General features: G+C 46.5%; 9 protein-coding genes and 1 long non-coding RNA gene across 10 annotated transcripts in view; 3 read left to right on the top strand and 7 right to left on the bottom strand.

Moving 5' to 3' along the window:
- Positions 1 to 856, top strand: part of snx10b (sorting nexin 10b) — a 2640-nt gene extending 1784 nt beyond the window's left edge. Inside the window, exons 5-6 of the mRNA XM_056285849.1 lie at positions 30 to 245; positions 480 to 856. Coding sequence (XP_056141824.1) covers positions 30 to 245; positions 480 to 609 — 346 coding nt within the window. The 3' untranslated portion in view covers positions 610 to 856. The remainder of the gene's footprint in view (positions 1 to 29; positions 246 to 479) is intronic.
- A 5807-nt stretch (positions 857 to 6663) lies between these two features.
- On the top strand, positions 6664 to 16240 carry LOC130118679 (uncharacterized). Its single transcript, XR_008810765.1, has 4 exons — positions 6664 to 6707; positions 6843 to 6913; positions 7723 to 7898; positions 16064 to 16240. It is a non-coding gene; the product is annotated as an uncharacterized LOC130118679 (long non-coding RNA).
- Positions 16241 to 30753: 14513 nt separating this feature from the next.
- skap2 (src kinase associated phosphoprotein 2) lies at positions 30754 to 49059 on the bottom strand. Its single transcript, XM_056286674.1, has 13 exons — positions 48947 to 49059; positions 47096 to 47201; positions 46945 to 46970; positions 46744 to 46842; positions 45677 to 45757; positions 44930 to 45013; positions 44621 to 44745; positions 44182 to 44245; positions 43887 to 44000; positions 43567 to 43641; positions 42766 to 42878; positions 31123 to 31229; positions 30754 to 30932 (listed from the first exon to the last, which is right to left on the bottom strand). The coding sequence occupies exons 1-12, from the start codon at positions 48984 to 48986 to the stop codon at positions 31137 to 31139; spliced, it is 1020 nt and encodes a 339-aa protein (XP_056142649.1). The 5' UTR covers positions 48987 to 49059; the 3' UTR covers positions 30754 to 30932; positions 31123 to 31136.
- Positions 49060 to 54558: 5499 nt separating this feature from the next.
- Positions 54559 to 56233, bottom strand: hoxa2b (homeobox A2b). Its single transcript, XM_056286294.1, has 2 exons — positions 55806 to 56233; positions 54559 to 55233 (listed from the first exon to the last, which is right to left on the bottom strand). Exons 1-2 carry the CDS (start codon positions 56155 to 56157, stop codon positions 54587 to 54589), a joined length of 999 nt encoding a protein of 332 aa, XP_056142269.1. The 5' UTR covers positions 56158 to 56233; the 3' UTR covers positions 54559 to 54586.
- A 9976-nt stretch (positions 56234 to 66209) lies between these two features.
- Positions 66210 to 68644, bottom strand: hoxa9b (homeobox A9b). Its single transcript, XM_056285576.1, has 2 exons — positions 68098 to 68644; positions 66210 to 66947 (listed from the first exon to the last, which is right to left on the bottom strand). Exons 1-2 carry the CDS (start codon positions 68642 to 68644, stop codon positions 66709 to 66711), a joined length of 786 nt encoding a protein of 261 aa, XP_056141551.1. The 3' UTR covers positions 66210 to 66708.
- A 2895-nt stretch (positions 68645 to 71539) lies between these two features.
- Positions 71540 to 73974, bottom strand: hoxa10b (homeobox A10b). Its single transcript, XM_056285573.1, has 2 exons — positions 73188 to 73974; positions 71540 to 72307 (listed from the first exon to the last, which is right to left on the bottom strand). Exons 1-2 carry the CDS (start codon positions 73972 to 73974, stop codon positions 72033 to 72035), a joined length of 1062 nt encoding a protein of 353 aa, XP_056141548.1. The 3' UTR covers positions 71540 to 72032.
- Positions 73975 to 79640: 5666 nt separating this feature from the next.
- hoxa11b (homeobox A11b) lies at positions 79641 to 81723 on the bottom strand. Its single transcript, XM_056285574.1, has 2 exons — positions 81075 to 81723; positions 79641 to 79876 (listed from the first exon to the last, which is right to left on the bottom strand). The coding sequence occupies exons 1-2, from the start codon at positions 81721 to 81723 to the stop codon at positions 79641 to 79643; spliced, it is 885 nt and encodes a 294-aa protein (XP_056141549.1).
- An 8208-nt stretch (positions 81724 to 89931) lies between these two features.
- hoxa13b (homeobox A13b) lies at positions 89932 to 91159 on the bottom strand. The gene is made up of 2 exons (XM_056286339.1): positions 90526 to 91159; positions 89932 to 90173 (listed from the first exon to the last, which is right to left on the bottom strand). Exons 1-2 carry the CDS (start codon positions 91157 to 91159, stop codon positions 89932 to 89934), a joined length of 876 nt encoding a protein of 291 aa, XP_056142314.1.
- A 5094-nt stretch (positions 91160 to 96253) lies between these two features.
- On the bottom strand, positions 96254 to 105540 carry hibadhb (3-hydroxyisobutyrate dehydrogenase b). Its single transcript, XM_056286583.1, has 8 exons — positions 105465 to 105540; positions 103689 to 103849; positions 103466 to 103575; positions 103228 to 103349; positions 97946 to 98079; positions 97370 to 97446; positions 97079 to 97235; positions 96254 to 96448 (listed from the first exon to the last, which is right to left on the bottom strand). The coding sequence occupies exons 1-8, from the start codon at positions 105532 to 105534 to the stop codon at positions 96287 to 96289; spliced, it is 993 nt and encodes a 330-aa protein (XP_056142558.1). The 5' UTR covers positions 105535 to 105540; the 3' UTR covers positions 96254 to 96286.
- A 635-nt stretch (positions 105541 to 106175) lies between these two features.
- Positions 106176 to 142243, top strand: tax1bp1b (Tax1 (human T-cell leukemia virus type I) binding protein 1b). The gene is made up of 18 exons (XM_056285601.1): positions 106176 to 106266; positions 114889 to 115082; positions 120559 to 120661; positions 121205 to 121395; positions 121602 to 121760; positions 124944 to 125092; positions 128568 to 128658; positions 133205 to 133390; positions 133989 to 134240; positions 135184 to 135354; positions 135467 to 135539; positions 136278 to 136396; positions 136956 to 137081; positions 137769 to 137855; positions 138599 to 138797; positions 139741 to 139898; positions 140600 to 140685; positions 141096 to 142243. The coding sequence occupies exons 2-18, from the start codon at positions 114906 to 114908 to the stop codon at positions 141292 to 141294; spliced, it is 2526 nt and encodes an 841-aa protein (XP_056141576.1). The 5' UTR covers positions 106176 to 106266; positions 114889 to 114905; the 3' UTR covers positions 141295 to 142243.
- The last annotated feature ends 280 nt before the right edge of the window (positions 142244 to 142523 follow it).

Genomic DNA, 142523 nt, shown 5'->3' with positions numbered 1-142523 from the left:
GACGTCAATATGTGTTGCCAATTGTCCAGGATCCTCCAGAACCCCCTGCTGTTGTCCGACAGCTGTCTACACCTTTTCCTGCAGTCGCAGCTCAGCGTGTGCAAGATGGAGGCCTGCGCTGCCGGGAGAACCCGTTACTCGGTGGCCCAGGCCGTTCAGCGCGGCGGCTGTTCCCTAAGGCGCTTCTATTCTGAGGAAGAGCTGCAGAAGAACCTCAGCACGTCCTGTGACTTTAACTCGGACAGGTACCAAGTATGATTAAATACACCGGGTTCTACCGTACCTCCCTCCCCCGGTGCTGTAGAGCTAACTACGCATCCAAGAGTGTAATTTATTAGTACTTTCTGTATAGTGGCCTATTTCATGATTAGCTTCTTTTAAAAGAAAAAATGCATGAGATATGTTGCAGTGTAATTTAAAATAAATGTAATGTTCTCCCTCTGTCCCCCCCCCCCCCCGTCCCGTTTCTGTTATTCCAGCTCGGCGTTCACGGACGCGGAGACCGGCAGCGGTGACAGGACGTTAAACACAGCAGACAGCACGTCCCCGCTCGACGTAATAAAAAGCAACCAGGGGGAAAGACTCGGCTGCTCGTCCGCCTCTCTATGAAAATACCACAACATTTGCACTGACAGTAATACGGGACCCTGCGGCTCGTACGCCTCTCCCCAAGGCCGCAGAGGAGAAAACGGCTTCGTTGCCCTGGCTCCTGCTGAACTTTTGAGGCGCTGTGGCGGTCTCACAGCGGAACTAAGTTACTGCGCCGTCGTCTTCTGTTTTTAACTGTATATATCGTCCTCGTCTTTCGACCGACGCACTCGGCAGTACTCGAACTCCGCGCGTTGCTATTAATAAATTGTTTCTAAAAGCATTGTGGTTAATTAGTCATGCATTATTTTTGTTCTTTGCGCAGCTGAAAGAGACAACAGTCACCCAGAAGATGGCAGTATTGTTACATGTAACTATCAGTTTGGCTCATGCGTATTACCTAATTAACGCTACTTAGTGGCCCAATTAAGAGTAATTACACTATAAACAAACAAATTGCAATGAATTGGTATTGCAATTCTTGGTCGGACGCTTGACGGGTTCTCTTTTCCAGGGGAGTGCCAGGGAACACGTGACGCCACCTCTGATTGCAGAGACAGTTATATATCCGTGTGTCTAACCTCATCTCCCTAATAAAAAGACGGTGTCTGGGAAAGTTGTCATCCGGTGGCCACGTGCGTGGATGGCATGCAGACGTGTGTAATAGGGCCTCCGAAGACTCGTCAGGCAGCCCTCCTGTCAGGACTGTGGCAGGCAGGAGGCTGCGAGGTCCCCCGGCGGACCTACTCCTGTCTGAGAGGTCCAGCAGGTAGAGAGGCTGTTCAGCTCTTTGCTGGAAGAAGAAGAAAAAAAGAGCCAGCTGCACAGACACAAACCTCTCTCTCCGTTGCTCTATTTCTTCTCGTCTCTTTTTTCTCACTTGCCCCAACCCCCCGGACCCCATCTCTCTCTTCTTTTCCCCATGTCTCATTCTTTGTGTGTGGTGGTGGTGGTGGTGGGGGGGGGGGCATCATGCAGAGGTCATGGCCACCACACAGAGTGCCGGCAGGTCCATATAGTTAATTGGATCAGCATGTCTCTGATCACCATGATGCTCATTAAGAATTCTCTACAGCAGCGGACGAGAGGAATGGTGATGAGGTCACGGCCTGATCTGCTCCGTGAGGTGCAGTTTCCCACACAGGGCACAGCAGAGAGAAGCGGAGTGTGAATTATACCGTGACAACATGGGGGTCGGCTTTTTCTCCGGGGCGTAAAGGGAGCCAGTGCAACACAGGCGCGTGCTTCAGTGAACCGAAATCTCACAATCCTTACAGTATCTTGCCCCTTTTCTTTTCTTCTTTTTTTAACAAAAACATGACATGGGTGGCACGGTGGCGCAGGGGTTAATGCAGTCGCCTCACAGCAAGAAGGTCCTGGGTTTAAGCCCTGGGGTAGTCCAACCTTGGGGGTCGTCCTCTGTGTGGAGTTTGCATGTTCTCCCCGTCTGCGGTGGGTTTTCTCGGGATCATTTATGTCAACGTTTCCTTCCAACATAGTGATGTTTAATAAACATTCTGAATTGGTTGAAATTCGAGAAACCCACTCCAGCAGCTTTAAAAAGAAATCTTTTCACCAGCAAAGTAATCAGATTTTTTTTTGTCCCTGTAACATCACAGAGACAAAAATCTGGTTGAAAACACTTCACATCTTCTGCACATCCCTCCGCAGACACAACACGACAAACCAGAATCGATGCGCCACTGACTCAGCAGCATCCCAGATCTTTAACATTGTCCTAGTAGACAAAAAATTATAAATTATTTTTAACTGGAAGGAACTTATCGATATGTCTACTGTTGTTTTGTATATTAACTTGAACACTAGTTTCCACGGTATAGGACAACCTGTTTTTTTATTGGTGCCATATGGAATAACTCGAATAGACCTACTACAGGTTAAATAAAAATTAGAAATAATTTTGTTTATCTTATTTCCTTTTAACCATCATATTTCTTGTAACGGGCTGGCCTGATAACAACTTAGTCATCCCATTATTAATCTTTTGTTTCCAGATCGTTCCATAGATTTCAGAGAACCTTAGTGTATCTTGCTTGTTTAATGTAATGTCTGCGGTCTGTAGAGGATGATGAATCAAATCCAGTTCACCAGTCAGGGGTCAACAACAAAGTTATACCCAGGGGAAGCTACACCTAGTCTGTATGGGTTACCTAAGATACATAAACAGGATGTGTCATTACAGCCTATTGTTTGTATGATTAACTCAGTGACCTATGACATCTCTTATGTTTCTTGCATCTATTCTCAACACGTTGGTAGGCAGTAATGAACATCACATTCAGAACACTATGGATGTTGTGGATAAGGTGAGGGACATCATTATGGAGGGGGATGAAACAATTGTCGCCTATGATGTTAAGTCTCTCTTCCCGTGCGTTCCTGTTGATGAAGCAGTGGAGGTAGTCCATATGAAATTACAAAATGACCCCACCCTTAGTAATAGGACCACCCTTAACACTGACCAAATGTGTCTGCTCCTGAGGCTGTGTCTTCAGTCCCTGTACTTCACACAAGGGGGGCAGTACTATAGGCAGAGGCATGGGTGTGCTATGGGTTACCCAGTCTCACCTGTAGTGGCCAACTTGTATATGGAAGAAGGGGAAAAGAGGGCTCTGACATCCTATCCAAGGACACCACCTACCCATTGGTTCAGATTTGTGGACGACACCTGGGTTAAAATCAAATCTCAGGACGTACCACACGTACCACAGGGTTAACCACCAAATCCTCCTCTCCACACTCACTGAGCTTGGTATCTCTGGATCTGCCCTCCGCTGGTTCGTGTCCTACCTCTTAGGGAGATCTTTTAGAGTATCTTGGAAGGGAGAAGTGTCCAAACTGCATGGCTTATCCACAGGGGTGTCTCAAGGGTCAGTGCTCAGCCCCCTTCTCTTCTCAATACACACCACCTCACTTGGTGCGATCATCCGCTCCCATTGTTTCTCATACCACTGCTATGCTGACAATACACAGCTCTTTCTATCATTCCCACTAGATGAGCTCACAGTCTCAGCATGGATATCATCATACCTTGTTGATATTTCTGTATGGATGAAAGAATGCCACCTTCAGCTTAACCTCACTGAGCTCCTTGTCATCCCAGCCAGTCCATCCTTACAACAACAGATCAATAGCCAGCTCGGATCAACCCAACTCATGCCCACAAAGTCTGCCCGAAACCTGGGTGTCATGCATGATGACTAGGGCCCTACCAAATTCACGGTACATTTCGCTCAATTTCACGGACCTAGTTTCTCGAAAATCACAGATTTCACGGAATCTATAAGAAAAATGCGACATTTCACGGCAATTATTAACTTACACTTTTTATTCACACAGGGCCTGAATAGCCCAGCCTACTGTACACAGCATAACCGTACTGGTGGTTTAATGTAAGCATTGAGCATCCTGCGATGGTGCTTGGCTTCATGCTCTGTCTCTGCGATGAAAATACTTGTCCATGTTTTGACACGGCCCTCTCCGCGTCCAAAGAGTTCGTCGGGATTGACAGACAGCGCCACGCTACTTTAGCAAGGTGTGGTAGCCTAGATTCGGAGGATTTCCAAAAAGCTAGCGCTAGTAAAGTTGTGTCCACCTCTTGTGCGATGTGTTTGTAGTTCGGCAATTCCAGCCTACAGTTTTTGTCAAATCCAGGAATGTCCGTGCTGAGTGAGTTTAAATCCACCGTCAAAATAAGTATTTGTGCAGGGTCAAAAATGCGCACTGCTTTCAGGAATTCGGCCGCTGGTTGTTTAAATCTACTTTGCGTAATGTTCTCGTTTGACTCGTCTCCGAACCACCTTGTGGTTCTTTTTCGGCAGCCCTCTTTTTGTTTCACTTTCCAAGTGACGCTGAATCGTTGCTCGTCGACTGTGATCTAACGAGATATTACAACTCGTACAAAATAATTTCCCGCCATCAGCGTGTAAAATATGTTTTCCAAACTCAATTACTCTGTCGTCTGCAGTCGTGTTTTTTGAGGCTTTAGATTTCGACATCTTCAGTACGTTAGGGCCTAAGCTAACATGCTGGCGACAGCTAACTCAAACTATGCTAGTAACAACAATGATCATTGCGACCACCCCGGATGCTCATTTAACCAATCAATGTCTTAGACACGTGAATGCTTTTATTCGCGCATCCAAAATGTCAATCATGTCAGCACAGTATTTTCTCAAACTGGTTGCGCACTTAAATTCTGCATTTCACTGCATTTCACGGCAAATGGTCAATTACACGGGAAGAGGCTGATTTCACGGTCCGTGACGCGATTTTCACGGCCGTGAATTTGGTAGGGCCCTAATGATGACCAACTAACCTTTAAGGTTCATGTGGCCTCGATTGCTCAGTCGTGCCGATGTGCCCTGTACAACATCAGGAAAATTAGACCCTACCTGTCTGAGCATGCAGCGCAACTCCTGGTACAGGCTCTTGTAATATCACACATTGACTACTGCAACTCCTTACTGGCAGGTCTCCCTGCATGCACTTTCAAACCTCTGTAAATGATCCAGAACACAGCGGTGTGTCTGGTCTTCAACCAACCCAGAACAGCACAAGTCACTACGCTGTTCATATCCCTCCACTGGCTGTCAGTTGCTGCCTGCATCAAATTCAAAACCTTAATGCTTGCTTACAAAAGAACAACTAAAACAGCTCTCACCTACCTGAACTCCCTCATTCAGGTCTACACTCAGTCCCACCCACTACACTCTGCCAATGAAAGGCGTCTGGCACTTCCGCCACAACAGGGCCCTAAGTCACTAGCCAGACTCTTCTCTTCTGTAGTTTCTGGTGGTGGAACGAGTTACCAAACTCCATTCGGTCTGCTGAGTCCCTCTCCATCTTTACGAAGACGCTAAAGACCCAGCTCTTTCTCAAACACCTCCACACCTGATGGCATTATATATATATATATATATATATATATATATATATATATATATATATATATATATATATATATATATATATATATAAATAAAATCGCTTGCATGCACCCTATGCATTGCCTTTGTGCACTGCCTGTTGACACCTATGTCCTATCGGACTTGAACCGAGTGTTTTGGCACTTAATTGCATTGTTGTCTCCTGACTAGATCCTTGTATCGGCACAAGCGAGTGCAACAACTGCATCATTGCATGTTTCATGGAACCTTGCTAAAGCTAAGAAGCCATTCACTGATGCTGAGTTGATTAAAACGTGTGCCATTGATATGGCTGGCGAAGTTTTAAATCATGATGAGAAAAACAAGAAAACGGTTTTGGAGCTATTAAAGCAGGTCCCATTGTCAGTTAACACATCAATAAGAAGAGTAGAACTTTTAGCGGGGGAGTGTTTTTCCAATCTACTCGCCAATTTGAAGACAGCAGAAGCCATATCACTAGCCATAGACTCGTCCTGTGACCGAACCAATATGGAACAGCTACATGTGTTGGCAAGATTTTTCGATGGGAAGACCTTTTGAGAAGAGCTACTTTTTTTTTTCTTCCTCTGCCTGGGCCAACAACTGGGGAAATCATCTCTAATGAATTAACATGGTTCTTTGAAAAGAATGGCTTGGATGTGAGCAAAATTGTGTCCGTTGTCACCGATGGGGCTCCATCAATGGTGCAACAACACAAGGACTTGGTACGGAGGCTTGCCGCTGTTAACTCAGCACTCTTAGCATTTCATTGCATTATTCACAAATCAGTGTTTTGCGCTAAACTGTGTGGGGAAATGAAAGCGGCAATAAACACTGTGATGAGACTGGCTAATTTCCTTCACAAGAGTTCAAGTCTGCAACATCGCCTTTTTGGAGCACTGCTAGAGGAAATGTCAGCAGAACACAAGGATCTTTTGCTGCATAAAGATGTTCGCTGGCTGAGCAAAGCAACAACTAAAACAACTTTTACTGGCACAATGGAAAAAAACCCCAGACATTTTGGCCCTTGGCTTGGCATGCATGACATAATTTGGCTCTTGTGGAAAACTAATTGGGGAATCCTGCACTAGGGAGACCGTAGCTACAAGCTCAGCTCATGCGTAGCTCAGATATAAATAGCTCTGGCCTGAGCAACACGCTAACTTTGGTCGTCTCTCTATCGATCCACAGGTACTGCAAAACTCACTTTTCTACCTTTACCTTGGTTCAGGATCTAATGTGAATGCAGTATTAATTGTTTTGAAATGTTTTAACATGATTTTTAAATGTGTGTTAGCATCGTTTTTTTTTGTTTTGTTTTTTTAGCCAATTGTCCCGACGAGCGTCGTCATGCTGAGGATTTCTTTCCATGAACTTCAGCTTTACACAGCAGTTTTGTAAGTGTAAGTAACTGACATTTTTATTGTCTACCCTGCTTTGTTTTGACTTTATGCGGTCTGATACAGTGCTGCTTGTTTTTTAACTGTTCTGTAAGGTGTCCTTGAGTGCGCTGAAAGGCGCCCACAAATAAAATTTATTATTATTATTATTATTATTAGTGTTCGGTAACATAAGAAAATGTGTTCTAAATATTGTTAAGAGCCAGCAGTGAGTAAATGGTGATGAGAAATATACCATCTTTGGTAAATAGTAATAAATGTAATAAAATGTATTATTATTATCTTCAAATTAGTTTCACATTTCCGGTCATTCGCTAACATGTTGTGGTCACGCCATGTTGTTAAGCGCTGCTGTTAAGTGCAAGTGTGTGAGAGACTGTGAGGTGTAAGAATGTTGTAGAAAGGTTTTGTGTATATTATACTAGTGTTGAATGAGTGTTAGCAGGACTGCATGTGTTAATATGTGAGTGACCGTAGGAATTAGAGTAAAGTAAATATGTGTTTTGAGTTATATTATCCTGGCACATATTAGTATTTTGAATTAAAGCAATTTTTGTTTTTGTGGAATATATGTTAAATTATTTTGAATTCATGTGCACTTATTTTCCTTTAGGCAGTATGCTTTATATCATCAGTTTAGTTACACCATTTGTCATTTAATTCGTGAAAGGTTTTGGTATTAATTTAACGTACACTTTAATAGAGAGCCTAGAGATGTTACTGGGAATTGTATGTAACTGTATGCAAGAAATAAGCTCTGGCCTGAGCCAGATGATGACTTTGGTCGTCTCTCTATCGATCCACAGAAACTCTTTATGTATTGGCTACCCAGTGCTTCCTAGCCTGTGTAATCCTTGCTGCTGGACCAGAATTTCCCTAGGTCTGGTGCCGGTAACAATTGGGGGCTCTTCCGGGATTATCTAGCGTCACTGCCTGGTGGAGTGGGTGCGAAGATGACATTAACCTGTGTCCAAAGCTTCAGGTAAGGCTGCAATCCAGTGCATCGTCCAGAGAGCAGAGGCTACCTGTGTAACGTCATAATGGTCACTGTCACCCCATGGTGGATGCTGGTCTTCAAGATAAGAAAAGACTTACCGATTTTAGTGCAAGTCAGCTACTGACAACTGTGAGTTCAATTGATGATGGCAGTGCAACTCGCAACATTGATGACCTTAGTAAACAAGAACTTTATGGCCCGATTGTTGGCTAAATAAGAAGTGAGAAATCGGGTATCCTGGAGAATGAAGGCATGGTCCAACTCCTCTTCCTCGACGACACACTGAGTGATCTGCTGGCCACAGACACTGGAGTGGTTGGGGCTAGCCAGGCCACACCCTTTCAGATGGGAGATTTAACAATCCATCAACAGAGATGCTCCACTCCACCTCATCCTGACCATAACCATCCAGACAGACATCCAGCTACACCAACCACACACATTCAGAATCAGAATCATGTTTATTGGCCATGTAGATTGGCACAGACATGGAATTTGACTCCGGTTTAACACACGTCAATCACCTACGGGAAGACACAGTGGTATGCCAACTAAGAATCTCGCCACTCCAGCATTGGCCAAGTCACTCACAGCAGGTGTTGGTGGTGCTCCCCTTGGTAGGGTGAGTCTGTCTTCCATTATGAGAGATCAGGTACTGAAGTTAAATGATGTTACAGCTCTGTTCCCCCATAGAGAGTTTAAGCTACATGGTGGACAAATCTCTGATGTTGGTTCTGGCATATCATACAGTAGCCTTTGTAAACAAATAGATGAAGGTTTACAAGAAGGTTTTACTAAGTCAGAGGTAATTCGCACTGTGATTGAGATCATAAAACGTGGTACATTCAGACAGCTGTTAACTAACAAGGGTGACGTAACTGTTGACGAGCTAAAGCGGTTTCTCCATGCTCACATCAGGGACTAAAACAGTAATGAGCTTTTCCAAGAGTTAAATAATGCTAAACAGCAAGACAAAGAGAGCCATGGGTTTAAAGCAGCATTGTCTATTTGAGTCGAAACAGCCTGGTGCAGAGTTTAGCTATGATAAAAAGCTTGTTCAGGGTACCTTTCACCACACACTTTACAAATAGTTAAATGAGAAAAACAACCATTTTCGAAATGATCTCAACCCCCTCCTCACAGACTTGAAGATACGTGATGACTTTCTCTTAGATCAAATCACCCAAGTCTACTTGTGAGGAGGGAGAAAGACTAAAACACCTTGGCACAGTAGCTAAAACCTGACCAGTGACTGTAAGCACAGCTCAGCTTGACAGCAGTGAATCAACTAAGCAAGCTAAAACTGACACTGAGTTACAGGCTAATTGTGCTGCTATTAGAGAACGGACTGCACAAGTGTCCTTACTGACCAAACATTTGGCCCAGATGGTGAAACCTACTGACAGTACGAAACCTGGGACCTGGGGACCCCTGCTCACCAGCAGTCCATCCTCAGGCACTAACATGTGAGACCAGGGGCAGATGCAGTGACTGTGTACAGCAGAGCAAGATGAGCTGTCCTCACTGCTTTGTTTATGGCCAAGCTGAACATCATGCCATCGGCTGCCTGCAAAGGAAGATATTGTGAAACGGGGTGAGATCACCGGAGAGGTGAAGCAAGTGACAGTGACAGCTGAGGAGCACCCAGCATAAGCCAGTCACTCGAAAACAGCCCATGTCAAAGCAAACACACAGTGTCAACCACCACCAAGAAAGCGCCTCTCATGCGCTATCAACGGCGTCCCTGTCAACATGTTGCTCAACTCAGGGGCTCAAGTGACTATGGTGAGGACAGCATGGATATAAAAAGCACTTCCCAACATCCAAATCCCTCCTTTCCAACCAGCCTTTGGAGATCGCTGCAGATGTTGAACCCCAGGTCTGTAGTGAGAGTTATGGGCATGTCACCATACAAGCGTGTTTGCTAAGGACGATTCTGACATTGGTTGCATCCTAAACTTGCAGCTAAAAATCCAACTAAAGGATGAAACACCACTGAGGCAAATTTGTAATTTGTGATAATCAGCTATACAAATAAAATTGACTTGACTTGACTACAAGTTCCAATATTAATCAGCCAGGACTGTCTTAACTTTCCTCTTTTAGGCAGTAATGCCATAGCCAATATAATCAAAACAAACAAAGAACAGAGAGGTGGGGCTGGTATTTCTGCTTTACCCAAAGAAGTGTTAAGTGTCAGAGACAATCCAGTGGAAGCCCTGTTCTCCAGATGTTGACCCCCGATGAGACAGCCTTTGAGTGCAGTGTGAGAACAGGGAAGTGAAGTGTAACAATTTCTGCAGAGCAGATTTGTGAGGTTAGGTGTAGAGTCAGGGAATGGCCAAGGGGCAGGACAATGCTCATTCAACCCAATCTAGTGAGTAACTGTCCTGAAGGTTCACAGAAAGTTGAATCAGTTCATCTGGACAAAGTGTTTACTAAGAGAAACATTTAAACACTCATATATGTGACTTCTTCAGTCTCATCTGAAGGGGTCAACTGTCCTGAAGGGTTAGAGTTGTTTCCAGCTTTAGTAGATGTTCCAAGTGGGTCCACAAAAATTGTTAAAATCCCTATTCAGAACCCCACTAAACATACTATCTACCTCACAAAGAGAACAGATCTAGGAACATTGGAGGAAGTTACTGAAGTGAAACCAGTTAACTGTTTTCCAGGTGGTTCAGAGCTAACATCCCATCTCAATGTAAACAAATACTCAGCTCAGCTAAACACAGACAAGCAGAAAGAAACGAGTGATAAACATGAGACAAAAGACAGATGGCTCCCACCTGTGCATGTGTCAAACATGGAAGAGGACGAACAAAAGATAGTTAGAGACATGTTGTATGAAGAGTCAGATGTGTTTGCTAAGGACAATTTTGATATTGGTTGCATCCCAAACTTGCAGCGGAAAATCCAACTAAAGGATGAAACACCAGTCCAAATGTCCTACAATTCAGTTCCCAATAGGATTGGCTGATATAAAAATCACAAGAATCCAAGGCACTCTTTTAAAAATTAATATAAAAAAACATAGTGAATACGTATATGAACAACATATTCACTATGTTGCTCTTTATTCGGCTTTGACAAATATTGTGGGCCAAAATGACGCTGGAGTTGTTATATGTTTATACAGGGCCGCCACTAGAGATTCTGGGCCCCATGAAAAAATATAATATTGGGCCCCCCACCTAAACCACCCATCAACCTCGAAAACCCAGTTGAATTTGATGTTTGACGGAGAACTATTTCATCGATAGAAGATTACTTGATGAAGAAGAAATCCACTGAAGGCTATCTTTTGTAAATTTAATAGAATACAGTAAATAAAGTAATCAACAATCCAGTAAAAAAAAACCCTCAACATTCATCAACTTATTAAATTACATAAAGATTTAAACACAAGGACAAAAAATACAATCGTACAAAAAGTAAAAATATAAATTCAATGGGGTGGTATTTTTATCTAAATAACAGAAGCGCTACTATAAAACTATGTTGAGTCCATGGCTGTTGGTTTACCATACAGCTCTTGGCTGCATGGTCTTGGAAATACTAATCCACAGTGTCAAATGTGAGCAAATACGTTTGACTTATAAAGCTTTAGCCTACTTTACGTTCTCCGGAATCATCTATTCCTGGCCTAGTTTATCTCTAGTTTACAATGTAATCAGCAACGGGCAGACGTAGGCTATTACAATGTAACAACGCCGGGGCAGTTGTTACAGTAGGCCTATAGCTGTGAAACTAAACTTTATTCTCCCAGCCCATGACTTAAATGCCAAAAGCCAAAAGCCGGGCGTTCTTGCTAGCAAAATAGTGAATCAAATCCCTGAAGTTAAGTGATAAAGCCAACTTCCTTTCGATTGACAGTATTGCAAGGTTGTTTAACCTCTCCTGAGACATTGTTGATCTCAGATAGCTCTTGATCAGTTTCAGTTTGCTAAATACCCTTTCTCCGCCGGCAACGGTAACCAGGAGAGTGCAAATAATCCTAAGAGCAATGCAAACCTCTCCAAAAATGTTCTGGAGCTGCATTTTATAGATTGCATTCAGGAGAGCAAGAGCGGTACAGTCAGAGGGGAAAGTGGCAGAAAATATTGTATTAAGATGCTGGATTTTACTCTCAAACCGAGGTGTGAGGTCCTTCGTGTACTTCATTATCAGTGGCTGAGCACTGAGTGGCAATATTACTGTCACTCAACTGCCCAACTTTAAGTATGGCCGCAAATTCTTCGACAACGTTTGCTGTGGTTTGGAACCGAGTGTCCAAGTCACTTATTATCTGGTCCATGGCAGTGAAAAACACAGTGTTACGAAATGTTGTTTCTGGCCTGTCCTCCTGACCTGTTTTTTCAGGAGGTCTCATCATGGAACCTCTTCTTCCTCCTCATCTGTGCTGTTGTCACTGTCCTTTGCCTCTTCTTCTGCCTCTGCCTCTTTACCTCTGCTCTCTTCTCTGGCTGCCTGGCTTGAAGAGGGCCCTGGCTCTAGAGTATCCATAAGGTACATCATTCATAATCTGTCCTATAATAGTATTAACATAGTAATACATAAATATATTACACCAGATGAGCTATTTTAAATGTTATCTAGCTAGCTAACAACCTTATTATTGCAATTACTGGAAGAACTAAATGTGACTATTAGTTAAAGTTGTATTCAATGCTTGCTTGCAAGCTAGCTACCTGCTCACATGGTAATACATCATACATTAAAATATTCAAAATCAGTTTGTATGAGCCTTAACCCCAAACCCCTACTGCTCACCTCCTTCTCCTTCAACTGGGAGGTGGGTTGAGGGAAGGGTTTCTGATCCTGAAGCTGCATCTGTGCATGACGAGGGCAGACGTGATTAAGGAGTGAACAAGCTTGCAAGCATGTAATGTTATGCTAGTTAGCTAGCCTAGCATACTAGCTGCTGGATATAGGCTACAAATTCACTGAGCTCTAGTTATATTTGGAGAAAATTTGCACTCATCTCATTTTCGGTTGCAACAAATATTTAACTGAAATTACCCTGACACTGCATTGTAAGTTAACTTTACTTGAAGTTAGCTAGATCATCCGCGCAGTGATTAAGCCACACAGAATAGCTACGTTGCCTAAGTTAGCTAGCTACATGTTATGGGCAACAAAGGAAGGGGCCGTGAATAAATACCTTTCTTTTGAAAAAAAAAAAACATTGTGACTAGCTGTCGCCCCTTAATGTCACTTGCGGCCTCTTTTTTTGTCTTTCTTTTCTTTTCTGACAACCTGATTTAGGTTTGGACGACATCTCTTCATCTCTTCACCTAACGTTATTCTACTGGAATCAACTGTTCTAGGCTAGCGCTCTGTAAGACTGAACCATGCAATGCATAGAGAGAGGGGTGAAATAAGGCCAATCCATCCTGATCATTTTGCCAAAAATGGAGAAACAAAACAAAAAGTTTGTTTCATTTGTAACTTTTTAATACATACAATTAAATTCTAAGAACATTCACTTACTTATGATAATAATAATAATAATACTGTTCTCTGAAGGGCCCCTGTCAGTGCTGGGCCCTTGGAGTCGTCCTAACCCCCCCCCCCCCCCCACCCGACCCCCCTTACGGCACCCAAGTGTCTATACCCTCTCTAGGCCACAACACCATGTCCAAGTGGAAGATTCAAATTGGTGGAATACCATTAGAAAAGGGCAATTTGTTCCATGAGATGTTTGATACCCTGACAAAGACTTGATGCTGAAACACATCGGAGTCTGTTTTTATAGGTCTTATTGCCATTCAATGACATTAAAGGCATTTTATTTTTAAAAGCAAGTCCCTTGGATTCTTCTTGGGATTTTTATGTCTTAAGTAAAATAACTGACAAAGCTGTCACTACTGCTCTTGTGATCTTGAATTCGTCAGTTTGAAATCCCTTCAATTGTATTAGCTGGTGGTTACATTGCGCTGCAAGCTAATGCCAATACAGCCATTAGCTATTAGCGAACTCTCACAGCACAATTCCTCTGTTGAAAACTCCAACCCTGACACGTCTGTCGTCGTGTTAGGTGATTTCAACCATACGAACCTGTCCCTCGAACTCCCAAACTATAAGCATCAAGTCACTTGCAATAGCAGAGAAAACAAAACATTGGATCACTGCTACATCTCAATTTCGAATGCTTACCATGCATCCCCAAGGGCTCCACTAGGGAAGTCCAACCACGCCGTGTTACTCGTCATCCCAAAATACAGACAAAAGTTTAAATCCATCAAGAAAACATCAAAATCTGTCAGGTTCTGGTCATGGATGCCATGAAATGCTTCAAGGGTGCTTTGAATGCACTAATTGGAATATATTTAGTACAGCTTGTGACTCCCTCGATGAACTCACTGAGACAGTGATGTCATACATCAACTTCTGCGAGGAAATGCGCATCTCTACCAAAACTGACATTATATGGCAATAAAAAAAACCCTGGTTCTTCAAAGAATTACACCTACACAAAGAAAAGAACTGGGCATACAAAAACAGAAACAGGGATCAATACAGGGCGGCCAAGTATAAGTTGCGTGATGCATTAAGAAAAGCAAAGTCCAGCTACACAACAAAATTGGAACAACAACTCTCTTCCAATAACTCGAGATCAATATCGATAAATCTTAAAGAAATAACAGATTACAAAAAACGCCCCTGCTCCCCTCCAGATAGTGACTGTAACCTCCCAGATAAACTAAATGAGTTTATGCGAGGTTTGAAAAACCTATTCCACCAGCCACTCGCCCCCCTACTCCCTACGCCCCCCTGCCACCCTTCTGTATCCAGGAGGATGACGTGAGAGCTACATTCAAGAAGCTGAACTTTAAGAAAGCAGCGGGGGCAGACGGCATCAGTCCTGCTTTGTTATGCAGCACAATTGGCCCCAATATTTCCCACCATATTTAACACCTTTCTAAGTCAATGTACAGTCCTACAGTGCTTCAAACTCTCTACCGTCATTCCTGTGCCAAAACCCTCAAGATCACCTGCTTCAATGACTTCACACCAGTTGCCCTAATATCTGTGGGCATGAACGCATTTGAGCATATCATTCTGTCATACTTGAAATCTTGCACCTCCCCAATGATGGGCCCATATCAATTTGCCTACCGAGCCAACTGGTCTGTTGAGGATGCAGTTAGCATAGCCCTCCACCATGCCCTGCAACACCTGGAATTATCTAACACCTACACAGGCATTCTGTTCATAGACTTTAGTTCCGCCTTCAACTCCATCAACCCACTCAAACTCTTTACCATACTCTTGGATATGAACATTGACCCAGCCATATGCCACTGGATTCGGAGCCTCCTGTGGAACAGGCCACAGAGGTTGAATGTCAATAACCTTACCTCACACCCTCTTATCCTCAGTACAGGTGTTCCTCAGGGCTGTGTTCTCTCCCCCTGGCTCTTCTCACTTTACACCCCACATTTTACATCCACGGACAGTTCTGTGAAAATAATAAAATATGCAGACGACATAACCATTGTAGGCCTGATCTCCAACAATGATGAAACCCAGTACCGCACTGAAGTAGACCAAGCTGTCACTTGGTGCACAAACAATGTCCTTCTGCTTAATACAGCCAAAACAAAAGAATTCATTATTGACTTCCGATGCATGTCGAATCCCAAAACACCCATACAAATGAACGGAGACCCCATCACCACCATTGGTCACTGGTCACTGTCCAGTAAGACTAAACACTTCACAAACAGTTTTTCCCCTAGCCATCAGGACTCTGAATTCCTCCCTATAGTCCCCTCCTCACACACCATTGGCATGCATGCTATCATTTAGCTAATTGTTGTGTGTAATATGTTTGTAGTTTCTTATTGTGTAACTGTATCATTCGTGATATGTGGAATGTCTGCTGTTGTCCATGTACTATGTATTGTGCTGCTGTGTTTAATCCATCCATTATCTTAACTGCTTATCCTGCTCTCAGGATTGTGGAGATGCTGGAGCCTATTCCAGCAGTCATTGGGCGGCAGACAGGGAGACACCCTGGACAGGCCGCCAGGCCATCACAGGGCCGACACACACACACCCACCCACACACACACACACACATTCATTCCTAGGGACAATTTAGTACGGCCAATTCATCTGACTTACTTGTCTTTGGACTGTAGGAGGAAACCTGAGCCCCCGGAGGAAACCCACGCAGACACGGGGAGAACATGCAAACGCCACACAGAGGACGACCTGGGATGACCCATCAAGCTTGGACTACCCGGGGGCTCGAACCCAGGACCTTCTTGCTGTGAGGCGACCGTGCTAAGCTGAGTTTAATGTGTACCAAAAATAAATTCCACTGGCCTTGGCCGTGTGGCTAATAAAATAATCTAAACGAATTATCTAATTTAATCTAAAATACACATTTGCGCAAATGGAATTCAATAGGGACCTTCACGAGAGCAAGCAGTGTCTTTCTCCTTGCCAGTTCTTATCAAGATTCAAGATTCCAAGATTTCAAGATTCTTTATTTGTTACGTCTCACTATAAAAGTACAAGAGAGTAAAATTCTTGTGTTCCGGCTTGTCAACACTGCAGCAACAATAGTAATAATTAACAACAAAACAGAACAAAAAAGCAGTAATATAGTGTGCGATGTATGTAAGGTGTTGTGTGTGTGTGTGTGTGAGTGTGTGTGTGTAGGCCCGGCTTTAATAAATGCGCATATGTGTGTGTAGTTGTTTGCATATTTGTGTGTGTTTGTGTATGCCAAGCTATGTCTGTGTGTGTGTGTGTGTGTGTGTGTGTGTGTTTGTGTGTAAACCGATTATCCGCTGTAGACCATAGGTCAGTACCAGTCAGTCCGGCACCAGGCTTAGTGTCTTTTAATGTTCTTTGTTCAAATGCCTGGTTGCTTGGTGGAAAAAGCTGTTCTGGAGCCTACTGGTCCGGGCTTTGAGGCTGCGGTACCGCTTGCCTGACGGTAGCAGCTGGAACAGTCCATAGTTGGAACAGTCCATAGTTGGAACAGTCCATAGTTGGAGTGGCTGGGGTCTTTCATAATCCTACGGGCTTTGCTGACACACCGTCCATTGTATACGTCCTGGATGGAGGGAAACTCGCATCCACTGATGTCCTGGGCCGTCCACACAACCCTCTGCAGTGTTTTGCGGTTGTGGGCAGTACAGTTCCCATGCCAGGCGGTGATGCATCCAGTCAGGATGCGCTCAGTTGTGTCTTATCATCTTTACACTTTTGACAGCACAAGTAAAAAAGGGGGTGGTAGTTTTGATATCCATCCATCCATTATCAGAACCGCTTATCCTGCTGTCAGGGTCGCGGGGATGCCGGTGCCTAGTTCCAGCAGTCATTGTAGTTTTGATATTAAAATGTTAATTCCCAATTCATGACAGAACACTAACAGGCCTACATACAGACAACACAACAGAGCCTTGAACAAAGGGCAAAAAGGGAAACCCATATACCTGCATGGCCACAGTAAGCATTTCTTGCTTCTTTGGCCAGGTCATCTAAATGGTCCTGTTGTAGTTGGGGGTTTTTTTTTTCCATCATAAATTTTATCATAAATTCTCATAATGTGCAAATTTGTATATATATTTGTTAAGCTTATCTATGCTGTTTTATAAAACATAGTGAAAAGATCATACCAAGACTTAAAGAGTGTCCCATTAAAGAAAAAATAATTTCTAACTGGTTCAGTCGAGAGTTACAGCTACATTACCTATTCCTGGTAACACTGTAGGGTCTACAAATAACACCAAACGATGGTCCTTATGTTTTTCCTGACGTCAACAGTGCAACAAATGCCTAATATGCAGCGTCCAATTGCACCCCATGTTTTTAGGAAGCAAATTTAAAGTTGAATAACACAGAAACAGGAACTGACTTACTATGTTCTGGGACACATCTGGGACCTCACAGAGTGAATGTCAGGGTTCCTATGCAAAGCTGCAGCATCTGGAGATGTATAGAAAAAGAATTTGGAAAACTGAATCCTAAAGCTTAGAAACTGCAGAAAAGTTAGGAAAATGATGGAAATTGAAATTGTTGGGCAGTATCGATACACTATACGTTCACATCACGTTTTTGCATGGTTTCGGACCTTAAGTCATCTCAAATATTGCAGTGTTTCTTGTTATAGATAATAATTATCTCTAGAGTAACACAACATATTTACTGTGGGCTGACTATCAACATAAATAATACTGAACACCAACCAAAACCTTCACATCTAGTGAGGAGATTTAAGATCTGGGAGAGGTATTGAATACTGAAATACAGAATATATCTGAGCTGCTGAAATAGGGCCCTGTGATGGACTGACGGCCCATCCAGGGTGTCTCCCCGCCTGCCGCCCAATGACTGCTGGGATAGGCTCCAGCATCCCCGCGACCCCGACTGGGATAAACGGCTTGGATAATGGAAATTTAAAGTTAGAATAAAATGCTGGTGTTTCACTAAACTAAATAAATAAACCAAAAGTTGAAAAGATAACATCCGCTGTAAGCGATGTTAAAATAAATCCCTCACGTAGCTACATGAATTCTCCCTCCCTTGTTAAGTGTACTGGTCTCTCCTTTGTAATAAAATTGCTTCTCTCCACTCTGTGCGGTGGACTGTTGGTTTCATTCCTTTTCCAAGAGAATTTCCTCTCTCTTTTATGGCCTGTGTCTGTGGTCTATCAGCTGTTAACCTTCAGTCACTGCAGCCTTGCCTGTCAGTGTAACGCTAACCCGTGACAACACTGACACACTTAAACCCATCAGACCTCTGACCATCGACTGGTTAATAGCTCCCCGCTCTGCTAAATGCTGCTTGGCCGTGAGGAAGTGAACCGCGGTGAAAACACTGACAGCAAATACGATCCCTCTGACTGAATGGGGCTTTTCAACTTGGTCATTATTGGGCAGCGTTTTGGAAAGTAGAAAAAGAAAAATGGGATTTTTACAGATGTGGTGCTGATAGAAAAGCGGAGGTCTGCAAAGTAAAATTCGGATTTCACAACCACGCCACTTAAAAAAGCCGCCACGTGGAATGAAGGCCGCGGGGCTGACAGAATCAAATCCTGATTCATGGCTACAATCTCTGGTTATGATTAGGCTGCTCTGCTTATTGTTTTCCATGGAGAAATAGGAGAAGCTTAGCAAGGGCGGAATGGCTCCGTTGGGGAAGGTCCATCTGCCTCCCGAGTCAGCACTTTCCTTTGTGTTAGTGCAGCGCAAATGACCACCGGCTCATGAGCTCATGCTTCAGTCACCATTTCCGTCAATGTGTAATTAACAGAGAATTACCAAAAGCAAAAAATCCATTTATCTTGATCGAAACAACCCACAGCAATGAACATCCACCCTGAGAGCAACAATATGAGCTCCCAGTCGGAGCTCACAGAATAGACCGCACACAGCCAAACACAAGTGCAAGTACCGAGATCAGATATGCTCCGGTGGAGGCAAATTACAGATAAATCAGAGGCTGCTCATGCATTTTAAGTGCCACATTATACAAGATCCATTAGTAGCAACAGGAGTTTAGCACCGCTTCAGATATTAAATCTCTTGTCTGCAGCTGTGTGGGACCAGGATAAGCTGATGTCACACAAGTCAAGCTACATAGACTGCAGCTGGAAGCGCCACACACTGCCACAACGTCATATTATTAAGCAATGTAAAGAACAATGTAAGCTTGCAATCATGGCTAATGTTACCTTGCTACTGATGCTTTGCTAACCTTGGCAAGTAGCTGGCTACCTTTCTGCACCGCAAAAAACGTAGACTGAGTGCTAATGTTAATAGTGCACCAGGGAGTTTTGAAGGTGACCAGCTTGTTTACAAATAATTTAATACGGAATTCAGAACCAGGATCTGAATCAGAACACTTTATTCATCCCTGAGGGGAAATTGGGTTCTATTACAGACACTCACACTCTAATAACTAAAAACTAACAAGATACAAGATAAGAAGATAGAAACATAGAAACAAGAAAAACAGAAAAAAATAGAAATAAAAGATGAAATAAGAAATAGAAATAAGAACAAAATATATCAACAAGCATGGTGCACATAACACCCTGTCTATACTGCACTACCGCAGCGCAAAACAAGCAGCACAAACAAAACCTGACAAGGTAAAACAAGTCGAAGGGCCAGTCCAGTGACCATTAACACATTCAAGAATTGATGTCAGTAATGGCAGTTAATTTAATTTCAACTTGGGTGACATGGTGGCGCAGTGGTTAATGCTGTCGCCTCACAGCAAGAAGGTCCTGGGTTCGAACCCCGGGGTTGTCCAACCTTGGGGTCATCCCAGGTCGTCCTCTGTGTGGAGCTTGCATGTTCTCCCCGTGTCTGGGGGGGGTTGGTGCTCCAGTTTCCCCCACCATCAAAAAGGCATGCATGTTAGGGTTAATACCCTTGACCGAGGCATGGTAAGATGAACTGGAGTTGGTCCCTGGGTGCTGCCCACTGCTCTTAGCTACACAGCTAGGATGGGTTAAATGCAGAGCATAATTTCCCTACAGGAATCATTAAAGTATATCAAAAAAATTAAATTAAATTAAAAATCCAAATGAATTTGGCTAATGGCTAGCTTGAAAGTGGTGCCCGGCCTTCCACGGGGTTGTCGCTGTTTGGTAACTAGTTAAGCAAGTTACTTGGCGAAACTTGTCACATACCTTAGTGGCTCACTTTGGTTAGTTAACTGTTAGTGTAAAGCCAAGAGCATCTCTTGCTTGCAGAAAACATGACACAATGGGGCTACAGCATCACAGCAGAGATTGTATAGGCTACAATGATGGCAATCATAGGACAATGCCAAAGGGCTGTTGAGACTGGCTCACGCAGTAGTTAGTTGTACAAGGGAGGGTAATTGGTAAATCTGATGATAATAATAATATTATTAGATAATAATAATCTGATAAATGCTGTAGCATCCTGCAGGCTACAGACAGTACTTTGGCAGAAGGATGGGTTTGGTTTGCTCCCCATATACCACATACAACAGAGAGGTCCTGAGCTTCAGCCCTTCAGCTGTGCGGCTGTATATTCTCCCTCTTTGTGCACGTTTTCACCGGGTGCACCTGTCCCCTACCACAGGCCAAAGACACGCTCCAGATGAGCTGGAGTCTCTGGATTGCCCATAGCTGCAAATGATGTGTGATGGTTATTGTCCTCTGCCGGCTGGGCCCGAGCAACAAATAACACAAGATATCGAGAAAAAGAAAAGGAAAACAAAACAGCAACGCACTAAAAACTAAAAAGGGGTCAGCAGTAAAAGCTGTTTTGGGACTAGGCCTACCTTATGGCATTCATTCATGAGGCAATCAAAGAAATTAGGGGTAGAAAAAGGGTCAAGGCGGGTGACGCCCTCCAAAGGGAATTCAAGAGTTTAAAAATTAATCACACTGTGAATTGCTTAACATGCAACGTGGCTCTAGTTTTGCCAAAAGGTCTTTCACACTGCATGACAACAGCAACCACTGATTTACAGATGAACACCAACATCCAGCAAACTGACAGAGACAAAAGAGTCTCCTGATGCCGACACATCTGTCCTTCCATCTTGTCTGTGTGTGTGTATGTGTGTGTGTGTGTGAGAGAGCGAGACAGAGAGGGAGGGAGAGAGAGAGAGAGAGAGAGAGAGAGAGAGAGAGAGAGAGAGAGAGAGAGAGAGAGAGAGAGAGAGAGAAAGAGAGAGAGAGAGAGAGAGAGAGAGAGAGAGAGAGAGAGAGAGAGAGAGAGAGAGAGAGAGAGAAAGCATGGATGTTCATCTGTTTTCTGTGTGTGCTTACACTTTAAGTCCCCCACAACCCCACCTACCCACCCTAACACCCATTTCAATCTCTGAAAGTCTTCTTCGGTCTTTTCTAAAGGCTGTAACGTTTTTTCCCCCTCCGTCAGGCAATTTCCAGAGATGGAAATGAGGTGACTAAGGAGTTATCCATCATCCATCACATCTGACAGGGCAAGCTACCTTTCCTCGGTTCTGCCTGGCTTGTACCTGCTACTCCTGCTAAGTGATTTTCGGCATGAATGTAGCAATTACTGAGAACCGGTGTGATCACGGTACCACAGTAAAAACCCAGCTCCCCCATGAATGCTAATTGTGTGAATTTAGGCTACCCTATAGAATCGGGGCCTTACAGTGCAAAGATGGAAAGATGAAAAAAGGGAAGATAACTGCGCGAATTCATGCTTGTAGTGACCTCACCCGGTACCGGTGTAGGAAGATGGTGGCGTGAACTTACGTTTCCGGCGGCGGCCTCACCCAGTACCGTCCATGCAGTGTCTTTGTCCACGTCTACGTCTAGGTTTGTGTTTTCGTTTGATGGCTGGGGGAGCTGGCACTGGATCGGCTGGGAGAGCTTGGTCTGCTGCGTCCTGTGGGCCCAGGGACCACGGCCCTGCCTGGAGCTACATCCGAAGAGGAAACACCGAGGGCGGTCTGACAGGACACGGAAGCGGGGCAGGCTAAGCTAACTGCTAGCCCATGCAGACCGGCAGTTCCGGTAACACCGAGGGCGGTCTGGCGGCGACCTCGCCTAGTGTCGACTGTGTTTTTGGTGTCGTCGTGTGGAGTGCGGGGAGGTGTGTTGAAGGTGACTGGCTGGGAGAGCTGGCATTGGATTGGCTGGGGGAGCCTGGTCTGCTGCGTCCGGTGGGCCCAGGGACCACGGTCCTGCTTGGAGCTGCGCCCGAGGAGGAAACACCGAGGGCCGTCTTGACAGGACGTGGAAGCGGGGCAGGCTAAGCTAACTGCTAGCCCATGCAGACCGGCAGTCTGACAGTCTGACAGTCATCCTGGCGTTGGCTCTCTTGGACAGTGAATTTGTTTTTTGGATATGTTGGATATATGTGTTCTTGTAGCTTGGATGTGCTTTTGTCTTCGCGCTGCACTGCTGCGGGAAACAATATTTCGTCTCATTTCATGGGCGCAGGTGCATGAAATGAAACGACAGATAAATGTTCCCGATTCCTGAAAGTTAGCTGCCTTGCATCCAACATGTGGCCTGAGGGGGGAAAAGGAAGTTGAGATCTCTGTATCATAATTTCCACCCTGAAATGTAGTGTAAAATTGGAGACATAAGCCCTTTGCAGCCTGGAGATAAAAGCAGGCAAATGTGAGTAACACACACAGATATATATATATATATCTGTGTGTGTGTGTGGCTTTATTCTGCATTGGGTCTAAATGAACATGATGAACGATGCCCCCCCCACCACCCCCTCCCACCCGTCTGTAAGTGGATTTGTCTTTTGATGGGAAGCGACTGTCCCTCACCGATGTGTCACTCCATCACACATGGACACTGCCCCTGCGGTCTAATGTCTTGTTAGACTGTAAGAGATGAAGAATGGGGACAGGGCGGGCCCACGGGGGAGGGGAAGGAGGACCTAGTTCGGGTTTTAGAGGGAGGCGGGAAGACGGCTGGCAGCGGTGGCAATGAGAAGCGAGGACGACCGAGGGAGGAGAGACGGAGGGGGAAAACGGCGGGGTAGAGGGCACTGTCTCTGGAGGCCTCCGTGCTTCACCGCCAGTGTGTGTAAATCAGCAGGCGGCTCACGGCTGCAATGAGGTAGAAAATAAAAAAAACATAAAAATGTCCGAGTGAAATAAGAGGCAAGGAGAAATCTTTTATGATGAGCCTAAATTCTCCTTACTCTGCAGTAGATCCACCGGCCAGCTTAGCCTGTCCTCCCCAGACACCGTCCATCATCCCTTCAGTGCCCGCATACAGCCACAAATTACTCAAATTACCCCACCTGCTTTTCATGTAATACATATGTAATGGGTATCCTAAATTCATATAATTATCATTCATGGTATGTTAATAGGCCCGTGCTAAATTCATTAGCATCCACTGATGTGGTTCTACTATGCCACACTAGTTGGAAGTTACACAAATTTCGTGTGACGCACATAAAGTCTCAGAGAGGAATTCGCCAAGACTAGCCTCCACACGACTCACCATCACTCATCGAACCGGATATAGGATATCTACACTTTTAACTTTCACATCCGTCACCTTTAATCACCTGACAAAGGAACATTTCCTTTTTTTATTCTAACATGCATTTAATCCCTTATCATAACTACATTAGGCTCACTTATTAATTGCCCCCCTTGCAAATGGGGATAAAACAAGAATTTTAGTGAGCGGCCCTGCTGAGATGTTGTTTGAAGTGGAGATTATACCCCCCACCCCCACCCCTTGGCACAAAACCTGATGGTTTTAGTTTTAAAGGGCATGTGTTTGGATGTGTGCCACAGCTAACAGTGACATTAAATGGGAGCGATGGCGGCGGCGATCTGTGCCCGGCGACTCGGTGAGCTCGGCGAGCCTCTCCGCAACCCGAACCGCATTCCTCTACTGCAGCTCGCCTCGGCCGCTGCCTCACACGAACGCTGCTGCGAGGACTCCAACCAACTGACCACCAGCCTGCTTTGAAGTGCAACGATGGCCATTAAGCCAGGGGTATCTAACTCCTGGGGTAAAACGAGGACGGGGGCGGGGGAGAGAGAGAGGGGGGGGGTGTCGGGGGCAGAGAGACAAAGACAGAGGAGCTATCGTCTTGCCAAGGATCTGCAGGCTTGACAGCTGCCGCGATGTGTAAAGAGGAGGCGGCTGTAATCACTGTTAGAGCGTCTCTCACATCTCCCACCCTTCCTTATTACAGCCTCCCATCCCAGACCATCGGGGGACATTACTCACCTCTCTAACTAGCGGAGTGAATCAGCGGCGGAGCACTGACCTGATGTTAGAGCCACAGTCCCCGGGCAGCTAGAGAGTAAACAGGGCCAGAGAAAAGAGGCTGGAGCTCAGTAAATAACGCCGCCGCAGCAGACGGCACCGGGGCAAGACTCGGGAGATGTTTATGGCGGGTGGACAAACACGCGTCACTTTGATGGGCTTGATTTATCCCGGGAGACGGGTCAAGCACATAGTTCTCCCTCCACCTGACAGTCCGGACAGCCGGGCCCACACCGGCCCACCCTGAGACATGAGACCGGTTTGCAATAGTGCAATGGAGCAGCCAACAGCAAGCGCAGGCGAATGACGAGGAGCAATGACGGGTGACATCATCTTTAAAATATCTGTTGAAATGGGGCCGGGAGAACAGGCCGCGGAGGACCTGTCAGCGGATGACAAATAAACAACACGGTGCGAGGAGCAGGGTGTGGAGCGATTCGGACCGGTTTTTGGCGAACCGGGGCCCCTCCGCATGGTCTCTGGGCCCTTACATAGAGGTGGCACTCGAGCCTTCGCCTCCCGCTCCGGAGATATACGGGTCCTCCCCAGACACCGCCGCCTGCCACTTCCAGGAACCAATTAACAAAGCAGCCAGAAACAGACAGCGATAACGTGTGAGAGAGGAGGGTGTGGTGCTCTTAACAACTGACCCGTCTACTCTCCGTGATGCGGTATCCAGGAAAAGAGGAGCTAATTTACTGGCCTGTCTGCGCAACGGGTCTGCAGCTCATTAAATCACACATGTCGGTATTCAAAACCCACAGAACCAATATTTTAACCCATTTTTTTTTAAAGTTACTTCAAACAGTTTTATTTATTTATTTATTTTTACCTATCAGCTTTGCACATTTAGATCTATAGGCCAAAGCACCGGAAATAGGATGTGGGCTGAGAAATGTGATGTCACCGCGGCAGCGTTCCATCACGCGCCGACACTATTTGGCCCACAACCAAACATGCCGAAATCCATTACGGCCCTCAAAACTTACTGTCATCATAATTACGTTGCACTGTAAATACACGGCGGCGTCTGCGATGTCAGAAGCCACGTAAGGATTTCTCAATTTGTCTGCGGCGTGAGTTGTATCTGCGGGAGAACTGACCTCAATTAAGAGCGGTTTCCATTTGAAAAAGTGCCCTATCCCAGATTTAAAGGTTCAGACCCGGAGAGAGGCTTTAATGGAACGCTGACAGAGGGCCAGTTGGGGGGGGGGGTATTACGTTTTCCCCAGAAACGCCCGGGGATGGCGCATAAATAAGGCCATGTTTCACCGACAGAAACTCTCCATGATGGGAAGATGGCGTGCGGTGATGGGCGGCTGAATAACCCGGTAATAAAGAACCGGAGCGGCTCGATCAGGATTGACTCTCTACAGAGGTGCAGATCAGGGCCCAGGCCATCCACCCCCCGCTGTGGTGACAGAAGATAGGAGAGAGGTGGATCTCACTGCAGAGGCTCGGGTGTTTATGGAAGCTGGCTCGGTGTGCTTACTGAGAGTATACATATAATAAACGACAGAATGCAGGATTTGTACAAGAGGGGAAAATGGGACGTCAGGAGAGGGTACCTCAAAGAAATTCTCCAATACATATTACAGTCGGTTAACACAGCGTGAACTCCAGGCAGTCAATATCTAACGTCCAAGAAAATATCTTATCTGAGGAGGAATTGATTTTATATTTCAATCATCTTTTTTTTCCAGCAAAGCTTTCTCCATTTTACTATTACTCAGCAGCTCAATCTATATATTTGGCTGGCAAAAGTGTTTCTTTATGGTTGCGAGTATTAATTAGTGATATTCTGGTATCATTAGTGAAATTTAGTGCCCAAGAGATTAATGGCACTCTGGCATTTATCTATGAAACATTATATCTTGATGTTAAATTGTAATAAAAAGACCTGTATATTCCGAGGATATGGCTGTCCAAAGCCGAGGGGGGATGGGGGGGGTGCAGTTGACATCCATTAAGGAAATCTTTTATTGGCAACATAAAAGTGAGAGGAAATATTTAGCCTAACTTGGCTTTGGCAACCTAACCCGTAGCCTGACATTAACGGGACTCTTCAGGGAATCTACCCAAACTTTGCCACAGGTCAAGAAATATTTGGCTGTTTGTGTATGAAATCCTCAACCTCGGCATCCGCAGCAAAGCACGTGGAACAGTTTCATGGTCTAGCTGAAATTATTGACCTATACAGTCTAATGGAGCGCACGGTGGGCAATGGACTGTGGAAACATCATTTTACAGTCTCCCCCCGAATTCAGGCCTCAACGTTCCGCCACTTCCCTCTCTTCCTCTGAAACAAAGCCTTGCTTTCTCTCTCCCTCTCCGTCTCTCCCTCTCTACCCAATGTAATATATTCAATAACTAATTATGGTAATTCATTACATTTCCAATTAGCAGAGAAGCTTTATCACTGCACTCTACCATAAAGAGCAGGATTTATGTCGGCTTTGAATGTCACCCAGAGGACAGGGGACCAGCGAGCATCATTCAAGAGAACAAAACAAAGAGACAGGCTGAGGGAGAGACGGATAAGGCGAGTTACTGCTCCACTGACACATTTCCTTCCCCATTTTTTTTTCACAGCCTTGAGAAAATCTTTAGAGGAAGGTTTTCCCACACGCAGGGGGAATGTATGGCCCATTTCGACTGAACTCTATATGTTTTAAGAGACGGAATTTCAGCGAGGACGCTGCAGATAAATGTGTACAGTAGTATAAACTGTATTGGCAAGACATCCTCGGTGAGCGGCCTTGCCTGCTGTCAAACAGCCCCTCGGAGGGTGATAAGCGCCCCCTGCTATCTGTGGGGTGGCTGCCTTATTAGTGTGCCTCACCATTTCACTCAGACTCATAGCAGAGCCGGCCATCTGCCATATAATGCTCCCCTGGCCAGGCAGATCTCTCAGGCGCCATAAGAAATTTCCTATCCTTTGACACTTGGACACAGAAGAAGTGCTGACCACATAACTAAACTCCCAATTCACCCAGCAGAAAATGTTGTTTACTGGTATATACAATGAATTCAGTGTGCAATATGGATAATAATCTTAAAACACCATACCGGCATAATATTGACTTTTGAATAGTTCCTGTCTTTAACCAACCACGTGAGCATAGCTGTACTCACATTTAGGCTTTTAGAGAAAATTAGCCTGCATCCATATCCAGTTCACTGCCGTTCATATTGGAAAGATGTGGAAAAACACTCAGTGAGACTTGAAAAACGGTGAGGCTAAACATAGGTAATTTAGCTTCGTTAAACTTGGTCAGATTATGTCTTTCGCTAAAATCACTTTATTACTGTAAGCAATTAAAAATCAAGTATCGATATTGCACAGATGAGCGCTACTCATAACCGCACAGGCTTTGCGCCTGGCCTGCAATCCTGCAGGGGGGTTTTTCTTTCAATATACATATAATGTTTTTATGACTGTTCTTGACCCAACATGCTTGAAATGACTGTGTCAATTCCATCATGCATAGCCAAGGTCACATGATAAAAAATATGACAAATTATTCAGGTTTTTTCTCACTGTGAGGAAGAATAAGAAGAAATAACGTAGGCTGTACCGATTTCATAAACACGAGTGTGGTGCCGAGAAAAGGGACATTTTTAGAAAAAATAAGGAAGAATTTCATATCGCTGGGTAAATTTGTCAGCACTTCCAGAGGCGTGGTGGCTGAGCAGGGGTCCAAAGCTAGCGGGGGCACGTGACTGTGACCGTAGGCTACGTGTAATGACCGGTCTGAAAAATGATGTAAAATATGAATGAAATGTAGGCTATAGACCCGAAATATTGAATTGTGACAAACTTCAACGTGCCAAAATACAGTGACAGCTGAGCTGACTTGATGTAAAGCCAATACTTTTACAGCTGTTTTTTTCCCCTTTGAAAGACGATAATAGCCAAAAAGTCATAGATGAGACTATGCGCATGATGATGCTGTATTACCCTACTTGTTAAAAGTGTACTGCACCGAGATTACTAGTGCAGTAGCACTACAATAGCTGTATGTGACCGTGGTTCATGCGCATGCGCGTCAATGAGCCGGGCCTCCGCACGTCAAGTTCTCACGGGGCTTCCGCACCCCCTCTGCGACGGCCCTGGCGCTCGGTACACGATAAAAATGGTACATGGCGTTATCGCTTACAGCAGGGGAACATGCGTTTGGTATATTTTATGATCCTATGCTAAACTGACATAATTTTGTCTTTAATGTGTGTCAAGAGCCATGATTCAGGAGTCGTCCTTACCTGGGGTGGGTGGTGCGGCCGCCGACGATGAGCCCGGGCATCGGAGCCGGATTCTTCGGTTAACCGTGGAGAGATTGTCAGAACAGAACCGGGTTTGGATTTCTATTTTTCTAAGCCGCTGAGAGAAACGTATGACTTGTTTTTGGCTTCTCAATTTCGATTTGTGTATGCTTTTTTTGTTATAAACTATATCGACTTCCGGTATTGCGCAAAGATCGTTAGTCAGCTCAAATGACACAACTTCCGCGCGTTAACTTTTTTAAACCAATCGCTGACCGCCAATACACGTTTGCTCCGCCCCCGACCTATCAATCAAAACAAACCCGTTTGGCGCCTTTAAGCAGAGTCGTGTTACGTCTGGGAAACACAGTTCAGAAGATAGTTTTCATTTTCTGCATTTCAAACTCGTATTTTGTGACTACGACGATCTGTTTACCAGCCGAAAGGAATGTGGAGAAAATCTGAATATATGTGGGCTCTAACAAAGCAACTTAGGGGAAACGGTCTATATTTGTGTGGGACATTGAAGATTCAGAGGGTTTTCAAAGACTAGCACAATGAGCAGTGGGATTATAGTGTAACGTGCACGGATAAGTAGACACGTGCACGTTGGCCGCTGACTGGCGGGTCGGACCCTTTAGTCGACTGGTTAACGTTGTCGCCTGCGGAGTGGGAGGCGGAGTGGGAGACATGGGTTCGCGTCCCGGCTGTGGCGACGGTCTCCCAGACTGCCCCCCGAATCCGCTACAATATTTTAGTAAACTCCGAAAACTGTGCAAGAAGAGAAGTGGAGCATCAATAAAATAAGAATAAAACAAAATACAGTGAAATTTGAGGGGGGGGGGGAAGAGAAGGTATATCCCAATAAATACCAATGAACAATATGCAGTTATATACAAATACAAGTGTGCAAATAGTCTGTATAAGTAATGAGGAACATGTGGCAGATGTAAATTGGCAGACTTGTAAGGACGCCAGTGTGGTCCTGTAAGGTTGGAGGTGAAAAACATTCCACCATAGAGGCTTTTGTGGGGTCGGGGGGGGGGGGTCTTTATTACATCTTCTGCGATCTGTTCATGTGAAATGTCCCCTTCTCCAATCAAAGACTCTGGTACACCTACATCAATTGTAGTAACTTCCTTTAGTGAGACCTAATTTTCTGTGTCACTAATGTTTACCTTAATTATTTAACGTTGTTGTTTGGGTGAAAGGGTGCTTTGATAAATTACTCAAGGCTTTCTGGCTCAAAAAGGTGAAACAAAGCAATCCTTCTGTGGTATTTGTCCCTTTAAGCATCCTGGCAGAAGCCGTCTATGACCTCTGGAGAGCCTCTATTGCCACCTTGTGGCTCACCATGGGTCCAAAAACCTCTGCCAAGGAGGTGAGGATATTGCCTTTATCTGTCAACAAGACATCCCAAAAAATGGATGGATGGATTCTCGATATTTTGCAAACAGATGCACCTTAGGCAGAGGAACAACTCACTAGATTTCAGGGGTGGAAAATATTGAGTCTATACTTTTTGGGGATATTTATCTGTTGTTGTTTTTTTCTGAAAAAAATATCCTCGTGGAAATGAATTGCCAAATGTTTGGAATCTCCCAAAGTGGGAAGAACTGATGATGGCACATTTCAACTCATGACACTAATTTAAACCACAGTAAATCACCTTGCAAGCACACTCTCTCCAGGGAATGTACTTTCCTCCTCCACCAAGGAGGTAATAATTACACAACACGGGTGTGTGATCTCACTGGGAGGGAAAATGTTCAGCTTTGGCGCTAGTGCTTCTGAGCACACAAGTATTAAAAATGCTTCCATACAACAACCGATGGTTTAAAGCTTTATTCAACTGCCACTTGCAAATACTAAAAATGCTGATTATGATGAATAGAAAATGAACAGAAAATAAATAAAACAGTGCAAAGCAAAATTAGAAAGACGTCTCTTGATTCAACAGCCTTCTCGGGAATCTTATGGAAACGACACAATCATCAGTCTGGCACAGTGGAAAACTGTGGAGGAAATATTCCGGATTACACAACAGAAAAAAACGACTGTAGCAGGGTGTTACATATTAGTCATGTGTTCTCAGCCTGTATTTTTGGACTCTGCATGACCAAGAACTGGCACAGCAGTCGAGCGGTAAAGTGCATTATATCCTTATTCCATTCAAGGTTGTGTTTGGTGGTCTAATCTACTTACACAGGGCATTTCATTTATATGGCGTACAGCTCCATGAGGTAGTCTTTGGGGACGATTCCAATGGTGCCTTCCAGCTCCCCGACCCACCAGCCAAAGCTGTTATACTCCTGGCAGCAAGAGAACAATTCCCATTACCATAACACACCATTAAGCATTAATATTCTCTCTCTCTCTCTCTCTCTCTCTCTCTCTCTCTCTCTCTCTCTCTCTCTCTCTCTCTCTCTCTCTCAACACTTGTCCCTTACCTGAACCAGGGTTCATGATCAGTTTGTATTCACCCTCTAAACACCCTTTTATTGTATGTGCCGTTAAAGTGTGTTAATGTAAAAGCATATTGCATTGCATTTTGATGTGCTGTATGCAGCATGATTGACAGTGACTGAAGTGTGACACAAAGAAGCAGGAAAAGAAGGCAGAAGGCAACGAACTTGGGATGTTTAGAGGTACATAGACAAGCTTAAGTGAAGACTACACGGTGTAGCCTTCACAAGATTTAGCTGGTGTAGTCTACACCAGCTAAATCTCGTACTTGTGACAGTGGAACATGTCGGGTGCATCCCACAGCAACCTACACAAATGAAACAGAAATTTGTCTGGACGAGTATCTCCTTTAGTTATTAAAGAACAACGACATCTTCTGATGGGTTGAGAGACCCGGGGGCCTGTTTCGGAAAGCAGGTTTATCGAACTCTAGAGTTTAATCCTGAACTCTGGGGTTGACCAACTCTGAGCGGTCAAACTCGAGAGTTCTGGGTTTCAGAACAGCCGATCCGGGTTTGTTCAACCAACTCCTGAGTATGTTCTCTCCGAGTTAAGCCCGTGTGCGACGACTATAAAAAGCCGTCATCGATGGAGCGCCGACACTATGATTCACCATGGCAACCGGCGAGAATAAAAAGCCGCCCCGCTTCGCCCCACTGGAGTTAGAAATATTATAATGAATGCATATGCAAATTATGAGTATATATTTAAGAAAAAGAGCAATGCAGCAGCAGCAAAAGAACATGAGCTGGTGTGGCAGAAAATTGCTGACTGAGTCAATGCATGAGTATTAAATAAAGAAAAGTTTTATCGAGTGTTCCACTTATTCAACATTATATATATATATATATATATATATATACCCACACACACACACACACACACACACACACAGCTGCCCAACAGGCACCAACTGAAGATGAAATATAAAAATACAGTTCAAACGGGTAAGGTATTTTTACATTTATTTCTGATTTTTCTCCCAATTTAGTGGCCAATCGCTCCCTATTCTAGTTCAAACACCCACCCTCGTACTGCATGCGTTCGCCAACTGCATCTCTCCGGCCGGCAGTTTCGAAGGAGACACCTCGCCACTTCCGTGACAAGGCGAATCCAGGCCGAACCACTGCTTTTTCCCCCACACACACAGAGACGCATTCATGTGACGAACACAAGCCGACCCCCCTCCCCCCCCGAAGACAACACTGCCAGTATTTAATACTGTTTACTTGAAAGCAACACCTACATGCCTTTACACATAAAAAGTCTCCGAATTTGTGCTTCCTGGATATGTTCAAATTTGACCTCCATTACAGCAAATAGAAAAAAGGATGAGGCCCGAAAAACAGGCGGGGGTCCTCCACCCCACCACTCACAGAGGCTGGCGAGATGGCCTTCAGTCAGAACAGTGGTTGACCTACTGCTGAAGGCATCTCTGGAGGAAGCTCATCTGACCCAACTATCCCCCAGGACACAAGGGCCTACATAAGAGGTAGTTATTCAAATGAATGCTTTAAGTACATTCATGACTTTGCCAGTGTTAGCTCAGTGATGCCCACCCATCCACCTTAGACACAACTTGGAACACTGTTTTCTTTTAGCGGTACAATTCTTTATAATTGCTGTTAATCCTTCAGATTCTTAGTTGCACTTCAGACATCTTCATCTATTTTAAGGTAGGTCAGAGTTATATATTTGGAAAACATTGTGACGTGGCTTGGAACACTGCTGTGAAAACAAATTTCAAATTAGGCAGGGCACTTTTCCCGGTAAAGTTATAATTTAATTAAATTTTCATTTTCATTACAGGAGGATGACGAAGTCATCTTGTCAGCTGACACAAAGAGGGAAGATACAGGGAAGCCTATTGAGGTTTACTCCTTAAAAATAACATCTCTTAACAGTTGAAGATAGTGTTGCAGCATAATAAAACTTGCACCTCTTTCTCTAACAGAGCAATAATGGAAATTACTGGAACATTCCGAGGGCTGAGAAAACTCTTCAGATAAATGATCGATTGTGCCGAAAACCGGTAATGCTCAAACAGATAACCATCGGCGAGGTCTGATCACCTTCTCCTGACGGAGATTTCTGCAGCGTATTTGTGCTTCAATACCAACTGGCTCTTCAAGAAAAGGACACATCATGTATGACACTTCCCTCAGTCTGCAGGCTTCAGCTAATGAGGAGTTGACACTCGGGGTTAGCTGAAGAAACCCCGCCAGCGAGCAAGTTAACTTCACGGGGTATGTTGCCATAGTAACTGACTCACCGTTAAGCTGAACTGGCTTTGTGAAGCCAAAAACTCAGTTTCCTTCAACTCGGAGTCAACTGAGTTTTCACTAAACTCACTTTCTGTGACAGGGCCCTGGAGTACATCTCAAGTCTCTTATTTGATATTTCCTCGGTCCTCGAACCTCGCTTGAACCGAAGTAGTTCTGGTCTGCCATTTTGAAGGCTGTCCCAAGGCTCTTGTTCCTGCTCTGAGGAGCGAGGAGTGAGGTGGGATCTCTGAGGAGCCATGAGCGAGGATACACAAGACCAGCCTTCCTGCAAGACTTTCAGCTGAACGCCATGACGTATCATTACTCTGCCCCGCACACCTGGCACATTGAGCAAGATGGCGGATAACAGCACAAGTTTTAAGGGCTCATTATTTTCTGCTTTGATATAGGTAAGGCAAGAAGATGGGGAACCTAAAGATGTGTTTGTGTGTCATTAACAGCGACGGCAGACGCTGGCGGCTTATGCAGCAGATCCAGCTGTGGCACCGTCATCAGAAACGGACACGATGCTTCAGAGGAAAGGATGTCTCGTTTCTCTAAAAACACTTTCCCTCGTTTCTTCTCTCCTTGCATCGCATCTCTCAATGCATCACCAACCAGGACTGCTCAGAAGAGTCGGGCCGGATACAATTGGGGGGAGGAAATCCAGAAAATTGATAAATAAATAATAAGTCATTACTTTTGAAGCATTGACAAACCAAAGCAAGTTCATACTGACAAAAGGTGTAGGCTGAAGCCTTAGCTTATTACACCTCCACTTTTACACTATTTTGTAGAAGTCCCTTTAGCGTTATACACTGGAAATGAAAGAAAAAAGGAAAGAAGGACAATCAGAACTATTTTTGATGTTTGCATCTATCTTTTTGACATGTATTCACCTCGATCATTTGGTGTAAGGTGACCGTAAAACTCAGTCCGAGCTGTCTTAAGTCAGTCTTTTTCTCGTCTTGAAGCTCTGATAAACTCAAACATGATTAATATTAATCTACGTCTTTAGTCTTGGCTCACGCAGATGGTGAAGTTCAATGATGGGAACGCTGTCAAAAACCAACAGGTGCACTCTCTCCAGCACAGGAAGCAGCAAACCGGGTAGCCAGTAAACAACATGGTCGGGACTCCGGGGAGGCGCCACAAGTCTCGATTCTCTTGGGCGGTAGAAAAGGAGGAGACACTGGTGGAGTTGTGGAGTGAACTAGAGTGCCTCTTTGACGTGTCCTCCCATTTGGGTCATGAGAGAGTGGAGAAGGGAAAAAAAAACCTTCTGTTTATGCTCCATTGTTCAACAGTTTTTCTTCCTGTAAATTTCCATCAGGAGCAGGATGGGAAATAATCTCAAAAGGAATCTCGTTGTAGTCTTGTAAACAGTGACCTTTCAAGATCCTCAGTCTTTGCAAAATCTTAGTCTGGAATTAAAAGCTCAGTGACTTATGATATATTGTCTTTAGATGTAAGAGGGTGTCAGATTTAAGTCTTTTCAAAGTCTTCTAGGGTATGGTAGGTATAAGAGACTTGAGATATACCCCAGGTCAACAACCACCGGGGGCTGGAAATTGACGCCGATGCTGATTTGCCTTAGACTGCAGTTCCAACCAGGCCACTAGGTGGCTGGCTCCAAAAAAGAATTTCCGGTCCAGCGTAAATCAACGAGAGAATTCCTACCTTTTAAAAAAAATAAATCTTTGAAGCTGAGGTCTCAATCCCTAATTCCAAGTCTGGCACACGGTGTGAGGGTGGTTATTCGAAAATCGATGCTCCATTAAGAAGACGTTAAAGGCAAAAGTGGCATCTTGAGGTGTGTCTGCCTTGATTGACAGTTCTATATTCCTGTCTGCCACTGAAGGTCACACCCCAGCTCCGACCCGTTGCCCAAATTTGGATTTTACGGCTCCAACAACTGACAAGATGGTGTCGAACATAAAGCCAAACTTCAGCCTTCAGAAACCAATGGGTGACATCACAGGCAAGACGTCCAGCTTTTTTTTTTTACAGTCTGGACTGGACAAGCTCCATAACAGAGGGGGGGGGGGGCAGTGTTCTGCATGGAGGCCAAAGTCCCTGTTGCTGTGACCTTGAGGAGGAGCAAGATGACTAACAAATGATGAGGACGGAAAATAATGGAGAGCGGAAACTGTTCCATAACATCACCTGCTTCTTCTCTCTTCACTCCACCCTCTCCCGTTCTCCTTCCTTATCGTTCAACTTCTCAACAAAAAAACAAAAAAGGGGGGGGGGACCCCATCCCCAGCCCCATTTTACAACTCAACTTTCCGACCATCCCTGCTCCAATTTTGAGAACGTGCGCTTCCCTCCATTCCGCTAGAAGGCCTCGGCGTTGATGGAGGACGCCGGGTGTAAATCTGCCACGGCGTGACAGGTAATGGCTTCAAATGGCTGTCAGCACGCCGAGATGTAAGGAAGGCACTGTGGGGAGAGATCCGGGACCGCCAGAGAATACCCGTCTCCCCTCAGCCGAACGCCTGACCTCACATCAAAGTCTTCCCAGGACATGAATCATGCTCGCAGTCACGTGCTTTAATGTCGGGGGGGGGGGGCTGCAGAGTGTTTCAGATCCATGGCAAAATCGCAGGACCGAGAAAGCGACAGCATGTCTCTCTCTTCCATCGGGGGTGGGGGGTGGGGGGGCAGTCTTTGTAGTGGAAAAGGCGAGATGAGGCAAAAGAAGCGGCCGGCATTGACTGCTGTCTTGTAACAGGGCGGTCCGTCATCCCGCACGGCTTTATTTGGGCTTTGCGTCATTACAACACAGCGAGACAGCGGCGCGGGCGTGGCAGGGGGTAATTAGCAGCCCTGAATAATTAACGGCAAATTAAAGCTGAAAACATCAATAAGTCCAAGATGCAAACAGTAAACGTCACATCCATTTCACCTAAGGGCCACGGGGATGAAAATGGTACTTTGTCCAACCCCCCCCCGAAGGATAGTGTAGCAAATCAGCTGCAGAGCTGTGTGTGTGTGTGTGTGTGTGTGTGTGTGTGTGTGTGTGTGTGTGTGTTAGTGTGTGTGTGTGTGTGTGTGTGTGTGTGTGTGTGTGTGTGTATATATTGACAGAGAGAGAGAATACACAGAAAGGGAGAGCGAGAAATAAAAAAGGGGCATGCCTGTGTGTGCGTTTGTATGCATGTGTGCACATATATGCGTGTGCATGTGTGCACACGGGAGTGGCTGGGTTGGCTGGAGTGTGTGTTGTTTGCGCGTCTGTGTGTGTACATTGTGACTTCCTGCAGCTTTTTTTCCGTGCATATGCATGTCTGTTTGCGTGTGGGTAAATGTGTGTGTTTGTGTCGGTTTATGTATACAGTATGTTTAGTGCCTTTGTTGTGTGTGTGTGTGTGTGTGTGTGTGTGTGTGTGTGTGTGTGTGTGTGTGTGTGTGTGTGTGTGTGTGTGTGTGTACACACTGTGACTTCCTGCAGCTTGTGCTTTGAAAGTGGTAACACCTCATTGTGTAGCTCTGCCCTGCAGTCAGTGGCTGACAGGTCGGTCATGCTTGGCCTGGTGTGCAGTGCAACACATATGCAGAGGTGTGGAAGACTAATGAGGGGTCTGAGGAAGTGAACACGGACCCCACACTGTGAAAAGGCGCACACCGACACGAGCTCAACAAAGTTGGCGGACACCGCTGGTCCCACAACTTAAACAATTTGTTCCTAATGACTGAGTTACCCCAGACCTGTACTGTACATACCGACGGTACATATTTCCACCTGAATATAATCTCATTAACATTATTACTCAGTGCATTTTTCTCAATGAAAACGACTATATATATGATGGAGAGACATAACTTTGGATTTCCACACCATTGTAAAGTTGTGATTATTATACATAAAGTATTCTTTGTATTTGTATTTTCACTGTCTGGTCTGGATCGGCCACCAAACAGGACAGGGACGGACTACAACGGACAGTTAGGTCTGCAAAGAAAAAACCATTAGGGTCAACCTGCCCTCCATTCAGGACTTGTACCCCTCCAGACTCAGGAAATGGGCAGCCAACATCACTGCAGACCCATCACACCCTGGTCATAACCTGTTCCAACTCCTCCCCTCTGGTAGGCGCTACAGAGCACTGTACCCCGAAACAACCAGATATTAAAACACCTTCTCAAATAACTCCAATAAATCCAGCCATGTTATATATACACTATACTGTATATTGTATGTATGCTGGTACACTCCATCATGTCCATCTACCTCAGACATGCATGTGAGTAACCTGCTAACATTTATTTCAGCATCTCTGATATATTCTCTGCATCATTGCACTTTATCACCTCTTATTTCACCTGTATAAGTCAATCTTTGTGTATATATCTGAAGATTGTTGTGCTGTGTTGTTATTTTATGTTAAGTACACAGAGAGCCACGAAACCGGAGTCAAATTCCATGTATGTGCAAATCTACATGGCCAATAAACATGATTCTGATTCTGGTATTTTTGTAAACTTGGCATGCCAGCTCGTTCATGGATATAGCATTTTTCACTGTTTCACCACCTCTTGTATGCATAGACTTTAATGATACTGTCTTTTGCATTTGATACTATTGATCATGGTTTACTAATGAAGAAACTAGAGAGATATGGTATTAGAGGGATAGCATACTCATGGCTAAGAAGTTACCTTGATGGTCAGAATCAGAATCAGAATACTTTATCCATCCCCGAGGGGAAATTGGGTAGATATCAATATGTACAAATTCATAACATCAAAACTGATTTGTTGAAGGTTACTTGTGGGGTTCCACAAGGTTCAGTGCTAGACCCTATACTGTTTGTATCATGTATAAATTATATTTGTAGAGTGTCTAAATTGTTAAGATTTATTCTATTTGCTGACAACACTAATTTATATTGCACCAGGAAAAGTTTGGAATAGCTTGTGAATATAATAGACAGGGAATTGAAAGTCTTAAAGAAATAATAATCCCTTTACAGAGCGCTTTTCAAGGTACACCAAGACGCTTTACATAAGTTAAAGTAAACATAAAACCAACACACTAAAAGGATATAACACACAACATTAATCACAAATAAAAAGCAATTCTGAAAAGCTGAGTTTTGATTAATGATTTTAACGTGGACAGATCGGTGAAGTCTCTGATGTATTTGGGGAGGGAGTTCCAGAGGGAGGGGGCAGCTATGGAGAAGGCTCTATTGCCCCAGGTCCAGTGCTTGGTCCTGTGTGGTGGAGACAGGAGGTTGGTATTGGATGAATGACGACTACAGAAAGAAGTATGGTAGTGGAGCAGGTCAGTGAGGTAGGAGGGGCCTGGTTATGGAGGGCTTTGTGAGTGAGGAGAAAGACTCTGAATTGGATCTGTTGTGGGTCAGGTAGGCAGTGGAGGTTCTGCAGGACAAGAGTGATGTGGTCATGAGAGCAGGAGTGGGTGAGCAGGTAAGCAGCAGAGTTCTGGATGTACTGGAGTTTGTTTAGGACTTTGGATGATGAGCCATAGAAAATGCTGTTGCAGTAGTCAATTCCGGATATGATGAAGGCATGGGTTAAAGTTTCAGCAGCAGAGAAGGAGAGTGATGGGCAGAGAGGAGCTTTGTTTTTTAAGTGGAAAAATGCAGTTCTGGTGATTTGACTGGCTTGTTCAAAGGAGAGGTTGCTGTCGAAAATTATTCCGAGGTTGTGGATGTGTGAGGAGGGAGACAGAGTGGAGTTATTGATGGTGCAGCAAAAGTTGTGAGTGATTTTGGTAAGGCTCAGATTTATCACAATTCAGTTTGAGGAAGTTGGCTTGCATTTCATTTCAGTGAGGCAGTTGGTCAGACTGGAGTAAGTTGTAGTGGTGATGGATTTAGTGGCGATGTAGAGCTGGACGTCATCGGCGTAGCAGTGGAAGTGGAGACCATGACGATGTATGATTTTTACCAAGGGGGAGCATGTAAAGAATGAACAGGAGAGGACCAAGCACTGAAAATTGGACGACGACTTGGGACAGAGGAGCAGTGAAGGAGGTGCAGTTGTTAATGCTGATGAACTGTTTTCTGTTTGTGAGATATGACTTTAGCCAGGAGAGGGCAGTGCCGGTGATGTTGAGGGAGGATTCAAGGTGGGAGAGAAGAATGGTGTGGTTGATGGTGTCGATGCTGCAGTGAGGTCTAGGAGGATGAGAACGCTGAGGTGGCCAGAGTCTGAGGAGAGGAGGAGGTCGCTGGTGACTTTAAGGAGGGCTGTTTCTGTGCCGAGCTGCGAGTGGACACCGGATTGAAATGGTTCGAACAGGTCGTTGGAGATGAGGTGAGCTTTGAGTTGGGAGGCGACAACACATTGCAGTATTTTTGACTAAAAGGGGAGATGGGCCAGAAATTGCTCATGACATCAGGGTTGAGTCCACGTTTTTTGAGGATGGGGTGACAGCAGCCAGTTTACATGTATGGGGGACTCAACCAGAGCTGAAGGTGGAGTTAACAGATTTCTGTGATGAGTGAGGAGATAGCTGGGAGACGGTCCTTAACAAGACTGGATGGAATCGGATCCAGAAGACAAGTGGCGTTTCTCATTCCTACCATAAGGTTTGACAGCTCCATTGAATAAAACAAAGTTGGTAGTTGGTAATTTGCAAATCAATAATCAACTAAAAATTATGATCAATTATGTTGAAATAGAAAGACTATGAAAATAAGTTCTGGGCGTGATAACTGATAATAATTTATGTTGGAAACCACACATAAATAATGTTAAAACAAAAATGCCTAAAACCATCGCAGTATTGTATAAACCTAACGATATCTTGAATCCAAACTCACGATATAGACGGTAATTTGATGTCTTACTGTTATGTATTTATTTCTATGTGTATTTCTTTTGGAAAACTGTTGCTGAGAATTTTTGTTAATAAGAACCAAAACAAATTACTACTACTACCACTAATTATACTCTCTGCATTATACACGCAGACCATTACTTTTTAAACTTCTTTCCATAAATTTTACATCATGTCCAAATGTCACGGTGAACAACGCATCGAGACAAATTGCTGGTAATGGGAAAAGTTATTCGGCAAGTCGAACAGGTTCTGGCGCAGATAAAAGGACGAGCGCACGTTGTCGGACAGCGAGGAGCCGGAAGATCGACGACCATGGAAACTGGAATACCACTCCATAATGTTTGCATAATGGACAGAGTTAGCGCCCTACTGAACCCTGCGGCCACTTTGGCCAAAAGCTGCAGCTTGTGAATGGCTTCATGTGCTGTGAGGCGTGCCGCTTATCCTGACAACACTCTCAGTCAGCCAGGCCTACTGGCTTAAGGCCTGGCTGGGAGGGATGGGGGGGGGGGGGGTTATGGGTATGGGGGGGGGGTCTTGTGGCTCTAATAGTAGTAAAGAAACACTACAGCTATTCCTAGACTGTGGAATGGAGGTGGGACGCAGGAAAGAGAGAGAAAGGAGAATAAAAGGGGGAGGGGGAGGGGTGGTCGGCTGTCCCCCCTTCAGCTGCAGCTGGCTGCTGCAGTCCAGACAGGTTTTATGGTCATTGCCCTTCCAGCAGGCCACAACCCCCAACACCAAGGTTTCAGCTAATGGCACTCCCAGTCTAAGTGAAAGGGCAGTTCAATTCCTGTTTTGTTTTTTTTTTGTTTTTTTTTGCAAGGTAAGAAAAAGAAAGAAAGAAGGAAGGAAAGTAAGACGGTTGGTCAGTGAGCCTTCATAGATCTGTCCACTATGAGCGCTGATCTTTCCCCAGACAAATAACTGAAAAGGCGGTCAGATAATTCCCCTGATAACAGCAGTTCATCCAAATGACATATTATAATATTATATTAAGTAGTGGACTTTAATGAAGGCTTTAGAGTTCACTTCTTTTTTTTTAATTGTCATGGCTCGTAGTAGCCACTAGATGGCAGAATTGAATTTGAAAAAGCAGCCAACCGTGCGCCGCCCTGCATTCACGGGAGACGGTAAAGAGGCTAATGTGAAACAGAAAACAAAGCCCGTCTCTTCTGAGCACGCGCCACACACCTTCATAGACCGGTGCTCCGTAAAGCATCGCCACAAACACAACACAATCCCTCACCCACCTATTCGCCCTGGGATGTTCGACAACACGCTGGTCGAACGTATCACAACCAGATTCAATACCATGTCAAGGAAGTCAGTACCCTAATATGGACTCACGTTCACCCTGTGTGCACTCACACACACACACACACACAACATGGGATAAGAGAGCATGTGCGTAACGTAAATACGTCTTTTTGTCGCCACCTTTAACCCCTCCCGATGTAAGCGCACCCTTTCTTTCAGCGCCTTTTTGTTCATCGATACGCAATATAAAGTGCGACTGATTGATCGCAACACAAGGGCCCTTCTATTTAGTTACATAATAAAAAGGGGGGAAAAGAGCGGCCTTTCAGTGAACCACACCTGGCGCTGGCTCCCGGCCGACAGGCCGCGGAAATTGCGTGTCCACTACACGTCCTCACCTGCTCCGGGGCAGAGCGGCCGACAGCGCCTACGTTTCCTGAGAACACACATTCCTATTAAAGCCCTGCCTGGTGGCGAGGTGAGACAGACGTCTGGGAAGCCTGCGTGTGTGGGTGGGTGTGTGTGTGTGTGTGTGTGTCTGTGTGTGTGTGTGTGTGTGGGCTGACGGCAGGCTCGAACGCCCTGGCATGGCATTAGGGGCAGCGTGCTGAAATTTGTGCAGATGGATGTGATGGAATGGCAGAGCCCGCCAGCCACGCCTGGCCTCCGCCAGCGATGCTAAAAACAGTTTCCGTAGTGACAAAACTAATCCCCCCCCTCATGGCGCTGCGGAGCCAGCTTCTACTGCAGCCCGCCTCTCGCCACGCCGGCAGTCGGCCTCCGGGCGGGGGGCCAGGCACTGCCAGTAAAGATACGGACAGCCAGTTCCCTCAGAGGGTTTGGAAATAGCCCCTGGCTTTAGGGTGGTCCGGTTACCGGCAGGACCTCTCTAAACACCAGAGTCTTGAAACACTTGGGCATAAGTGGGCTTGTGTTAATACTTGGGATCAAGACGCGGCTTGTTTGGGTACAAATCTCTGGATGGGTGGGTGGGTGGGGGGGGTTGGGGGTGGGGGTGGGGGGGGGTTCCTCCCATCGTACCTTGCTCAGGATGTAGATGGCATCCCCGCGTTTGAAGGACAGCTCGTCCAGATGTTCTCCTCTGCAGTCCCATATGCCCTGGTAGTAGTTCTGGTAGTCTGCGCTCTTATTAACTAGTCAGAAAAGACAGCAGAACATTATGATGGATGACATGTACTTCGTTTCTAGCACCGTTCGTCTCCCTCGAGTCTCGACAGGCTACCAGAAGAGGTCATCGCTCCGTTGCAAAGCCAACAGGAGGCAGTGGAGAGCAATAAAAGAGCAGAGAAAAGCCTACGCGGCCAAAAGTCCAGCAAGCAGACTAGCAGGAGACTCTTGGAAAAAACCCCTCGTCTCTGCCTCTTCGCCAGGTCTCTTCCCGCTCCACAGACTGATGTGGGGTATCACAATACATATATGCCCACGATACTGCTAAATTTACCCTATCAATCTGATCCTCGCCGGAGCAGCCCGCCGAGATAATCAGGTTACGTAAACACGGGGACCACTCCCGCTTCACCGGGGTTTGAAAAGCACCACAACGGTGCCGGCGCAATGCAAAGGCACACCTTATTTTAACACCAAAGAGGAAGTAAAAATGGACGTTTCTTTCAACACTGTGCTAACTTTTGACTTTCTGTCCGGGTTTCCCGTGGAACTTCCTCTTTGTAAACACAACTTCTCATTCCTCAAGTGGATTGTAAAGTTATGCCTTCACACACACACACACACACATATACACACACACACACACACACACACACACACACACAAAAGCCTTGTGTGTGTGCAGGCTGGCTTTGACATCGCATTGATGGATACCTGCCACAGGAGCAGCAGGCTTGCTCACTGGCTCCGCTTTTGGAGAAGGCTTTGGCGGGGTGGACATGTCTTCCTCTGCAGGGAGAGACAACAGTGTTGTATTAGCTAATGTTCACCTAAAAGCACACAGTCAGCTCTTCCTCTGAGGGAATTCGGACACAGATCACTTCACAACTACCCACTAGAATTGTGTTAATGTGCTACGGTCCAAAAAATGCCGCTAGAATTGTGTTAACGCGCAAGGGTCCAGCAGGAAAACCTCTCATGTTTGTCCGATTACGATTCACCCGATCATCGGCGAGTCGGTGAGAACGGCTGACCTGGGAGCTCTTCGTAGATGTCGTCATCGATGGGCTCGGGCGCAGCGGCGGGGCCGACGTCGTCGTACATTTCCTGCTCCTCGTCCTCTTCCTCGGGGATGACGCCCGTCATATCTAGGCGAAAGAAGTTGGGTGAGTACACGTATTGCGCGTGGAACCGTGCAGCATGCGCAGCGTTAACGAGGGGGTAAAACACAACGGGGTTCGCCCGTGGCTGGGTTTGACCTTCGTGAGTAAAGGGATGCGCGATGGCCGCCGACGCCGCGGCCCACTTAAAAAAGGCAGCGGTTCGAACCTCTTAAAACGAAGTCGATCTGCTTCACCCAGTCTTCGGCCTCCCTCGCAGACGACGCGCAAAACTGCGTGGAAGAGCAGAGAAACGAAGCCGGAGGGTCAGTCCAACACACAGTTTAAGACACGTATCAATCAACATCAACACAGAAGAGCTCGGGGCATGCTGGGAAATACTCACTGGTACCTTTTTTAAAATATGAGTGTCAGGGTTGAGCCATGGCAGAAGGTTGTGGTGTGAAAGGCATGAATGGACTTAATGAACACCCGGTTTAACGAAGTGAAAGCGGACACACACGGCTCACCGGGGTGTCGTTGTCGTTTCTTTTTAAACATGGTCCCTTTCGAGGCCCCCGTTTGGTGTGCATGAAGGGGCGCATTTAGCACAGCGCAACAACAACAACAACAACAACAAGAGACGCCCAGGTGGGAGTCCGCCTCACCTGGTACGTCCGCTTGTCGGGGGCCGATATCTCGAAGCAGTAGTCTTTCTTCGAGTCTTTCCGTAAGGCGTTGTTCAGTTTGACGGTGTACCCGTCGATGCCGAACTCGCCCTTCTGCTGCTTGTCTGTGAAACGGGAAAAAACATACTGAAAGAAAAGCACACTGAACCCGGCGGAAGACAACGGTCGTGGTGTCATGAAAGCGGGAAACACACGGCATCAAACTAGCGGGCTTCCCTCCGGCAGCACACAGGTCACTGCGGAGCATCTTATGTCACGCTCACGAAAGACCCGGCGTGCTCATCGTACCTTTGTCGCTCCCGTAATAGTAGAACGTATGGCTGCTGAGGGCGCACCACCTCTTCTGCCACTCGGTGCCGAAGAAGCTGTGATCTGCACGGTAAAAACCAAAAGGGGAAGCAAATGAAATGACGGTTTAGCTTGCATTGCCTATAGGGAAAAGCAAAAGACGGGTCGCTTTCTTTCTTTTTTTTGGGGGGGGGGGGGGTTGTACCCATCCAATTACCCCACTCTTCCGAGCCGTCCCGGGTCGCTGCTCCACCCTCGCTGCCGATCCAGGGAGGGCTGCAGACTACCACACGCCTCCTCCGATACATGTGGAGTCGCCGGCCGCTTCTTTTCACCTGATGGTGAGGAGTTTCGCCAGGGGGACGTAGGGGGGAGGGCCCACGCAATCCCCCCCCCTCCAGTTCCCCCTCACCCCAACCGACCAGAGGAGGCGCTAGTGCAGCGACCGGGACGCGTACCCACATCCGGCTTCCCGCCCGCAGACACGGCCAATCGTGTCCGTAGGGGCGCCCGACCAAGCCGGAGGTAACACGGGGATTTGAACCGGCGATCCCCGTGTTGGTAGGCGACGGAACAGACCGCCACGCCACCCGGGATGCCCCTGGGTATGCTTTCTCAATACCGCCTAAAGGGCGTGACATGTCCCTTGTCGTGCTAAAGAGACACTTGGACAGGTACGACCTCCGTTCCACCCACAAAGCCTGTATTGTGTGTGTGTGCTTCTTGTGTGCCGGATGGAGCACGCACCTTTCCTGTGCTTCTCCAGGTATCCCGCTTTAAACACGGAGGGAAGGTCCTGAGCGGCCACCGGCGTCAACTGCTGGGCACCTGGACAGGAGTTCGACATTTTTATCCAAAAAAAAAATCAAACACTTCTGATGACCTATCGAGAGCAGTCATAGGACGGAAAATGAAAGATTTCAACCTCGCCTACTTTTGTCTTTGTCCGCGTGGCAACAACGAATACTGAAAATGTCTTGGCGGAGTGTCTCGTAACCCTAACCCTAACCCTAACCCTAACCCTAACCCTAACCCATTTCATAAAAACCAACGTCAGATAGGGTAACCCTGGTTATGTTACACTGGCTCGGTGAATGAATAGCTACGTCCCAGCTAGGTTCACTAAGACATGGGCGCGCCGCCGGGTTTCGGGAGCTTTCCTGAGCAGAGTGCAACTTCAATGCAAATGTTCAACTGCTGTGTCAAAGTTGCTTTGTGTGAAGGGGAGGCCATAAAACTGGCAGCTGCTTACAGCCCATAAAACCCTGAAGCCCCCTAACCACCATTTCACAAGGCTTTCCCTGATACTCTTACTTTAAAAAAAAAAAGGTTGGGGGGGGGGGGGGGCAAAAAAGTCAATAGAAAAATCTTGCATTGGTTACCATGGCGGTGTGCGCATGGTTGGGACTACTGTACATTGAGGAATGTGTGTTTTGTCAAACTACAGCGATGGTGGTAATTCTGGACCCCCAGACGGTGACTGGGGGTAATAAAGCATGCCCTCGCTGTCAGGGGGGAGGGGGTGAGCGAGGGGAAGGGGGAACAGCAGTTGTGACTCAAATTGCTCCCCAAGTATGTTGCCAAGTTACAGCGGGAATGTCTGCTTCGACCCGCCGGTCCACCAAGAAAGACAAAAGGAAAAAAAATCACTCTCCCTTTTAGGTACACGGACCTGAGGTTTGTATATCCACTCATGCCGGGACGCCCAGTAAAAACTGGTTATCCGTAGCAGCAGTTTGAGATAGTTTCATTCCCAGTATGTACACACTGGGGGTAGGTGGGGTGGGGGGGTAAGAGTTTGTGTCATCCGGTACCTTCGCTGGTCTCCTCGTCTTTGTCCGTTTGCTCTGAATGCAGAGACCCTCCATCGATGTTGCTGTCGACCTCTTCCTCCTCGTCTGAATCCTCTCCACCTGCCGGGCGAGAGCGAGACACTTTATGATACTGAGCATGTATAGCAAATGTAGATGGGGGGGGGGGGGAGATATCAAACAAATAAAAGACTTAAAACTTACCTTTGTCCTTGAAGTCCTGTGGGAATCTGTTTGGGATGTAATAAATCGTATTAGAGCCCCCGTATTTTGCACGAGACCACAAAACAACACGACAGCGGGGACGCTGACGTGCATTTGGCATGAAACGTGCAGGACAATTGTGCATGCATACCCAGATTTAACCGCTTTAATTCGCTTGACGAGGGCGTCGCTCTTCTCCTTTGCCCTCTTGCTCAAATTCTCCCCTTTTAGGCCACTGCAGAGGAAGGTCTCTAGATCTAAAACGGTGGGAGAGATGCAAAAATGCCCATCACTTTTCACCACAATAACCTGGTTCTTACCAGAAGGTTTGAGCTGATTACCAGTCAGAAGTATACTTCTGGCTGAGGGTTTGGGAGGGCAGCTACAGACACGCAACACAAACACCACGGCGGTGCCCTTCAGACAGTTGATGAGGTCGCACCGAAAGGGAAACACCAGCAAAGATCTGGACGTCCTGAGTTGAACTCTGGGTTTAGCAGAGCCGAGGACGCGTGGGCAGATCTGCTCCAGCGAAAAGACAAAATCCACTTCTATCAAGCCGGGGTATTGGTACAGGACGTTTAAGGGGTATATAGTTTAAGGCAGTGTTTCTCAACCCAGTCCTCGAGGAACCCCTATCCTGCAGATTTTCACTGTAACCCTGCATAGGTAGCCCTGCTTGTACTTACTCAACCAGTCATCTCATAGCACTTAATTATGCAAGGTGTGCAAACTCAGACATTCACTGCTGATTGGTTGAATAACTACAAACAGGTACCTGTTCAGGATTGCAAAGAAAATCTGCAGGATAGGGGGTCCTTGAGGACAGGGTTGAGAAACACTGGTTTAAGGTGTTTACCCTTCTGACACATTAGAAACCACAAGTCTGGGTCTGTGATCACTTCAGATGTAGGCCAAGATGAGTTGGCGCGGTAAACCCAGAGCGGTTGGAAACGTGTATTATGACCTAAGTCAGTGTTTCTCAACCGGGGGTCCGCGGACCCCTAGTGGTCCGTGGTGTAATTGCAAGGGGTCCGTGAAAATAAAATATCTTTTAAAAAAAAAGATCCTATGACATTTATAGAAATAGGATTATTTTACTCAAATGTGACCGAGACCTTTATCTACCTAAACTATAAAGGGTAACAGGACTTTTTTTCTCTAATTACATCTGTTTCACAAGTGTAATTTATTGTATTTCAATAAGAGATCTCGCTCCCGTTTGCCTTGTTAAAAGTTACTGCATAAGAATTCTGTTGTTACATCTATCTGAAAGTTACTGAATACATATTCTGTTTTGTTACATATAGTATCTGAAAGTTACTGAATACATATCCTGTTTTGTTACATCTATCTGAAAGTTACTGAATACATATCCTGTTTTGTTACATCTATCTGAAAGTTACTGAATACATATTCTGTTTTGTTACATATATCTAAGTTACAACTGAAAGCTCTTATTTTTGCCCCAAAGACTGAATAAATGCTATAATGCAGTTTCTACTGTTTCTATCAAATTGCAACCCCCCTCCCCCAAGATCAGGTGGAGGGGTCCTCAGGGTAGATCAAAAATACGCAGGGGGGTCCAGGACCCCCAAAAAGGTTGAGAACCACTGACCTAAAGTGACATGGCCTGCTGCCATTACGAGGGCGTGTAAGCCGTTGCACCGGCCGGCCAACTGCCCCTGCGCATGACTGACATGCGGCCTGGTGGGGTTTGCAGCATCTAACCGCAACACCTAACCGTCTGTCGGCGCAGCAGCAGCCAAGCACCATTTCCAAACAACGGTCGGCGTTGTGTAACTTGGCTCTCCATCCCCACGCAGTTAAACGACGGTAACAGTGTGAACTCGGGGGGGGGGTAGGGGAGGGGGGGTCTGTGTCATGGTGGCGCTTCCTCTTTTCCAAACCCCGCCGCGTTTAACAGCGGCTCGACGACGACGGAACAGAGAGAACAGACAAAGGCGGGCGGACGAGACGAGACGCGGCGTCCTCCCGTTACCTGAGACGAGGGTCGTCAGCTCCTCCGGGATCGCCCTCATGCCTGCGGGGGGTGCTCGAGCGGGACTCGGCGGCTCTTACGCAGCGTCCGGCGGCGGCCGAAGAAGGGCTCGAGTGATCCGGAAAGCGTCGGCGGGTTCCGTCAACACGGAAGTCGGAAGCGGCGCGGGCGGTCACAGAGGGAAGAGGAGCCCCGCCGGTCACGCTCGGGGAAACGCGTCGTCCCGCGCCCGCGCGGCGCTCACCTGTTTGCCCGTGCGCGTTCACGTGTGTGTCCGTTCGCCCGTGACGCTGACGGGTCGCGCGACTTTTATCGTTTTCCATCTCGGGTGGATTTCACTCGCACGTGGACGCCGTTCAGACTCGGCGGCTTGTGCTCGGTAGAGTGAGCCGACTGAGGAGCGTCCCGCACTTTAGAAACCCCTTAACAGGAGATTATATGAACCCGATAACGAATATTCCAGCTCCGTCTGCCGAGGAATGAGCAGTGATCTGATGTTGTAGGGTCTGTCTTGTGGATTTGGGGAAATATAGCAGCGCTGAAAGTACGAAAATAAGGCATACCCTTTTAGTCTGAGTGAGCAGTACTCACAAACCTGAGGTGAGCTAATGCAAACAGGAATCGTGTCAAAGGGGCCAAAAAAAGCCTTAATATCAGTGTCCAGTTAGCTTTAAGGTTTTAAAACTCATTTTAATTCCACGTCATTATTTGTTTGGGGTTCTCAGCCCTGTTCTCTGCGGCTACTATGTAACCATGTTGCCTGTGTGCCGAGACCTCGTGTGGCCTGAAAACCCCGAAGAAGAAGAAGAAGACGAAGAAGAAAGAGACATCTATACCTGCCATCTGACGTGTGTTCAGAGAGGATTACAGTGTGGAAGTGCCTGCTGTCTTTTTGTTTACAGAGCTGTCCATCATTCATCAGTCATGTTCTGTCAAACAGTATCATCCAATACACGTTGAAAGAGCGGGCCTTGGAACTGATACAGCCATTGTTTGGGAATACCACTCTCTCTCCTCTCTCTCTCTCTCTCTCTCTCTCTCTCTCTCCACTCTCTCTCTCGCTCTCTGTCTTTCTCTGTCTCTGTGCGCGTGTGCGTGCGTGCGAGAGACCGAGTCACAACTGCAGGTGTGGTAATTCACGTTGTTTGTTTCACTCCAGATTACCTCCAGTAAATTCAGTGAAGAGATTAAATCTGTCACCAGTCTGTAGTAAAATTCACCAAATTTCATATCTATCTATCTATCTATCTATCTATCTATCTATCTATCTATCTATCTATCTATCTATCTATCTACCTATCTGTCTATCTATCTATCTACCGCTACCTGTGTGTGTGTGTGTGTGTGTGTGTGTGTGTGTGATGCTTGCAGCGAGCCGACGCATACAGCCTATTTCACTACTCGTGCTTTACAGCGTTCATAAAACATGTCAATCTTATGGGCTCGTGTTCATAAAGTTTATAACAGTATGAAGCTGTTGAGGTAGACATGACAGGTCACGTGACCCGACATAGGCGCCTGCAGAACAGACAGAAAACAGTTGAAAATTAGTCCCCCCCCCCCCTGTCTCTTTGTTCCTAACGTGCACCCAGAAATACCCGAAAGAGCCCAAATATAATCTGCCCCGGCAACACGGAGCGCTCTGCAAACTGCCAGGCGTGATGAAGATGAAGGGCAGGGGGCCGGCTGCACAGTAACAGTTACATTGTATTTAGTCTGCACATTCTCTTGTCAAACTGTGCCTCCTTGGGTCTTGTTTTGCTACTTATTGACCTGTATTTTTTTTTTAGTGTTTTAATGTTGTTGTGTTCACTGAATGTGCTAATGTCTAGTTTTATTGTGTGATTTTATTGTGTTTTGTTTTAAGTGCTGCTGCCCGGCTGGAGGCACGTGCGAATGAGATGCAAGCTCTCGCTGTGCGTCTCCCTGCTGCGAATAAGGCGAATAAAACAAGACGACGTCATAGAGAGCGGCGCCGTCATTCATCCCATCATATACAGACACACTTTATGATGTCACATCCTGTTTGCCATCTTAGTGGCCAATAAATTCTTCACGGGGCAGAATCAGCTGAACTCTGACCCCTTCCTGACCCGGCAGTGGTTCTACCCTGTTTAGGGAAGGAGATGAGAGACGGCTTGACCTGTGGCCTCTGCGTGTGTGTGTGTGTGTGCAGAGGGAGGGGGGGGTTTGGTATCTAATTTCCCACAAAACACTGAAACTATGTGCTGTCCAGTTTCCTGTCAGTTTTCACAGCACTGATTGAACAGTTCTACTGCTTTGCTCGCACAATTTCTTCATTTGGTCCATATGGTTAAAATCAACAATCTGCACGAAATACATGACGACAGTGTGCTGAAGACACTAATCTAGAATATTACAGGGCAAGTTGAACAGTGTGTACTGCCCAAACTGTTTTGTCCTGTTGTATCATTAGATCTGTTTTACCCTTTTATTCTGTGTACAAGTCTGTGCTGCGACATAGGAGCCCTGACCTGCACATTAAATACAAGGTGAATGACAACATGAATCAGCAGGGATTCGTGTTGCGTTGACGCTGCTCTGAGACGAAGTAAGAGTCGTCCAGTTTACATTTGCAGTCAATTCGACGGTGCGACGTCAGACCGATGTTGAGTGTCCGCAGCTGTTTCGAGTTTACAGGCTTTTCCTTTTTGGCGTCACGTATGAACACACCTCAGGTGGTGTAGCGGGGTTCACCACCTCGGGGTGTTGTGATTATCAGACATTATTCCAGTTCTCATCGCAGAGACAACGTGCAAGCTTTCCAAACTGAAGATTTACCACATGTCTCCTATAGTGTAAACCACAGGCTACACAGACGGGACGTCTTCCTCAGCAGCCGTCTGCCGGATGAAGGAGCTCCTGCTGACTCGAGTAACGGACACGCATATGCTCGGTATGTAACGGACACATATATTCAGTATGTAATGGAGACGGATGTGTTCAGTACGTAACGGACACACGTATGTTCAGTATGTAACGGAGAAAGATGCTTTCAGTATGTAACTGAGACACGTGTTCAGTATGTAATGGACACATATGTGTTCAGTATGTAACAGAGACAGATATATTCAGTATGTAACGGCGACACGTGTGTTCAGTATGTAACGGAGACAAGTATGTTCAGCATGTAACGGAGACAGGTGTGTTCAGTATGTAACACAGACAGATATGTTCAGTTTGTGATGGAGACACGTATGTTCAGTATGTAACGGAGAAAGATGCGTTCAGTATGTAACTGAGACACGTGTTCAGTATGTAATGGACACATATGTGTTCAGTATGTAACAGAGACGGATATATTCAGTATGTAACGGAGACATATGTGTTCAGTACATAACGGAGACGCGTATGTTCAATATGTAACGGAGACAGATATGTGCAGTATGTAACGGATACACATGGCATGTAACAGAGACAGATATGTTCAGTATGTAACAGACACGTGTTCAGTATGTAACGGACACAGATGTGTTCAGTATGTAACAGACAAGTGTTCAGTATATAATGGACACACGTATGTTCAGTATGTAACAGAGACAGACACTTGTTCAGTATGTAACGGAGACAGATGTGTTCAGTATGTAACAGAGACACGTTCAGTATGTCATGTACACAGATGTGTTCAGTATGTAACAGAGACACATGTGTTCGGTATGTAATGGACACATATGTGTTCAGTATGTAACAGAGACAGATATGTTCAGTTTGTAACGGAGACACGTGTTTTCCGTATGTAACGGAGATACGTGTTCACTATGTAACAGAGACAGATATGTTCACCTTGTAACGAAGACACGTGTGTTCAGTATGTAACGGAGACAAGTATGTTCAGCATGGAACGGAGACAGGTGTGTTCAGTATGTAACACAGACAGATATGTTCAGTTTGTGATGGAGACACGTATGTTCAGTATGTAACTGAGACACGTGTTCAGTATGTAACGGAGACACGTGTTCAGTAACAGTTTGTAATGGAGACACATATGTTCAGTTTGTAACGGAGACACGTGTTTAGTATGTAACAGAGAGAGATGTTCAGTATGTGACGGAGACACATGTGTTCAGTATGTAACGGAGACACGTGTGTTCCGTATGTAACGGAGATACGTGTTCACTATGTAACAGAGACAGATATGTTCAGCTTGTAACGGAGACACATATGTTCAGTATGTAACGGAGACACGTGTGTTCAGTATGTAACGGAGACAAGTATGTTCAGCATGGAACGGAGACAGGTGTGTTCAGTATGTAACACAGACAGATATGTTCAGTTTGTGATGGAGACACGTATGTTCAGTACGTAACTGAGACACGTGTTCAGTATGTAACGGAGACACGTGTTCAGTAACAGTTTGTAATGGAGACACATATGTTCAGTTTGTAACGGAGACACGTGTTCATTATGTAACGGAGACACGTGTTCAGTGTGGTCACGTCACAGTCCAGAAGCCAAAACTGAACAACCTGCCTGTCTGCTGCTGTTTGACCCAAACTTTAGCGTGTTGAGCTCAACCGCTGAGGTTAAAACCGCCAGTAACGATATCATTTATATTAGGCCGGTAAGAAAAACACGCAGGCTATCATCCACCGCCTCATCTGGATAAATCAAACCGGTTTTTAATAATCATATAAAAAAGTTGTCGGAATGACAAGGTCGCGCTTTTTAAGCCAGGCGGACATGACGGGGCGCCTCGAAACGAGACCTGCTGTGACGTTTTATGGGTAACGGCCTTTAATTGTAGAGCGCCGACCTGTGACGTCACAGCTGTCGGTTCGCAAACAGCAAAACATCCCGATGCAGGAGAGAGGCTCTCCTCCCGGGTTTGTACATGCGCCGAGGCCATTAATCTCCCCCATGACTTCATATTGAGGGGGTCTATAAAAGACTACTGGCCTATTGCTCCACATTTCTCTCCATTCATAAAATCTCTGACATGCGATTAAGACGCCAACTAAACACCTGAACTACTACATGTCGACATCTACGTGTTATATGGATTGATTGTTATCAATATTAGGCTATATTAATATTAATAATGCGCTATATTAAAATTAATAATAGGCTATTTTAATATGAATATTAGTCTAAATTAATATTAATAATACGCTATATTAATATTAACATTAGTCTACATTAATGTTAATATTAGGCTATATTAGTCTACATTAATATTGATATTAGGCTATACGAGTCAAGCACACTGAAGACCAACTGTAATGTTATAGCTTTCAGGTGTTTTTTTTAATAATCAGCGTTTAATTAAGACGTCATTAGGGGCTTCTGTGGCTGAGCTGACTGCTGACTGTGCTTTGGGAGAAATGGTTTACTTGGCCAGCAGTGCAGCTTCTTAACATGTTAAAACAAGCGACCATGATGGGAGTCAACGTGAAGTCTGATTTCAGGAAAATGTTCCACTGTAAAAATAAATTGTGTGGTGGAATCAAAAAGCCCTTTCACCGAACTTTGTTTATTTATTTATTTATTTATTTATTTATTTTATTTGCAAAATGTGTTTTCGGGTCTCCCTGAGCTAACCTGACTGTAGCCTATTGGAAACGTTTGAACTGGGTGGGGGTGGGGGGGGGCTCTATTCGAGGGGGGGGTCTCTATAATTGTTCAATAGCTCAAGTTTTGCAGCTCGATCGTCGCGAGCGTTTCTGAGAACAGGTCAAAGGGCGCGGGTCTTCCCGCCGGACCCGCCGGGCCGGGGGACGCACGGGACGAGCAGGCGGCCTGCTGGACCTCCGCCGCTGGGCCGTCCGGGGCCGCGTGCTGCGCACCGGGCCCGGCGGCACAGCGGCTCTCCGGGCCGGGCGTCGGCCCGCGGACGGGAGCCGCGGGTGACGGCTTGGGGAAGTGTTTCAGGTTGCCGTTGAGAGGCGAACTCGGCTTCTCCCCGCCGTGCCCCCTCGCAGGGGGCTGGCGGGTCAGCGAGTTCTGCTGGACGTGCCGGTCCCTGTGCAGGAGGAGCGCCCCGGACGCGTCCTCCGCCCCCCCGTCCTCCCAGCACGGGCGGTTCCCCTCGCTGTCCCGGTTCTCCTTGCTGTGGGTCTGCCTCTTGTGCTTCATCCTCCTGTTCTGAAACCACACCTTCACCTGCCTCTCCGTCAGGTCCAGCAGAGCCGCGATCTCCGCGCGCCTCGGCCGGCACAGATACCTGCTGAAGTGGAACTCCTTCTCCAGCTCCAGCAGCTGGCTGCTGCTGTACGCCGTCCGCAGCCTCCGGGATGCGCCCGCACCGCTGTCTGCCGTCTCTGGGGAGCCTGGGGGAGGGGGGGGAGGGGGAGGAGGGGGAGGATAACCCATTACACAGATTTCCTCATACAATAGAAAGATTGAGATAAAAATGCGCAATAAAAGCTGTAACTGGGTTAAGGGGGGGAGGAGGGGGAGGAGGGGGGGGGAACAGGCGCCCCGGGGAGGAGAAACTTGTTTACAGCGGCCGAGAGACGGAAGTGAGGAGATTTACGGTCCCCCGGCAGAATATGATGGCTCCGGACAGGCCCGGCAGAAGATTAATGAACATGCCAGCTGCTGGCCCGCGCAAGGCTCATCTATCAGCCTCCATTACTGTCAAGCATTAACATTCTTACACCGCATCACAACTCAGCACGTTACTTGATGAGATTAAGGACGCTTAAATCAAAATCCTTGCTGGACCTTCAGGGACGCCCACGTTGCACACAAGGCTCCATACAGAGGGGGGGGGGTGAACAGGGGATCCCCTCTCTCTCTCTCCTCTCTCTCTACCTCCTCTCTCGCGCACACACACACACACACACGCGCGCGCGCGGTGAGGAAGGGTAGATTGAGGTTATTAATCACGTCTCCTTGCCTTGGGGGGAGAAGCGGAGGGGCGGCGAGTCCTCCTCCTCCTCCTCCTCCGCCGCGGTCTGTTTTCCCCTGGCGGCTTTCTTCTCCTTCATCCAGGGGTACTCCGGGGCCGGCGGCCGGCCGCCGCCGCCGCCTTGCAGGGGCTGCTCCGGCCGGCGGAGGCGGCGGCCGTGGTCCGGGTCCAGGCTCGGGATGGTGTGCTCAAAGGGAGGAGGGATCGGCGGCGCGGGCGCCGAGCCGCTGATTGATGGACCCCGAAACGCATCACCGACGGGGGCGAGGCACGTGAGGCACTCCGCGAGCGACGGCCGGCTGTTGATGAAACCCGTCTCGCGCTCCAGCTCGTAACTCATCCTCCCGCCCGCACATCCGCTTAATTGCCGCGCAATTAAGGACAGAAAATTAAGCCGGAAAAGTTTTAAAAAAATGCATAAACTAGTAAAGGGGGGTAACGGTGGTATATGGAGGAGACCCGGGTGCCATAAACGGTCGCCTTCACCGGGACCCGGCCGGGATCGGACCGTGTTGCGCGTCACACGGCTGCATCCGCCCAATGACAATTTGGGGGCTTTTATCAAAAGAAGCCGCTCGTCCTCTGTGATTGACCGAGGAGGTCGGTAACGCCTCGTTCTGGGGGTAGGGTCTGCTTCACTTAGACACCTTTTTTTTGTTGTTGCTCGGTTTGTTCACTTACCACCCCCACCCCCCCACCCTCACCCCCCCACGTGGAGGGGGAAGCACTGGCGTGTCATCTGCACGCAAAACTGGATCTTTTGGCGCAGGCGTAGCAGGCGGAGTGCGATAACCCGGTTATTTGTACGCGGACTGGTGAGTCCGGGTTGTGTAGAGAGAATCGTGTGTTGTGTGGGTTGTCTGCAGGGCTTGTGTGAGTGTGTGTGTTGTGTGTGTGTGTGTGTGCGTTGGCAATGCAACTCAACACGGTGCGTTTATACGATCCGCGACACCCCACAAATCATTTCAGCGCCCACATTTATGTCTCATAATGCAGCGACGCCAGCGGTCGTTATCAACGCAACTCGTTAATCTTGAGAGTTCTCTGGACGCCTCGGAGCAAGACTGTGCAAGACATCCAAGACATTCTTTATCCTCGCGTCGCCCCTCCCCCCTCCCCCCCCCCAAAAAAATGGGAGGAGGGGGGAGAGAGCGAGAGAGAGAGAGAGAGAGAGAGAGAGAGAGAGAGAGAGAGAGAGAGAGAGAGAGAGAGAGAGAGAGAGAGACATCAGATTTCAATTCCAGTGGGTTTTGCTCGTCGTTGGATTCCGCCACAGCTCGTGCAGTGTACACTACACACGCGCGCTTTGCAGTCTCCATTTAATAGCGTGATAGGCTACCTGAATCACACGCCATTAAAAAAAAAAGGGGGGGGGTCTAGTCTGTGTTTAGTAGAGGTTAAGCCTATGGACGTTGGCTGGTCTTGTCTCGTCCAAATGAACCTGACATAAACCCCATTCCAGCAGATCCTCCGGTCCGCTCTCCGCGCGCCTTCGCTGCCCTCGAGAGCGCGATGGCGGCTCGCTCTCCCGGTCTTCTCTTCCTCGGGTCTTCGGGTTTAGCGGGAATATGATCCGCCACTGTATAGGGTCTTAAGCAGGGTGGGTGGGGGTGGGGGTAGGGGGTGGGGGGGAAGCTCGAAGGCCGTTTATTGCCCCCCGACTCTAAACAAAGCGGTGCGGAGGCCTGCGCGTGATCAATCTTTCCGCGTGACAGCTCCGCGGCCTAAGAGCGCGTTTAAACCATCTAACACCCACTTACATCATATACGGCGGGGAAGAGCCGAACCACATGGCTCTCGCTCGAGATTCCCCTCCCCGAGAATTTATTTGCCCAACTCGCGATGAGCACGGATACGGGACATGGCGCTGAGGTGTTTTGTGCAGCGGCAGTGAGGCGGAGAGCCTCGGTACCGCTCGGCGCGGACTGGGTCCGCTGTTGCGCACGGAGGACACGACCAGACTGGGGTTAGTCGGCGCAGAGACGAACGGATCAGCCCTCGCGTAGGACCGGTTGTCTGCTGGGGTAAGTGGGTGTCGGCGTTCTGCAGAAATCCCGCTCGCCTTCTGCAGGGAGCGCTACGTGGCCGAGTCGTTTCTTCTCCTTTTTTTTAACTTAATTACTCATCTTCGTCATTTACGTTTCTATACATTGCGCACGCTTAGTTTGGCCGCGTGCAGTATATAGGCTGCTGTATTATGTTCGAGAAACGCTCGTGTGCTTTAAATGCGCCAGAGACAGATCTCGTACTGCAGGTAACACAATACACGTCACGTTTTAATGGTAGACGAGTGAAAATAAAAACAAAATGGCCTTTGTTAAATCACAGCAGCAGTTAGAGTCACATTTCCCCGGTGTGAATTGGGCTAAAGTCAATCTGGTACCGTTTTAGCTCAACATCTATGGGGTTTATTTTTCTTTGTTCGTTAAGTGGAAAATGGGGCTGTAGTATCTACACAGTATATATGCAGAAAGTATTTCTCTAGACAATATAGCTCTAGACAGTATTTATCTAGAAAGTATATATTTAGACAGTATTTATTTAGACGGTATAGACAGTATGCAGAAAGAATTTCTCGAGACAGTATAGCTCTAGACAGTGTTTATCTATAAAGTATATATTTAGACAGTCTTTATCTAGACAGTGTTTATTTAGACAGTAGAGACAGTATTTATGCAGAAAGTATTTATCGAGACAGTATAGCTCTAGACAGTGTTTATCTAAACAGTATTCATTTAGATGGTATTTATCTAGAAAGTATATATTTAGACAGTATTTATCTATCCAGGATTTGTCTAGAGTCTAGATATATATTGTCTAGCTGTATACTGTATAGATAAACACTGTCTAGACAATATATATTTAGACAGTATATACCTAGACAGTATATATTTAGACAGTATTTATCTAGACAGTGTTTATTTAGGCAGTATAGGCAGTATTTGTGCAGAAAGTATTTACCAAGACAGTATAGCTCTAGACAGTGTTTATCTAAACATTATTTATTTAGATGCTATTTATCTAGGAAGTATATATTTAGACAGTATTTATCTATACAGGATTTGTCTAGAGTCTAGATATATATTGTCTAGCTGTATACTGTATAGATAAACACTGTCTAGACAGTATTTATCTAGACAATATATATTTAGACAGTACATACCTAGACAGTATTTATCTAGAAAGTATATATCTAGACAGTATTTATCCAGACAGTATATATCTAGATAGCATTTATCCAGCCAGTATATATCTAGATGGTATTTATCCAGACAGTATATATCTAGACAGTATTTATCCAGACAGTATATATCTAGATAATATTTATCTAGACAGCATATATCTAGACGGTAGTTATATAGAGTTTAGACAGTATTTATCTAGACAGTATATATCTAGACAGTATTTATCTGGAGTTTAGACAGTATTTATCTAGACAGTATATATTTAGACAGTGTATATTAATTAGACAGTATATATCTAGACAGTATTTATCTAGAGTTTGGACAGTATTTATCTAGACAGTATATATTTAGACAGTGTATATTAATTAGACAGTATATATCTAGACAGTATTAAGCCTGTTCAGATGTAGAAGCAGACCAGTAATTGAACAAAGAACCGTCTCAAATATCAACATTAAACCAGGACGTTTTGACCTGCTTAATTTTATTATTCTCATATCAACTTGGACCTTTCTTTTCTTTTCTCTTCTCTTTTCTTTCCTTTTTCTTCCTTTTCCTTTTCTTTTCTCTGCTTGTCTTCCGGTGGTTTTGGAAGAAACAGGAGAACAGAGCAGACTCTGGGCTGGTCGTGATGAGGGGCTGCAGACTGAAACGGCACCGAGCGGAGCCGGACGGCGCGTGGACCGTCTGTTCCGTCACACGTCTGGAATGCAGGGGGGAAACAATGTGTTGTTACAGCGTTGTTACAGTGTTGTTACAGCGTTGTTACAGCGTTCTAAATAAACACTGTGACGCAGCTGTGTCAAATAAACTGTGTAATCTCCGAGGTACATCTTCGAATGTGAGAGTTATGGTTGAATGTATATTTACTGTCATGAAAATTACAAATGTTATGCTTGACTTTCTTTTTTTTTCAAGTTTTGGAAACCTTCTCGGTAACCATGTGATACTTTGTAACGATATTTATCAAGTGGCTGAAAAACACGTCCCGAAGCTTCATGTCAGCAGATGTGTTGGTGGTTTTCTGTTGTGCTGCGGTGTGTGTACACACACACACACACACACACACACACACACACACACACACACACACACACACACACACCAAGCAGCGTTAGCAGCAGAGATTTCTGACTGATTTAACTTCTGATTTATGAAACAAAAATCCCCAGATTCATAAATTCAGAACTCACAGTCACGCCACGTGTTTTCTGACGCTGACGTGTTTTGCCGGAGCGTGGTGAGAACTCCCGCATGGAGAGCGTCGCCTAGCTACGGGCGGGGACGGCGGGCTGCTGAACAAAACGGGTGGTGTGTGTGGAGCAGCGCGTCTGCCTGCTGACGAACACAAGCGAGACTCACAGAGAGCCGCAACATCTGGCTCGTCACGCGCTGGACACGCACCGAAACAGGAAGTCGCGTCGAGACTCGCGCGAGCACAACAACACGCAGCAACCTACAAGTACGTTAAGAACAGCAGCGACAAGAAACACAACAAACAAATGAACTAACTAACTAACTAACACATAAATGAATAAAGCCCGTGACACGACATGATGACCGGAACTTGCCGCTGACAGCCACAGAGGAAGCTAAAGCTAAAGCTGAATTAAAATGAAATCAAATAAAACTAAAATGAAATCACCTTTGAATGGTACAGTACGTTAATTATCTGTTGGTGTGCGTGCGCGCGCGTGTGCGCGCGTGTCAGTGTATGCAGCGTGTGCTTGTGTGTGTGTTTTTGTGTGCATGCATGCCTGCCTGCTTGCGTGCGTGTGTGTTTTTGTGAGCATGTATGTATGTGTGTGCGTGTGTGCGTGTGCATTTGTGTGCGTGTGTTTGCGGCGTGTGTGTGTGTGTGTGTGTGTGTGTATGTTTGTGTACGTGTGTGTGTGCATGTGTGTGTACGCGTGTGTGTGTGCGCGCGTATGTGTGTGTGTGTGTGTGTGTGTAAATGTGTTTGTATGTTTGTGTACGTGTGTGTGTGCATGTGTGTGTACGCGTGTGTGTATGTGTGTGTACGCGTGTGTGTATGTGTGTGGGGGGGCATGTGTGTGTGTGTGTGTTTGCGGCGTGTGTGTATGTGTTTGTGTGAGCGTGTGTGTACGTGTGTTTGTGTGTGTGTGTGTGTAAATGTGTTTGTATGTGTGTGTACGTGTGCGTGTGTGTGTGCATGTCTGTGTGTACACGTGTGTATGTGTGTGGGGGGGGCATGTGTGTGTGTGTGTGTGTGTGTGTGTGTGTGTGATTGCACGGTGGTGTGTGTAAACAACCCTCTCCTGCCACGCTGTGTGTTACTGATCTAAGGCATCCCTGACATGGCACGAGAGGAAGGTAAATCATAGCAAACAGAGACGTGTACAAATACACATGTCAATATAATAACACACCAGAGGACGCCCCCCCCCTCCCCTCTCCCCCCTCCCCCTCCCCCCCTCCGTCCACCTGAGCAGAACAAATTGCTCACTGAAGGAAAGCGAGGCTGGGGTGGAAGACGATGACCACGCAGCCCTCACGACGACAAGCCTGGCTGGTACTTCAGTCATGATACCTGTCATGGGGGCTTCTCGTAGTAGAGCACGTGATGTGTGTGTGTGGGGGGGGGTCACGAAGGGGCACGGCAAACACCATCCAGGGAACTCTGGCTGTTTCCACCTCCGGGGGCTGTCCACCCGGAAATGGAGGACATGCGGAAATGCAATTCTGCACGCGCGCTGCGCGTTTCAATCTTCACGAGTGAAATAGGACGCCGCTTCCGATGAGCGCGCGCTTATTCGTTTCTTTTTGGCAGTTTGTTTTTACTCAAAAAGTGAAGTCTGCATGCAGTCCCCCTCCTGTCCCCGGAAAGGACGGAGTGCTGCGTCAGACCGGACTCACTCACCAGCTCAGATGTAAGAACCAGGACGTAGTTTGGTCTGTCCAACACGGTATGCGCTGGAACGACCACGGGCGGTCAAATTGACGGCCGGTTTTTAAGCTCTATATTCTGCCACGATAAATACCCAGTTGAGATATTAATGCGTTGCACATGTTAGTGTGTCTGTTACGAAACTAACTGACACCAAAATTAACGTTTTAACAACTTTAATACTATTTTTCAAACAATTCAAAATGGCCGCTGTCCAACGCCTGTAAATACTGCAGCGCCTCGGTGGGAGTCATGACGCGTCTGTAACGGCGTCTGTGACCAGACATGTTGGAAATAATCAGAAATCAAGTTTAGGCTGTTCCTCTGCACTGGAGGACGCTAGTGTGTTTCTAGGACAGAGCCAAGAAGTTAGCGAAGGAAATGACGCGACCAACACACGTCATAAATAGTGACATGACGCGCAAATTACGCGCGGTCGTTTTGACCGCTCATGGTCGTTTTCGGTCTATTTTATGATAACTTTTTGTGTAATTGATCTAAAACTAATTTTAATGCAAATATGTGCAATTTTAGGGGCACTCGGGGAGCGGCAGGTCTGTATCTTTTTCCCCCCACAAAGTTATTAAACTTTGAAACTCCAAAACCGTCAAAATGACGGCCTCGGAACCGTTGATCTGGTCTGTGAGTTTTCTGTTTTGATTTAATCAGTTTGTTTTACCACATCTTAACCGTAAGTTGTGTTTCTTTGCTCATGTTGTTCTTTCCTCTTTTATAATTTTGCCCTAATGAAGGATTTTTGTGTGTTTTCTATACGCGCACAGGGCCCCCTCGAAAACGAAACGCCTCATTCTAGGGCGTCCTGTCCCACCAGTAAATTTCAATAAAATGATAAAACGAGCTCTGTGTGATTTCTGTGCTTGACTTTCATCTCGTGCTGTCTCGAGGCCTTGGTCAGCCATCACTCTCACTGTCCCCACTGTCATTCCCCAGAAAGGATGTCTGCAGGCTTAACGGAACCACATGTGCACGACCCTCCGAGCTGGCGGGGGGCACCTCTAACTCCTCCAGACCTCAAGTTCACAGCCCAACTGGGGCACAGCGGGGTTCAGCGCTCTTCCTGGAAAAAAAGGAGGCGCTTTCATGCCTCCCTGTCATGTTGTGTGCATGTCTTTGTGTGTCTGTTGTGTGTATAGAGTGCAAATCTCACTTTGTTACTGTGATTTGCACAGCCCAGCCATGGTCAATGGGGCCTCTGGGCCCAAAGTGCATGGCAGCATGTGATATGTGTCTGTGTGGCTCTGCGGGTTTCGTGCGTTAGAATGTGTTTGCTTAGTGTGTGTTTATTGTGAAAGTGTGTGGAGCGTAGACGAAAACATGTGCTCACATCTGCATGCGTATGTGACTGGAATGATGATGATGTTTGTGTGTGGGTTGTTTGTGTCTGTGTGTGTGTGTATGTATTTCTGTGTGTGTTTCTTACGTGTGTGTGTGTGTGTGTGTGTGTGTGTGTGTGTGTTTGCAACTGTATTTACGACAGTTGCAGTTTACTCTTTGATTACAATGATCTACTGTACAATGATTGTTATATTCACATCTCTTATATACCATCTTGTATACCATCCATCTAACATCAATATACCAACTTATATACCATCTTACATATTTCATCTTTTAAGCCAACTTATATACCATCCATATACCTCCATATACCATCTTATATACCATCTTATATACCATTTTGAATACCGTCCATCTAACATCAATATACCAACTTATATACCATCTTACATATTTCATCTTTTAAACCAACTTATATACCATCCATATACCTCCATATACCATCTTATATACCATCTTATATACCATTTTGAATACCGTCCATCTAACATCAATATACCAACTTATATACCATCTTATATATTTCATCTTATATACCATATTGTATACCATCCATATAACATCTTTTAAACCAACTTATATACCATCCATATACCTCCATATACCATCTTATATATCATCTTTTAAACTATCTTATATACCATCTTATATACCATTTTGTATACCGTCCATCTAACATCAATATACCATCTTGTATACCATCCATATAATGTCCATATACCAGGTTATATATATATATCCATATATCTTCTTTTAAACCAACTTATATACCATCCATATATCTCCATATACCATCTTGTATACCATCTTGTATATCATCTTATATATCATCTTTTAAACTATCTTATATACCATCCTTCTAACATCCATATACCATATTATATACCATCTTATATACCATCTTGTATATAATCTTATACATCATCTTTTAACCAACTTATATACCATCCATATATATCCATATACCATCTTGTATACCATCTTGTATAGCATCTTATACATCATCTTTTAAACCATCTTGTATATCATCTTTTAACCAACTTATATACCATCCATATATCTCCATATACCATCTTATATATCATCTTTTAAACTATCTTATATACCATCCTTCTAACACCCATATACCATCTTATATACCATCTTGTATATCATCTTGTATACCATCTTGTATACCATCTTATACATCATCTTTTAAACCATCTTATATACCATCTTGTATACCATCTTATATACCATCCATGCTTCTCTGGGATGGGGCTATAACACAGCGTAAGAACCCCTGGCCAAACAGAATACCCTTCTAATTAAGTGAGGCTCTTTAAAGGGTAATTCACTCAATAAACGATCATAAAATGCAACATAACATACAGCGGTAATGGCCATTTTATGACGAAAAGGATACAACTGAAGCAGGCCTGTATAAACAGGGAGTGGCCCTGCCCCCCCCCCCCCCACCACCACCACCACCACCACCGTATACTGCACCGGCTTTGGAGGACAGGGCGCCAGCGGCCATGTTGTTCAGACGAGCCGCTGGCGCCACCTGGTGGCCGCAGCACAAGCAGCAGCAAGACGCCCAATCGCACACATTTGGCAAACACGTTTGTGGCTTTTATAGACAAGATTAAAAGCAGACGCCATAAACAGCAGAGATGTTATAGTGTTGTTAACAGAGAGCCTGCAACCCATCATCATGGCTGCTCTTAGTCTTGGTAGAGAGACATATACATAGATAGATAGACAGATAGATAGATAGATAGATAGATAGATAGATAGATAGATAGATAGATAGATAGATAGATAGATAGACAGACAGACAGACAGACAGACAGACAGACAGACAGACAGACAGACAGACAGATAGATAGATAGACAGACAGACAGACAGACAGACAGACAGACAGACAGACAGACAGACAGACAGACAGACAGACAGACAGATAGACAGACAGACAGACAGACAGACAGACAGAGACAGACAGACAGACAGACAGACAGACAGATAGATAGATAGATAGATAGATAGATAGATAGATAGATAGATAGATAGACAGACAGACAGACAGACAGACAGACAGACAGACAGACAGACAGACAGACAGACAGCTAGATAGATAGATAGACAGACAGACAGACAGACAGACAGACAGACAGACAGACAGATAGATAGATAGATAGATAGATAGATAGATAGATAGATAGATAGATAGATAGACAGACAGACAGACAGACAGACAGACAGACAGACAGACAGACAGACAGACAGATAGATAGACAGACAGATGGGTGCCTTGCAGCAGCAGAGACAGTCTAATTGTCAATGGACAGTTGTAAAGTAATTTAAAGAAAAGAAAACAGGTCGCCCGACAGGCCTCCAGTTTTATGGAGCTTCCTGGTTTCAGACCTTTCAGGACAGACCCCCCCTCCCCCTTCCCTTCCCCCCTCCTCCTCTCCCCCCCCCTTCCCCCTCCCCCTCCTTTGGCTGTGGCTTTTTTTTGTGTGCGTGTTGTTGTTGTTTCGGCTACGTGTTAAATGGGACTATATGGCCGGGCCCTTATTAGCGACGGTAGACAACCGTCCACTTCCTGCCGTGACGTCACTCAGCCTCTTCGCACGTTATAAACAGTTCGTTCATACGGCGGCTGCTGGTTCGGCTGCTGGTTCTGCCCCCCCCCCCCACCCCCCGAAACCGTCTCGTCCACCAGCACACATTGAAGGTGAAATGAAAACACAGCGTCAGATGGGGGGGGGGGGGGGTGGAGCTCGTCCGCGGTTTCCATCGCAACGTGGCAAAACCTCCACCTTCGTTTTGGGGCAAACTGCGAAGTCCAGTAAACGGGCCGGTAGCGGACGGCCTCGCGCACGGGGGGCAGCCCGTCGGGTTTTTATTCTGTTCCGCCTTTTCACCACAAATAACACGTGTGAGAGGTGTCGTGTTGCTATACAAACTACTTTTTATTCTTGTAAGACTTGACCAGGAGGTATTTTAAGTGTGCACAGTGTTCCGTTTTCACAAATGCAACATGACCTTGCGATTCAAAACAATTGGCAAAAAAAAAAAAACAACAAAACAAAACCCAACAACAATAACTTAACATTATGCAAAATAGGTAGTTAAAGGACATTCAGGTAGTCAAGGCATTGGACAATCACCGACAAATCAACTCAACTGCATGCAACGGACAAAAGGAGCGGGCTACCGCGGGCACGTCTACATCCTGGCGAGACCCCCCTCCCCCCCCAGGCGACCTCCCCTCCGCAGGGCCGAGGGGGCAGCGACGAGAGAAAACGACCAGCCAATGTCAGCACAGCACAGCTTCACTACATACACGTGGACGAGGTGAGGCGGAGGAAGGAGCCGCCGGCCGGTTCGGGGTTCGTCCTCCTCCTCCTCCTCCTCCTCCTCCTCCTCAGAAAATCCAGACGGGCGGCGTGGCTAGCTGTCCCTCCGCCGCTCTTTGTTGCCCTTCTTCATCTTCATCCTGCGGTTCTGGAACCAGATCTTCACCTGCCTCTCCGTCAGGCTCAGCAGCCGGGCCACCTCGTACCTGCGGTCGCGGGGCAGGTACATGTTGAAGAGGAACTCCTTCTCCAGCTCCAGGATCTGGTGCTTGGTGTAGGGGCAGCGCTTCTTCCTGGTCGACTTGGCGTGAAGCCAGCTGGAGGACGGGTTGTCTGGAAGCAGAGGGCGACGCCATTTGCAGGAGACAAACACACACACACACACACACACACACACATTTTTAAAAAATAAAGAAACCGACTAAACACCGCTGAGTCTTGCTTGAAGGATTCTCAAACTAATCTGTTTCACTTCTGTGCCAGTGTTAAATAATAATAATAATAATAATAATAACTACAATAATAATAACAATGATAATAAAAAAAATAATAATAATGATAATAATAATAATAATAACTACAATAATAATAATAATAACTACAATAATAACAATGATAATAACAATAATAATAATAATAATGATAATATAATTATGATAATAATAATGATCATGATAATAGTAATAATAATTAAATAATAATAATAATAGCAATAACGATGATAATACGAATAGTAGTAGTAGTAGTAGTAGTAATAACGATAATAATAATAATAGTAGTAGTAGTAATAACGATAATAATAGTAATAACATAATACAATGACGTCTGAGCCAGTTTGTTCTATATTTGTTCACGGACTAATAAGCCACTTATTTAAATGAGCTAGAAGTGATTATAAAACCTTATAAACTGTTGTATAAACCTTATAAATAACCTTTAAACTGTTTTAAATAACTCAACGATAAGCAGTAGCAACGGTGAAGTCTCTCTCTCGCTCTCTCTCTTTATATATATATATATGTGTGTGTGTGCGTGTGTGTGTGTGTGTGTGTGTGTGTGTGTGTGTGTGTGTGCAGCCACAACACCCACTAGTCTGGGGATTAAAGCACATAAATTCCTCTCCATTGTTTTCTAAGTGCCGGTCCAGAATAGCGGAATTCGTTGTCCGTCCTGACCAACGTGCATATTTTATGTTTTGGACCCACGTCACTGACAATATGCATGAATATGCTACATGTATACGTATAAATATATATATATATATGTATGTGTATATATATATATATGTGTGTGTATATATCTATATGTCTTTATAGCCACAGAGACATGACCACATAATGACTTGTGCCAAAATGGCCGAGCCCCAGCCTTCACCAAACTTAGTTCGGCGGAGCTGGTCCTCGGTCTCCCTCATCTCGCGCCTCCTTTGCGTCAGTAGCGGGCTTGGCTCCGTGCTCGGGCACGTGCCGCGGGGCTGACTTACTTGCGTCCGCTCGCCTCCTCTCCTCGGCCGGTTTGCTCTCCTCGTCGGCCTCGCCGGGGGAGGCGGCGGCGGCGGAGGCGGCGGCGTCGCCCGCCGCGTCCGACAGGCACGTCCTGCTCTCCGGGTCACACAGCAGACCCGCGTGCGTCTCCAAAGTCGTACAGTCCCCGCTCCCGACCAGAGGCTCGGATTTGATGTCATAGTGCATGGCCGCGGACGGCAGTCCCGTCAGACACAAGGACGCGGACACCGGGTCCAGCGCCCAAGTGCGCGTAAACATCCCGTCCGCGTCCGCGGTGGTGTAATGGTGCTGCATGTAGGTGGGGATCGCCGTGCTGGGCGGGTGCGCCGGGATGGGGGTCCAGGATCCAGCGAAAATCGAGGATTTCGCCTGCAGGGGACAGGATTCCTGTCCGCCATATTCGGCGAGCATCGCGTGCCCCGCCTGCTCCATCTCTGCGGCTGCGGCCGAGTAGCTCGGTGCCATGGCGTCCTGCTCGGCCGGGACGCGCCTCTCCACGCAGTAACCCGTCCCCAGCGTCGACATGGCAACAACAACCAAAAAAAAAAAAAAAAAAAAAGGAAAAGAAGAAGAAGAAGAAGTCTCTCCTCTCTCCTCCCCCCCCCCTAAAAAAAAAAAAAAGAAAGAAGCGACGACGCTCCTCCAAGCGCTCAGCAAAGCGGGCTCATGGTGGCCCGCCGCTTTCCGCACCAGCAGCTCAATAACGCGCAGTCCGGCGAGTTGAACCTTGCCCAGGAGCGGATAGGGTGCCCCAAACACGTGACCGTGGGACAGAACCCAAAAAAAAAAAAAAAAAAAAAGGAAAAAAAAAAAATAATAAATCAGCCCGCTGCCGGACCGAGCGGCCGCCACCCCCCCCACCACCCCCACCCCCATCATATTTAATAGCACAAGCACGCGCCTTTATTGGGGAGATATTTCGTTTTATAAGCCATTAATTTTATGATTGTTTAAGTGATCTTGTGTTGCTGTAATCGATTGCAGTTGGATGTGGTTGGGGTTGGGGTGGGGGGGGGGGTCGGGGGGGGTTTCCTACTTTACAACTGTGAAAACAATAAACGACCCAATGAGTCTTGTGTGCGTCTTCTAAACACGGGTCCAGCACGTCTCATAAATGCAATAATAAAATCCAAATATGGCGAAACGGGTCCGGAACCGACCGCAAACAAGGGACCTTTGGCGGTCGGACTCTGCGGGTCGGCGTGTTGGATCCGCACGTATATATAAATATGGATGTATAAAAGGAGCGTGTAAAAGGGGGGACGCGCGGGCGCGGGGAGGGCGGATGCTGCGGTGCGTGCGTGCGCGCGCGCGCGCGGGACCGGCGGGAGGACGGTCCGCGGGTCTGCAGCACTTTGAGGAGGCCATGTGAAACGGGAAGCGGACGGGGGTTATTTGGCTTTTATCACGGGGCAATTTGGGCTGTTTTTCTTTGGGGGTTACAGCCCCCCCGTCCCGGGCTAATATCGCCCATAAACCCGCCCGCTTTGTCTCCTTTCTGCCCTGCCTGCCTGGGAACCGCTGCGGTGGTCATAACCGAGGCCTTGTCTGTCCTCATCTGGACCCGCCTGGTCCTGCTGGAAGGGTTTGGGCATCACGTGTGTGTGTGTGTGTGTGTGTGTGTGTGTGTGTGTGTGTGTGTGTGTGTGTGTGTGTGTGTGTGTGTGTGTGTGTTTTCTCCCTCTCTCTCTCTCTCCCGGAGACACAAGCGGGGATGTGTTCACGCTAAACGGATGGTTTGATGCAGCATGCACGTATTTGTGTGCAGATGTCAGTGTGTGTGTGTGTGTGTGTGTGTGTGTGTGTGTGTGTGTGTGTGTGTGTGTGTGTGTGTGTGTGTGTGTGTGTGTGTGTGTGTGACGAGAGAAACTCCTGCAGCTTGTTGACAGGAGGAGCGGCTCTGCTGGACCGGTTGGAGGAGGGAAACGGCTCAGCGTCCAGCCTGGGACCAGTTCGCTGAGCTGATGGAGACCCTTCCTGGTGTTGAGGGAGAAATAAAAACGCGAGAGGCAGTTTTCTTTCTGTCCTGAACCACACACACACACACACACACACACACTCTCACACACACACACACACACTCACACACACACACTCTCACACACACACACACACACACAGTACACCCAGATGGGCACACTATGAACGATAGACAATATAGAAACGAGAGATAATTTATAAACTATATAAAAAATATATAGATATATAAACTATAACAAATATCCAAGATATTTAAACTATAAAATATATAAAACATATAAACGATAAAAATATATATAATAAAATTAAAAAAATATAAACTATAAAATATCTAAGCTATAAACTATATAAAATATATAAACTACGTATACAAACTATGTATATAAACTATATCTGAACTATAAACTATATAAACGATATCTATGTGATGTATATAATCTGTTTATTATACACTATATATAAAGTATATCAAATACAAACATATAAAGTATATAAAATATATACACTGTATATTTAAACTATATATAAACCATATATGAACCCATATAAAGTATATACTCTGTATATTTAAACTATATATAAACTATATATGAACCTATATAAAGTATATAAAATATATGCTCTATATATTTAAACTATACGTAAACTATATATGAACCCATATAAAGTATATACTCTGTATATTTAAACTATATATAAACTATATATGAACCATATAAAGTATATACTCTGTATATTTAAGCTATATATAAACTATATATGAACCTATATAAAGTATATAAAATATATACTCTATATATTTAAACTATATGTAAACTATATACGAACCTATATAACGTGTGTATAAAGTACACAAAATATATACTCTGTATATTTAAACTATATAAAGTATGAATAAACGGTATAAAATTTATAAAATATATAAACTACATATATAAACTGTATATAAACGCTACAAACTATATATAAGATGTACGCACTATAAAGTATATATAAACTATGTGTATAAACTCAAAATAATTTATATAAGGGGCGCGTGCCCACTACACGTCCACGGGATCTGAGGAAACGGGAGAAAGCAACGTTTATTTAACTGATCCCGCACGTGGCGACCCAGTCCGGGATTTGGTTGAATTCTTTGTCCAACCAGCTAAAACTCTGTTTCCCTTTCCGTGCGCGCGCAGTTTCCCCGAACAACCCTCCTGCTGGAGGCCTCGGAGGAGCGGGGAGATCCCGGTCCATGGTGCGTACGCAATCACACAGAACAAGTCCCCAGTTTGGACCGAACCTCCGTTCTGTTAATTTCGTGAAAGAGAAGAACAACATGTGTCCGGCCATGACGCGCGGGCCGCTGTCACCCCCGCCCCCCCCCGCCCCACCCCCCCCCAGCCTTGCGTTAAAGCCAATACACCGAAACGCCCAGAAATGCATCGAATGGTTTTTATTAATTTGACCAGCAAAAAAGTGTGCAAATGTTCGTCGAACCCTTCGGGTTCTGTAGCAGTGTCATACAGACTCGCGATACCAGACAGGGAAAAAGAGAGAGAGAGAGAGAGACCAGCGGCGAGTCCAGCATGCGGAGCCCTCCGCAAACCTGCACCGGCCGCCAGCTTCCAAAAACCACGTTGTCACATCAGCAACATTTTATACACAATGAACATCGTAAATGTAGCCATTTATAAATACACGTATCCGAGACAGACAGACCGGAAATAACATTTTTTTAAAAAACAAAACAAAAAACAAAAACAAACTCAAGTGTGAAACAATAAGTTAACAGCAAAAAAAGGGTCTATTATTATTATTCCATGGCTGGACATTCTCACAGTTGAGGGTTCTGCACATTGAGGGAGGAGGGAGCCACACACACACGCACGCACACGCACACACGCGCACACACACACACACACACGCACGCACACGCCTCCCAGTCTCACGAGAAGCTGAAGTTGTTGGACAGCTCTCGGATTCGGTTCTCCCGGCTCAACTTTTTCAGTTTCATCCTGCGGTTCTGGAACCAGATCTTGACTTGCCTGTCGGTCAGGTGGACGCTGCGGCTGATCTCCAGCCGCCGCTCGCGAGTCAAGTACATGTTGAAGAGGAACTCCTTCTCCAGCTCCAGGGTCTGGTGCTTGGTGTAGGGGCAGCGCTTCTTGCGGCCGCTCTTGGCTGTGAGCCAGGTGGCCGTGCTGTCCAGCTTCCCGTCCCCTGCGCGGTGACAGGAAAAGACGCGTTAGCGGACAGGGGTTTTAGTCAGAGCACACACACACGCGCGCACGCACGCACGCACACGCACGCATCACAACGCCTCCTCCCCCTCCCTGGGCTAGCACGGAACCGAGCCAGAGCGGGACCGACAGGAGAGCTATAGAGTCGTCGCTTTAAACAACCCCGGCCCGTCTGTGGAGGGTCTGCAGGTTAACGCAGGGGGCACAAAGGGGGTTCTCCTTAAAGCACGCGCCTGGTACCCCAAAAAAAAAAATCTAAAAAAATGCTATTCCGCTTATTTGCCAGGTAATAGACTGGCTCCGGTGCATGTTGCAACAAAACCATAATAACACAACACCTCCACCCCCCCTCCCCCCCGTTGCTACACAACTCCTCACTGCCCGCTTAACTGGCCTATAGCACCGCGGTCTACAGGCCGTTACACCTTTACCGAGACGTAAAGCGGGTAGGGTACACATGTCTGCTGAATTACTGCCACGCATTTTATAGGGGGACGGCTGAGGACCCCAGCGGCGCTGGACAGCAGGACTGGACCGGACCGGACTGGCCTTGCTGCTGCTGCTGCTCGTCATGCAATGATTAAAAACCACGACAGGAAACCCAACATTGTGTCTCTCTGTGCAACAACAACAAAACAAAAAACCCACGAGGCTGCGCAGCTACCCGCGGACTACCCCGGAGCAAACCCACGAGGCGCGTCTAGCACGACGACCCACAGAGAGAAAGTCCCCAAAGCCTGTAAACCCGGATCATCTCCGAGCGCTGCCCTCGCGGGTCAGCTGGCGGACGGCGCGAGTGGTGCGTTTTGGAAACTGTCCGTCCGCGCGCCCCCCCCTCCCCCCACCGGCTGCTCCTTCACCTTTGACAGCCTGTTCCGGCCTTTCTCCGCACGGGTCCGCGGGTTCGGGGGAGGACGAGCCCTCCGAGGACGCGCGCCGGTCCTCCTCTCTGGCGGGGGCGCACGGCGCCGGAACGCTCGCCTCCTCGCTGCCCCTCCTGTCCGCCTCCACCGAGGCGGCGGGCGGGTGCGTCTGCGGGGTCTCGAAGCGGCCCGGGCGCTGCACGTTGAAGTGGGGGGTCACGTTCGGCTGCGCGTCGTGGTAAACCTTGGCGGACGCGTAAGTCTGCGACAGGCGGAAGTAGCCGGGCACGGGGACGGTGCCGGCGGTGACGGGGCAGGACGCGGGCGTCACGCGCGAGTAGGACAAGTCATCCGCCGCCGCCGCTCCTTTAGGGTACTTGTCCGGCTCGTAGAGGCAGTAGGCGTTCTCCTCCTTGATGCTCGGGGAGAACGAGCAGTGGGCCATGTGCTGGCCGCCGGACTGGTCGGCGCGGCAGGACCGCGACGTCTCCAGCCACGTCTCCATGCCCTGGACGTACGGACCGGAGGACGGTATCATGGTTTGGGAACTTGGCTCGCCGCGCTTCCCGACGGCCGAGAAGCAGGGGGAGCCGGCGGGGAGTCCATAAGAGTAGTCCGGCGACAGATAGACGCCGTTACCCTGGTAGTACGCGGCGCCGCCGCTCTCCGTCCTGGCGTTGATCAGCGAGTCCACGAAGAAGGAGTTCGCAGCCTGGCTGTTGGGGCATGTCATGGCGCCGATGTAATTGGACGGAGGATGGAGATAGCCCTCGCCGGCTGACATTTCTTGTGCAAAAACATGCTGAATATAATTACCGATACTCACGCTTCTCGCCGCAGCCTGCAGCCAATTAAAACACCGGGACGACGGCCGACTCCGCCCACCGCCGGCACGCAGCCCCGCCGCGTCGCGCGCGCACGCGCGCACACGTATCTCACGCACACGCACGCACACGCGCGCATATATATATATATACGTGTGTTTATAATATTTTGTTTTGGGCTATAAGGAGAAGTATGGAGGGAAAGTGGTGCGTCAAAGTGTTCACCCTGACCAAAATTAAAAAAAACAACACTGTGTTTAAATGCTGTGTGTGTGTGTGTGGGGGGGGGGTGCTGAGCCCTACCACGTAGCCGTTATAACCTGCTATGTCAGTCGTTGTAAATTAAACACGGGCCCTCAGTTGCAGAAAGATGTCCCCAATACTTCATATACACAATGAATAACTTTATGGCCACTTTTACAACACTGTAAAAAACGGAAGGAGGCTCTGTGAACCTTAAAGGACACCCGGCCTCCCTCCAGGCCTCCCTCCAGGCCTCCCTCCAGGCTCCCTCCAGGCTCCCTCCAGGCTCCCTCCAGGCCGGAGCTCATGGCGCTGCCGCGGCCTCATAACGCGGCATAATGTCCATAATACGCCTTATGAGCAGCTCTGTTAACGATCCAAGCGCGTTGCTCGGCCTGCAGACGGGGCGTCCTCAGGGGTTTGGTGTGTCCGGGGGTCCCGGTCCCTCCCCATGTGGACACGCTGCCTGTCTCTCTCTCTCTGCCTGTCTGTCTGTCTCTGCCTGTCTGTCTGTCTCTCTGTCTGTCTGTCTGTCTGCCTGCGCCCTGATCCAAAACAACAGAGACACGTCACACCATTACTGGACCGGAGTTTACACTGACGTGTGTCCGTGCTGGTGTGGGGCCGGGCTCGTGCGGGTGGATCTCGCGCTGACGAGACTAGTCGGAACCCGGACGGGTTGTTTCAGATGGACTTCACCCCGCGTTCACTCATCCCTCTTGCCAGGAGCGGCGGAAGAAAATTATTCCAGATCGTTTCTAATTTTCCGTAAAGGAATAATCCCAATTTTACAGGATTTTTTTTCCCCGCTGTCACAAATAATTAAATCTCGGGAGAGAAAATAAAATAAAGGTTTGTGTTTTGAACTTTTATTTTTCCACATTATCTATCTATCTATCTATCTATCTATCTATCTATCTATCTATCTATCTATCTATCTATCTATCTATCTATTAATTCTGTACAGTCGTCTCTCTATTTTCTCATTAATTAATTGTGTTAAATTGACCGCAGGAATATTTTTGTGAAGAAAAACAAAAAACAAAAAACCAAACTTGGGAAGTTTTTTTGGGCCGCCCGGAAAGAGAGGAAAAAAATGATCGAGATATTCCGAAAAACACAACAGCAAAACAAAACCGTACTCAGATGTTCTAAAAACGACAGTTTTCAGGTCAGATTTACGGAGTAATTAATGCGGCCTCGGCTGATTTACCTGGGCAATTAATTTCGTAAGTATAATTAGACGGAGACCGGAAAACGCTCCGGCAAGTCAACTTGTTGTTGGTTCGCCCGTCCGGCCGTTTCCGCCGGGCTCGTGACGGGATCATGTGACTAATCAGAAATAATCACACTGTATCTGCGCCGAGTGACGAGTCCCGGACAGACAAGACATACACGCACACGCACACACACACATACAGACGGACACACACGCACACACACACACACACACACACACATACAGACGGACCAGCAATCTGCGTACAAACAACACGATATTACGCTTTCACATCGCGTGCAAGAAATACCCCAAAATCCAATTTTGTGTGCAGATGATACACCAGGCCTTTCCATTAACTTCTGTGGAGAGCTGACAGACACACACACACACACACACACACACAGACAGCCACACACACACACATACACACACACACACACACACACATACACACACACACACACACACACACACACACACAGACGGACACAGACACAGACACACACACACACAGGCAGACACACACACACACACACACACACACACACACACACACACACACACAGACGGACCAGCAATCTGCGTACAAACAACACGATATTACGCTTTCACATCGCGTGCAAGAAATACTCCAAAATCCAATTTTGTGTGCAGATGATACACCAGGCCTTTCCATTAACTTCTGTGGAGAGCTGACAGACACACACACACACAGACACACACAGACACACACACAGACACACACACACACACACACAGACACATACACACACACACATACACACACACATACATACACACAGACACACACACACACATACACAGACGGACACACAGACACACAGGCAGACACACACACACACACACACAGACGGACACACAGACGGACAGACACACAGACACACAGACACAGACACACACACACACACACAGGCAGACACACAGACACACAGACGGACACACACACACACACACAGGCAGACACACACACACACAGACGGACACATACACACACACACACACACACACACACACACAGACGGACAGATAGACAGACGGACAGATAGACAGACGGACAGACAGACGGGCCGGTTGAAAGAGATTCCAGGGCAGACCCCTGCAGAGACACACAGACCCTTCACATTATGTGCAGCACAACTTCTGTCCTGAACACTTCATAATGATCATATCCTCCCTCCCTTATTCACCTATTGCCCCTTAAATAGCACTAAACACACACACACACACACACACACACACACACACACACACACACACACACACACACACACACACACACACACACACACACGCACGGCGTAGTAACACCGGCATATCTGACAGAAATAACCTGGCCTATAACGTGGTCAAGCCTTCGGCAGAGTCCCCTCCAAAAGTCGTTTTCAGGCCACTGACGCTGATCCCGGGTCAGCTCTCAGGCCTCCACGACAGACCGCTGAGCCCTTTTACTGTTTGTACCACACGCACAAAAAAAAAATCACAGAAGAAGAAGAAGAAGACGAAGAAGAAGAGGAAGAAGAAGAAGAAGAGCGAGTCATTCTAGTCAGAAATGGGGTGTTCGTCCCGCTCTGCGCCGCCGGCGGCCTGCCGGCCGCCACGTTGTCCCCGGCGGCCATCTCTGCGTAAATGCGCGTATTGTTCCAGCTGTTTTATGATGGAATAACCACCGACGGGAGGACACAAGGGCCTCGCAGAAGGGCCCCCCGCAGCAGCCCGGACCGGCTACACCGGAGAAACCGGACTCGGGACGTGGGCTAAGCCCGGCGGTGACCCAGCCCGACCCCGGTACAGGTTTATCTTACCTTAAAACAGCGCAGAGTCCCAAACACGCGGAGACGGGCGTTGACGGGCGCGAGAGGAGCCTCCTCGCTAAATCTCAGCTGACGACAGTGACATTGATCTGAGGAGCGCCACCCGGTGGAACAAATAACGCGGACGGAGAGGAGGAGGAGGAGGAGGGGGGAGAGAGAGAGGAGCGAGAGAGAGACGCGGAATATTCCGACCGCGGCGAGCCGCCGGAGACAAATGACGCCGCAGAGGTCCGGGCGGCGGGACCCAGACTTCCAAGCGCTTCCCCAGCCCCGCCGCCTCGGCCCCGGAGTGAGTCCCAGTTAATAACCTTGGTCTCAGACGCTTTATTGCTCCGCTCTCCAAACGCTCCAGACGAGGACGCGTTTCTTTTTCTTTTTTTCTTTTTTTTTTTTTTTCCTGTTTTATGGCCAAGTTGCTGCAGCAACCGGGGGAAGGATGTGGCCGCCGCGCGGTCAGAGCGGAACCGCGAGCAGCCTTGCAGCCCTGCAGCCGCTGCAGGGCTGCAAGGCTGCTCGCCGCTTTAATGGCTGTCCTCCCCGGCGCGGAGAGCGCGTTATCAGCCCCGCGCGCACAGCCTGCTCGCGCGGCTCGTCGGACCCCCCTCCTCCGGCGAGGTGGCCTCGGTGGAAATTCGTCTCAATAAGCATTAAAGTGTGCGGACGGTTCCGCCAGGCCCGGCGTGTGAGGTGAACCCGGGTCTCCCCAGTCCGCGTCCACACAACACGGCGTTGCTCCAAACAAACCCCCTCCTCCCCCCTCCCCTCCCCCCCAAAGTTCGCGTGCAAGATGAGAAGGCCGAACGAGCCCGGTCCGCATGACACTTGCCTGGCACCGCGTGCCCCCCTCCTACGACGGATATAGAATATTAACTGCAGCGGGATCCCCTTTCATTGTGGGCACAAAGCAACAGGCCCATAGATCACATGTGGTCCGGCCCATAAAACCAAATCCCGGATTAAGTTTCATCTCGGGTTTCGCCCTCTTTTATCGGGGGGCTTTGTGCCGGGGCTTGAAGTTTGGAAAAGAATTTTTAAAAAAAAATAATCTCTTTTTTTTCCTTTTTTTTTTTGTTGGGGTTGCGTTTAACGTGATGTACAGATGTTGGAGGGTGTAGTTTTTTTTTTTTTTTTTTTGGTTGCCGTACCCGACACATGACGGTGGCTTTAGCGTCACCTTATACACCCAAACGATTTTTTTTTGTGGTTTTTTTAAAACGGCGCAGATGGGTCCACCCTGCACGCGGCGTGCAGGGCGGAGGAGGTCCGGCTTATCAATGACTGCGAAACACTGTCAGACACCCTTCTGAAACATCAAGGCTTGTATTTACACACACAAACCCCCCCCTCCTCCTCCAAACACCCCCCCCCCCCAAAAAAAACAACAAAACCAAAAAACATGGACAGGTCGGTGAAAAGAGAGTACAGTAGGTTTTCTCCTCGTGAGGTCCACGTGCGGAGGAGCTCTTGTGCGTGCATACATTTGCGGCAACAAACGTTGTGCAGAGGACAAATAAACGTGAATGACGGGGAGGAACTGGCGGAAAGTACAGCTGCGGGCTCCCAGTCCTCCTCCTGCGGACCGCAGGCTGCAGCAAGCAACACGAAGCCCCGGGCCCGCGCCGCTGCACGAGACACGCATCGCAGCAGCACGCCTCTACTGCAGTACTACCACAGAGAAGTACTGCTGAGATACTACTGCAGTACGGCTGGGATACTACTGGAGTAGTGCCGTAGTGCTACTGAAGTACGACTAAAATACTACCAAAGTATTACTGAAGTAATACTGAAATACTACTGAAGTATTACTGACGTACTACTGAAATACTAAGGAAGTACTACTGAATCCGTGTCTTTATTTCCAGGGACGGACTTCTGTCGCTGCTTCGTCAGACGAATGCATTAATAATAATAATAATAATAATAAACAGTAATAATAATAACAGTAATAATAAAAAATAATATTAATAATGATAGTAATATTGATAATGATAATAATAATAATAATAATAATAATAGCAATAACAATAACGACAATAATAATAATAATATAGACAAAGGCGGGTAATGCGAAAGCAGTCTATAAATAGTATGGAATATTTCACCGTGATACAACTGAAACGTGGACCAGGAGACAGGCTGCGCGAGCCTCAGGTAGGTAGGTAGGTAGGTAGGTAGGCCGTCATGTGGAGCCTGTGCAACGAGCAGCAGCAGGCAGCAGGTCTCTGCAGGCCGCGGGACGGTCTGTCTGTCTGTGTGTGTGTGTGTGTGTGTGTCTGTGTGTCTGTGTGTGTGTGTGTGTGTCTGTGTGCGTGTGTCTTCTCCCGCTGTCTCACAGCAGAGGGTTTGTGGTGTAGTACTGTAAACGGTCCCTGTTGAGCTTCTTCTCCTTCATCCTCCGGTTCTGAAACCAGATCTTGACCTGGCGGTCCGTCAGGCTGAGCATCCTGGAGAGCTGCAGCCGCTTCTCCTTGTTGATGTACACGCTGAAGAAGAACTCCCTCTCCAGCTCCCGGATCTGGTATTTGGAATAGGGGCACCTCTTCTTGCGCGTCCTCTGGCCCGCACCTGAAACACACACACGCGCACACACACAGCGCGGGACAGGAGTCAGCGGCACGCGGAGGCGACGTCCGAGACACACAGATATCACATCAGCACGAGGCCAATTAGCGATCAAATACAGACGGGGGGCTTTACTGAAAGCCACGAAATGTTTTCTAGAAGCAGCCAAAGGCAGCTTTGTTGTTGTTGTTGTTGTTGTTGTTGTTGTTGTGGAGTTCAAGTGTTACCTTCCTCTGCCACTGGAGGCCTGCAGCGGCGCCGAGCGGCTGTAAACAAAGACCTGACTGCAACACGCTGGACAGCACCGGAAACATGCATGCTCGCTACGACCCACTTCCTATTTATCTCGTGTGTGTGTGTGTGTGTGTGTGTGTGTGTGTGTGTGTGTGTGTGTGTGTGGCAGGGGGGGCAGCTGGGGCCTTAACCCATATATAGCCAGTATCATGTGATTTTAGCTATCACAAGCGTATTATCCATTAGTGTGTGTGTGTGTGTGTGTTTGGGCCTTGGCACTTGTTTCATCCCAGAATATTTCGTTGGAAATAAACTGTAGACTCGAACCGGCGACCTTGCAAACCCACCTAAACAAATCCCCGTTTGGGACGGAGTTGCTGATTATAAATAAGCGCCACCTCTCAGCGGCTCGGTGGGTCCGATGCTGCCCATACGAAATGTAGATACCACCTCGATATGGACCCAGAGGTTTTGGGGTTTGTTTGGGTTTTGTTTTTTTTTTTAGAAAATTTTGAAAAAAAACAACACAGGGATCAGACGTCCCTACTCGCGTGCGAGGGGCGCCCGTGATGAGTCTAGATCCGGTGTTTTCGCAGGATCCGCCTCATAAAGCGAGTTAATTCAAGAGAAATATGCAAAACAACAGAAAAGAGAGGGAAGAGGAAGAGAGAGAGAGAGAGAGAGAGAGAGAGAGAGAGAGAGAGAGAGAGAGAGAGAGAGAGAGAGAGAGAGAGAGAGGAGGAAGAAAAGCCGACACGCCAGTGAAACGTTGGCCGGGAGGTGAAGCGGTCCGTCTCCACGGCCAATTTCAACCCCAAGCACGTGATCTTGTCGCGTCTAACAAAGTTTTGCTGGGGTAAATATGCGGGGCCTCCATAAACCCTACGTCCTTATAAAACAGCATATAAAAGCTTTTAAGAGCCGCGTTCTCTCGTGCACCACGGGGCGGCGGGGCAGGCGGACTTACTGTGGGTCTTGGGGTGCTTTTCCTCGCCGTGAGCCGCGGACGGCTTCGGGCTGCAGCTCTCCGCGTCTCGCCGCCCGTCCTCCGCCGCTCCGCCGCACGTCTCCGCCGCCGGGGCCGGGGCCGGAGCCGGAGCCGGAGCCGGAGCCGACGTGCCCAGCTTGGCGGCAGCCCTGTGCTCGGCGTGCTCCGTGGGCGTCGCGCTCTCTGCGCTCCCGTAGGCAGTGTCGAAAAACTGGTCAAACGCTTGCGGTAACACTCCGTTCCTCCCGACGCCTCCTCCGTAGAAGCCCGGCGTCGCGTTCGGGCTGGAGTGGCAAGCGCCGGAGTTATTTTTCGCGAATATGTCCCCCAGTGCAGCCGGGCTGGATAGACCGTCCCGGTGCACGATGTCCTCGGCGTAGCAGTGTGACAGGCTTCCCCTGTGGTGGTGCCACTTACTGGACGCGTCAATGCCATAGTCTCTGAAAGCCACATCTCTGACGGAGGGGACCTGTGGCAGAGTTGAGGACTGGTAGGAGTATGTCATGGGACAAGACGACTGGCTCTGGCTGAGATAATGAGGGAGGCTGGAGAAGTCCGCTCCGGAGACGTAGTAAGTGCAGCTAGGTAAATACATGTTGGAGCCAGATATTCGCTCATCAAAATCCATATTCTGCGGCGCCGTGCGATAACGATCCCCGCATAGTTCCTCTGCGGCGCTGCGCTGCCGTCACTTTGAGGCAGATCAGTGGAGCAGAAATCCTTAGACGTAAGCTGACGTGTGGATCCATCTCTATCCATTCCTGAGGGCGAAACCCATGTGACCACTGGCAGAAAATGACAGATACGCCTCAACTGATGCATAGGCTCAACCGGTTCACAAAGTACACCTATTGGAAAAGGGGGGGAAATACCTGCATGCAAATATATATGCATATATTACTTTTTTTTTCCTCTTCAATTTTTTGGATTTGCAAAGCTCGGGTGAAGCGCAGCTCGGCGTCTTCCCCAGCACGGATTCGCGGGTATTCCCCCCCCCCATTTCTAACTTGTGTTTTCACATTGAACATGAGAGTGATTAACGGCAACAATAGACTCGCAGGTAGGCCTTATTCACCAACGGTTTTGCTGAATCCTGATGTGACGTCATCTTTATTTGATGATTTTATTTTATTTTTTTAATTTAACACCAACCTCCAGCTGATCTCAGTCTAAATCTGCAGAGAGACGGAAAAAAATATATTCTTTTTGGTCATGAAAGCAAAAAAAAAACGGACTTTCTAAAATAGAACAATAGGTCTGCCCTACATCCTATAGATCCTATAGATCCTATATCCTATGGATCCTATATTGTCTACCCAGTTCCTTTATTGCCACAACTGATTATCTTTAATCTGGAATAAATCAGTTCAGGTCGATGTGGCACGTGCTGTAATTTAGTTTTGATATTGTGATTTCAGATCTCGACTAATCCCCCCCCCTTGCTCCTCAGCTGTAATGTGATGTTATTGGGCATCAGTCTACATCCGGGCTGATGTGGGGGGGTCCCGCTGCACCTCTCATCCGCTCTGACACGGACCAACAAAGAAGACAATAAGCCGAAGTCTACGTCGGCTCTGGCTCGCGCCTTTACACTTGCCTGCGTGGTAATTGTTTTGAGGAACATCAAGGGGCAGGGCCTGCGCGCGCTCCGCGAACCGCAACCTTCAACCTGCGCAATCCGCCATCTGCGCCATCCGCGAAGGTCAGGGAGGGAAGCTGGAGGAGCTCTGGCCCGCAAACGCTGCGTGCGGGATTTAGATGAAGAAGTTCAGACGTCGGGGCCGCCGTGCCCCCCCCAGCAGGTCTGCTGGTCTTCATACAAGGCCTACACCAGGACTGAGGACCCGGCAGAGTTCAAGCGCAGCCGGAAAGAGGAAGACAGGAAACGCGCCTCCGTGCGCGGACGTCGTGACGCAACAGGCTTGATGTGACCTTGTTTACTTCTGATCTGGGTGTCTGTGGACGGGAGTCCTCCTCCCCAGTCGGTCTCGGAGCCCCGCGGCCGAGCTTCCGGTCCTCAACATCCCGCTAGCTTTCCGACTCCTCCGTCGTTTGCGCGTCATTTTCTGCGCCGTTTGTGTTTGTTCGCGCGCAGGTCTGCTCCTCCACACGTGCGCGCGCACACACACACGCGCGCGCGCGTTTCGGCTGTGTGTGTGGCGCCATCGTCCGGGATTATTTCCCGCAGGTCAAAGATCGTTCCTCACCTGGAGACGAATTCGTTTGGCGTGATGGGACTTGGTGGTTTTTCCGGTGCCGGTCTTGTTAAAACCCGACTGACGGGATGAAAGGAGATTCCTAATCTGAGCCCTGAGTCACGTTGGAGGTGAATAAACCTGTTGAATGTCTGTCTGATTTACATGTGGTGCGACGCGGAGGAGCCGGGACGCCGCAGCAGCTGATCCGTCTGGTCTGGCGGCAGGGGGTCGGAGGATATAACGTACAATTATAATTATTAAGGTGGTCTCTGGGCTCGTGCGTTTTGGGGATGGTGGCTTTGTGAAGGGTAGAAAGGCCTTGTTTTAAAGGTGGGGAGGACGGAGGGGTGTGATGAGACTGATGATCCGCTGTTCAGGTCAAAGATTTCTGGTGGTTTTTTTATTTTTTACAAACATCTGGATGTGTCGTCACACCTCCCTTAAACTACACCTTATCTTAAATTATCGTAAATTATCTTAATTTCTCTGGAATGATCTTGTGCTTTAATAAAGCTGAGGTTTCGTTGTTCGTGTGTTGTTCTGCGAGACTGACAAGATATTATATTATGTGTAATATTTAATATATATTATGGTATTATCTGTGTATAGCACTTCGTCAGACCCGCTGAAAATAAAAATGAGAATATTATTTTTTTGAATTGACGAGATGGAAGAAAACACCGATGTAACAGCAGACAAATTGTGATTTTTATTTAACAATAAATCAAAATGACTTTATATTTCCCGTGTGTGTGTGTGTGTGTGTGTGTGTGTGTGTGTGTGTGTGTGTGTGTGTGTGTGTGCGTGTGTGTGTGTGTGTTTTTAAGACGCACCTACGAAATAAATTTATCAAAACAATTTTGTTTTCCAAATAAAATCTGCCGTTTTAATGAAAAAAATACACAATAAAACATCACGCGCGGCAGAAGGCTGTGTGAATAAACCGGAAGTCAGTCATCTTAAAATTAAATATATATATTAGAAGGAAAAAAAAATATTTATTTATTTTTATCTATGGGATATAAAATGACTAAGCGGGTTTGCCCTTCTTCCGTTGATTTTAACATTTATCTGCACGTGCGCCACCGTAATCATGATAATAAATGGTAACAAGCTTTATTTCTAGCGGCCCTTTGCAGGCAGACAGCCTGCCTGTAAACACACAGGGACGTCCGGCTTGCTTGAAATGGCGGAAACAGAATCACAGACGACCTTTAACACGCGCCGGCCAGCTTTCCACATCAGCTCGTGGGAAAATAATAATAATAATAATAATAATAATAATAAATTATTTGTGTTTTTAGTTGGTGGTATCTGATGTGGACGCAGTTCTTGCCCAAAATAACGCACGGACGCTGGGTAAGGATAGAGGCCTCCTCCCTATGTAAAGCCCCGGATCGACCAGCTTATTGACGAACCATCAGCCCCCGCCGTGTAATTGGCTTCATTATGAAGGCTTCTCTGCGGACCGTGTCGAGTTTTCCTTTCGCGGTTCGAGGCCGCAGCCTACAAGCCCCGGCTGGCTTATAACGTCTCGGCGTGTCAGTAAAACCAATATCGGCCCTGATTATGTGTTTGAACACCTGATGGGGCTGTCAAACTCGGCGATCACCTTTGATCGCGGGACGCGGTGACGTCACGTCCTGGCCCGAGACGCCGTCGGTTAGGGAAACGGCACGCTTTTTCATATTTCCCATATAAACGCTGGAATAAATCACCGGTTTCGGGGTCATAAATTAAGAGTGCGACTTTACAGTTTTTGTTTTTTTTTCTTTTCTGGGGTTTCTCTTGCAGAGGTCCCGGGGCTCTCTGCGGAATGTGTCATTAACATGGCGTCAGTTGCGTAACGCCGCTCGCCCGTCTGACAGACAGGTGGTTTTATCTCGTCTAGATGTCCAGGGGGACGGCTCTCCTCACCCTGTACTTACTCCCGCATTAGATGACATGTCAGAACACACGATGGAGATGACAAACATTACATGGATGGATGTGTGGATGGATGGATGGATGGATGTGTGTGTGTGTATGGATGGATGTGTGTGTGTGTGTGTGTGGGGGTATTTTTTGTGGGTCAGAATCGATAACAGGTTCATTCATCTCTGCTGGAACATTTGGTTGGTCCAAAAACAGAATCCATCTGTGCGGAATGAATACTTGAGAATAGTGTGACCTAAATACGCTGATCCAAACTACATGCCTGTCTCTGTCTGACTGTCTCTGTCTATCTAGCCGTCTGTTTGTCTGTCTGTCTGTCTGTGTGCCTGTCTGTCTGTCTGTGTGCCTGTCTGTGGTCTGCCTGTCTGTGTCTTTGTCTGTCGGTCTGTGTCTGTCTGTCTGCCTGTCTGTGTGTCTACCTGTCTGTCTGCCTGTCTGTTCATCTGTCTGTCTATCTGTCTCTGTACCTGTCTCTCTGTCTGTCTGTCTGTCTGTCTGTCTGTCTGTCTGTCTGTCTTCCTGTCTGTCTGCCTGCCTGCCTGTCTGTCTGTCTTTTTTCATGCCTGTGTCTCTCTGTCTCTCTGTCTATTTGCCTGTCTGTGTGTCTGTCTATCTGTCTGTCTGATTGCCTGCCTGCCTGCCAGCCGGGCTGTATGCCTGTCTGTCTGCCTGCCTGTCTGTCTGTCTCTCAAAGTCAGATGCGGGCTCTGAGTGGCCCCAGTAGAAGCGGTAGTAGAAGCATCGGAGTGACGTCATGTGGAGGTGGCTGATATAAACTCCGGCCTTCTCAGAAGGGCACAGGATGAAAATGTTTACCTTCGTGTAAACGTTGCTTTTAAGTGTAAAACGCGAGCTCGCCCTCCTGGGTGAGACTGGCAGCCCCGTCCACATCCTCCTGGGTGAGACTGGCAGCCCCGTCCACATCCTCCTGGGTGAGACTGGCAGCCCCGTCCGCTCCTGCCCGCCTTGCTTCATGGCCACACAGAAGCGCCAGTCCCCCGGAAGACCAAGATAACATTTCAAATAAGCGTCGAGATGGCGCACAGAGCACATCCGCTTATTTGAGAGTATCTGTGTGTGTGTGTGTGTGTGTGTGTGTGTGTGTGTGTGTGTGTGTGTGTGTGTGTGTGTGTGTGTGCTACGATCACATCTACTGAGTGTGTTTTGAACATCAACTCACATCCTCACCGCCTCTGAGACGCCGTAAATCATCTATACTGGATTATGGATGATCTATAATTGATTATCTATAATGGATTATGGATTATCTATAGTAGATTATCTATAATTGGTCATCTGTACTGTATTATCTATAATTGATTATCTATAATGAATTATCTATAATAGATTATCTATAATTGGTTATCTGTACTGTATTATCTATAATTGATTATCTATATTGGATTATCTATAATAGATTATCTATAATTGGTCATCTGTACTGTATTATCTATAATTGATTATCTATACTGGATTAATAGATTATCTATAATAGATTATCTATACTGGATTATCTATAATAGATTATCTATACTGGATTATCTATAATTGATTATCTATGATGGATTATCTACAGGTTTAATAACGAACAGCGGCCTTTCAGAAATAAAATAAGACAGAAACGTTAACAAGTGTGTCACGTTTGCGTTTTCCATCGCTCGACAGACCCCGTTCCTCTCTCGTGCTGCTTTGAGTTTCGGTCCATCGACGGGCCGCTGCAAACCAAACTCCAACGAACTTCCGAGTCAGCGCCTCGCCGGAAGTGGCTGTCCCGTCTGCTGCCTTGCTCAGAGGCACGCCGAGGGTGATAGCCGGGGCCGGGATGAATATTCCGGGTTTTTTTTCCTTCTCCCCTTTTTTGGCGATTTCACGCGCGTGCCGGCGTAAAGCCCCGCAGACGACCTGGACGCAGACTGAACGAGCCGCGGGACGGGTTTCTCTTCGTACGGCGATATCACAACCAACATTAAGCAGAAGCTACCAAATATTCATATATGACATTCACAATGCCTTTTTTTTTGTTGAGTAGAACTTGCGTCATACGTTTGTACAAACCCCCCCAAAAAAATCGACCAATACATTACAACACATGACATAACATGACATGACATAACATGACATGACATGACATTATATTACATTATGTGACATTATAACGCAGCAGTGTTGGGCTCCATACAACTGATGACAACCCTCATCTGGACCGCAGACCCGGAGAGACCGTCGGTGGTCCGTTTCTTTATTTATTTTACGTTTTGCTTTGGAAATTTTAACACCACACACACGCGCGCGCGCGTATATATTAATGTATATTTTGGGATGTTAATTTTACTCCAACTTTATTAGCTGCCTGCGGGATTTATTTATACACATTTTTCACACGTCGAGTTTAACCGTGTTGATAAACTGAACATCGCTGTAAATTCTAAAAGTTAAATTTACTCAAAAATAAATTAGGAAACCGATTACACGTGGGAAAAGTTAAGTCAATAAACTTCATAGTGTCGAGTTATGTGAAATGATTTTATGTGGCACGAACTTGACACAATTAAGCTCACTGACATTTCTTTTCCCACGTGTAATCGGTTTCCTAATTTATTTTTGAGTAAATTTAACTTTTAGAATTGACATTGTATTTATTTAACACAGTTCAGCACCAATATGAAATTATTATTATTATTATTACAACTCCCTTCCCACGTGTCACATTCTGGATAGGTGGATATGGTTTTCATCGTCTTAGATATTTTAGTAAATTTAGTAAAACCCCAAAACTGAAAAATCTCCTCTGATTTTTTTTTATACAATAACGGAAATTTTGGACTGTCGCGTGGCAGATAAATTAACAACCTCTCTGCTCCAGACGAGTTAAATTGTGCCCTTCAGAAATCTTCATCTACAAAACGGATAAACAATATTTTGGAAACGAATTATTACATTTTTTCCCTTCACTCAAATGAGAAACGTGTCCAGCGGTTAAAGTTTCCTCCGCTGTTTTTCCGCGACGGTTTTCGTGAATTTGGTCACGCGGAGGTCTTTGTTCTCTTCCCGGACTTTAAAAGTAATGATGATGTTTGTTCTGAGCCGCTTTATTGGAAAAAGTGATTCAAAAACGTATAACACTATATTTCCACTATTACTTTATTCCAGGAAACAATGCAATACCACCAATTACTGAATTAAAGACAAACACTAAAATAAATATTTTTTTTTATGTTCGACATTATGAGAATTTTTAACTTTAAGTAAAAAAAAACAAAAAAAAGATAAATGATGAAATCGATCAGCTCGCGACTTAATTGGGGGAAATTAGCGGCGGAGGGCTTAATAAGGCCTACCGGTGTGGGCTATTTGGGACACATTAAAACAGAAGAAAAAAAAGGCTGTTAAAAACAAACGAGTCAGCATCATTAAAAATCGTTTGCTTTGAGACTTTAAATCCGCCTCCTGCGGCGCGCTGCACCGGCGTCACCGCGCCACTAGATGGCAACATAGACGGCGAGAAGGAGAGCCCGCTTCGTGGTGCGTGTGAACTCTTCAGCGGGCTGGTACCGCGTGTAGGGCGGCAGTGTCCGGGCGAAACGCACACGTCCGATGCCCCGGATAGTGTCACGTCTCGTGCACGGGCCCGTACAGTACTACCGGAAGATACTGTAAGCAGGAAAAAAATAAAAAAAAACATTCATTCTGAATCCGGCTTATAAAAATGAACTCCACAAAGGTAAGGCCGTGGTCCCGTCCGTCAAACATTTATTAGAAAAACGTGTGGCTATTGCAGTCGACAAAGGGAATGTGGATATAGAAGCAGTCAGATATTATTTACATGTTCCAACAGCCCCGCGTCTTCCATGCTGTCAAAATATGACGGGCGTGCCGACATACTTAACTAGCAGTTATTTTACGTGCTGCAGCGTCACAGCCCGGGCCGCGTGCTCTGACGCCGCAGCCTACGAAGTCGCGCGGGGTGTCAGCTGAAGCGTCCGTTTGGGAAACCAGAGTTTTACGCGTCAAAATGGACACAACTTTATCAACGGCGTGGTGGCGTCGTGCGTCGGGGGAGCGACGACGACGACGACTAGCAGAGCCTCTCCCCGGTGCTCGGGTCTCTGTCCGTTTCAGGAGACTCTGCCGTGCGCGATAGGCCAATCCCGTTCACGTGAGACTGGCTACGGCCACCACTCCACGGGTGCCCACGCGTTCTCGCCCCGTTGCGCATGGACTAAAAACGCACTGGAACGAGAAGAAGAAGAAGAAGAAGAAGAAGAAGAAGAAGAAGAAGAAGGAGGAGGAAGACGAGGCGGCCGGCGATTTCACAGGCCCACCGACGGCGTCGTGTCCCGTTTGAAACGTTAACGTGAGTTTAGGGGGGAGGAATGTGCACGTCTGTCTGCCTCCACATCCCCCTCCGCAGAATGGCCCCGGTCAGCGCGTCGCAAATCATTTCCGATCTTCTGTCAGCAGGCGACGTGGAGTGGTTTCAATTAGCAGGTGAGGAGGAGAACCGGAGGCCTCCGCGAACACCCCCCCCCCACCGACACCACCTCCTCCCTCCCTCCCCGACGCAGAGCCGCCTGCCTCGCCGACCAAAGAGCGAGTGGGCCGCGTAATAAATTATAACACAGTTTTTATCTTAGCGAGGGACCATCAGGGGTCCCGTGTGTTCTGCCGTCGTCGCGCTCCTTGCAGGGTACTCCCCCCGGAAGCTAACTGGAACTCTTGAACTTGTTGACGACCTTCTTCTCCTTGACGCGCCTGTTCTGGAACCAGATTGTCACTTGTCTCTCCGTCAGGTTCGTTTGGGCGGATATCCGTCTCCGCTTGTCCTTCGTGATGAATTTGTTGGTGGCGTACTCCCTCTCCAGTTCTTTCAGTTGCACCTTGGTGTAGGGCACGCGCTTTTTCCTCCCGCGGCGGATGGAGTTGACGTCCCCTCCCGGTATGGAGTCTGTGGAGAACAAAACAGCACCCCGTAACGCACCCCCACCCCCTCCGTCAGTAACATCGGTGACAGCCTGTACACACACACACACACTTGGTTGCACATAGAACATTGATCAACAAGTACGCGGGACGACTTCCACAGAGCAGCTCCTTAAAGGAGAGGGGCTGCCGATTCGTTATAAAACTATAAGACAGGGGATTAAACCAGTAACACCAGTGGGGGTGGGGGGGGTCGCATAAACGGCACGCATGCAACTTTTTAAGTCTTGCTGCACATCTCTACGTGCAGAAGTGCGCGGCAATGCTTATGCACATTTCTAGTGATTTTTTTTTTTTTGCACAACTGTTCAAAGTACCTTGTAACGAGGATTTCCACAGAGGGTTTGACTGTGGCTGCTCCTTGGCGCAGTAAACTTGACCATTCCAGCCGTTGGCGATAGCCCAGGGCTGGTAGGGCTCCATGGGCAATAGAGACTCGTGTCTGGGCTCAGAGGGCGCGCTCAGAGCCGGCACGACAGGGACGTCCAAATAGCTGGCTTGATAAGGGCCAGAGGAATAGCCTTGGTAGAAGGCAAATTCCTTCGCCCTCGACGGAAACTCTTCTCCCGACACGGATGTGTCCATGTATTTATCCCCGTAGCCGGAAGGCTGCGCACATGTCTTGACGCTGCCGTGTGACATCCTACACGGGTAGTAGCTGCTGCCAAAATATCCATAAGGCAAAGACGCGTTGGGCGAGCTCTGAGTAGCCGGACAGGGGCTGCATTGTTTGACAGGGTCCCCCATGCCAGAGACTGGCACCTCGCTCGCGGTGTAGGTGGTGCTCGGAGCCAGCGACGTGGGATGCCCCAGCAGATTCCTGCACTGGTTTGCAGCGAAATTGCCTCCAGCGAATCCGTCCATGTTTTTGCTTCTCTCATCCAAGCCGTTGTCGTAGAGGAACATCACCGGGTCAACCCACCGCGAATGGAGAAGTAATGAGGCGGTCATAGCACGCGCCACATCGAGACGACCAGTTCTTTTTTCAAAATCCCCTCGACTGAAAGCAGATACGGAATCGGAGAGTGTAACCGATACCAACGAGCCCGAGCGCAGGAAGATCGCGAGGTTATTGGTCGGGGCCAAGCACGTGATATGCAAAGGAGATGATCCGCGTCTAGACGGCAGATAATGCAAAATCGAGCTCGATATTTCGGGAGATGGGCTGAGATTTATACGCGCATCTATCTTCCGTTTTACGTAACGCGGGACCTATCAGCAACTTTCACCGAGTCGGGGGGGGGGTGGGTGGGGGGAGAGGGGGGGTGGGTAGCCGAATCGGACCCCGAACCACTTCTCTTTACCTCAGCATAGGCGGGGATATCTGAAGTAGTCCTTTATGTTGCTTTTTTTTTTTTTGCACCAAAGGAGGTTGGAATGATATTCCCTGGTCATCCCCGCTCGTCGTAGAGACGTTTGTGGAAAAACTGGGGCGTCATTACGCATCCCTATACATGCCCTATTGACACACCCAGGGAGGACACGCAGACTGGACCTTGGGCTTGGAAACACGCAGCGCTCTGTGTCCGAATTAGAAAGTGCACACATCTACGAACATGCACGGCAATAATCTCAAGAGTTCGAGTTCAATTGTCCTCCGCAATAAGTTAAAATACGACGATTACGCAAGAAAAGAAAGAAAGAAAAAAAAACGAGCCCACGTCCAGGAAATGGAAGTTGTGTCGTTAATAATGAAATTATTAGATCAAATTATCCTCAGGACACGTGCGTCACGGAGACTGTGCCTCCGCGGTGACGAGTCCAGCGTCAACAAAACACCCGGAACACACTTGGCGTCTTTTCCTCCATCTCGTCTCGGGCCAAGACGCGGCCAGAGGCCAAGGTCAAGTTGAAGGTTGTGGGGTTGTGGTCTCTCCAAAAACACACACACACACACACACCTCTCCTCTCACACAAACGTCGTTCCCAAACGCGTGATGGTGCGTGTGCACGTGCGTGCACGTACGCGCGCGCGCGTGAGCGGAGGTCCACACGGAGACCGTGATCCTCGTCAGGGCTCCTATTCAGGCCTATCTATTTAAATCCGTGACAGCACATGTTTCCGCTTAGAAAAATAAAAAGAAATTAACATTCAAGTGTAGGCTATAACTATTACGTCGTGTTAACCCCCGCACAAAAACAACCCCGACAAGAAAAGGAGACATTCACGATGTTGTTTGATGCGCGCGGGCGCGGGCGCGCGCACGCGAATTCACACGCGATTGCTTAATGCGAAACATGCCTCGGAGGTTGTTCTGGGCGAGCCAGCAGCCCGACTGGCAGGATGGATAGAAAAGGCAACGCTAACAAGATGCGGTGTGAGCAGGCCAATCGGCAGGCTGCGTTTTTACTTCCACAGAACCAGTTCACATCCTGTGCGCGCAAAAGGTCAGCGAAACAACGCTCACCGCCACACACACACATACACACACACACACACACAAATTAACCAAATGTTTCTGGAGTGTTATGACATGGCGAGGTGTTAACATTTGCATGAAAGAAATTTACCTTTTTTTTTTTTCCCTTTCTCGAATTCCATTGGCTTCGCCGTTCCCACGCGCGACGCAGGGCCTAACAGGCGGCGCGGACTGAGCGGAGGGAAAAGGCGCAAATTCGCCGTTTTCGTCTTGTTAACGCGCACGGACACGCACCGTTCCGGCCGGTGGCCGGTTTGATTAAAGAGGGACACGCGCAAAAGTGTTGTCCTTTCAGGTCCTGCTCTGCCCGATTACACCGTCCGCGCTGGACAGGAAACGCCTCGGCCCCACTGTTCCCGCCGTGCAGAGCGGCGTGCGCGCAGCGACGTCCGTCACTCAGCTCCACCTCGCCGCTTCTGACAAGCGCCCGAAAACGTTAGATTAACGGTGGAGACGCCGATGACATCTGATGGTGTCGTTTACGAGAAGAACGAGGATTTCTCTCACGGCACGCCACAACACCACACAGGGAGAGGCGGGCGCGGGCGCGCGCGCGCACGCACACAGGCGTGCGTGTGTGTGTGTGTGTGACGCGGAAGACGGAGCGCGTGTTGGCGGCTGCTCTGAGGCGTGTGTCCGTGTGCAGGTTTCAACTCAGTCAGTGTGGCAGCAATGGCGTAACAATGTTGTAACATTGTAACGGTGTTGTAACATTGTAACAGTGTTGTAACATTGTAAGTGTTGCGGACGCTGCTCCTCTGTTGTAGCGTCTTATTTGTTCAGTGAACCAAATTGCGAATCTACTGTAAAGTTAATAAAGTAGCCAATTATTGAATCTTATAATTACGTCATCAATACAAGGCCTGATCGGTAGGAGATGTTTACCGCGGGTTAATTATTCAAAGTTTAATTGTTCTCGATTTAAGAGGCGTTTTGGCAAACGCGTGGTCCGTCGGGGTAAAAAGGTGGAAATCCGTTGGAGGCGCTTTGAAGTTGTCCCGTGACGGAAGCCGAATTTGAATCGCGAGCCGTTAAAATCAGCTGCACATTAATCGGCTTCGGTTGAAACGGGGCAGGACTGTTCTGCCAGCCTCGCCGCAGATTAGCCTCGTTTAGACGGTGTTAATGAATACGAAGCCAATTTGATTCATTTACGTTTTTGATTTTTATGGGTCGACGGAGCCAAAGAAAAGCCCGTTTAAGACGGGGGGGTTTTACGGCTTGCGAGCGGCCTGGCGTTTCTGCAAAACAATTAGAAATCTATGGCGCTTTCTTTGTTATTAAATGGCTTGGTGGGCCTTGGCAACAACACTGATAGCGAAGCGTTTTAATTAAAGAAGGGATGTTAAAAAAAACTAAAAACAAACAAAACAAACACACAAGTAACCGGAAGTGCTGCTGAAGGCCTAGCGTCGCAAAAGTTAAAATCCACATATGTGCTCGTGCGACCGACGCCGTGATTTGTTTTATTTCATCACCGTTATTTTAAGTGGGCGGCACAACAAAACCCAGTCGCAGACCGACACCGCGCCGGCGTCCGCTGCCTGACGCGACCCAACAGCCGACGCGTGGCCGGGCCCGGGGGCGGGGGGGCGCGCGCGGCTGCAGGAAGGAGCCGCGGCCGCCTGACGAAGAGACGGCAGCGGGGATGAGGCCGTCTGGTCCCCCCCCCTCCCCCCCAGTTGGACGAGCAGGCCCGGGACCAAAGCGGGGCTCTGTTTGCAATAGCTGCCAAGCAGATAACAACACGGCTCTCAGTCCACATCGCTTAATGGACTTTTTATGGGTTTGTCTTGTGATCGCGTGACCTATGGCATCTTGGCCTCTCAGCGGCTCTTGGCAAACTAGATCAGAAACATGCCGCCCTGCTCGTCTGGCTGGCTGGCTGGCTGGCTGGAGGTGCAGAGGAGACGTCCACCGCTCGCTCCGAATTCCCCCGACCGATGCAGACTTGCAGGTCCGGTAGCCTACAGCCATTTGCGCAAATGCAAACAAAACCGGATTTCACTGAAACCCGTTTTTTTTAAGCGGGGTGGGGGGGGGGGTGGGGGGGGTTGAAAACTTAGCCAACACATCAGCTGCCACCGACCTTAATGATCCGGTCCTGCAGCCATGTGTGTGAGGCCTGCAGACAGACAGCAGCGTTTCTCGCGTGTAACGAGGCTTTTTTAAAGAACACCTTCAGAAAGCGGTTCCATCTTTGAGGCGTTTTTCCGCAGCCAAAGGATGCGTTTTGTTGTCTATCGGAGTGAACACAACAAACACAAACAAGACCAGATGCTGCCTTCAGGCTGCAGATAAGCCCCGTGTTGAACGGTGCGTGCAATCTTTCGCCCGTCTCGTTTAAAAGCCGGGGTTGTTTGGTCTCGTTCCCCCACCGCATCAGTTAAAACAAGCATTTAAAAAAACAAATTATTTTATTTTTTTTATTTTTTGGGGGGGTAAAATTTTTTTCTGCCCACATCAGTTTACAAGGACAAGATGCAAAACGGGAAAGTTGTGGTGGGAGATCTGAAGCGGCGCTTCAGGGACCAATTCATGAAATTATAATTGATTTTGTAGAATATTAATCAATCAATTAACTAGTGTTCACTTCTTGACTCGTGTGAATCTCTTACTCAAAGCAGCGTAAGAATCGGAACCGAGACAACCGAGTCACGTGTTCAACCGTGGGATGGATTAAATAGTCACGACTATTTCTCCGTTCTTGAATTAAAAAAAAAAAAGAGGAAAAGTGTTCAACAAATTTATGTGGCGGTTTAAGTGTTGTTGTTTTTTTTTTAAAAGATAGTGTTAATATGGAAGGGTACAAACTACTTACAAAAGAAATCCAAATCAAGGTAGAAAACTCGCCGCTAGAGAATATTTCCAGTCATCTGGAAAATGTCGGAGCTCGACATCACAGCCTGTCACCTTTATTCAGACACGAAGACACGACAGGAAGCTGCTGTCCCAAAATACCCATTCAGTTGTTAGGCAGAAAATAAAAACAAGCGCTGAAAAGACGGTTCAGATAAGAAACACAAACAAAAGAAAAGAGGACAACGACAGAGGCATCTGACACATATGGTGACTATACGCTGATGTCTGGGGCGGCCAGATGTGCAGAAATGACTTCTCCTTTTTTTTCCACAAAGACTCCCCACTACAACCCACCCCCCACCCCCCCACCCCCCAGCTGTGCAGTAACATCAGCAAAACCGTCGGGCTACCGAACGAACGGGGGGGGTCCCTCAACGTCCCCCCCCCCCCACCGACCCCACAAACTTTAAAATTAAAAGGAGTGTCACTTTTATACAGGCGCGGTCACTATAGGGCTTCTCCTGCAGGAGCGCGGGGGCTCACAATCCACCCGCCGCGGTCGCAGTCGCTCTTCTGCAGCTTTGTGGAGACTCACGCGTATGTGGAAAAGAGAACAAAGAAACGAACAGAACAAAAAAACAAAGACAAAACCAAACCCCCCCCAAAAAAAAAAAAGAAAAAAAAAAAAGAGAGAGGGTCCTCGGGGTTGTGATGCACCCCCGGACTAAAATACATGTTAGTCCTGTGAGGAGCAGGGCCAGGCCTGTTTTAAGGCGGTGGACGGGGGGTGGGGGTGGGGGTGGGGGGCGCTCTCTCTCTCTCTCTCTCTCTCTCCTCTCTCTCTCCTCTCTCTCTCTCACTGCTGGCCCTCCTCCTCACGCAGGAACTGGAACACGGAGGAGAAATCTTTGCCGGCGTACCCCCGCGCACACATCATACGGTAGATCTGGTGGGCCAGGGAGCCGAGAGGGACCGGCGTCTTGGTGTTGGTGGCGGTGTTCTGCGCCAGGCCCAGATCCTTCCAGAGGAGAAACAAGCACACGCACACGTAAGGACAATGAAATTACAGCAACGACAAAACAACAACAATACATCCGTTTCGAGTCAAAACGTTAGAGGCTCTACCCCCCCAAAAACTAACGGCTTATTTCGGAGCTGGGAGAAGTCGCGTTACCGGTTTGGGGGTGTTTTTTTTAGCCAGGTGACGAGGGAGAAAGAGCGGCAGAAAATTTAACCGGGCCGAGTTTAACGTAAGAAGGAAAGCTCGGTTTTATGTGATTTAGATAAATCTCTCTCCCTCTTCCTCCCGTGCTATTTTTGTGCAAATAATTCAGTGACCTCAGATAATTACCGTCACGAGTGAGGTATAATTGAGAAAAGGACTTCTGAGAAACATTGCATAATTTTTTTTTTTCTTTTAGTATTTTAGTGCCCAGCATATCAAAGCTGCTGAGTTTATATTCAATTAAAGTGATTAAAATACAGTCTGGTAATGGAATAGGTTTTTGTCTCATGTGCAAAGTTGTTTTTTTTTTTTTTTTTTTTCTTCCCCCTGTGGAAACTCGTCCACAATGAAAATCTGGGCACAGAAGATTTACGGGACATTCCCAACAGGAGTCCGGCGGAAAGCAACAGGAAGTGACCTGACCTTAGCCATCAGCTGGGTGCCAAAGCCTCCCTGGTAGTTATTGGCAGAGGGGACTCCTTCCATGACTCCAGGCACCGGGTTGTAGGTGTCACTGGACCAACAGCGGCCAGAACTCATGTTCAAGATCTTGGCCAGCAGCTTAGGATCGAGACCGAGTCTGTGGTGGGCGAGAGAGAGAAAAAGAGACAGCCTGCTTGTTAGGCACAGAGAGTGGAACGCTGCCGCTTTTTTCCAGAAACGGCAAAATATTTATCCCAATGTCTGTTATTTGTTACGAGAAGGAATGTCCACCTGATTCCCAGGTTCATCGTCTCCGAAGTGCCGATCATTCCTATGGCCAGCAGCATGTTGTTACAGATTTTAGCTGCCTGCAAACGTGCGGCAATTAAAAGAGCGAGAGAGCGAGAGAGAGAGTTGAGCTTAACACCTTTGCGTACTTTACTGGCCGTGCTCTGATGTCTTACATTATCAAAAAATATGCACTCATTTAATATGCACAGAGAACTGAATTCTTGATATTCAGAGAATCCCAGACTTAAATTTATGCATAGTTATGTTGTCTTGGCAACTGCGGGTTTGGTCTCAAATGCACAATCGGACCAAATAATTCCCGGTATGTGAAAACTTAAAATCAAAAACACATTCAGATTTCAATAAATTACAAAATATGCCAGTATAATTTTGCCGCACAACCAAGCACATGAATATATATATGCACATACAATCTCAGTTACACGTGACACACCAGATCTATAAAAACTCGTGCATGTTAGCCGTGACACAAACCTAACATACATGCAAAACACACACCTTATCTAATCACGCCATTAACCCACGGCTGATTCAAATAAACATAGGTGTTCCTACCTGCCCAGTCCCAACCTGACCACAGTACACCACATTGGCTCCCATGCAACTGAGCAGCTCCTTGGCTGCGGTGAATTCCTCCTCGGCTCCTCCCACCATGAAAGTCAACTTCCCTGAACTTGCAGCACCCACACCTGCGGAGGACAAGCTGGTTCAGTCTCAAGACCGAGTGTCAGCAGACACCCACGGCTGCTGCAGCTGCAGGCCTTGTAGCCGGTCACCGCTCTGTGTAGCCATATAGCTCATTACAGCACACAGCTAATTAAAGCATAAAGCTAGTTAAAGCATATAGCTAGTTAAATCATATAGCTAGTTAAAGCATACAGCTAGTTAAAGCATATAGCCAGTTAAAGCATAAAGCTAATTAAAGCATATAGCTAGTTAAAGCATATAGCTAGTTAAAGCATACAGCTAGTTAAAGCATATAGCCAGTTAAAGCATAAAGCTAATTAAAGCATATAGCTAGTTAAAGCATATAGCCAGTTAAAGCATAAAGCTAATTAAAGCATATAGCTAGTTAAAACATATAGCTAGTTAAAGCATAAAGCTAGTTACAGCATATAGCTAGTTAAAGCATATAGCCAGTTAAAGTATATAGCTAGTTAAAGGTGACTGTAGGCAATACAACCTTATGGCAGTCATTTGCAATAATATAATCATTAGATCTGAAGACTTTCCTTTAATGGAAAAAGAAAGCGAGTTAAAGGATAGTTCTGTTTTGTTTTTTTTTGTTGAAGAGATCTTGAATACGGGACCACTGCTGGGCTCGGCAGGAAACGGCATCTTGGAACGGCTCAACATTGAGTGTCAAATTCGTTTCAGCAAATCCAATTAAATCCAATTATCTAAACCCACGTATGTGGAATTGAAAACCAAAGGGAAGGCCAAAAGTCATTATCCGAAATGTCCGATATGATCAATGGTGGAGGACATTGCTGATCTACTTCCTGGTTCACCCTGCAGGAAGTAGCAGCCTATAGTACTTACCGTAGGTAGTGGTGACATCAATAAACTGGCCGGCAGCACAATAGAGAAGAGATAGATAGTGGACAGTCATGGACACGGTCTGACTGACACACTAGCGGGGGTTGGTTGTTTAGGACATGTTTAACACTCCGGTTCACTTGTCCCATAAGACACCGATGTAAAGCCGAGTCCAGTGGCGGTCCCGTGTCCAAAACCTCCAAAATGAAGCCATGGTGTGCAAAATGACATCAAAACTGATACGCACAATGGCAAAAACTATGAAAATAAGACCCAAGTTGTAAAAAAAAAAAACAAAACCCCAGGAATTTCCTTTAAACGCCTCTGGAAATATGATTAGTCCACGCACACAAAGACGTAAAGAAAACCCAATGTATCGATTCGTCAAAAATATATTTGGTTAACTTGACAATGAGGTGTGCAAGAGAGAGCGGGTCCGCTGTGAGCGCTGGCAGGGTTTTGAGGAGCCTCGTCCTGCACCCACATCACGGGGGGGGGGGGGGGGGGATGGGGTGGTTGGTGATACCGATACAAAAATATTTATGGGCATCAAATGATAAACTGCTGACGTGCGGGTCTGAATCCGTACTATATATAACTTGTATATCCGAGCTTTGCTGGCAGATCCCCCGCTCTCCGGAGCAAATGTCACCGAAACGAAAATCCCAGCGAAGGCCTCATAAGGCCGGGTACCAATTTCCGCAGTTGGGAGCGAGGGATTAGCATCTTATTTTAATTGAAGTGGACGCAAGCTGCGATCAATTACCATTTTCTTTTTGGACATCTTAAGCAGCGCGTCGTAGCTAAAGGGGGGCTACGTGACGTGCCGAACTGGCCCGTTTGCGGCCCTGACACTTCCATTTCTTATTTTTATTTTAATGAACGACAACTTTTAACAGCACGAAGCCCGAAGAAGCTAAGGACAATTCCCACCTCCGAGAGACACCCCCTACGTCGCCGTCCAGAACAGGTTCCAACAAATTCAAGTATGTGAGCACCTCTGAGGGGGGGGGGGGGGGTCACTCTTACTAAACAAGTCAATTATGACTTCGCGTAGCTGCGCACTGTCATTAGTGGTGCATAAAGTACCACGGTCAAGAACCCAGTGAAAAGCGCCTCTTCCCAGTAGTACTTTTAAATACTTATAAAAAGAAAAGCCAACTGAAATTGAACCGGGGGGGGGGGCAGGGGGTGGGGGGGGGCTGGTTTGGGACCAGCAAGCAACTGAGAAAGCAAACAGGGTGTATTTCACTCTCGGCCGGGGCCAATCGGGCGGCGTCTACGGCATTCTGAAATAAGCCTTTTGGTGAGGCGCCTGAGCTGTGAGAAAGCAGGTCTGTGGATTTCCCATTATTGCTCCAGTAAGAGCATTCCTTCCGAATGTGCAGCTGCCAAGCGCTCTCCGATGCGTTCGGAGCGGTAGGTGCGGCGAAATGAGAACAGAACCGGAGGGACGGTCTTTTTTTTTTTTTTTTGTTTACCGCTGAAGAAAAGCAGACAAATGTCACCTAATTACAGACGCTATAATAGAGCGATAGGAAAAAAAACAAAACAAAAATAATAATACCGGTAAACCCTGACGGACATGTTTTTTTTTTTTTTTTTGGGGTCAGAGTTAAGGTGAGTTTTTTGTTTTGGGTTTCTGCAGGACGCGTGTGTGGTCTCGTCTCTGCAACAGCAAAGTCCTGGCTATGGGTGCAACCTCCAGAAAAAATGACAACATAGCGAGTCTCTCTCCTAGGTCCATCTGGTCTACTACAACTTGACCAGTTTCCATCGCCACTTTTTTTCCCCCCCTCCTCTTTTCTTTTTTCAGAGCTGCGCTCCGGCCTCTGGTGAGGGAGGCATTCCAATGTGCAGAAAATTAAAAGAAAAGGGCAGTCGCTCACTTCTCACGACCGTTCCTTCGACTCGCCTCGCACAGACAACAATCAGACACATGTTGACTCAATTACGCTCCAGCCCCCTGCGTGCTTTTATGTTTAGGCTCTCGCCGGATTAAACGGCCATTGCCGTGCCGCTCTTCCTCTTCCTCTTCCCCCGTCTGACCACTGGAGAAATTCCGGGAAAAAAAAAAAAGTTTTCATTTCGGAGCCGAAGCTCGGTGATTGACACCGTACACTAAAGCAAGATGTATGCAATGGAGTAAACCCTATTACATCGCTCTCCCCCCCCCCACACACACACACACACACACCACACACAAGTTCAATTCAGCTGTGCGGCCTTAATCCGCGAGCACTATGACAGGAAGGAAGCACATAAATCATCGCTAATCTTAAAGGGCCCGATCGTAAAAACGGAGCAACTTCAATTTAAGGAAAGTGCCCGTCCCGGTGCTCGAGAGGCCGAGTTCAAACAAACAGTGGGTCTGCACGGACCCCCCAAGACAGTCGGAGAATACGCATGTCGCTGGCGTGAGGAACCTGGAGGCAGCGGCTACCGCCCTTCCTCGTCCTCCCCGGAGCCCCCGTTAATGCCAACGTCTGGGGATTCGGGTGGTGGTTGGGGGTGTTATTCATGAGGCGGCGTTTTAAACATAGCCAAGCCGAACTGGATACGGCACTATTTCAGAACCACAGCGGGCAGGTTAATTCATCACCAAAGGCCATCTGAGGGCCACATTCAGATAACGCAAGGAGTAAGTTTGCATATACAGTTGGTGCCTTGCCTAGGTAAATAAGATTCTCCATCCCATGGCTTCAATGCAGACTAATAACAGGATCATAAATCGGCCAATAAAGGCCCGACTCGGACTTCAGAAGTAGCATTAATGTAAATACTCCTCTGATTATCTGTACCGGGGAAAGGTCAAAGTCGGAGTAAGCAAAACATGATTAGATTTTTGCTCCATCGTTTGATGTGTTGGTGCGTGAAAACTTCTAAGTCAGGTTTCTTTTGGCTTTATTTTTTGGGGGGGGGGATTCCCCCCCTTTTTCTCCCCAGTTGTATCCAGCCAATCACCCCACTCTTCCAGCCGTCCCAGTCGTTGCTCCACCCCCCTCTGCCGATCCGGGGAGGGCTGCAGACTACCACATGCCTCCTCCCATACATGTGGAGTCGCCAGCCGCTTCTTTTCACCTGACAGTGAGGAGTTTCACCAGGGGGACGTAGCGCGTGGGAGGATCACGCTATTCCCCCCAGTCCCCTGAACAGGTTCCCTGACCAACCAGAGGAGGCGCTAGTGCAGCAACCAGGACACATACCCAAATCCGGCTTCCCACCCGCAGACACGGCCAATTGTGTCTGTAGGGACGCCTGACCAAGCCGGAGGTAACACGGGGATTCGAACCGGCGATCCCCGTGTCGGTAGGCAACAGAATAGACCTCCACGCCACACAGACGCCCCCTTCTTTTGGCTTTATGAAACTGTGCATGAGAATAATTGTTTCAATGCATGTATCAAGAGATCTCATGTTATTCTGAACCATGTAAACACTTCAATTAAACATACTGTATTAAATTGATTAGTCCTGGTAACTGAGATGCTGGCATGCACTTGGTGATATATGAAAACCCATGGTCACATAATGTTATTGCTGTTTTTGCTTTATGTTTTAGAAACAGAAAACTGGAGGCATAGCAGGCAGGCAAAGTGACAATACTGGACAAACTGATAAATTACAATGAAGTATACGTTTCCACAGATGAACTGCACGGTCAGCGGAACAGGAATGCACTTGAAAAAAGTGCCTACATTTGAGATACTTAACTAGTTGTGTATTCTGTCATTCCCTTAAATCACCCCCCCCCCCATTTCTCCCCAATTGCACCCAGCCAATTACCCCACTCTTCTGAGCCGTCCCGGTCACAGCTCCACCCCCTCTGCTGATCCGGGGAGGGCTGCAGACTACCACATGCCTCCTCCGATACATGTGGAGTCACCAGTTGCTTCTTTTCACCTGACAGTGAGGAGTTTCACCAGGGGGACGTAGCGCGTGGGAGGATCACGCTATTCCCCCCAGTTCCCCCTCCCCCCTGAACAGGAGCCCTGACCGACCAGGGGAGGTGCTAGTGCAGCAACCAGGACACACACCCATATCTGGCTTCCCACCCGCAGACATGGCCAATTGTGTCTGTAGGGACACCCGACCAAGCCGGAGGTAACACGGGGATTCGAACCGCTGATCCCCGTGTTGGTAGGCAATGGAATAGACCACTACGCTACCCGGATGCCCCCAAATCAAATCTTTTTCAATAAAAATCTGAAGCTAGGTTGTACTGAACACCATATACTGACTTAATATAAACACGCATGCACACCTTTGTTCAAAAAAAAGAAAAGAAAAGGAAATTACCTCCTGACACAGGCGCATCCATAAAAACGGCTCCCATCTTCTCTGCAGCAACTGCCATGTCCTTTGAAACGGCTGGGTCAATGGTGCTGGAGTCAATGAGTAGTGAACCTTTCTTCACCTTTCTGTTGAGTCAAGTGTATGCTTTAGAATATACATTATCTCATAGACAGTGAGCAAATGAGACATTATTAGATAAAAGAATTTTACTATGATTAAAGGAGACAGAAAGTAGACTTACTTGAGGATCCCATTAGGTCCAGTGTACACATCAATGACATTGGGACTTGAAGGAAGCATTGTGATAATACGATCTGCCTTGTCTGCTACCTCAGCAGGATTATCCAGAATCTACGAAAATGAACAGGATCATAGCATGATTGGTTAAAAAAACTGAAAATCGGTTTATACCAATCAATTTATAATTGAAAGGAGTAGTGCTTATTTCCATGTTCCTGACCCACCTGTGCGCCTAGCTCCTGAAGTTCTTTACATGACTCGGGGAATACATCTGTAGCAATGACTGGGTATCCATGTTTCAGCAGGTTCTTTGCCATTGGGTTTCCCATATTGCCCAGCCCAACGAACCCCACCTGTGTCTTTGAGGCCATAGACCTTGTGGAGACTAGTATGTGAGAGGGACAAAAGGGCACAATGAGCTCCTCTACTTAAAAACAAATAAATTAAACAAAACTATGCTTGGTTTCCATTACGAGGGCAATCAGGGATAGTTAATTATCTAAGTCACTTCCCAATTTCCCCAAAGCCAAACTTTTGTACATGCCTTTGACTCTTTTTCCTCAGCAAAAAATGTTCAGCTTGAAAATATTAAATTAATAATAATAAACATTGATGAAATAAGGTTGAATCAGTTCATCCGGATACGTTTATTGACAGATACGTTTCATCACTCAACTAAGTGACATCTTCAGTCTAAACTGACTGCAGGGTATCCCCACCCTTATAAACAATACAGTACAATACAGTGCCTAACGACTCTGTGAACAGTACACATGATCAATCATCACACCCATATTTGTATATGAAACTGGTCGTTGGTTTTGGTTGTTAGGCACTGTATTGTATTATATTGTTTATAAGGGGTGGGGACATCCTGAAGATGTCAATTGTTGACTGATGGAACGTATCTGTCAATAAACGTATCCTGATGAACCGATTCAACCTTCTTTGATTTTCTTACCTGGATTATTGAGCATGCATCAAGACAATAAACATTGATTTTTTTTTTCCAAAACATGCTGAGCATTTTGAGCAGGTCCAAGCAGTAATGAGCTTGAGCTTTGCTTGACCATAGTATGGAAACATTGCTTCCAATGCTTACCAGGAGAGAAATTATGGAGGAAATATCCTCCTTCAGTGCCAAAGTCATCTAAGAGTCACTTGCCCTTATCAGTATTTACATACTTAGCACAGTATTTTCTGAAGAAAGAAACATGCTTAGTTCAGTCTGTGAGTTCTGTTTTGCAGTAAAAAGAAAAAAAAGAAAAAAAAGCTGTGCACAGTGACAACTTCTTAACATTTTACCTTATCTACAAAGGTTCACAAACCATATTTTTCTATTAACATACTAACTCATTAATTACCATTGAACACTAATAAAAACTCTACATTGAGATTGTATTACTGCCATTGGCCCAGGTACATTTATGTTTTCAAAATGCAGAGCTAATGAAAGGATAAATTGCTATCAGCTATGTTCCATTAATAGAGCAATTTTTAAACATGCACCTTAGACCATGTGCAGAAAGGGTTTGTTTCTTTTGGTTTATCTCCCACCTCTCTTCAGGAGGTTGCATGCAGCCACCTCCCAATCCTATTACAACTACACTGTGACTGAAATTACAGAAGGTTTGCGACATAAATAGAGCCCACTGTAGGACTAAGTACGTTGATGATTCTGACACTACTCAACATTTGAGGTCTTGCTGTCGAGGGACCACGTTGGTAGGTAACACTGGCAGACGAACTGGCATACCAGAATAGAAACATGACATATTTCAACAAATTTGCTATTTATACAGCAGGTTGTAACCAACACAAATGCCACAGCTGAGAACAGCTAAAGTCAGTCTGGCTAACATTAACTCCCAACTTTTGTTCAACTTTGCAAAAAAAATTGTAGATTTTCGTGTGGAAATGCCAACAGGAAAGCAGTTCAGCGAATACAATAAATGCAGCAGAGTGTATTATGAGAAACCGATGGAGTCGACGCTGCTTACCGAACGCAAAGTCAACATTTTTGTAACAGCTTACAAATAGGCACCGAGAACCCCTCAACACAGCGGCCATGCTTCTTTTCTCCTGACCTTTCGTGTGACGTAACACCTCGACATGATGGGTCCTCCCTCCAATCACAAAGCAATGCATCATACGCAGTCGTCGACGTACAACCAATGAAATGCTGCGGTGGGTGGGGCTAAACGTCTGCCTGAAAAATTATAGAACGTTTTTCGTGTTACTAGGGGCTTCTCCTTAATATTGTACGTCACCGGTGGACACGTTCTTGAAACTGAAGACGAGCACAGGAGTAACTTATGGAACGGAATGCTGACAAAGTCCCTGAAATATGATTAACAAGAAAGCGAGTATGTGTCCTCATTTCACCCTCGCCCATATTTTATGCAATCTTTGCACGCGTTTTCCTATGTGATGAGCTAAAAATGTACCCATGTAAGTTGCAATGAAAATAAGTTGTGTTGTATGGTTTAATACACCATTTATATATATATATATGTTAAACTTTAAACAACACTTTTTATAGCGATCATTATCGACAGCAAAGCAACTCTAAACGGTTATAACGTCACGTGCGTTGTTTTCTGAAAAGAAAACAGCGTTACATTTTTTTTACTTGTAATTTTTGTAACACAAATCGGTGGATTTCCCGTTGGCATCGTCTTTCCGGAAATGACGCAATGTTGTTGTTATTACAGGAAGAGGGGACTGGGAAGCGCTGAACTGCGTCAACAATTGTTTAGAAGATAGATTTGGTTTTCAGACGCTAATCAGCATGGCAGCTGGGTATGTACGAGGCTCGTTGTTTGACTTTGTCTGTAAGGGAACGTTTGACGAGATGGGGCGCGTTTAACTTTTGTTAATCGGTTACTTTGCGCAATAACGTAGCTAATTATTAGCCAGCCAGCTAACCTTGTCGGCCGACACGGATGCTAGCGAGTTTGCTTATTCGGGGAGGACGTCGCGCTAACCTACAAGGTTGACTTAAGTTATTTATCGTCATCAAAATGGTTTTTTCTTCAACAATGGGCGTCGGTATATCTTACAGTTAACGCGTTACCTCGTCTGCCGATGTGGACAGTGTGTACGACGCGAGATATGATCTTTGTTTAGATTGGAGCAGGCCTCCCCTAGTCTATTTCAGTTGGCAGTCATTTTCAGCCATGACAGTCAGATGGCGAGTGAGACTTGAGAGTCGAATTTACACACAAATAGGAAAACCTTTAACCACGTCAGAAGGAAGAGGGCTTTTAAAACAGCTCTTAAGGCTGCCCATCAGCCGAGCATGCACTGTGACGGACATAGGCCTGTTGGAGAAACCTGCAGCTGGTCTAGGCCTAATGCTAAAAGGCAGACAAAACCCTGAAACAAATTTCGCACGACAGTCACATCGTCTTGGATATTTACATCTAATTTTACGGGAATACCATTAATTCTACCCAATTTAAAAACATAAATTCGAGGTATACGATCTATGTTGTCATTTCTGTTGCTGCCTTATCCATGGGGTAGCACACCGTGACAGGACCCAAGGTTAGTTTTGTAGGGAAATGGGTACATTTTCTTGTTCAGGGCTGTTCATGCTACTGTTTGTTTTGCTGAAAATTTTCTGTCAAGTCATAAATCTATTCAAAAATCCGCGTTACTGTCATTGTAAGGTAGTAGCTCGAGTAAGTTGCTTACTTGCATCAAAACCGTTCATAGGCACATATTAAGATGAAGCGAAGATTTGTATTAAAAGTGTGGTTCTTGTCAATCTTGTCCTTTGGAATTTGTAATTTATTTCCCATACAGTCATGCTACTTGCTCATTTTTAGGAATTTGAATGCTTTTTAATTAAATCACATTCTATATGACAGAAATTTTATTTCCATTAGATAATATGTGAGTCATTGACCCTGTGAACCACTTCATTATGACTGATAGCATACAACATAACAGCCATCAGCAGAATTGATAGCATACAACTTAACAGCCATCAGCAGAAACACCAGCTAATGGTACACAAACTTGTGAACACTAGAATATATTCTAGAAGAATAGCCTCCTATCATAAAGCATCACGTTTAAGAACAAGTACAAGCTCAATATCAAACATTCAGTTGTAACCTATTTTAATTTTACTTTTTGAATAACATATTGAAAGTCTTGCCTCACTCATTTGACCCTAAGGCAAGTTATTCATTTAACATTTCAGGCAGATGGCTTGTGCTTTTACCCAGAGCAACTTAGAAAATGGGACAAAAGGAGAATAAGCTTCAATTTTTATCTTGAAAAATTACAGGTAGTCTGAAAATAAGCAGTTCGAAGGTCAGGGCATTAGGGTCATTACACTCTTCCTGGTACCATAGGGTGACTGCTATAGAGTAAAACGTGTGGAAAATAACACGATCTGAGTTTTGTAATAGAGCAATAGGGAAATCGTGGTGAAGTGAGGTACTTCTGGAAAAGATGAGTAGTCAGTCGGTGATGGAAGATGAGGATGACCTCTGCTGTTTTGAATGTTGTAGCCTGGTCTTACCACAGTTTAGGGGCCAGGAGGGAGAACAGTCTTGATCAGATCTCGGAGACAAAGCTTGTGCAGTGAAGGCAGAGCCAACTGGCTTGTAGTGGCAGAATTCAGAGCATGAGATAGTGTGTAGGGCTGGATCATGGCCTAGACATATGGGGAAACGGAGCCCCTTACAGCCTTGTATGCCAGCACCAGGATTCAATTCATTATCAGTAGTTACCGCTCTGGGGCAAGGGGGCGTGGGGGTCGTGTGTGTCTTTAAGGGGGCAGGGTTACATGCGTGTTTGGGTAGGTTGAAATGGAGGGGGATTTGCAGCATGCTGGATGAGGTGAACGAGTAGGGGGGAGTGTTTCAGGAGGCCCACTTGGAGGGCGGTGCAGCAGCTCAAGTAGGAGATGACTAAACCTTGAAATAGGAGTTGCTTTAAATTGCTGGATGTGAAGAGTCTGATCCATGAATTTGGTCGACTTATCCAGCTGGATTTGGTTTTAACTGTAACGGAGGCCTCACATGACAGTCTTTTGTTTAGAGTCATGCCAGGATTCTTGCCAGGAAGGCAGGAGTCACCATAGTGTTTGTCCGTAGAGCTGCAAGGTCTTGGGAGAGGGGTGGAATTTCCCGCAGAAAAAAAAAAAGAGAAGCTTTGTTTTTGAAAAATTAGGTCATCAGAAACTGTGAGGATGTCAAGTGTGAGGTTATCTTAAAGTTAAGAACAAGACACTTAAGAATGTTGCCTATAACAATGTCATGAATTACTCTGTTTTTTAGAAGGTTAGAAGAGTATGAAAATGTAGTCCCATCAATGAATGTAATAAAGATCTTTACGTAGAAGTTCAGAGAAGATTTTGACTCAAGAAGACTTTTACCCCCTTTGTAAGTGATTTGTGAGTCCAGCTCCATGGGTGTCTTCCAAATGTTATAGTTGTTCCTTTTAATGAATAGTGGACAGTGTCTCTAAAAGATCAAATGGAGTCCATGCTTTGTTTTGTATAGCTTGTTTGCTATCATTATGTTAACAGTGGTTACAGCAGGTTCGTGGTGTGTTCTGAACTTGCTGTAACAAGGTTTGTTAGCTGCCATATGATGGGATATTCTTGCTCATCATGTGTGCGCGCCATAATAGCTACAGGTTTTGGGAAACGGTGAGGTCCATTAGTATTTGGACAGTGACACCATTTTCATCATTTTGGCTCCGTACGCCACCACAGTGCATATGAAACGAAACAATCAAGATGTTCTTTAAATGTAGACTCTGCTTTAATTTAAGGGCTTTGTCAAAAATATTGTATGAACCATGTAGGAATTACCATTATTAAATATAGCCCCCAAATTTTAGGGGCTCAGAAGTAATTGGACAAAGTAACATAATCATAAAATAATGGTCGTTTTTAATAGTTTGTTGCAAATCCTTTCCCTGAAGTCTGGAACCCACAGACCTCGCCAGACACTGGGTTTCTTCCCTGGTGATGCTCTGTCAGGCCTTTAATGCTGCTGTCTTCAGTTCCTGCTTGTTCTTTGAGCGTTTTGCCTTCAGCAAGTGAAATACATGCTCAGTTAGATTCAGGTCAGGTGATTGACTTGGCCGTTGCAGAACATTCCACTTTAAAGTTTTGGGCTGCTTCCGCAATATGCTGCTGCTTTTGTCAGCAGTCACATCATCAGTAAATACAAGGGAACCACATGCCCACATCATAACAATACCGCCCCACCATACTTCACAGATGAGGTGGTATGCTTTGGATCATGAGCAGTTCCTTCCCTTCACCATACTCTTCTCTTCCCATCATTCTGGCACAAATTGATCTTTGTCTCATCTGGCCATAGGAAGTTGTTCCAGAGCGGTACAGGCTTTTTTGGATGTTTTTGGGAAACTTTAATCTATTCCTTTTTTTGGGGTTTACCAGTGGTTTACATCTTGTGGTACAACCCTCTGGTGAAGTCTTCTCTTGATTGTTGACTTTGACACAGATACACCTACCTCCTGGAGGGTGTTCTGGATCTGGCCAACTGCTGTGAAGCGGTTTTTTCTTAACCAGGGAAAGAATTCTTCTGTCAGCCACCTCAGTTGTTTTCTGTCGTCTTCTAAGCCTTTTGGTGTTTCTGAGCTCATCAGTGTGCTCTTTCTTTTCAAGAATGTACCGAATAGTTGATTGGGCTACACCTAATGTTTCTGCTATTTCTGTGATGAGTTTGTTTTAATTTTTCAGCTTAATGATGGCGTCAAAGAAAGTCATCATCTGGATACATTTATGACAGATATGTTTCATAACTCATCCAAGTGACCTCCTCAGTCTAAACTGACTGCAGGTACCCCCCCCCCACTTATAAACAATACAGTTGCATAACAACGTAAACTAACGATCAGTTTCATATGCAAATATGGGTGTGGCCATTAACTTGTTTCAGTGGTCATGTGTGCTATTCACAGAGGGTTTGGGAATGTCTGCAATCACAGCATTGTAAGATGGCGACAGATGTACTCTTAGCCCCCGCTCAGTTCAGCGATGGTCATTCCCTCTTCACATAGATGGCCTCTTTTACTCCCCGTTCAAACCAGCATTCCACTTTATCAAGGATGTGCACATCCTCATCCTCCAAAGAGTGGCCACTGGCCTGTAGATGGGTGTAGACTGCAGAGTCCTGGTCTTATGTGTTAGTTCCTGTGCCATCCTCTTGGCCAGCATCTGTTTAGTTTCCCCAGTGTACAAGTCACGGCAATCCTCCTGACACTTAACAGCATACACTACATTGCTCTGTTTGTGCCGAGGGACCCGATCCTTGGGGTTGGACCAATTTCTGGCGCAGCATGTTTTGGGGTTTGAAAGCAGGTGAGATGCGGTGTTTGGAAAATACTCGTCTCAGCTTTTCTGACACTCCTGCCACATACAGAATCACCACTGGTTCACACTTGGGCAGCTGTTGTCCTTCTCCTCTCTTCGATTGGCTGGTGCAACTGTTTGGACGTCTTCCTGGCTTTGACAAATGCCCATATGGGATAACCACACTTAACCAGGGCCTGTTTAATGTGGGATTTCTCCCCTTCCCCGGCTTTCTGTGTCGGTGGGGACATTGTCAGCTTGGTGGTACAGCGGCCTGATGACTCCTAGTTTTTGCTCCAGTGGATGATGAGAGTCAAACCTTAAGTACTGATCAGTATGTGTTGGTTTACGGTAAACATCAACAATCAAATGTCCCCCATCACCAATTGCAATTTCACAGTCTAAGAAGGCTAACCTGTAATTTTTCACATCCTCCCTGGTGAATGATGTGGTTGTCCACAGAGTTAATGTGGTCAGTGAAATGTGGTACATCCTGAGATTTAATTTTAACCCAGGTGTCATCCACAACCCGAACCAATGGTTAGGTGGTGTCCCTGGATAGGACATCGGAGTCCTCTTTTCCACTTCCTCCATATACAGATTGGCCACTACAGGTGAGATTGGGGAACCTATAGCACATACATTTCCCTGCCTTTAGTACTGCCCCCTGTATGTGAACTGAAGACACAGCTTCAGGAGCAGACATACTTGGTCAGTGTTAAGGATGGTCCTGTTGCTAAGGGTGGGGTCGTTTTGTAATTTCATACGGACTACCTCCACTCCTTCATCAACAGAAACTTACGTGAAGAGAGATGTAACATCATAAGAGACCGTTTTTTCATCCCTCTCCATATTGATGTTCCTCACCTTATCCACAAAATCCATAGTGCTCTGAATGTGATGTTCATTACTGCCTGCCAACGGGTTAAGAATAGATGCAAGAAACTTAAGAGATGTTATAGGTCACTGAGTTAATCATACAAACAATAGGCCGTAGTGGCACAGCCTGTTTATGTATCTTAGGTAAACCATACAGACTAGGTGTAGTTTACCCTGGGTATAATCTATGGTACCAAATTCTGTCAATAGCATTGTCCTGTTCTAACAGCTTCAGCCAATCTATCACCTTTTTCCTGTAACCACTGCCTGGATCTCGTTTCTCATTTAAAGAGTACATCTGTCGCCATCTTACAATTCTGTGATTGCAGACATTCCCAAATCCTATGTGAATAATACACATGGCCTTTGTAACTCTAGTTAATGGTCTTGTCCATATTAGCATGTGAAACTGATTGTTGGACACCGTGTTCCTTATTCTTTGGGCTTCATATTGAGAGTAAACAGCAACAGGGTCCAAATGCAAATGCCATACTTGAAATCAACTCTAGACCTTTTATCGGTTTACTTGTAAATGAAGTAATGAGTCAATAACACCTTGCCATGGAACAGCTGAACAGCCAGTTGTCCAATTATTTTTGGTCCCTTAAAAAGAGGGGAACACATAAAAAGTGCTGTAATTCCTAGATCGTTCACCCAATTTGAATGTAAATACCCTCAAATTAAAGGTGAAAGTCTCTGAGCTCATATTCATTTAATATCAACTGCAATATGCTGTGGTAGACAGCTAAAATAAAAATATCCAAATATTTATGGACCTTCTCCTGGATTGCCACCTTGGTGGAGAAGCTTGCGTGTACTAATGATCCCAAGAGCTATGCCGTCCAGAGCTTGACTCCTGGTAGGGTCACCCAAGGTGGATAGGTCAAAGGGAAGGTTTCAGATGAAGGCTGCAACAGAGGGTGGTCTCCAATCGTCTTGGTTCTCCATGCCATTGGACTCTGGCCACCCCCTGCCAAGCACCGTGTGGTGGCTGCAGGCACATCAGCCACTCCACGTAAAAAGCTGTCACACGCAGGTGTCCTCCCATTATGTGACTCCAGGATCAGCCTCTACACTCACCTGAAGGAGGACAGTTACACTCGACCCTGGGTGACTACCGACGATTTATGAACCTGACTGTATAGTTGCAAGCCCCCAAACATTTGAATGTAATGTTCACAAGGTCACCACCTTGTACATACAACGCTACCTTGCTAAAAAGACACATATTTGTCCCTTTTCTGGTAGATTCACATTAATGTTTGCAGCATTTTTAGGCTGGAAACAATTAATTGAACTTGAAAGGAACTTACTTTTTCAAATACTCGTGGTTGGCTAGTTCGTCTCTGGGGGGAGAAAACCAAACAATTAGTTGCAGCTGTACAGTTAAAATGGAGGCAAAGAAACAATTAATGGTGGTTCTACAGTAAAATTGTGTACAGTGAGGCTTGAGAGGCTTTAACATTTGCTTTAACATTGAAATCATGCAAAAACGTTCACAATTTCCAATACAACATAAAAATAGCCTGCTTGTTGTTCAGTTCCATGCAAGGCCACCACAGGCCATGCCATTTTCCTCTTGTTTCTAACATGGCAGGTTTGTTGCTACAATTAGCAGCTTGCAGGACCCCCTTGGTCTGCTTCTGTGTAGGTACACCTAAAACGTCGCTGAGCACAGTGCTGCAGCGAATGGCTTTCTGGGTGACCCTGTCTCACAAAGGCTTATAGTATTGCAGACATACACCCCTCCGAAATCCCGTCACGTATAGACCATGTCCGCTGACCTACACACATAACCAGTGCTGCCTTTTTGAGCAGGGAAGGCTATCGGTTAGCGTGACATCACACAAAATCAGGCATTAGCAGGGACAACAGAGCTGGCACAATATGCACACAGAAACAGCAAACAAGATGAAAAACAACCTCACAACACAGGCAGAATGGGGACGGGCGTGGACGTAAGTCCATGAATAGTGGGATGGCATCAAGCGCTCTACCTTTGCCCCCCGTCCATAGGGGTTAGTGGTTGTGTCAAGAAGGGTAGCCGACGTAAAATTTTGCCAAATCATTATGGGGATTGACAAGACCGCCATCGGTGCTGTGACCTCACAGGGTACCGATGGAAACAATCAAATCCGCTGTGGCGACCCCTGGGAGATGGGGAACAAGCCGAAAGGAGAAGAACACAGAACAAGACAGAAAGTGGATACATCCAAAAAGTTATTTGCTCTTCTTTTTGGCTGAGGGTTGGTTAAAAAAAAGGTGATAAAATTATAATACAAAAAAGAAAAGCCTAATTCACTGTCTACTATGTTAATAATGAATTTAATCATCTAGAATGATGTCGTAGAGTTTTAAATATGAAGGCTATTTTCTCTGTTAATAATTATGGTGTAATTTTGCCTTTCTCCTCCTTTTTAAAATTTTTTTTTTAGTTCTCCCCGATTGTACCTGGCCAATCATCCCGCTCTCTGAGCCGTCCTGGTCGCTTCTACACCCCCTCTGTCGATCCGGGGTGGAGCTGGGGGTGGGGTGGGCTGCTGACTACCACATGCCTCCTCCGATACACGTGGAGTCGCCAGCTGCTTCTTTTCACCTGACAGTGAGGAGTTTCACCAGGGGGATGTAGCGTGTGTTTTCCCCCTCCCTTTAATGCCTGATGGAATTTATTGTTGTTTGTTATAAGTCGTTTGTTTATCACTTTTGAGTCTTATCCTTTTGTTTGTTAGTTTCTTTGTTAATAATTCAGGTGTCACTTTTTCGTGTCACCAGTGATGTAGGCTCTAAAAAGAGGTCAGGACCCTGTATAGAGTTGACAGTGCTCAAAACAACACTTTGCATAGAAAACAGTACAAAGATACAGGAAGCGGGGCTCTCCGGTTGGAATCCCCGTGTTACCGCCGGCTTGGTCGGCTGTCCCTACAACACACAATTGGCCGCGTCTGCGGGTGGGAAGCCGGATGTGGGTATGTGTCCTGGTCGCTGCACTAGCGCCTCCTCTGGTCGGTCGGGGTGCCTGTAAGACCCAGAAGTGTACATGGTCTCAAATCCAACCATGGATTTTCTTGCAAAATAAGAGAAATATAGTCGTGAAGTGCAGTGTTGACAAAAGCTCAAAACAAACAAGGAATAAATAAGCAAATACCGTTTTATTTTGTTGTAATATTTATTTTGTCTGTTTGCCTCTTTCCCTGTAGCCAGTGCTGAGTGATTTATGGCGCTGTTCCTAGACCAGGCGTTACTAGGCAACAACATGGACACGTCGAACTTTGCTCATGTCATCTTCCAGAATGTGGGGAAGAGTTACCTGCCCCATGCTGCGCTGGAGTGTCACTACACCCTCACACAGTTCATAAAACCACATCAGAAAGACTGGGTCGGCATATTCAAGGTGAGTACTCTTTACTGTGTTGCAGCATGTTTTTGTCCCTGTTAGTGTGATTTTATCAGTTATGTTTGTTTTTTTTTTTGCGTATATTTTTGTCTGCTACCCTCGATCATTCAGTGATATGAGTAATAATTACAAACAAGCAGTGTCTGGCTTAATAAAACAGAACGAAACTTTTTCTTGTTTGTAGAAGCTGCATAACTGAGGTTTCACTGGTGCCTTGTAGTGGGCAGAGTATTGACTCGTCACTGAGAGTAAAATTAAATCTCCTCTCAGTCGTTTTGAGTGCAGTCATTGCCGTTGCTAATCTAAAAATTGATATTGGCAGTGGCAGTAGGGTATTTTGGCCCTGCCACACACGTGGAGTGTCCCAGATGGATCTGGTTATAGGAGCACATTAAATCCAATACAGTGGCAGTAATTGATTTTGGCCTGCTCCTGTAATGATTGATGGGAGCGGAGATGCAGCATAATGCTTGCGGCTGCTGTAGACCAGAAGGCTTGTTACTCTGCTGGGACCTGAATCTTGAGTCTTGGATCATATTGGATCAAAACTTTGCAGAATCGTAACCCAAACCGTGTTTTATTTGCAAAGAAAGCGTTCACCCAGCTGAAATTTGATTTGATGCCTCACTCACTGTGACACATAACACAAAGTGAGTCTTTTTTTCCTTTATATTACAAATTTGGATTTTTATATAACAAATTGGTGCAAATATGAGATAATAGTAATCATCTATTCAATGTAATTCTTCAAATCAGTGGGTCTCCGGATGTGTGTTGGATTCTGCCTGAACATTTTTGCACTGCATTCACTGCGATGGAGGCATCTGTTTATGGTATTGCAGTTGCTTTGATGGGAATGTATTGGAATTACAGAAATAGGATTTTTGTACATAACAGAAGCCCAAATAGTTTGATCTTTAAATTGCATTATTTCGCTTACCAGAACATCAATGTTGTTAACCTAAACTGGTTTCTACATGATAGCGATAGATTATAAAGCAACCAGTGAAGGCTGCACAGTTTACATAGATAAGTTAGAGTACACTACACACAAGCATATAACTTAGTCATAAAGAGTATGTATCCACTAGATACACGTTTTTTTCCCATTCCAGCATCTTTTGCTCTTCGTTTTGAGTTGGTTCTCATGAGTTTCCTGTGTAGCATAGCACCACACACCCAGCCAACTCACAGTTTGGCAGTCCTGCATGAAACTCTGCAAGAGGTGTTCTCTCAGTTGTTGGCGTCTCTCAAATAATTTTGTGCCAGTGGGAAGGAACACACACACACACCGAGGTGCGTTAGTGTGGGGCTTGTTAGCGCCAGCGGGGAGGAAGACACACCTGAAGCGAGTTCGTGTGAGGGTGGAGCATTTATCCTCCCTTCTGAGCAACAGGGTCCGGCTCTTGGGCTAGCATGGCAACTGGAGCCTCTCCACCACCACCACACCGGGTGGAGGCGCGTACAAGAGACGAACGAGAGGGACAGAGGCAACAAGCTGGTGAGGATGGAGAGAGGGGTCGAGGGAGAGCCGGAGTGGACCGATGCTGTGAGGGAGTTCTGGGTCGCGGGTAAGGGCGGGGATGTGCCGTGTGTGCCATGGGACAGCACAGTGCACTAGGCAGGGCTGTTGCTGGCTGGCAATCACCGCAAGGACGCGGAGCCAAGGAAGAGAGGAAGGGGTGTGCAGTGCGCCAGGGAAAAACTGGGAAAGATCTCCGTGCCGGCCAGATCTGTGTGTGGCTCTGTGTACTGTTCAGATGTTCTGTATGTCTGTGGCGTAATAAATGTGACTGGTAATGTCGACATTTACCTCGTCTAAACCTCCACAGTGACACAGCCGTGTCACAAATTTGTTTTAATTTTTTTGTAGAATATGGTCGTGTGTGTGTGTGTTGCAGCTAATCTCGCAAGCTACAGGACCTCAGCCTAAAGTTTTTTTGTTCACAGATATGACTTGATAATGAAGAACCTGTCGTGGTTGTGGTGATTCAAAACCCTGAAAAATGTTTGCTCTCGCAATCGCTGCTCCCTCTCTTCATTCACTCCCTAGCTCGCTCGACCAGCGCTGCTTTCTGTCGCTTTCCAATCCGAGTCAACCATGCACATGCGCAGCTCACATCTACGGTCGACTCACATCGCCGGCTGAGTCAGATCGGGCAGCGACAGTGTCAAAACCAAAACATTATGCATTCGGGTATGAGTCGTGAAAGTAAACGAGAAGTCGATCGTATTTCGCAAGCCATCAAATCATTCACTGCTGATGTCAGCACAGGAGAACTGGAGACACACTGGATGAACCACAAATAATTCCCCTTATCCACCTCACTGCTTCGCAGAAGTGCCATAGTCTCGAATGTTCAAACGCCACTATAAAAATACAATGTCAAAAAGTAGGATTAATCACAATCACAGCTCGAAATCATCCTGGTAGCTAAAATAAATCCTTTCCCATGGCTGAGCTATGTTTTCTTCGTGTTGTGTTATGAACGGAAGTCAATCAACAGAGCAGCCATTCGCCATGATTCATGTTATATCATGAAAACCGCAACAGTTAAACACATTTGAAGTCTTAATAAGGGCTTTGAAATTATGATCGCCTGATCACTGTCATTTCATGTCAGACTTGGTCGATTTTGTGTGAGGGTCCGTCTAGGAGGCTGCACATCCACAGACTGACAGGCAAAACATTTTTATTAGGTAGATTTTGCGCTGCATATTCAACCCCCCTCCCATTTCTCGTTCAGTTGACTTGGGCGCTGTGCAAAAGTCTTATAATGGCATGAAAAAGACTGGTTTTCCTGCCCTTGTGTGCGTGTCGTTCCTTTCTCCCGTTAGGTGAAAAAAAGGGAGGTTTGTGGCCAAGTTCGAGTACCGGAGAAGGGGGAGATATGTACGCCTATTGGAGATCTGCACTCTACTGAGTGCGCTCCTCCAGCCTGACTATAAAATGGCTTCATAAACAGAGTGTGCTTCCCTCAGCATTTTATTTGGATGTGTGTGAGAGAAAGACAGAGTGAGGCATGCAGAAATGGGAATGCCAAGGCTCTGTGAGAAATGACATTACGTTTGGCTGCTGGGGGCGGATCAGGTAATGACTTGGGGGAGGGGGAGGGGGGGTTAAACATTGTATTCAACAGTCTGTTCTAGTTGGATGGCATACCACGTTGTGTTTTTCCCCCTTAAGCGAGGCACAGACTGTGGCGGTATGTTTCTTGCGCACACACTAATTCCTTAAGACTCTAAAACACAGAGTAAAGGTGGAAAAGGCTGAGTGCAGGACCATAAATCCTGTAAATGTTCCTGGCTCTGCTGACAGATGAGACGTTTGGTGCCAAGCCCTGGCTTTTCGCATGCAAACAGATATCTGGATCTTGAGTCACTTTGCTCGGAGTGCACCAGCCCCGTACTGTACCTTATTACAAATTAAGTTGTTATTTGCTGCCAGTGATGCTGCCAGGGCTGATACTACCTTTTGATTGATTCCGAGTACTACTGTTCTTTGTTGATTTTGGACACATCATTCGCTGCCTTTAAATAACCCTGATGATGGAACATGTTGGCGAGATATAGGCGGGGCCAGATGGAGTGACATGAGCTCTGGATCGTATAATCCCTCCATCAATCAATCAGACTTTATTTGTATAGCTCGCTTGGTGCAACAACAACAACAACAAAAATCAATGCAGTGTACATTACATGAGCTTGGAATGCGGCTATGTAAAGCAGCAGTGAAATTTGCTCCTCTCCTGATTAAAAAGATCAGGTAATTTGCAATTTATTTTCGAATTTATGGTCCCAATTAATAATAATTGTGTAAACCTAACATTAGCCACAAAAGTACAAATTACACACCTATTCCTGCCAAATTGAACAAAACCCAACTAGGGTCCAGCCATCTATTTATCATCAATGGATGGGGCGGCAGGTTCCTGTTTGAACACGGACAAACGCAGCCTTTGGCCCTTTGATGTTGGAACATTTACCATAAGGCGTGATGTGAGCTGTTCTAAGCTTCGCCGAGGAGTGTTGTCGGGACAGGTTGCCGGTGCGGCCCGGGAGGAGGCAAACGCGGCTTTATAATTAACCTGTCGCACAGCACAGCCTCTCTATGTGATTCATGAATGCCTTGCTCATGAATTTATGCACTCCTGACTGGCACATAGACAGTAGACTGACTACCTGCTGCAGAAACGCTGCTACCAGCCGTCATCCGCTCTCCTGCAGAAGCACGACTGTTGGAAAGCTGGTAGAACATTTCATTTCGGTTTTAGTTTTGCTCCGGTGGGAATCTGAGATTAATCATTGATGACTGTGCGATTACTCCTGCAGCGTTTAGTTGGTTTGGAGATATTCTGTCTTGGAGGTTGAAGCTGTACTGTCTCACGCTGTTACCTCAGAGACCAGTCCATTGAGATCCCCCAAGAATAAAACCTCCTGCTTCGGCCATGTGACTGAAGGTTTTTATGGCCGCTTTATGTAGGCTTCTCCTGGTAGTTACCTGCACTGCACAACCCTCTTGTCTAAAGTCAAAGAGTTCCTCTTAGAGTTTTCACCCACTGCTACCTCCGCGGCTCTAATGAGTAGAGCGGTGAAGGCTAGCCTTCAGTAATGACGCTCACTAACTAGGCACATGTTTTAATTGCTTCCTGTGCTTTTACTGCTGGGAGCTGGAACTCTCTCCTGGTAACAACCAGGGGCTTTGGGAGCAGCAGCCCCTCTCTATCTCTGGCTCTGATGAACACTCACATCGTTGTAACAGGAGGCTGTTAGTACACCGGTGAGAAAAAGAGCTGCTTAAGATAGTCAGCAAAGGTTGCATACATCAAAAGCCACATCTGCTGCAAAGCGCAAAAAAATAATCCTGCACAGGTCTGAATGTAATCTAGTCGCGTGGCTATTCAAAATTCACTAAGCAAATTCACCAAGCACAGAAAGACTCGTCTGTTTCAAACAGTGTTGTGGTGGAGGCCCCATGTAATGGGCTGGTTGAACCAGGCTTGTTTTGGATGCATGTGTGTGCCTAAGCGTGCACGCAGAGAAACCCAGCCAACTTGATGTGACTCTGATTTTGTTTGACAGTTTTATGGCACTAGGCTGAAGTTATGGATGTATTTTCTGTACTACCACCCCTCCCTCCATCAGCCATCATTTAACAACACATAAAATATATATAATTACATTTTGGTTTTCATTTTGAAGTTGCCTATGTATAAAATTTTCACCTATTTTCCTCTTCCTGTCTGAAGTGAGTTGTAGCCGCTTTTCAGGATTTGGGCTTGTTCACGGTGAGGGCTGGCCACATGCATGTGGCCACCAGAAGTCGGACCAGCTTGCAGAAATGGTTCCCTTTTTTTTGTCAGGAGTAATTCCAAAGCAATGAGTTGGACTTATTACTTCAATGTTATTATCCTACATTGATGTGGAGAGATCACGGGCTTGAATGGAATTCCCCACATTTACTGTCTTGCAGGTCGGTTGGAGCACGGCAAGGGACTATTACACATTCTTGTGGTCTCCTCTCCCTGAGAACTACGTGGAAGGCACCGCAGTCAATAGATCTGTGGTGTTCCAGGGTAAGATTGGATCATAGCTTCACATAACTCTGTCACCTTTTCAGTAACCACATGTCAGAGGACTCTTCAGAGGACCGTTAAGCCTTTACATCCAAACAGCGAACACAGTTAAGTGCGAAACTATCCAGAGAGTTTGGTTTTAACGAGGCGGTATCACTGTATCTTTATAATTTTTTTGTTTTATGAGGTATTATTTTTATACTGTATGCTCTGGTGTATACTGCGGAGAGTGACAAGGAAGACTGGAGAAAGGGAGAGGCGTTTGACAAAGCTTTTTAGATTTAAAACCGCGACTTTGTAAATACACAATTGTGTTCCCCAGCTCGGAGAGTCGTAAACGCACAACCGTTTTTTTTTTTTGTACTTGTTTCAGGTTACAGCTTGAAAATGAGGTAGTGGTTTTGGATAAGCCGAGAGGTAAAGTTGAGGGCTAAGGTCCTAAATTGTCTTTAGTTTGTTGGTTAGGGTTGGAGATACTTTGATCCTTGCTTGTGTGCGACGCCGGACCACCAGCTCAATTAAGATTCCCCCCCCCCCCTCCAGGATACTATGTGCCCAATGACGATGGAGAGTTTTACCAGTTCTGCTACGTGACCCACAAAGGGGAGATCCGGGGGGCCAGCACACCGTTCCAGTTTCGTGCCAGCAGCCCCTCTGAGGATGAACTGCTAACCGTGGAGGATGAATGCAACTCCGACATCCTGGTGGTCACTACCAAGGCCGGCTTCCTGGAGGTACCGAATACCCGTAGAGCTGTCAAACACATCCACATCAAGAAATCTCTTCATCCATTTGAAGCCGTATCAGTATGATGTCATAATGACATACTTGTAAAAACACATGTTGGAATAAGTGATAAGTATTATTAAGTGATCAGTAATTGAGTATCAAACAACTGCAATTTTTTACAACTCCCTTTCCAAATTCCCTTTCTACACAGCAAAAGATGGAAGAGGCCCAAAGAGAGAAGGAGGAGCTGGCCAAAAACATGGCCATCCTTCAACAGGAGAAGGAGCAGCTGGAGGCGGAGAAGGAGAGCCTGCAGAAGGAGTTAGTGCAGGAGAAGGAGGCGTGTGCCCAACTGAGACAAGAGAACCAAGTGAGCAGAGGACAGAACGGCAGTTTTTACAACGGCAGATTAAAAAAACAGAGGCGAAGGGAAGGAAAACAAACATTTAACTGGGATTGGACAGGTTTCTTTAAAAACTTAAGAGATTTAGTGAATAACATCAACATGCTCCAATTGAATTTTTTTTTCAAATGTGTAATTGGAATTGGTGGTAAATTAGCAACAGATATTGTCAAAAAAAAATTAAAAATACATTTGCATCGGCAAATAGACAAACCTGAGGTTGTATGCACAAAACGGTTCAGGGGACGAGGCTGTTGTGTTATTGCAGCTGATCAATGGTGAGTTTTGCATTTGGCCACGTAGTCTCTCAGCACCCCCTAGTGTGAGCCCAAGTGACATTCCCCAGTCTGAACCGTCATCGAAACTCGCCCAAAGAATAAATCAAACTGACAGCAGTGGATGTCTGTATTATCAACAGTTGTTAATCGGGTTTTGTTATCTTTTTTTAATAGCATTACAATAATACTATTAACCAAAAACCGTGTCAATGATTACTCATATGAATGTTATGTACCATAAATCTGCTGAGCTTTAAAAGAGCTCTGAGCCGAAAACACGATTACAGATTTTATGGCTGTTAATTTTATGGCTATACTTTTATATGATTTTTTTTATGAAGTGCGAAAAAAAATGATTCCAAAATTCTTCCTATAAACATACTGGAGAAAAAAAATCCAAATATCCTTTGCCGTGTAGCTACCACAGTACTGTCTGAGAAACAAAAACTCGGCTTCATCGAAGTGGGGGAAAAAAAAGGTTTATTTCCTGTCAGAGTTGCGTCCTGAAACGAAAGAATTTATTGTTAGTAGGTGTGCTGTACATAAGAGCTGCAGAGAATGGGAAGATTTCCCATGGAAACTTTCATTATTCCCGGATCTTAATGGACTTGGTCATCTAAATCTATAAAGCTCTAGATTGGTTCTAACAAATTATCGAGTAGTTAATAGTAACAGTTCTGATAGCAGAAGAAGTATGATAGTAAAAACAAACAACTAAACAAATCACTACATGTAGTCTGAAGTGTATTGGGATGTATAAAGGTGTACATATTTATGTGTACTGTATTCATTTGATACAGGGCCTCTGATCACAAAACACTTTCTTTAATGGACTGTGGAAGAAATGTGTGCCTTTGTGTCACAACTCTTTGCAAAGCGCACATTAATCAAAGAAATGTTAATTACAAATATTTGAGTTCATGTTTTAGAGAACCTGGCCAAAAAGAAGCGCCATTATTTTTGAAGTAAAATTTATCCTGCAGACTTTAGTCTTAAGCAATCCAGACAGTGATGGAATATGTGTTTTAAAGCATCTTTAAACTCCTAAAATTAACAAAATGAAATCGGGTTTAAATCGGGGTTGGCGAGCGGTGATTACGATCCCTAGTTAGAAGTCCTTCGATCCTTTTCCATTTCCGCTGTATGGGAATATCTCCCACATAGTTTCCCAAATACCTTCCAAGATAGTAAGAGAGTTGTAAAAGTGAAACGCTGCCGTGTCTGGGTCCAGGCGATGCTCTATGCAAATAACTTAAGGAGTATGTTCACATGAAGACTGATGCTGATTACAGGGAGAAGTCAGTTAAAGGCAATATTTCGATTAAAGGGTTCAAATGGTTTTGAAATCGGGATTTCTTTAAAACCCAGGCTTACATGGAGTCTTTTAATAACCGGTCTAAGGTATGTCAGCTCTTCCAATACTTTCTGTTCTCACTGCCTCGTGGCACCAACGCTCCTCAAACTGTTGCAAAATGAGCATCGGCGTTGTAATCAATCGCTTTCGCCGTAGGCTTCGCCATGTGCACGGGTTAAACAGCAAACAACTTCATCAACTTAAATCACAAGCGAATGAAAAATAAAAAAATGGAGCATTAATAGGATCAGAAAGGCAACATGGGTAAATATTTTTGTCGGTGTTATGTCAAGTTAATAAGCTCACTCCACAGACACAATTGGCTGTATCTCCGGGTGGGAAGCCAGATGTGGGTGTGTGTCCTGGTCGCTGCACTAGCGCCTCCTCTGGTCAGTCGGGGCGCCTGTTATGGGGGAGAGGGGGACTGGGGGGAATAGCATGATCCTCCCACATGCTACATCCGCCTGATGAAACTCCTCACTGTCAGGTGAAAAGAAGCGGCTGGTGACTCCATGTGTATCGGAGGAGGCACGTGGTAGTCTGCAGCCCTCCCTGGATCGGCAGAGGGGGTGGAGCAGCCACCGGGACGGCTTGGAAGAGTGGGGTAATTGGCCGGACATAACTGGGGAGAAAAAGGGGGGGGGTTGAAATAAAACAAATAAACCAACAAACAAACAAAAATAATAATAAGCTCACTCCAGTCACATCTGATATTCTTTACTTGAGTTGAAAGTGTGAAATCTTCACTAAAGTTAAGATTTTTTTATTCATCTTTTTTGTACTAAGAAACGAAAACCTCGGGTTCGTGTGTGAACAAAGCTGGAGTCAGTCATCCGTGATAGTCGTATCAGCAATTTGGTGACTCAAGGAACAGTAACATTTACTAAAACATTACCAAACAGCAATAGTGGGGACAGAAGTCATTAGATGCCCATACTGAGATGCTTTAACAGGAGCAAATGAACCAATCACAGCAAGGGTAACCGTGACTTGTACACAGCAGGCAGTTGTGTTAAGCAGGAGATGTATTTGTAAATCAGTAAGCATATATATATAGAGAGAGAGAGAGAGAGAGAGAGAGAGAGAGAGAGAGAGAGAGAGAGAGAGAGAGAGAGAGAGAGAGAGAGGCTCCAGCATCCCCGCGATCCTGACAGCAGGATAAGCAGTTTGGATAATGAATGGATGGATATATATGGACAAACTTAGAAATGAGAGTTTCGTTCAGTCTGCACAGAGACAATTGATGAATATAAATAATGCTAGCGTTACAGATGTGGTAGGCGTCCTTCACGAACGGGGAACAAGACAAAAGGTACTGTCATGTGTGAACAAGCGTTATCCGTAAATTAAATGATATAGATTGAAGCTGTATGTGTGACTGGGGAAAACCGCCACTGATGCGGAAAATCAATTCCGACAGTGTTCCAGAATGTTGCCGGAAGCCGGCCACCCGTTCATGAAGTGTCCTTTTCCTTCTGCGCTTTAGTCCCACAAAATGTCTGTGCCTTTATCCCCCAGGAGGTGCAGAGTTCATCCCAGGCCCTGCAGGAGGAGCGGGAGGAGGTAAAAAGGAGGCTTGAGGAGGCCACCGCCAAGATCTTGCAGCTGGAGGAGGACCTGATCGGGGTGACCCAGAAGGGCCTGCAGAAGGAAACCGAGCTTGACAGGTGAGTTCAGAGTGGAGGCAGTTGGAGGTAGACGTGTCAAGGTGGGGTTGTTTTCCCGGTTGTGTATAGCAAAGGAGCAACGTCAGCGTTATTAGCTTCACACAGTCACTGTTGTTATTTTAAAGTCTTAAACATGAAAGTGTATATTATTGCTCCATTGCTGATGTTATGTAACTGGGTCAGATAAGTAAAAACACCCCGAATTACACCTAAGTTGGTGTGATCACTCATCCACCATAGCATGAAACAGTTGGTGTTACTATCCAGCCATGGGATAGTACTTGTTAGACTCAAACTACAGTGTCATTCAAGCAGATGTGTTTCCAGACTTCTGGGTGCAACGTGATAGCAGAGGACATGGTTCCAAAGCAAAATGCTACTCCTTACGTTTGACAAGACTTTGGCTTTAGTCCCAACAATGACGGTGAACTTGAAATAGTGGATGAGGGGATCTTAAAATTTGTCTGCGAAAGGTAGTCCTGGCAGCACATGAAATTTTTACAGGCATATCTGATTACACCACCGTACTTAACAACCCCTTCTAGTGGTAAAAACAGTAATAACTGAGAGGCGGTAGGGTAGTGTAGCGGTCTATTCCGTTGCCTACCAACACGGGGCTCACCGGTTCGAATCCCCGTGTTACCTCCGGCTTGGTCGGGCGTCCCTACAGACACAATTGGCCATGTCTGCGAGTGGGAAGCCGGATGTGGGTATGTGTCCTGGTCGCTGCACTAACGCCTCCTCTGGTGGGTCGGGGCACCTGTTCGGGGGAGGAGGGGAACTGGGAGGAATAGCATGATCCTCCCACGCGCTACATCCCCGTGGCGAAACTCCTCACTGTCAGGTGAAAAGAAGGGGCCGGTGAGTCCACATGTATCGGAGGAGACATGTGGTGGTCTGCAGCCCTCCCCGGATCGGCAGAGGGGGTTGAGCAGCGACGGCTCAGAAGAGTGTGGTAATTGGCTGGACACGATTGGGGAGAAAAAAAGGGGGGGAGGGACCGTAATACTGGTTATCAATAGTATTAAATGTTGGTATACACTGGTGTAAAAACCCTATTTGCCCTATTTGGAGGTATGAGGTGGTAGATAAGTTGTGTGCTTTCAAAGAGGCTGTTTACACCTGGCACAGCTGGACAGCTCTAAGTACGTCAGTTCACACCTGGCATTACAGTGCATCTCCCACTTCCCTGCTCTATATGCAAACAAACACGTCCAGCAGAGCGAGGGAGGCGTGGTTTAGCCTCGGCTACCAGCAGAGCGAGGGAGGCGTGGTTTAGCTTCGGCTGCCAGCAGAGCAGGGGAAGCGTGGCTCATGGGGGGCAGACACGATAAGGAGGCTGATTAGTGATCAGTCTCAGGTGATAAGGGGAGCGACATGGTTTAGCCTCGGCTACCAGCAGAGCGAGGGAGGCGTGGTTTAGCCTCGGCTACCAGCAGAGCGAGGGAGGCGTGGTTTAGCCTCGAATACCAGCAGAGCGAGGGAGGCGTGGTTTAGCCTCGGCTACCAGCAGAGCGAGGGAGGCGTGGTTTAGCCTCGAATACCAGCAGAGCAAGGGAGGCGTGGTTTAGCCTCGGCTACCAGCAGAGCGAGGGAGGCGTGGTTTAGCCTCGGCTACCAGCAGAGCGAGGGAGGCGTGGTTTAGCCTCGGCTGCCAGCAGAGCGAGGGAGGCGTGGTTTAGCCTCGGCTACCAGCAGAGCGAGGGAGGCGTGGTTTAGCCTCGGCTACCAGCAGAGCGAGGGAGGCGTGGTTTAGCCTCGGCTGCCAGCAGAGCGAGGGAGGCGTGGTTTAGCTTCGGCTGCCAGCAGAGCAGGGGAAGCGTGGCTCATGGGGGGCAGACACGATAAGGAGGCTGATTAGTGATCAGTCTCAGGTGATAAGGGGAGCGACATGGTTTAGCCTCAGCTACCAGCAGAGCAAGGGAGGCGTGGTTTAGCCTCGGCTACCAGCAGAGCGAGGGAGGCGTGGTTTAGCCTCGAATACCAGCAGAGCGAGGGAGGCGTGGTTTAGCCTCGGCTACCAGCAGAGCGAGGGAGGCGTGGTTTAGCCTCGAATACCAGCAGAGCGAGGGAGGCGTGGTTTAGCCTCGGCTACCAGCAGAGCGAGGGAGGTGTGGTTTAGCCTCGGCTGCCAGCAGAGCGGGGGAGGCGTGGCTCTTGGGGGGGGGGGCAGACACGATAAGGAGACTGATTAGTGATCAGCTTCAGGTGATTCAAACTAACAACCTGGCCTCGTATACTACAGTTAAGCTGGGTTCTGGGCAAAACACGGGGCTGAAGGGAGATGGAGATAAGGGGAGCGACACGCTCCAAAAGGAGAAAGCGAGGAAACGACCCCGGCACCAGAGCGCACCACCCCGTGCGAGTGAACAAATGAAAGGCATTATTTAATAAAGCCCATGTTAATCACCTAAAACCGTGTCCACCTGCATCTCGAACCCTCCCCATAGCATAGACGGGTCACAATTGCGTAAATAAACATGTTAACATGTAGTAGTAGTAGTAGTAGTAGTAGTACAGAAACGCAAGGAGAGAGAAGTTGGAAGCAACATCATTTAACAAAATGAGACAGCCTTGCTCACTCGAGTGTCATTTTAATGTGCTGTCATGTTGTCATACAAAATTTAATGTGCTCTTAAAGAAATAAAATAGGTCATCCAAGTAGTGTGGCGGTCTATTCCATTGCCTGCCAACATGGGGATCGCCAGTTTGAATCCCCGTGTTACCGCAGCGACCGGGATGGCTCGGAAAAATGGGGTAATTGGCTGGATACAATTGGGGAGAAAAGGGGGGGATTGAGTGAATTAGGAGCGTCAGCATCATCGATTGTTTGCCCTCCTTCATTTTGTATCCAAAATACACAGGAAACGTCGAAACTCATTCCTAAAACTCGCTATGTGGGAAAATGTAAACGTCTGAACACTCGAGTTTGTAATTCTTAACCCGAACCCCGTCAGGCTCGACCCAGTCATGTCGGCTCCGGCTCACATTATTAAATTATTCCAGTGGGTTTGAGCTGGTCGGGCTCTGCTGCTGCGATGGATAAACGGACTTGAACCTGAAGTTGAATTTGAATGTACAAGCGGGTGAGGGCCCTTCCACAGTTGTGGGTCTGATGTGTGTCAGAAATTACAGACAAGGCAAACAAACAAACAAACAAACAAACAACCAACCAAACAAACCCAGAGGAGGCTTTGGTGACCGCAGAGGACATCAGTTGACTAGGCGGTCCCTCAGCACGGCCTGGGACACGTGTGTGTTTACATGTCAAATGCATTGTGGACAAGTGTCCTAGGCCACCTCCGAACGTGGCCCGAGCCGTCGGCTCCCAAGATGCATTTGGGTGCCTTCACACCTGTACTAACAGCTGTCCAATTGTGATCGGATCACACAAGAGGTGCGTTAACGCCGGGTGTAAAGAGCCTCAAAGATGATGCAATAGGTGACTGACCACTGCAATGGCCTGTTCCTTTAGCCTCAAGGACAGAGTGAAGAAGCTGACTGCGGAGAAGGAGGCCCTGGACTCCCACCTGAAGAACGAGAGAGACGAAAAGGAACTGTACAAGGTAAACCTCACAGCATTCTCTGTACATTGCACATTTGTCCTTGTATAAATGGTACAAATTTAAGTTACTTTACATTTACCAGGGATGGGGAAATGAATAGTTTTGATTTTAGTTGTGCTCCCCTTGAAGTTATTTTTTCAAGTTTGACCCATGTATCGTAAACAGATGATGAATTTAATATACAAATGCAGGGTTCATTAAGCAACAGCTAGACAGTTTCTCTCACATTCTACCCCCCAAATCACTACTACTACTACTACTTACTTTCGGCTGCTCCCGTTAAGGGTCACCACAGCGGATCATCCGTTTTCATCTCTTCCTGTCTTCTGCATCTTCCTCTGTCACACCAGCTACCTGCTTGTCTTCCCTCACCACATCCATAAACCTCCGCTTTGGCCTTCCTCTTTTCCTCTTCCCTGGCAGCTCCATATTCAGCATCCTTCCCCCAATATACCCAGCATCTCTCCTCCACACATGTCCAAACCATCTCAATCCTGCCTCTCTTGCTTTGTCTCCAACCCATCCAACCTGAGCTGTCCCTCTGATATACTCGTTCCTAATCCTGTCCTTCTTCGTCACTCCCAGTGAAATCCTGAATCAGATGTGAACAGTTTTATCTGTGGAGCAGCAACTGTCTTCACAACCAAGTGTAGTGATAAATGTTCGGCCAATAGTGGATTTGTAAAGGCCCATATATTAACGATAGTTTGGAGCACGAAAAAGCTGATCAGTTAATCAGCCGATTACCCCCCCCCAAAAAAACACATGAATAATTTGTCACACACAGATATGTGGGGAAAATTATACTGCAGTTGTTTTGTTAAGATTACTGTTCGAATAAAACCTTTCAGATAAAGTGGCGTTTTTGAAAGTTAGAAACAAATGGTTATCATCATAGAAGCTTCCTAGGTAATTAGGCCTGTATTTGGGGAAAAAATGCAAAACCACTATGGGCCTCATTCATCAGTCGTTCGTACGTCCAAATCTGTTCTTACACACCCATGGGATTTCTTTAGTGCTCAAGATTGTCTGACAGTCTGAAGTAAACCATCCATCAAGCCATTATCTGCACCGCTTATCCTGCTCCCAGAGTCGCGGGGATGCTGGGGCCTATTCCAGCAGTCATTGGGCAGCAGGCGGGGGACACACCCTGGACAGGCTGCCAGCCATCAGGGCCCACATACACACACACACACACACACACACACACACACACACACACTCATACGTAGGGACAATTTAGTATGGCCAATTCACCTGACCTACATGTCTTTGGACTGTGGGAGGAAACCACAGGCACAGGGAGAACATGCAAACTCCACACTGAGGATGACCCGGGACGACCCACCAAGGTTGGACTACCCCGGGGCTCGAACCCAGGACCTTCTTGCTGTGAGGCAACCGTGCTAACCACTGCACCACCGTGCCACCTCTGAAGCAAACCCTGATGGTTATTTGTAATTCTTTCCCTCTAACATCTATTGTCTACTTCTTGCAAAGACCCATCACCCAGCCTCGCAAAGACATCAGCGTGAGCCTGTTGGTGTCTAAATTCAGGGGTTACCCAGGTTCTACACAGGTCTCTGAGACAAACTTCAGGGCTAAAGAATTTCATGGGTGTGTAAGAACTTTTTTTTTCCTCGGATTTTTTCACGGTTTTGCTCCCCAATTGTACTCGGCCAATTACCCTACTGTTCCGAGCCATCTCGGTCACTGTTCCGCCCCCTCTGCCGATCCGGGGAGGGCTGCAGACTACCACATCCCTCCTCCGATACATGTGGAGTCGCCAGCCGCTTCTTTTCACTTGGCAGCGAGAAGTTTCACCAGGGGGACGTAGTGCATGGGAGGGTCATGCCATCCCCCCCCCCCCCCGAACAGGCGCCCCCTCCTCCCCAACCGACCAGAGGAGGTGCTAGTGCAGTGATCAGGACACACAACCACATCCGGCTTCCCACCTGCAGACACGGCCAGTTGTTTCAGTAGGGACACCCGCCCAAGCCGGAGGTAACACTGGGATTCAAACCAGCGATCCCCCTGTTGGTAGGCAACAGAGTAGACTGCCACGCTACCCGGACGCCCGTGTAAGAACAAATTTGTACGTACAAAGAAAGACAGATGAATGAGGCCCATTATAATTCAGCAGACACAACTCAAGTACCATCAAAGAAGCTGCCATAATCTACTTCTACTACCATAGTATTACTACTACATAATACTACTACCATAATAATCTCATTTAAAAAGGGAATCACCCCCCAACATCAGTCAGAGATGGTGTTGTCATGCTTGACGTGCTTTACTTAGCCTAGTTGACTAATTTTGACCGCGCCGTTTTTAGTAAGCCAGTTTCTTTGTCCCACCGAATTTAATCATTAGTAAGAGAATGTCCTGTAGCATGATTTCATGGATTACATCGCTGGTAACAGAACGTCCTGGTGTGTGATTCAGTGGATTGCATTGCTGGATTAATGAGCTGTTCTGTGGCTTATGGCTGGCCAGGATGACTTCTCTTGCTTTGCGTGTCCCGGTGTCAGGATCCTAAAGTGTGCGATTTCATTTCATGAATGGGTCTCATGAGTGAACGTGGCTGGATTATTTGGAAGAGAAGGGCAAACTGGTATGTAACGTAACAGTTGAACGGTTACTTTTCCTCCCTGTCTTGTATCATGGACAAGGAGCTGATGTAGTGTTGCGTTATATATTCAAGAGACAACTTTTATGGGGAGAAATAAACTGGAAACGGGTCAGATATGCCTTGAATGGTCATCCTCGCTATAAAATCGGCAGTTCCTGTGTTTACCCCGTGACCACTAAGGTTTAGCCCACATTTCCTTACCCTATTGCCAGAATAATGTGTTGAAGGTTTCTTCATGGAGTGGAGAATTGTTTTCTGAAAAAGATGATCTCTGATGAGGTCTACATTGAAAAACATAACTGAAATTCTGTTGGGCATTTAAGGTTGCCCCTCTCCTGGTCTCATGAAATCAGTGAAGTAAGAGTGATATTAAATGGGGTCGCACACAATATATCTTCAGCAAAAGTGGCCCTCAAATGATCAGATATGGCTGTTGGCCCATACTTGTATAGGCTTGCCCTTACGGCTAGCCAAATTCTAACAACCATGCCTAGTAGCAAAACAGAGACTGCATGCTTTCAGCAGAGCAGCAGTTATCTTCACTCTAATTCATTAATAATATCAAACTATGGGCGTCCGGGTACCGTAGCAGTCTATTCCGTTGCCTACCAACATGGGGATCGGCGGTTCGAATCCCCGTGTTACCTCCAGTTTGGTCGGGTGTCCCTACAGACACAATTGGCCATGTCTGCGGGTGGGTAGCCAGATGTCGGTATGTGTCCTGGTCGCTGCACTAGCACCTCCGCTGGTCGGTCGGGGCACCTGTTCAAGGGGGAGGGGGGAATAGCGTGATCCTCCCATGCGCCACGTCCCCGTGGTGAAACTCCTCACTGTCAGGTGAAGAGAAGCAGCTGGCGACTCCACGTGTGTCGGAGGAGGCACGTGGTAGTCTGCTGCCCTCCCCGGATCGGCAGAGGGGGTGAAGCAGCGACCGGGATGGCTTGGAAGAGTGGGGTAATTGGCCAGGTACAATGGGGGGGGGGGGGCAATAAATAAATAAATAGATAGATAATATACTATAACCAACAACCTTATCATGCTCATAATTTACAAATAAAGCTGTCTTATATAAAGCTAACTTTCATTTAAATATAAATGATCTCAGGTAGACCATGACAGTAGCTCGTGTAAAACGGTGATGTGCACCCCCACGTGGCCGCTGGAGGCTGCGCAGCCATTGGCCAGTATTGGAGCCGAGTGCCGCCGATCCCGATAGTTTGTAAAACGTCCTATCGGTGCCGATTAATCGGCCGACCTCGAGTAGCGATATCCTCGAAAGGGGTTAAACATAGCTGTTTTGTTAAGATCCCTAGCGATTCGACATTCGTTTCATTGTCTTCCCCTAAAGTTTCTGTTTTTCTCTTTTTACTGCCGTGATTATTGTGCATACTGGGGCTCGTATACTTAGTCTAAACAGGGCATGCCTTATTATGTCTTCTTCTGGCCTGTCTGCTGTTTACGTCTTTGTTGTGGCGGGCACAACTCAGGAACTGGGAGTGGTGTGCAGCGTCGCCACAGAAACCAAGCCAAAAACTCCATACCTAATTTAACACGCACCATCACAGTGGGTCTCCAGCAGGAGGAGCGACTTTACGGGCCTACCTCAATGTCTGTTTTGTAATTAAGGTCATGCGACATTTATTTTAATAGTCATATGCTGTTTGGTGCATAATCGTGATTGGCACTGAATAAACGAGGCAAAAACCTAATGACCCTGTGTATTGTGTCTTGGTGTGTGTGGGCATGCATGTGTGCATGCCTCTTTCTGCCTGTCGGTGTGTCCATCTGTCTATCTGACTATCGTGTGTGTGTGTGTGTGTGTGTGTGTGTGTGTGTGTGTGTGTGTGTGTGTGTGTGTGTGTGTGTGTGCATGTGTGCATGTTTATATCTGTGTGTGTGTTTGTGCGCCAGATTCACCTGAAGAACCGTGAGCTGGAGAACACTAAGCTGAGCGCGGAGCTGCAGATGCTGAAGTCCGTGGACGTGAACAAGGAGAACACCATTGCCCAGTTTAAGGAGGAGGTGGGACGCCTCCAGGCCTGCCTCACCCAAACGGAGAAACAGCACAGAGAGATCTTGGCCAAAGTTTCCCCCTTGGTACACACACGGATTTTATTTGAACAAAAACACACAAATCCCATCATGTGTATAGATTATTCATGTGTTGTACTTTTACTCAATGCATCTTTTATATATTGTTTGTCCGTGTTTTACTTTTTTATCAGATACAAAGAATTTTAAAATCTAGTAGTTTTTGAAAACTGCAATACTGCTATGTTACTACTACTGCTGCTGCTATTACTATGAGTTATAATGATGTCATTATTATTAGTAGTAGTAGTAGAACTGCAGTTTTTAAAAATTATAATCACTGTTGCTATGACTACAGCTACTACTTTCACTTCATCAGATGTAAAGCACTTTACACACACACACACACACACACACACACACACACACACACACACACACATACACGATGATGATGATAATGAAGATGTTGATTTAGTTACCATGGAAATTATGGCTGGACTATCTTTGACAGCTTTCAGTCCAAGTCGATCCAGCCCTTCAGTGACCTCCCTGCACCATATGCATTGGATCCCTTCTATGAATATTTCACAGAATTTGCATCTTTACTCTCTCTGTCCTCACCGTCATATATTCCCCTGTCCCTCCTGTTTGTGTCTGGCAGGGAGACATGAAGGCCCTGAAGGAGCAACTGCGACAGAAGGAGGAACAGCTCCAGGCCACCCAGCAGCAGTCCTCTATGCTGGCTGCAGAGCTGAGGGACGCTTCCAGCGCTCGTGACCGCAGCATGTCCGACCTCTACCGCATGAAGCTGGAAGCAGACGCCCTGCGCCAAGCCAAAGCTGATGCTCAGGCCCAGTGTGCCCGCCTCGAGCTCCTGGTGGAACAGATGAAGGCAGAGGCCAAGCAGGAAGCGGTAAGGACACAAGTTGTTTTACACTGAGAGGAGTTCTTTAAAATTAGTATATATAGAGAGAGATTCTGTGTGTCGGGTTATCTAGAAGAAGTATGCTAACCTCAAGGGTAGTACCCAGCCAACGTGGTTGAGTGTGGTTTCCACACAGCAAGATCTGGGTTTGATCCTTTTCTGTGTGGAGTTGGCATATTCTGCACATGTTCGCTTCAGTTTCTCTCAGGTACTTTTGGTTCCCTTTGACAATCTGAAGACATTCAGATCAGGTTTATTAAAGAATGTGTGTCCAGCAGTGGACTGGTGTCCTGTCTGGGATATCTTCCCACCTTGGGCCCAATACCAGCCGGCAAAGGTTTGAGCCCCCCTGTGATCCTGAAAAGCAAGTGTAGAGAACAAATGAGAAACGGCAAGACACTCGTACAAATACGGAAGATAAAATATTGGAATTAATGGTGTCACTGTCTTGGTGCAAGTTACAGTTTACAGCATTTTCTATGGTTTGGTCCCAGTCATTCAGTTGACAGGCTTTACCTTTTTGTTCCCATGATGCATTGCGTCCCTGAAAGGCACAGTTTCTCTCTGGATTCCATTTTTGGTCCCAGAACTGTGTCGCATTAGGCTACCCATATGCCACGCACTCAACGGGCTGAACTTCCTTCATGGGAGACGGAGATTCATTTGAGTGTGTTCATTTTAAAACTGCATCTGAGACTTTACTCTTTACTACCATCATAAATATAGAGGGCCTAAATGATCAGTCAGAGTCATTAGGAGTAATATATTGGCTAAGCCTTTACCTTGGTCACTCCAGGAAGCATTTGGACCAAAGCCATGTCAGAAAAAGCCTCCTATAATGCTGAAGAGTTATTGATATTTAAGTTATAATCTCAGCCTTTATTATTAAGCACACTAGAAGACCAGACGTAATACTGCTCTGTGTCTGCAGGCCAAGGTGGAGGAAGAGGCTGCCGGCGACCTTGCCGCTTTGGCTGAGCTGCAGAGAGAAGTGGAGGACCTGAAGCTCCGGCTACACATGGCAGCAGAACACTACAAGGAAAAGTACAAGGAATGTCAGCGGCTGCAAAGACAAGTGGTGAAGCTCTGTGAACAGCAAGGGGTGAGTACCACCAGTTATTAGCCTGCAGATACACACATAAACACGCATCATGCAAAAGTGTATTATCGTTATTCAAGTTCATTTTCATCCTCCCATCACCACTTGTGTTTAGGACCAGAAGAAAACAGCTGCAGCAGAGGCTGTGGCAGTCCCTGCATCAGGAAGCCCAGACACATCTGTGCCAGGTACCTATATCTAACTACGCTATCATGGCATTCTCAGCTTAACACTAGAACCAGGATTTCACGCCTACCTAAAATGACCATGGGCCGTCAAAATGACCGCCGGTTTTTAAACTCTATATTCTGTCAAGATAAATACCCAGTTGAGATATTAGTGCATTACATATGTTAGTAGTTAGTGGTCTGTTAAGAAACGACTGACACCAAAATTAAAATTTTAATAACGTTAATACTATTTTTCAAACAATTTCAAATGGCCGCTGTCCAATGCCTGTAAATACCGCAATGCCTCGGTGGGTAGTCATGGTGTGTCTGAAACGGCGTCTGTAACCAGACATGTTGGAAATAATCAAAAATCAAGTTTAGACTATTACTCTGCACCGGAGAATGCTAGTGTGTTTCTAGGACAGAGCAATAAACTTCGTGATGCGACTAACACATGTCATAAATAGTGACATAACGCGCACAATGATGCGAAAATTACGAGCTGTCTTTCTGACGGCTCATGGTCATTTTAGGTAGATCTTATCATAACTTTTTTGTGCAGTTGATCTAAACTCATTTTAATGCAAATATATGCAATTTTAGGAGCACTCATGGAGCGGCGGGTCTATCTTTTTTCCACAAGGTTATTAAACTGTTAAAATCCAAAATGGCGGCCTTGGTCATTCTATTATTGTTAAAAAGCCGCTTTGCTTTTTAGAAAAACCTTAACTTTCAGCCTTCATTTTGTCTTTGCAGGGAGTCCAGGTGCTGCCGACCCAGTGCTGGAAGCCATCATCCAGGAAAAGCTGAAAGGCATTAGCAGAGAGGCATCTGACAGGAGCGACAAGTACAGGAAATGCAAACAGTTGCTAAGCGTAAGAAACTCTGAAACTCTCAAGTGCTTTTGTCGATGCTGACTACTCCAAAAGTCAGTCAGGCAAACATCCTTGTGGAAAACTGCTCTTTGCTGTAAAAAGTGTTGTCTCAGCTTTTTTATAGAGGGGGCGGCGCAGTGGCGTCGTGGTCAATACTGTTGCTTCACAGTAGGAGGGTTGTGGGTTCGATCTCAGCCCTTCTGTGTGGAGTTTACATGTTCTCCCCATGTTCTTGTGGGTTTCCTCCAGGCACTCTGAATTCTTTCCACAGTCGAAAGACATTCATAGTAGGTTTAATTGGAGACGCACAATTGCTTATGGCCAATTATTTTATTCATAAATAGGACTGTGTGTGTGGGCGCTGTGATGGTTTGGTGTGATGGATTGGACAGGATGTCTCTCTGTCCTCTATTGAGTCTGTGCTGGTGTAGACTCCAGCCCCCAGCAGCCTTGAATTAGATTTAGCTACCGTGGACAATGAACGAAAAGGGAACTCGGGCTAGAATAAACTACGATTCTCAAGACAGGGTTGGTTTATGTTTTTCTGTCTGTTCTTCAGGAAGAGAAGGAGCGCAGCTGCATGTTTGCTGACGAACTGGCCAAGATGGAGGTGAAGCTGAAGGAGCAGCTCAAAGCCAATGAGAACCTGAAGCTCCAGCTGGTGGCGGAAGAGGACCGCTACAAGGTGAGTGCAGGACACAAGAGACCGTCCAGGGCCATGTTCTGGATCCGCTGTTCTCTACCCAAGCAGAACTCTTTGCCCAGAGCCTACGCTTGGAAGTCTTTATGGCTCCGCGTGGCTGGTCTAGCCCAGGAACCCAACCTTTGATGCTACCTCTGCAGTCGAACGCAATCCCTCTGACACTGTTGTTTATGGGCAGGCCCCGCTCAGAGAAAGCAACTTTTACTGCTGTTTATGTCGGGCTTAGGAGACGAGAGACTCCTGGCTCTGAAGAGATCTCTCCGTTTCCCTGGTTTAATGCTGTACTTGGCTCACGTCAGAGGGATATTTGCTTTAGCCTCCCATAGAAATTCAAACAGATTGTTTTGCTTTGAGCTGTTCTGTAGATAAATTAGTCTTTAGCAAAAAGCGAAGCCTTTTATGGCTACAGTCAATTAATGCTACCCATTGAGAGTTGGAGTACTTCATTTATGCACTTTTAAAGCCGATCCATACATTTACTGTGGTACTTGTCCTGAATGTTTAGGATGTCAACTATTTCAGAGTTGAAAATATTTCCTAATTATTGATTCTTTTTTTTTTTTTAATTGTGTGAGTGAGCCCATCCTTCTAACTTGTGTGTGTGTGTGTGTGTGTGTGTGTGTGTGTGTGTGTGTGTGTGTGTGCGTGCCATTTTGTTTGTCGCCACAGAGCCAGCTGGCTGAGAAGGGTCGAGAGCTGAGGGAGCTGAAGGACACACTTGCACTGCTGGTGAAAGAAAAGGAAAAACTGGAGGGGGTTTGTGACAGCTTTCATTTTCTCCTTTATAGACTTCTTCCTCTCTAAAAATGCCCTAAAAAAGCTGCCGTTCCCCAGCCATTTTCCCTCTCCAATCTGGTGTGGGTTTAGCGTGTCTCTCTAATTGGTGAAGCAAAGTAAATGAGTTCTGATTTTCCATTCCATTACTTTGGACCACAGCTAGGTCCACGCTGACCCACAAAGACTGCTTCGATGTATTGCCACGGCAACCGAGAGGAGCAAAATGACCCAATTTGGGGTTTAGACTGTAAATTAAATTGGCGCCTGCAACTTAAACGTCAATAAAACACAGTCTCCCACTCTCTTTGAAAACGAGTGAGTTTCTTTTTTAATGAAGATGTAATTAAGCTGTTTGTGCGAGCAAAGTGGAGAGCAGGCAATTCAAAGCTCAAGACTTGCTGTGTGATTGCAAGGAGTGATGCATTGTCTGACTGGAAAGCCTTGGCAGCGTTGAGGAGATAGGGCCACTTAGAGTTCCTCAAGACACAGGCTAATGCATACAGTAGTGTATATACAGAGCCAGTTCAGGAAAAAAATACTGGGACCCAGTTGCATGCGCACCACTTACCTGTTAGGAAATCCTGCTATGATGTCATAGAAATGTTTTGCATATTAAACATGATCGAAGGAACCAGAAGAACTTGCTTGCCGTGATCTTGGTTATGATAAGCATTCTTTTAATAATGAATTACACTTGAATTTCTGTTGTTACCCTTCCGCAGGAGATCCAGAAGGGCCAAAGCAGGAAGGGGGATGAGGGGCCGACTGAGAAACCCAGCCTCGAGGGCATCCAGTCCAGCACTCCAGTGTTTTTACAGTACCCTGTCCCCTATGCCCAGGATGCCCCCACCCCTCTGCTGGTCTCCCAGAGCCCCTCTGAGCTGCATTATGGGAACCCATACTCCACATCAGATGCAAAAGGTAGGTCTCCCTGAGAGTAACACCGGTTTGCCCAGTTTCTACTCAGAATTTTCCAGGGATAATTTTCTGGAACTTCTTGCAAATAAGTCGACACTGGTTGACAATCGGTCCATTAGTCAGTTTGTCGAAACCCACTTTGCATTGTGTGTGACATCAAAATGCAATGCAAGGAGAGAAAAGTTGAACCTTTATGAATACGTTATGTATACATTAGCTAAGAGAGCATGTGTGTGAAAGGGATGAGTAATGACTCTTGTTGAGGGTAAGAACGCACCATGTGTGTTGTGATGGCAGTGCTGGGGCAAGATAAGGAGCCTACATTAATGAAAAGAGCAGTGGGGTTGGGGTTGACTCGTTTGATGTGAATCCTGATGGGGTTATGAATGGGTGCATGTCTGGGTGTTTACTAAACCTTTAATAGATCAGCTGGAGTCCCACTGAGACTGTCCTTTCTAAGGGAGACCTGGCCAAAAAAAAAGATTGTGTTGCACTGTCAGCCAGAAATGAGATTTAAAAAAGAAATGAGATTTAAGTGACTGAATTTCAGAATCAGAATCAGAAACACCCCAGCCCACAGCAGTGCAACACAAAGACAAAAACACATCCAAAAACAACAAAAACACATGTATCCAAACTAACACATATATCTAAACTAAATTTTAAAAAAAAATCACTGTCCAGGAGAACGAACGCCAGCCAGGATGACTGTTGGAACTGCCAGTCTCCATGGGCTAGCAGTTAGCTTAGCCTGCCCCGCTTCCGCATCCTGTCAGACCACCCTCGGTGTTTCCTCTTTGGGCGCAGCTCCGGTCAGGGCCATGGTTCTTGGGCCCACAGCAGACCAAGCTCCCCCAGCCAGATACCTTCGACACACCTCCCCGCATTCCACACAACATTTACATTTAATTTACACTACATGTCCGTCTGATGTCCTCTTTTATAGACGAAGAGGATGAGGAGTTCTCAGATGACCAGCTGCTCAGGCTGCCCCCTGTGGGCCCACCCTCCTGGGACAGCAACGTGGTGTGTATCCAGCCATCCCGCAATCTCAGCCGGCCCGACGGCCTGGAGGAGTCCGAGGAACAGAGGAACAACAACAACGTAAGTCCAACTGCTGTGGCGCTGCTTACATCCATCACCACCCGGGGAACCTGCTCCTTTTTTATGAAGGTCTCCGTGGGGGCTGCACGTACCGTTTTCTCAGTTGAGAAGGTTTGAATCCCTGCCTTTACTGTGTCGCAATTTTTTTGTTTGACAAGAACTGAAATTTTATTAAACCAAGACTGCCTCCTCTCCTCATGTGAAAGGGGCTGTGTGTAATTTCTACCTGCATGCTAACAGACAAAATAAGCAAATGGACAAAACAAGCAGATAGAAATGAAGTGGGTACTTGGCACATTTGCTTGCGTCTGCCATGTTTGAATGGCCTCGGCACAAATCAGTTTGCTGCAATCGCTGGGTAGTTTGTGGAGGACCGTGAATATGAGCCGAGTGTTTTCGGTGGGAGCGGGATGACAAAACAAGGACCAAAACACTCAGTTGGTCCCGGCTCCCGTGATTTTTAAACGCAGAAATGAGGGAAGTGGGGGAGGTGTGAGTTGTCTGCTTTGCTTCATTCACGAAGACTCAGCAAACCCCTACTGATATTTAATAGTCATCAGGAAAGCCAAAATATGACACATCGCACCTTTTTAACTGGTTGCTGGATGTGTGTTAGTTGTAGGGGAAGACGGCTCTTTGCCACGGAAGCAGCTGGCGTTTGATGGTTTTTTGAACTTCTATTTTTGTCGTTGTTTTTGCAGGGCAACGGCGCTGAGCAGCCTACAGCGACTGAAGCCCACAGCCCGCTCGTGAATGAAGGGCAAACTGCCTTTTGCTTTGAACCCAGGTAACATATCCTCCCAAGCACACACCCTCGTAAATGGTCTCCCTCCATCCCTCCATCCTCCAGGTTTTGTTGCACAGCCTGTGTAGTTTTCTAAACCTGTGCATTGTAACATGTGTAATGTGTTTGTTCTGCTGTAACACCCCCCTCCCCCTCCCCTATCCCCTGTCCTGGTGTTGGTATTAGTATCCCCAGCGGGCCACCCACATTGACACAGACAGATGCTGTTTATTAACCCACACCCCTGGTTTGCCAACATCATCAACCAACTGCTTATTAACACTACTGCTCTCTCTCGCCTTTTTTTTCTTTCACCTCCACCACTTTGCCGGTCTCTCTCTCTCTCTCTCTCTCTCTCTCTCTCTCTCTCTCTCTCTCTCTCTCTCTCTCTCTCTCCCCCTCTCCATGTGCAGCATGGATATGAAACGCTGCCCCCTGTGCGAGGTCATCTTCCCGCCAAACTACGACCAGACAAAGTTCGAGGAGCATGTGGAGAGTCACTGGAAGGTCTGCCCCATGTGCAGTGAGCAGTTCCCTCTGGACTGCGACCAGAAGATCTTCGAGAACCACGTGCTCACGCACTTCAGCGGCGGCGCGCCCAGCTTTGATTAGACGCACGAGACGTTGGCGGCTCCACCCACTTCCTGTCACCGCTCAACGAAACCACTCAGCAGTCTTTTTTTGGGGGGGGTTTTCCCGCATGTAACTGTGTGACGATCCACACTTTGGGACTATTATTAATTAACAATAATTTCAACGTAGGGAGATTCTTTATGGGTGGTGTGTGTGGTGCTTTTAAACAATGATTATTTTGTTCCAGCTCTGTGTGAATCCCAGGGCCACTGAATCTATCCTGCAAATCAGAGAATGTTATTTTTAGAGAGATTCCCTTCACTTGGATGGGGGGGGTGAGACTATTTCTGTAATTTTTCTTCAAGTTGGCTCTCGCAGACCCATTTGAACACTAGGCAGAGCGAATCAGGGAGAGCGACAGCAGGTGTTTGTTTACCAGACTTCTATATGAACCCCATCCAGCCGGACGCTGGCCCGCCTGTGAGCGACGTCACGTGAGTCAGCTGTCCTATCCTTTTTAAAAAAAGAAGCAGCTTTACGCAGCCAGCGAGAAATAATTATTTCTGTGATCATCAAGAAATGATAATACCGTTAAAATCATCTATGAGAAAACTATATTGAAGCGAGTGTTTGTGGACGCCTTTAACGTGTGTGTGCAACCGAGAGTTGTGTCTTATGTCGAGTGTTAGGTTTGATTTTTCTCATTGTTTAACAGAGCTGTCTGACTAAAACAACTTTTACCATTAGCTAAATAGTGCATGTCAGCCTTAGTTAGGTTTATTTTCCTCTCATAAGTTATTCCAGTCATTCAGATGTTTTAATTTTAGTGAGTACCATGTATCGAATACGACAGAATAAAATGTTTGGAAGTGATTTCCTATCAAACGATATGTGGAGTTCAATAATTGCGACAGCAGATCTTGAGGCACATGTCAAGATGCCCTTTTTTTATTCTAAATGTAATAAAATTTTACATGAAGCAGCTTTATTTTGGAAAAAGAAGAGTTCACCATTAGTTTCCAAAACAACCTCTGGTGTTGTCTTTACCTTATACACGTTTAAAGTAATGTTTCTTTTATCCACAAACATATGAAAATATAATTTAATGAACTCAACACATAACAATACATTCACTGTACACAATATATCAAATACTAACCCTCCATTACTGGCAGTACAATACTGTCACGATTCAATTCTATGGACTGTAGCGCCATGACAACACAGACATCCATGCAGTAAAGATGTTTTATTCAGTGGGTCACTGA

The sequence above is a fragment of the Lampris incognitus genome, chromosome 9, assembly GCF_029633865.1.
Source record: "Lampris incognitus isolate fLamInc1 chromosome 9, fLamInc1.hap2, whole genome shotgun sequence".
Lineage (NCBI taxonomy): Eukaryota > Metazoa > Chordata > Actinopteri > Lampriformes > Lampridae > Lampris > Lampris incognitus.
The sequence above is the reverse complement of the archived record's forward strand: the minus strand, read 5'-3'. Positions and strand labels throughout refer to the sequence as shown.

Excerpts from the sequence above, each read along its gene's own strand:
- hoxa9b (XM_056285576.1), bottom strand. The coding sequence starts at position 68,644 with ATGTCGACGCTGGGGACGGGTTACTGCGTGGAGAGGCGCGTCCCGGCC. Across the intron at positions 66,948-68,097 it reads GAGGAGGCGAGCGGACGCAA|ACAACCCGTCCTCCAGCTGG; the intron begins GTAAGTCAGCCC and ends CTCTGCTTCCAG.
- skap2 (XM_056286674.1), bottom strand. The coding sequence starts at position 48,986 with ATGAGGGCGATCCCGGAGGAGCTGACGACCCTCGTCTCAG. Across the intron at positions 44,246-44,620 it reads CCGACAAGCGGACGTACCAG|TTTTGCGCGTCGTCTGCGAG; the intron begins GTGAGGCGGACT and ends TCTTCCACGCAG. Across the intron at positions 43,642-43,886 it reads CATCTACGAAGAGCTCCCAG|AGGAAGACATGTCCACCCCG; the intron begins GTCAGCCGTTCT and ends CTCTCCCTGCAG.
- hoxa10b (XM_056285573.1), bottom strand. The coding sequence starts at position 73,974 with ATGTCAGCCGGCGAGGGCTATCTCCATCCTCCGTCCAATTACATCGGC. Across the intron at positions 72,308-73,187 it reads GCCGGAACAGGCTGTCAAAG|GGGACGGGAAGCTGGACAGC; the intron begins GTGAAGGAGCAG and ends GTCACCGCGCAG.
- hibadhb (XM_056286583.1), bottom strand. The coding sequence starts at position 105,534 with ATGGCCGCTGTGTTGAGGGGTTCTCGGTGCCTATTTGTAAGCTGTTAC. Across the intron at positions 97,447-97,945 it reads GTCAGGTTGGGACTGGGCAG|GCAGCTAAAATCTGTAACAA; the intron begins GTAGGAACACCT and ends GCACGTTTGCAG. Across the intron at positions 96,449-97,078 it reads GCACCCAGCTGATGGCTAAG|GATCTGGGCCTGGCGCAGAA; the intron begins GTCAGGTCACTT and ends CTCCTCTGGAAG.
- hoxa11b (XM_056285574.1), bottom strand. The coding sequence starts at position 81,723 with ATGGATTTTGATGAGCGAATATCTGGCTCCAACATGTATTTACCTAGC. Across the intron at positions 79,877-81,074 it reads AAAGCACCCCAAGACCCACA|GTGCGGGCCAGAGGACGCGC; the intron begins GTAAGTCCGCCT and ends TGTGTGTTTCAG.
- tax1bp1b (XM_056285601.1), top strand. The coding sequence starts at position 114,906 with ATGGCGCTGTTCCTAGACCAGGCGTTACTAGGCAACAACATGGACACG. Across the intron at positions 121,761-124,943 it reads AACTGAGACAAGAGAACCAA|GAGGTGCAGAGTTCATCCCA; the intron begins GTGAGCAGAGGA and ends TTTATCCCCCAG. Across the intron at positions 140,686-141,095 it reads GCCTTTTGCTTTGAACCCAG|CATGGATATGAAACGCTGCC; the intron begins GTAACATATCCT and ends CTCCATGTGCAG.
- hoxa2b (XM_056286294.1), bottom strand. The coding sequence starts at position 56,157 with ATGAGTTACGAGCTGGAGCGCGAGACGGGTTTCATCAACAGCCGGCCG. Across the intron at positions 55,234-55,805 it reads CCTCCGCTTCTCCCCCCAAG|GCTCCCCAGAGACGGCAGAC; the intron begins GCAAGGAGACGT and ends CCCCTCCCCCAG.
- hoxa13b (XM_056286339.1), bottom strand. The coding sequence starts at position 91,159 with ATGACCGCCTCATTACTTCTCCATTCGCGGTGGGTTGACCCGGTGATG. Across the intron at positions 90,174-90,525 it reads GTGGAAATCCTCGTTACAAG|ACTCCATACCGGGAGGGGAC; the intron begins GTACTTTGAACA and ends TGTTCTCCACAG.